Source organism: Plecotus auritus (genome assembly GCF_963455305.1).
Source record: "Plecotus auritus genome assembly, chromosome: 8".
Lineage (NCBI taxonomy): Eukaryota > Metazoa > Chordata > Mammalia > Chiroptera > Vespertilionidae > Plecotus > Plecotus auritus.
Genome location: NC_137782.1, coordinates 162,160,200 through 162,304,378, shown reverse-complemented (window position 1 = coordinate 162,304,378; position 144,179 = coordinate 162,160,200). Strand labels below are relative to the sequence as shown.

Below are 144,179 nucleotides of genomic sequence, written 5' to 3'. Positions count from 1 at the left end.
CTGGGGAGGGGGGAGGGCCGCCTTTCTGGTTTCTTCAAAATGTCCTTTTCTGAGAGTGAAGCATGGTTTTTGCTTTAACCGCAGCAGAAAGCATTTTCCACATCAGAGGAAGTAGAGAGCAGGCCTTGAACCCTGTGCTCTGCTTTCTCTCCAGGGACCCACGTTTGCCTCTGCCGGGCAAGGAGCTCTCTGCCCCTCTTCTCTTGTCTGCGCCTCCTTCCTTTGTTCATCCCTCCGTTCCTTTCTTGCCCAACAGAGAACAGCAGAACGTCTGCAACCTCCTACTCTTTGTGGAAGCTGCTTTCTTCTAATCTGCAAGTATTTAGCAAGGGCATGCCAAGTGACAGCACTATTCTAGGTGCTGGGAACACAGCAGGAAACTAAGCAGGCAGAGGGCCCTACTGTCATTGAGCTACATTTGAGGGTCCTCCGTCCGTCCGTCCGGGAAGGCATCTCAGAGGCAGTCTCTCTGAGCTGAGATCTGACTGTGAAAAGGAGGCCCAGGGGACAACACCCGGAAGAGGGCTCCAACCAGAGGGAAGAGCCCAGTGCAAAGGCTTTGAGAAGAGCGTCAGCTCCCTGCACTCCAGGAAAAGGAAGGGACTCGGTGAGTCACTCCTGTCCGGTCACCCACACATGAAGGCCACTCGTAGCTGCGAGGTCACTAGGCAGGAGCCACGCCAAGAGGGAAAGGAATGTCCTCTGCCAACGGTGAGAAGTTCAGAGAGTGAAGGGCCTCTGATTCTGGTCTGGGGTGTCTGTGGTTTAAGAAATTCCATGTGGCAGCCTCTGGCCATGGCACGGAGTAGAAAGAGACTGGAACCTGAGGAGCAGCGAGGGGAGGCCAGGGCAGCAGTCCAGGTTCTAAAGGTGGTGGCAGAGGGCAAGAGAAAGAGGAGGTCTCTCTAAGAAAGGGAGAACAGGGCTCGGTGCCTTCAGGAGAAAATCATCAGTTTGGGTGAAGAAGAATGGGAAACTGGAAATAGGAAAGGAGAGAAATCAGTGTAGGGCATTTTGCCCACAGAGTTCCAGAGTCTGAGTAGATGCAGGAGAGAGAATCCCCTTTAGAGGTCTGAAAACTGGAGACAGGTGAATCAGAGAAGGAGGATCAGGTTTATGGAGGGGATGGGGAAGATGGGTGGGCAGACAGGTACACTCTTACATAATCACACACACACACGCACACACACACACACACACACACACACACACACACACACACACAGCAATGCCAGGTGCCTCTTCACAATGTGCCAGGTTGAACTAAACGTATCTTTTTTTTATACTGGAAGCAAGATGGCCAAGCCTCTGTTTTTATAGGCTGCATTTTCAACACCTTTTTAACCTTTGTTCCCTTTCAGTAAACATAAAATTCACATGCCCTTTTTATAAGTCATTTGACATTTTAAAATAGATATAGGAACTAATAACAAAGCAAGGTGATATCAGAATGTTTTCATGTTTTCTGTATATTACTATATGTTTTCGTCGTTAATGCCCTCTGCCCAGGTTTTTGGTCTGTACCCTTCCGACCTACTGGAATTTCCATGCGAATCCCTCCCTCCCTGGTGAGCTGCCTGCTGCCTGAAAGTGTGACCAGATCTGCAAACCAGCCTCGGGCTACTGTTCATTAACTCCAAAGGGAAAGGAAAAAGGCAACAATTTAGTGGACGGCCAGGGCTTGTTTTTTAAAAAAGTAGATGGGCCCTAGCTGGTTTGGCTCAGTGGATAGAGCATCGGCCTGCAGACTGACGGGTCCCAGGTTCGATTCTGGTCAAGGGCACATGCCTGGGTTGCGGGCTCGATCCCCAGGAGGGGGCGTGCAGGAGGCAGCTGATCAATGATTCTCATCATTGATGTTTCTATCTCTCCCTCTCCCTTCATCTCTAAAATCAATAAAAATATTTAATAAATAAAAATAAAAAAGGTAGATGGATTTAGTCAAGCGAAGGAGGGGGCTGCTGGGTGAAGAGAGAGCTCGCCTTGTCAGAGAGCAAAGGTAGACCCAGCGACTAAGTGGATCTGAGCGTAGAAGAAACGTTAGATTAATCCCCGAGCACAGGAAATTGGAATTATAATTTCTTAATTATTTTGTTGTTTCCAAAGATATTTGCATGTATAATTAAATAAAAATTCATCTCTCTCAATTTAAAAGAAGTTATGCTATATATAGATTTTAATTTTAAGATTTATAGTTCTTTTATGAGCCAATCTGTAAAACTAGAACCTTTATCAAACTAAGAGCATGGGTTAATATAAATAAAATGTGTACATTTGAATTGCTATGAAATTTCTAGACTCTTATAATTTTTAAAAAGTTTTTTTAAAAAAGATCTCACTGGGGATGAATCCTTTCTGACAGTGGAAGGAGTGAACAGCCAGCCCTGCAGGTGAGCTATATTGTAAAGCAGGAGCCCGCCCTGGGTCTAGGGTCCCTTCCAACACAACATTTTTGTTCTATGAATTGGTTTGTATCTAAATATCATGAGCACGACATTGAGTGAGGGCATTCACAAGGATTTTGGTTCTCTCTCTCATCAGAAATAGCCAGTTAAAAAGAACCACGAACATCATTAGTCATTAGAGAACTACATAGCAAAAATCACAATAACATACCTCTTCTCACATACTAGGATAGCTGTAATAAAATAAAATAAAAGACACACAATAGCAAGTGTTGACAAGGATGTGGAGAAATTGATACCTGCATAGTAGAATTGTAAAACGGTGCAGTATCTTTGGAAAACAGTCTGGCAATTCCTCAAAAGTTAAACATAGAGTTAACATATGACCCAATAATTCCACTCCTGGCTTTATACCCAAGAGAAATGAAAACATACATCTACACAAACACTTGTACATGAATGTTCATGGCATCATTACTCATAATAGTCAATAAGTGGAAATAATTCAAATGTCTATCTGATGAGCGTTAAATAAAATGTGATATATCCATACAATGGAATATTATTCAGCAACAAAAAGGAATGAAGTCATGATACATGCTACAACATGGGTAAACTCTGTGAATATACCAAAAAATGTATGTGTACACTTAAAATGAATAAAGTGTACAGTATGTGACTTATATCTCAATAAGACTGTAGAAAGAAAGGAAAGGTAGAAAGAAAGAAAGAAAGAAAGAAAGAAAGAAAGAAAGAAAGAAAGAAAGAAAGGATGAATTCAGGTACCAAATTCAGAATGCAACTTGACTGATGGTTTCCAGAGCAGTTTAGATTTGTGCTGGCAACACATGTGGGGAGTGGGGGTGAGGGAGAACGAGGAAGAAAAAAAAAGGAAAAAAAGAACAACAGCAAAATAGGAATTAAAATTTTAGCATAGCTGTTATTTGTAATTTGCTAATTAAAGTGGGATTTCTACGGCATAAATATCTGCTTCTAAATTCTGACACCAGCGATTTTTTAAGGATAATTTCTCCTAAATTTCCAGACAGTAGCACCCTGAGACCCAGGCAGCCCAGATCCCTGACTTGTCCCCTGTGTTTACCACACACACTAAACTGATTGGAGAGCATATGGGTGCCTCTGGCCCAGTGCAACCCATGACCCTAAACATTTCTTCTTGAGATAACATCACCCAGGAGCCACAGAAACACTCCATACCTCTCTTGCCCCTTGTCTTCAAAACAAAACAAGGTTTTGTGGGTTGTGTTGCTGCTGATATTAGAAACAAAAACTGCTTTGCCCTAGCCAGTTTGGCTCAGTGGCTAGAGCATTGGTCTGAGTACTGAAGGGCCCCGGGTTCGATTCCAGTCAAGGGCACGTACCTCAGGGCACATGCAGGAGGCATCCAATCGAGGTGTTTCTCTCGTATCGATATTTCTCTGTTTTTCCCTCTCTCTTCCACTCTCTCTAAAAATCAGTGGAAAAATATCCTTGGGTGAGGGTTAAACAAACGAAAAAAAAACTTTGGAAAGATTTCAGTGGTGGAAACTCCTAGGTAAGAAAAGACAAACTAATTAAGTTGTCAAAGCCTTTCTCTCAAAGTGTATGAATGCAATAAATTCTTGTATAACACAGTATCATTATCCAGGAGTGCTGAGCGTCCCTTTTCTGGCTTCTCATTATTTTCCATCTCATAGTCCTGGAGGGACTTGAGAATTAGATAGTACTTGCACACCATGACTGAGAATATTTTGCAATAGTAAACAATTCATATTACTTTTTAAATGTGAATATATAGATGTAGCTGCAGCATGCATGAACCATAATACTGATTTTTTTATACTGACAACTAGATGGATATTAAACACTAGCATTGCAATAATTTCATTTTTATAAATATATTTAATAAAATTTAATCAAATATTCAGAGTTAAATTTAAAAGTTCAGCTATATTTAAATAATTTTATTTAAAATGTTCGTGTACTCATGTATTATTTTTATTTTGTCTTTTTTTAAAACAAAAACTTCTTGAAAATATACAAAGTAATTATAATTTAAAATTTATATGCACTCTAACTTACATTTTGATAAAATATTAAGCATTTTGAATGCAATTGCACTTTAATTTTAATCTTTTTTGTTATTACTGTCAGTTGAACACAAATTACATGAAAATATTTATTTTAACAACATAATTAGTGTTTTGCTGAAATAAGAAAATAAAATATTGTGGAGTAAAAGAATAAAGTCTGAATTATTTGTCTTTTGTTACTCAAAAAATGTCACTAGCTCATCAAACATGTGCAAAAATAATTAAATTCTGCCATCTTTGCTATTTTGTTAACATTCATCAGTGTTTTCAGATTTTGTTATTGATTTGTCAAGACAGAAGAGGAGAACGTATTTTATTTAACATTTTAAAACTGTTTTTGCAATTTTTAAATGTGTGCCCTTGTTTGGCCTGCTTCCAGAGGGGGGTCCAGGCAAATCTAAGGGATGAGCTGGGGAGTTTGGAGGAAGGCCCAAATCTTTGCCTTCTCCCAAAAAAATAAAAATAAAAATTCCAGGAATTCCTTTGGCTAGCTATACTTCTCTGAGCACACTTAAAATTCACCTAAGAGGCAACACGAATCAAGGCCGTCTCCTTTGGAATGAAGGAGTGGAGTGGAGGGAGGAGGACTAGGAGAGGCCATAACCAGCCCCAGTCTCCATGGCAGTTCTGCAGAGCAAAGCGGAAAGGGCCAGGCACTAAAGCTTCCCAGGGCGGGTGAAGGGGGTGGCTCAGAGCTGAGAGATGACCTATCCCGCAGGAATCAACCCAGAGAGATGCTGCTGTTTGTGATCCTCACCCTGGCTGAAGGCTACAGGCCCCAGGGACATGCAGGCCAGGAAGGTGGCGACAGGAGTGGGGTCAGAAGCTCTCTCCGGAACATCTAGAGCCTTGGGCCTGGGTCTTGCTAGCTCCTAAGACTCTTATGCCAGTAAGAAAACCACATCCCCTTTAGACAGAAGAAACATAAGTTTCCCTTTCCTCTTTGCAGAAGCAGCCCTGGGCCAGGGAGCTCGACTTGGCAAGGGGAGCCAGTCCGGGTTTCAGTCCCCGGTAGCCCCTTGGCTGGGCACCAAGCACAGCACACAACCGGCACCACCATCCTCCAGCCTGGGCAGCAGCGGCCACAGGAGACCAGGAAAGGTGGCCCGACTTCTGGTGGTGGCACATGGGAGCAGAGATTTCAAAACCCCATTCCATGCACCTTCACATTCCACTGAGGTGCCTCTGACCCCAGCTCCAAATGACACATCAACTCCAGCAGCTCCCCGTCGCCTGATGTGCAGCATAGTTTTGTTTTGTTTTGGTTTGGAAAAGGGGACTGTACAATTAAAAAAAAATTTTAAGTCTTGATCTAGACCAGCCACATCATGGCCTCTGGAGGCAATGGGAGAGAAGGAACAGCCGGGGGGGTGGGGGTGGGGGTGGGGGGGCGGGGGTGCTTTCAAGGATAGCAATAGCCACTGACTTTTGTCCCTCTAGCCATAGGTGTACCTCTCCTTGACCCCACCAGGTACTGTCCTTTACAGTTACTTAGAATTTTTCCAGGACCTTGGGTGGGGAGTCTCTGTAAATCTAAATTACTAGGTTTATGAAACTTTTCACAAGCCAAAGCAGACAAACAATGTATTTACATTTTAAACATCCACATTTGAAAATCTTCTAGGTATAATCCACTGTAATGTATAGCCAGCAAAGCAGCCTGACATTATCTCATTGTCCTGACTAAATTTAGAAGCAAACATTTTCAGAATATGAAATTAAACAACAAAGGTCATAGGGCAATGAATAATATGCTATTGTAGTTCTTTATTCCTGGTCCTAGCCTCTATATAAAAATTGTGTGTATAGTTATTTCACTTTGGAATGTCATAAGGTTCCTGGTTTCAAAAACATAAAGGAAATGAAAAATAATATTTTTTCAGAGAATGTAATGTTTAATTCTTTATTTACATCCCTTTGACCTGTGGCTTGCTTATAAATATGCAATGCACAATTCTTTGTGCCCTTGAAATTAAGGGTTCAGAGTATTTTTAGTCTTTTCAGAGGTTTTGGGGGGGGGGGACACCAAATAATTTAGATACAGAAAAGATATAATTGTTTCCCAACAGCTACTAAATCTGATGAACCATTATATCATAAGGTAGATAGAAGTACATTTCATCATTTTCCAGAAGAGATAACCTCTACTTTTAAGGTTAACTTCAAACAATATGCTGTTGTTATCTACCCTTCAGACTTCAGACTTCAAAATCAAGCATTTCTGTAATATTTGAATGAAAGTCACTTGTCTGCCTAATTTTTTAAAAATAAGCTCTAGAGATTCAATGCACAGTATAGGGCATACAGACAACAATAATGTATTATAATCATCAAATGTGCTAAGAAACCAGAACTAAATGATTCCAACCACTAAAAAGAAAAGGTAATTAGGGGATGTAATTGTGAGTGAGCTCATTCTAATACTCCAATAAAATAAAATAAGCCATGTTGTTAACAGCGGTGATGGAAGTGATAGGCTGGCAGATGTTTACTTGTGACTTGGGTGATCACCTAAAAAAAGATGCATGAGGTCAAGCTCACTTTTGCTTTTTGGGATAATGTTGCCTTCATGCCCTGGGAGGTCTGAGGATTTTTCCTCTAAATTTTTTTTCTTGCTGCCCTAGGATTTACACTCTTGCTTCTTGATTACTTTAACATCATTGAATGCTTACTAAGTGTCCAACAAACACTGTACTAGATGTTAGGAATGCAAAGATAAAGAATACAGTCTTTGCAGTCAAGGAGTTCAGTCTGGAGACTTCAGACAATGGGCATTCTGTGTGGTATGCACTAGTGGCCTGCATTAAGGTCCAGTCCAGCTCACAGATTTTGAGTCCAGAGCAGGGATTCAGTTTCTTCATCTAGATATTTTTTTCTAGGTAGGGCCCATTCAAACTCTAAAATGTATATGATTCCAGTTATAGACTCTAGGTTTCATATTATTTCAGATAAGGTGTTTTACAGAGACACTGATATAACTACGGCACTTCTATAATGCAGATGCCAGAAGTAGTCTTAGTATCCCAGACTCCTCTTAACGTTTTCCTGATGTTATTTAACCTACCTAAGGCCCCATTTATATTTTATCTGCTGGGGGGAAGGGGTGTTGGTGTGGGTATGTTTTGAGAGTGCAGTACCCCTTTAATTAAGCCTCACTTAGTAAACAATGGTTTTGTCATCTTTCTTAAGTTACTTGCCACAGACTCAAATTTTGAAAGAATTTACTTGTCTTTGACCCTTTTGAAATGAAGACAAAACAGAGACACACTCCTCTCTTATATTTTAGAAAGAAAGGCCTTCAAATGGTTCCATTTTGTGATTTATTGGGTGGCTTCTTGCCAGTCTCTTGGTTTGCATCATCCAAGCTTGTGGCGTTTGCTAATTCAGAAATCATTCTGCTGTTTATAGCTCTTCCGCGGGCCACCTCTAATAAGTAGAACCATTCTCCAGCTTCAGGGGTAATACTCGTTTTGTTTGTTTTGTTTAAGAAGGTTCAAGAAGACCCAGAGCAAAATTAGATGAATTGTAGACCAGTGAACGTCAACTGGTGGTAAAGAGGGATATGAGCTTTTTCAAACTGCACAGTGTGCCCCCGCCCATCCCTGTCCACCGCAGCATTTGAAATTCACTGCAGGCAGAGAAATAATAGATTAGAACCTGGAGTCCAAGCTCCTCTTACATTTCTGTCACCAACTCCCCAACAGCTCTGTGATCCTGGTTCACCTTCAGGTCAATTACACTAGTCAAAATTGTATATTTTGAGTTTAAATAAATAAAATTTTTAAATGATTTAAATTCCAAAGAAGGAAATATTTAATGAAAAAGCTATCATGGAAAAACATATATTTAGACTGTCTGCTATATACTTACCCCAAAAACCAACAGCAAAGTTTGTTAAATTGGGTTCTTTCAGTAAGACTTGTTCCTCCCTCGAGGAAACAGACATTCAATTGTAGCTGGAGGATCTAGTTTCAAAATGATGCCTATTCCTTCACTGGGGCATAATTTAGGTGTGTTGTCCTAGCTCCTGGGGAAGATCCCCTTTCCCAGATGAATGGTAGAGAGCTGATGGGGCCCATCAGAGCCAGGCAGTCACAGACCCACAGAGAAGTGAGTGTGAAGCTTAGAGACACTATGTCTCAGAGAGCCCTGGGATTTGGTACTTAGGCCAATTACCAGAGCTCATCTCATTCCTGGCCAAGGGCATTTTCTCCTGAGCTTTCTCTAGAAAGTCTCATCTTGCCTCCCTCCACCCTTGTTCTCCCAAGTGTTCTAGGAGGCCACAGCTCTCGTCCGGCCCTCTGGTCTCTGTTCCCTTCTTGGGCCTTCCTGTCTCCTTTGCTATCAAAGACAATGTATTTATTTTCTAGCAATTTACAAAAACATTTTCTCATCCCATGAACTAGAGTGTCTTCAGCTTCTTGGCTGGGACCTTGTGGATTCTTGAGGATGCGTCCAGCTAGAATACACTCCTGGACTCTTGTCTTTCCCTCACTCAATCCCCTCAGGAAGTCATGTGAGTTATAGGATTGGTGAACTTCAGAGAAGAAACTGAGCTTAGATCAGCCCTTATTTTCTCAGAGACAGCCTGTCACAGGCAGTCTAAATTCTAGCCTACTCTGTGATGGAGTATGGGGCCAACACAAGTCACTCTGCCCTGAAACTTTATCTTAGGGGTAGAAACACACTAACCCAAGCTCACAGAGACTGTGGTATAGCCAGAATTCAAATTTATGCCATTTTAATGATAAATGCAGCCAGCTAGGAAAATGGGCCCTCACATCAGTAGATCAGGGCATTTGCTCCCTATAGACAGGGACCAATGTGATTTAAATACTATATTTAAAGCATGAAATCTGAGTAAGGAGAGGTAGATAGTTGATTTATCAAAGGATACATTTGCCACAGGGACCTAAGAGCTCAAGTCCTAGGGCCAAGGCCCCTTCTCTTCTGAACAGTATTTGGAAGGTGCTACCAATTTCTGGCTTCTTCAGCTTAGGTCTCCCATGCTATGGGCTGACAGCACCTCTGCCCACCTCCTCTGTTCACCTAGGCTTTCTCCAAACAATTGATTCATCTGGTGCTTGCCATTCTGAGATTACCTGCAAGTCCCTTTGGTTGAGGTTATAGGTGTTTCCAAAGTCTTCTTTATCATATTTATCTATCAATTTATCAGTTGCCTATCAGTTTACTCCTCTGTCAAGTGTGTGTGTGTGTGTGTGTGTGTTTTACTGATTTAACTCTTAGAAGACAACCTCATATTCTATTTCCAGGTTTCTTTGGAAGATACTGTACTGTTACCCCATTTACTTCCAAGTATTTCTGAGCTCTTTGGGAAAAAACCTTTAGTATAACTGTTTTCATCATATTTTGCAACTTAACTGTCTGAATTCAAGCACTTAAGCAGTTTTTCCTGATTTTATATTGTAACTAGAGGCCCAGTGCATGAAATTCGTGCATGGGGCGGGGGGGGATCAGGCCTAAACGGGCAGTCGGACATCCCTCTCACAATCCAAGACTGCTGGCTCCCAACTGCTCACCTGCCTGCCTTCCTGATTGTCCCTAACCACTTCCGCCTGCCAGCCTGATCACCCCCTAACCACTCCCCTGCCAGCCTGATTGATGCCTAACTGCTCCCCTGCCAGCCTGTTTGCCCCTAACTGCCGTCCCCTGCAGGCCTGGTCACCCCTAACTGCCCTCCAACTGCAGGCCTAGTCACCCTTAACTGCCCTCCCCTGCAGGCCTGGTCCCCCCCAACTGCCCTCCCCTGCAGGCCCGGTCACCCCCAACTTCCCTCCTCTGCCAGCCTGGTCACCCCTAACTGCCCTCCCCAGCAGGCTTGATTGCCCCCAACTGCCCTCCCTTGCAGGCCTGGTCCCTCCCAACTGCCCTCCCCTGCTGGCCATCTTGTGGTGGCCATCTTGTGTCCACATGGGGGCAGCCATCTTTGACCATATGGGGGCAGCCATCTTGTGTGTTGGAGTGATGGTCAATTTGCATATTACTCTTTTATTAGATAGGATAGAGGCCTGGTGCATGGGTGGGGGCCAGCTGGCTTGCCCTGAAGAGTGTCCTGGATCAGGGTGGGGGTTCCCTTGGGGTATGGGGCAGCCTGGGTGAGGGGCCTGTGGTGGTTTGCAGGCCGGCCACGCCTCCTGGTGACCCAAGCGGAGGCCCTGGGATCTGGGATTTATTTATCTTCTATAATTGAAACTTTGTAGCCTTGAGTGGAGGCCTGGGCTGGCCAGGGTTTGTGGAAAGCTTGGCTTCCTCCATTGCCAGGGAAACCCATGCCTCCTGCTCTCTCCGTGGCCGCAGCCATCTTGGTTGAGTTAATTTGCATACTTGCTCCTGGTTGGCCAGTGGGCATGGCTTGTGGGTGTAGCAGAGTGATGGTTAATTTGCATATTACTCTTTTATTAGATAGGATAACTTATGAGACTGAGCTAATGAAGATAAACATCTAGTGAGGACTCTCAGTTTAAGTCATCTGTTTTTTTTTAACCGCTGTTAAATAGTCTTACGCAATAAACGCAACACATCTCTAAGATCTCTGATATGTTTCCAGTGGATAAAAATATTTTACTTTTAAGCAAAGAAATACCCAGTTGGATGCTTCCAACAATAGAATCAGCCAGAGATCAGAAATGCCTTTCCTGGCTGTCTGCCTTTATTTCCTCTCCCAACCTCTCTCCTGTATTAGGCACAGTTTTCTGCACTGTAGACATAACAATGAAAATATTATATAATAGAAGATTCTAGCCCTATGGAGCTTACATTCTAGTTGAAAGAGACAGACTAGAAAAAAACACAAGTAAACAAGAAAACTACCAGAGAATACAATTCAATAATGTAATATGACTATTTTAGATGGGGTCATCAGTGAAGGCATTCCTGAAGAGTGATGTTGAAGCTGAGACATGAATGATAAGAAGGAGCCAATCATGGTTTAAAAAGAAAAATGGAAGATAAAGGACCCTGCAAGGAGAGGAAGGCAGGGAAAAGGTCCCAAACAGAGGAGCTGGCTTGGTGAGTGCACAAAGAGAAAGGAGGCTCATGGAGTGGGGCTGGCAAGGGGGAGAGTGGCAATTAGAACAAGTCTTCCACCCAGAGCATAAGGATGCGGAATGTGGCAGGCAAATACCTTGATAATTTCCTCATTTAGAGGGACAATGGAAACTGAACTGCTTTACCCTAACTTATGTTTTTGCTCTATTTTTAAAATATCTCATAAGCAAAGAGGGGTATGTAATATGGTTTGGTTCAGTTTCTACACCATTGTCTCTGGCCAAGCTCATGTGTGTGTCTTTTTCAGATTTACCAGGTGATACCATGTTCCAAATCAGACAAATGACATTTGAGAAGAGCAAAAGGGCAAGGGTGTTAAGAATGCATCACCCACCCCTCAAGAGCTCAGAGGTCACATGTGTTTAAAAGCCAAACGTGAAAGGGTAGGACCCAGGTGAATGACTTTTTATGAACTGTTTTATTAAACTTGACAAACACTTTTTGAGGGATGGAGGTGCCAGGATTCTGGGTATCAAAGGAAAGAATAAATCAGGCTTCAAAATGTATGTTGGCCCTAAAGTTTGCAGGTGCATACTCATTTGTTCTCACTTTATTCAAGAGAGATCTGACTCTGGGGAACTAATTCACATTAATCAGAGTTATGGTAGACTGATTAATAAAATACAATGCCATTTTATTCATTACCTGTGACTAGTAAGAAAATTTAAGAAATCAAATTAAAGTCAGAAGGTTAAATGTTAAATATGGAAGCTGAACAAATCAAGTTGGATATTTTGAAAGACTATTTTCATTAAGCAATGGCAGTCTGCTACAGTCTTTCTTTCACTACAAGGACATACCATTCCATCTGGGAAAATAATCTACTTATTCAGCTGGATAGAGAGGGCCAGTCCTGAGAAACACTGGCAAACTTTTACTCCCGGTCATTCCTATTTCTAGGTCTGGGCCACTGTTTCCCAAAGGGTGGTCTAAAGTCCACCTGCAGTAAATTTGCCTTGGATATTTATTAGAAATTTATTTTTCTAGGCCCCACTCCACACTTCTGAATCAGAATCTCTGGTCTTTGGCTGGGAATATTAATTTTACCTCCTTTTCTGGAGAACTATAAACATATTAATGTTTTGAAAAACCACTGCTAGCTGCTAAGCTATATAACTTCAGGCAAGTTAGTTACCTAACTTGTCCAAGCCTCAATTTATTTGTCTGTAAAACAGGGATAATAATAGGATCAAGTGAGTCAAGATGTTTAAAGCCCGTAGAACAGAGTCTGGCACCTACTAAGCCCACAATACATGCTTGTATTATTACCATCATTAATGTCATTCATCATCTTCATTGTCACCATTCAGTCCCTCACACTCCTGTTTGCTCACAGATTTGATTTTTATTTGTTATGAAACAAAGCCAAGTTTATTGGTTACTATAGTAAAGGAGACAACACCCTTGACAGAGTCTTAATAGCATCTCCCAGACTGTTTTCAGGGTTTCTGCTCATTAAGGATAGAAAAGATAGTGTCTTGAACCACTTCCAAATCATGCAGCAGGACACATTTATTTTTAGGAGGGTTTCTAATGGCACCCTCAGTGTTTGACTCAAAGCTTACCTTTGATCTCAGCATTTGGCATATCATTGCCCCGTATTGAAAGTTGGGCTGCATCTTACTTTGGGGTCTCAAAATTCTCTATTTACTGACAACAGCAACAAATTCATCTCTCTAAATGTTGTCACTTGTCATGAATTACCCTCATATTTACACCTTCCTTTAAAAACGGAACAAAATGTAGAAAGAATCCTCTCCACTTAGTATTGGCTGAGTGACAGTGATTCTAATTAAACCTTGAAGGTATCATGCAAGTACATCTGGAAGTAGAGTACCACATACCATGCTTTGCAACTTGTCAGTGTCTGCAGGCACAGCAGAACTTAGGACAGCACATTCCTATCAACTCTCTTTTCATCTGAATTCTTTGGGTTACAAACATTAATTAAGCCTCCAAACATGCGTGGGGCACAGATAATTACACTAGTCATTCCTGCATTGTAGATGGGCACATTAAAGGAGGAAGAGGTTAACTGAAGTCAGGTTGGGCTGAATCAGCAGCAAAACCACTCAGGGAACTTTTCATCATTGTAGCAAAGTAAATAGTCCTGCAACTGGTTTCCTTAAGCTTGACATTGAGAACTAAGTTGTTGAAAATGAATACATTTTTGCAAAAACAAAAATTAAGTCTAATCCGGTGAAGAAAAATGGAACTTATGTCCTGGGTTTAGCCAGGGTTTAGCTACTCTGACTTCCTGTATATCCAATCTGCTTCCCCAGTGTTGGACCTCTCTATCTTCTAATAAATATGGATTCTTGATTCCTTCCTCTCATTTCCACTTACCAGTAAACTGTGAGTCTACACTCTGTTGTTGGCCTGCAGTGGGGGGAACTAGTTACTCATGATAAGGATGGCTTACACAGCCTGCTGAGAGAGAGCCATGCCTACCAGACCACCTGGCTCCACCCATTTCACTCACCTACTGGTTTCTGCTAATATAACCCAGCTCCCAGGTCATCATTTAGCTGGGCCCAGGACTCAGAGTACTAGATCTAGATTGGTAGCTGAGATTCAGCTCTAGCTTTTAAAAATAATAACTTCTGGCCCTAGCTAGTTTGGCTTAGTGGATAGAGCATTGGTCTGTGGACTGAAGGGTCTTGGGTTTGATTCCAGTCAAGGGCACGTACCTTGGTTGCAGGCTCCATCCCTGGCCCTGGTTGGGGCCCCATGTGGGAGGCAACCAATTGATGTGTCTCTCTCACATCGATGTTTCTCTTTCTCTGTCTCTCCTCCTACCTCCACTCTCTCTAAAAATCAATGGAAAAATATTCTCTGGTGAAGATTAACCAAATAATAATAATGACAATAATAACTTCTATTTTTCTCTTGTTACAATTAATCATGTCTTCATTTTAGACTTTTTGGAAAATATAACTGAGAAAAAGGTGAGAACATTTAAAACATAACAAAAAGAAGACAATTAAAATTTCCTGTAATACTCGTTATTGATGTATAGTATATATGTTTATATATTAAAGTGTACTAATCTTAAATATATATTTTAATAGATTATGTAAGTATAACTGTATACTTATTTAACCAAAACCTAGGTCAACATAAAGAAACATTCTAGCACTACAGAAAGTCCTCAGTTGCCCCTTCCCAGTCAATACCCCTATGCCCCAGAGGTAAAGTATATTTTGACTTTTATCACTTTTGATTAATTTTTTAATTTCATATAAATGGAATCATATAGCATATGCTTTTCACCTCTTCCTTTTTCCACTCATTATAATGTCTGTGAGATTCATCCCTGTGTTACTTGTAGCAGATTGCCTTTTGTTTGTTTTTGTTGTGTAAAATTCCACCATGTAAATACACTATAATTTATTTATCAGTTCCCCTGTTGAGGGATATTTAGCTAGTTTCCAAACTTTGGTTATTAAAAATAAAATTGTCCATGTCCTTCAGTGGTCATATGCATTCATTTTTGTTGGGTATATACCTAGGAGTGGAACTGCTAAGTCATAGGGTAGTCTTAGAGCTGGCTGTTAGACATGTGCCAGTTCCCCAAACTGATTGCATCATTTTACATTCCCATCAGCAGTGTGTGAAAGTGCCATTAACCAACACTTGATATTTTCAGTCTTTTACATTTTTGACATTCTGTAGAGTGTGAGTTGATATCTCATTGTGGTTTTTATTTGCATTTCCCTGGTGACTATTGATGTGGAGCACGTTTTCAAACATTTATTGAACATTGGACATCCTTTTGTATGAAATGCTTGTTCAAATCTGCCCATTTTTTTGATTGGGTTGTCTGCGTTTTTCTTATTGATTTATAGGATTCCAGTTCTTTGTTAGATATATACATATTCTTCTCTCAGTCTGTGACTTACCCTTTCACAGAACTTATTAATTTTATTAAAGTCCAATTTATCAATCTTTCCTTTATGGTTAACTTTTTATGTCTACTTGTCTCTCTTTTGCTTTCCATCTTACCACTCAAACATTCATCAAATTACACACACAAACACACACACACACACACCCCAATATGTAGTCAGCACAAAGTGTTAAACAAATATTTCTTCTCATGCTCTGTTTAAACATTACATTTACATGTCTCATGACTTCAGCAAATCCCATTCTATACAGGAATATCTGAGATATTTTTAAAAACTAGAAAACATTCTGCTCACCCCAGCTACAGGAGATAAAAATGTTTAGCTACTAAAAAATGACAATTTTGTGGCATTAAGTTAGATTCCTCATTTAGATCCTCAGATTCCTCATCTAAAAAATATAAAAGACTATGACACTAAAGTTCCTTCAGTCTCTAACATTCTGCTATTTTACTTAATGGATGCCATTTGTAAGGAGAAAATAGATTAATTCAAATAAATATCAGAACATAAATATATATTTAAATAAAAGCACAGAATGAAGAAAAATACATATGCAAATATAAACAGGATCTTCCCCGCTAAAATATAGTGATAGAAACTGATACAAATATATAATTCAAATATGTATGGTAACGTTCCATTATATGCCATAACTAATCAAGAAAAATGAACCGAAAGTTTGCACATCTGATTGTAAATGCAGTAAACCACCATCTGGAAAAAATGGAGAGGCTCATTACAAACACAAATTAAGGCCTGGCTGGCATGGCTCAGTGGTTGAGCATCAACCTATGAACCAGGAGGTCACGGTTCGATTCCCAGTCAGGCCACCTGGGTTGCAGGCTCAATCCCCAGTGTGGAGCGTGCAGGAGGCAGCTGATCAATGATTCTCTCTCATCACTGATGTTTCTATCTCTCTCTCCCTCTTCCTTTCTCTTTGAAATCAATAAAAATATACTTTAAAAAACACACAAATTAAAATGACATTAATGCAGCGATTTTCAACCTGCTGCAAGAATTTTTAAAACATGCAATACCTGACTAGTCAGGGGCACTGACCTCTTTTCTCTTAGATTGTAAAATTTTTAAAGATGACAACAGCCAACACAACACTAATCATCCGGTGTGAATGAATCAAAATTATACCTATTTTTTTTTTGTCAGATCAGCAAAAGATACAATATTTTTTGGTGTGCCGCAGAATTTTGAAATTAGTTTATGTGTACCATGAGATGAAAAAGGTTGAAAACTGCTGCATTAATGTATCACTACCCACCTTCCTCTGGCTGTAGCCAAGAATGACCCCTTCTTCCTTCTCATTCCTGAAAACTCTGCCCCACTGAGAAATCACCCATATTCTACCCACCCCTGTGAGTTAACTGCTGTGAGTTAACTATCCCTACCATGAAAGCAGATTATAGCCATTGACCAAACCCACCATCTACTCACTTCTCACTTCCTCTCACAACAGGGTCCCAGCGCTGGTCCACCTAACTAGCCCCAACCTCTAAGCCACACGGCCTGGTTGTTCCAGCCAGGACTGAAGCTGGAATCAGACTGCCCTGGTGACTAGAGGTAAACCAAAGCCTCTGAGCCTTCATTCCTGTATCTATAGAAGGGAAAATCTTCATGGCACAGGATTTTCAGGGGGATTAAACGTGATGTCAGTAAAATTCCAGCACATGGTACACTTAGGAAGCTCCAGCCAGAAGCCTTCTTTCTGACAAAGGAGCGATGCCCGACACCTGGCCATTGAAACACTGGCCCTCCCAGCCACTATTAGAAGTACCCCAATGTTTCTAGAGTTTGGTATTCGCTCTCATTCTCTGAGTGGTTTGTTCAAACGTGCACTAAAGTACTAGGGGCCAGAGCAACCTTTTTAGCAACGAGAAAGTTGTTCTTTAAGCTGGTGGCACTGTTAAAACACATTGGAGCCAAACAGGAAACTGTTGTGCTCATGGTTGACCAGGCTGTCCTGGAAGACCAGAGGCTGAAAAGTAGGACGAGGCTGGGCATGGGGATGCAGGGCTCTAAAGGATTCCTGCACAGGAAGGAGAACGGATGAAACAAGTAGACTCTTACACAGTGTGATCGCTTTCAAGTACAAGTCAGAAGGAGGGAGAGAGAGAGAGAGAGAGAGATATCCGGGCTTGGTACAGGTTCAAGTACTAGTTTTACTATTAAGTCAATGCAATTTAACCTTCCTAGATCTCAATTTCCTCAACTGAAGAGTGAGATTAAAAGTAAATGTCTCTCTCTCTCTCTCTCTCTCAAGTTCCCAGCACATATGCTCACTCCATTTTTTCCTTCTGCCCTTGCATTCCCTATCTTTTGGGTTGGAGCCAAATCCTCCTTACTGGCAACCAAACCCCCAGACATTATGAACTGTCCTCAGCCCACCCCCTCTCTCACTACTAGATCAGAAATATCAGAGCTTCTCTCATTCTCCCAGCTGCCAGCCCAGCCTTTGTTGAAATTTATGGCCCAGGTCTGCTATGAATTAGAATTGTATTCATGACTATTGCTCAGAGTGGTGGAAAACACTGATAGATGTTTTCTGCCATGCCAAATTAGAATCCTCACTGGCTTTTTCCCATAAAACTCTGCTATAATTGGTGGTTAGAGTCCATATTACCATGGATACCCTTCTACAGTTACATTAAGAATTAAGTTGATTTTGCAGGCAGATCTGGGAATTTAACCACTATTTGCACCACAGTCTCTGTGGGAAAATATATTCTGTGTTCCAAACAATTGACCTTTTGGAGTTGATCCAGTTCCTAAGTTGGGGACGGCCTGTACAATATTGCGTTACATTTTGGGTTTCATTTGTGTACTTCAGAATCAAAGACTTTTTATAGCTGGAAGAAACTTTGGAGATCATTTATTAATGGACTGATTTTGTAGTTAATGAGGACAAGGTTCAGAAAGACAGAGGGATCTGTCTACAGTTATTCAGCTACTTTGGTCTCCTACCTCCAAGCCAACGTTTTTCCCACTATCCAAATCATGGTGTGCTTATTTCCCCACATGGTCATTAAACCACTGAGAAGTTGGGACGATCATGACTTCCTCAGCACAGAATCAAAAATACTAAATGTTTCATAAATACTTAATTGGTTCATTATTCACTTTCCTTTCGCGGTCCATTCACTGTAAGATTTCCTTAAATAGCAAGTACCATTGGGTCACTTCAATTAATAACTTATTTATAATAGACTTGAGTAATAATTCATAAATACTCTATTTAACCAGTGTGTCCCACATTAAAGAACCTATCCGTGTTGGATGTCATTCCAATAAATATTTTTCACAGTTCACAGACATATGTGGTTTTAGTTTTAGAAGATACATGCCATTAATTTTAATGTGTTCTTAGGGGAGAGCTACTCATTTTATAACTACATTAGAAAACTTAATGCTTTGCTTGTTTTGTTTGCCAAAACTAATTAAAACAGAGACTTACAAAACTATTCAGAAGTAAAACTTCTCCAACTGAAAAGATGCCTCACATAATTTAAATATACAGCATGAGGTGAGAAAATATCATTAGCAATAAAATATTTAAATTACTGTACTTGAAACAAATTTTTCATATTTTGTATACTTTTCTTCATCAACGAACACATTTAGTTATTTCCTGGTATCCTGTTTGAATGAGTAGGATCAGAGAACACTGAAAGAGAAACAATCTCATACATGTAGAGGACATGGTTTTATTGTAACAAACTTGGAATGACCTAAATAGATAGCTGATCCTGTAATCTAGTTACAAGAAAAAGAAGGGCCACCAATCAACTCTTCAAAAATGAAATAGTCATCCTTTGTGGTGGCTGCCCATCCAATGTTAATTGCCTTAGAGTTAACAGGTCTATATAGCCAACTAGCTCTTTTAGTTACTAGGCATTTATTTTGCAATCATTTTATCTTGAAGAATAGAGAGCGTAAGAGACAATGCTCCACTGAGAGGCTGTGTGTGTCTGTGTTGGGACGTTGGAAGTGTGTGTGTATGTGTGTAGGTGGGGGAGGCGGGAGGGGGGGGGTACTGTTATTGGCCAAGAGCAGGGGAAGAGGCTTTTGGTGATACCTGGCTTTATAATTTTTTGGACTAAAAAGACTGAGAACATGACTTAGTTGCTAACTTTGGTGCTTGATTCTTCTCTCATATGTGTATTGAAACGAAGCCAAAACTAAATCCTAAGGCAAAATCTTGGGCCTGTCCAAGGGTACCATGTAACCTGGCTCTGGATTGAGGGGTGGCCTCCTACTGTGCACATGTTCTTGTATGGTGTCTCAATATCTTTGAATGGAGCTAACCACAAAAGATATACCGTCCTTGAGAAGTATATCTGGTAAAATTTAGAACTTGCTGCCACTTAAGACTTATTAAAGACTTGATTAAAAGGAATCATATTTATGGAAGGGCAGCCCATTAAATATCCATTCATAATTTATAAGCTCTCTGGGATTAGTCAGGGCTGCAAAGAGCTGTGTATCACCATCACAACCTCCACATTTCGCTATCTATACCTATTCACTTTCACACTATATTGGCCAGTATTGAAAGGTATATGAAAATATCCCTTGAAGGTCCGTGCCATGTTTACTAAAAGAAATGAGGCTGCCATTCACTATGTTCCAAAGTGCCTTCTTTGAGAACAATCCAGCACAGTGATGGTTGGATTCCTCTGAGCACTGGTCTAAAGGGCACTGATCTGTCCCAGGTATTTCCCGTTAGGCAGTACAAATGAGATCATGATTGTATTAAGACCTCAACTTTTGATTCCCCAAGCCCCTTGCAATCAGGAAGTCCAATTTTTCTCCACAGACATTTCTGGAATTACCCAAGAATATTGACATGCATGACCCAAGTCTCCCTAAGCCTAGTGGTGTGCTAGTAAATGTTTAATAAGCAGCTCTCTGATGGGGGGAAAAGAAACAAAAAACTACAAATTTATCGCATTAATTCTACATTAAGGAAATTAGCAAAACTTATTGTAAAAACTCCCACACTGTCAATATGATGTCACTGAACAGGGAATTGAAAGGAGATGCATAGCAGCATATCATTATAAAGTACTTCCATCATACATATACGACAAATGTACTAGTAAACAACCTCTAGACCAGCTGTTGGCAAACTATGGCCCGCGGGCCAGATCTGGCCCGTTCCGCTGTTCTATCTGGCCCGTGGAGCCAAAAGAGCAGAGGGTTCTCTTGCTCTCCCCTCCGCTCCTTTACTTTGAATTTATATTAGTTCACACAAACACTCCATCCATGCTTTTGTTCCGGCCCTCCGGTCCAGTTTAAGAACCCATTGTGGCCCTCGAGTCAAAAAGTTTGCCCACCCCTGCTCTAGACTATACATAATAGTAAAATGGAGCAACATACCAGTAAATAGGATGAGTTTTGAGTAATCATTACCTTTGTTTTTAGTACTGTATAATTTATTTGTAGGTCTATATAATTTAATTTTTAAATAATAGCTCTGTTTAACAACTGGCTTGCAAAATTCCTGAAAGTTAACCATTGGCTCTCATGAGAGTGTAAGCTGGCTCCAGCACACTACTATATAAAGTCCCACTGGTTTGGGAGTCCCAGCTAATATTTGCCCTTCGGTTTGTTAGAAAGGGATCCTAGAAAACAAGGAGCAGGATCCCTTTTCTAAGTTTTGCCACATGTCCAAAAAGAGTGGGGGGCAGTTTCCTACATGCAGTCAACAGCACTACCTCGTCTCCTCCTCCAGAGCCTGCTAGTCTCCAGGCTTGGGCACTCTAAAGGGCTGCTGGCCACTAAGGTCTGGCCGAATCAATGTCTCCTACGCCACTGGCAGCCTTCTCCTGTCTCTGCCTCTACGCGGCTAGTTAACTGATGACCTCCCCTCTGCCCACAGGCCACTGCTCACTAAGGCCAAGAGCCTCCTCAGGGCATTATCTGCCACACCAGGCTTCTCTCTTCTGGGTACCCACCTACTCTTGAACCTTATGGTGTCTCCAACTGCCTCTATTGCTGCTGCTTCAAACATGGGTAATGCATTCCGCATTTCCCCATTAACGGAAACATAAAGAATTGTTTGCAAAACAGGGAATGAAGCCAAGAAAAAAAAACGCGAGGCGGGAAGGGCACAATAACAATGTCTGCGCAGCGCCCGGGCCTGGGCGGCTGGGCAGCGGGAAGGTCAGGGCCGCCTCCGCGCCTCCAACCCCGGGAGCGCCCGGGGCGCCTGCGCCGCCGCGGCGATTCAGCGCAGTGGACGCGGCGGCGGAGAACCGAGTCCAGTGCGATTGCGCGAAGGCCGGCAGGCGCGGGTGGCCGCGGAGGAGAGCGCCGTGCGCCTGCGCTGGGCTGCGTGGCGCGGAGCGGGGCTGGGCCGTGCGGAGTCGGGGCCGTCGGAGGCGCTGGTGAGCTTTGCGGATCTGGGCGGTGCCGAGGAGGACGAGGCGGCGCTGGGTCTGACGCGGCCCGGTTTGTGGGGGCCCCGCTGGTTTATTTATTTATTTACCGTGTGTGCCTCCGAGTGCGCGCGCTCCACTGCTTGGTGGGGAGGGGGTGGGGGGAGGGCCGGGGGCAAGTGGGAGCTGGAACCGGGTCGAAACGCCGCGTGACTTGTAGGTGAGGGAACGCCGAGCGGTAGCCGCAGCCGCCGCCGCGGAGAAGCCCAGGTTCCGGCCGCCGGGAAGGAGCGTCTGGTGCCGACAAGATGGCGGACGGGGAGCTGAACGTGGACAGTCTCATCACCCGGCTGCTGGAGGGTGAGTGCGGGGCTGCGGGGAGGGGGCGCCTCGCTAAGGTCTCACGCCCCTCGGCTGCGGAAACCCAGGGGACCCCCCTTCCCCGCCCCGAGGCGGCCGCCGTGGAGGGGCGAAGAGGCTGGTTGGTCGGGGGCAGCGGCCTCGGGGAGCGCGGCCCGCGGGAGGCTGGGCAAGAGGCTATGTCGCCGCGGGTGGCCGGGCCGGGCTGGCGGGCAGTGTCCCCGCGGACCTTCGGGGACCCACACGGCGGCGCGCCGGCCTGGGGTGCGAGGAGCCCAGGGTGCTGGGTGACCCTTTCCAAGGAGGGTGCCAGGAGGCGTGCGCCCGTATTGTACGTCCGTGGAACGTGTATTTCTGTGCTCTTTTTGTGCTTTGCCCTTGGCTGCCTCGGATTCTAGTTCCCGAGTAAATTTTATAAAAACCTTCTGGAGACGATTATTTGAACCTGTTCTGCATTTTTATATGATGCTATAGGAAGAACTCTGTTTAAGGAGAGGATAACAACGGAAGTTAAATTCCTCCCATTTATTATTTTGCTTTTAAAAAAATAGTAAAAAGGTGTTTGAGCGAGTTTAAGATGCTCGCAAGAAAAATGGAATGTGTAGACACGTTTGCTGAAAGTATAGCTTTCGGGTTTGAGGATTTGATTTCTGTACCAACTTAGGAAGGGTCTATTGTACGGCCTCTCCTGTGTTAAAAGGTATTTACAAGTCTTCGCAGCTTTTGAAGTTTTTGGACCCTTCAGTTTTTATTGAATAGTTTCATGTTGGGGTGGGGATGGAAGGAAAGTGAAGAGATGGAGAGGCCAGGATATTATTCACAGCTAGTCGCGGTCTCCTCCCAGTGAATCCCTTTACCCTAAAATTTGCGTCATCACTAATTGCTTTATGAATATATATAGAGAGAAAATAAGCCTTAAAAAACGAGTTCTTTCTGCCAGAAACCATCAAAGGATTGTTATTTGCTTTCAGATTACCTGAAGGTAATTGTTTGATATAGTGAAGGTAATTGTTTGATACAGTGAAGCAATAATATTTGGAAAATCATCAGAGATTGTATGATGATTTTGGGGTGAGGGGGGCGCTAGTTCCTTTCTTTTCGTTTAAACCATTGTGGTACCTCATACTGGTTGTGTAACAAACTACAGTATATTTGCTCCAGATGTGAAAGCCTTCCAGCCATCTAAGACTGAATAAGAAGCAAAGTTTTCCCAGGAACGCTTTCTTATTTACCTTCTCCTTTACTACCAAGTTATTCCTGGGAGGCCCCCTGGTGCCTGCAGTTAGTGTTCACTACCTAAGGCTTTGTGGACTTGAACAGACGTGAACATCTTGCTGAGTGAGACATTTGCTTTGAAAGAAACTGTATATTGTTATTGTGCGTTGTTCTAAGAGAGTAATATAGCTCTTTAAAATGTTTAATATGTTAATTTGGGGGGAAGTTTCGTTTAGGCCCCCATCTGTTTTTATGCATTTTAAATTCAGCTTGTAAATTTAAATAATTTTAAAATCTGATGTTTGTATCTCAACTTCTTCACTTTCATTTTTCATATACTTACATATTTATATACTTTATAGGCATAAAACAAAGTAGACTTACATGTTTTTAAATGTTTGATCTGGAACCTTTTAAGGCAAATGCACCTTTTTATGATTATAGATAATTAAGAATCTTTACTAGTGGATTATTCAAGGTAATTGGAAAAAAGATATCGTGTGAAAAATAGAATGAGCGAATGATTCCATTTATTTTTGTGAGTTCAAATTACATAAATGTTTGGTTTTGGTTTTGGGTGATCATTTTTCTTTAATTGGTGAGAGTTCTAGTCCAAGACATTTTCCCCTTTTTAAATTACCAAACATTGACCTGCTTTGTGCCAGTCACCAGGAATCCAAAGAAAAACACAGTTTCTTCACTCAAGAAACTCCTAATATAAACAAGTGATTTGGGAGTTTTTTTAGCCTTCTCTCTGTTCATGTTCATCACACCCATCAGTAAAGAATTTCATTACTTGCTTCTTAATCCAGGAAAGTATATTTAGTTTGTTTGACAGTGCCTCCCTGAGATTCTTAAATTCTCCAGGTTCCTCCTGTCCTTTCCCCTTCCAAAATCTAGACCCATTAAAAAACATTCAAAACAGACTTGGATTTTCTTATAAGTAATTACTTTTATCTTCAAATAAAAATTTTTGTGTTTGCCTTGTTTTTCAGTGATGTCACATGATAGTTGAATTTAACTCAAATTTTTAAGTGATTTCAGAGAGGAAGGAAGAGGGAGAGCGAGAAACATCAGTGGTGAGGGAGAATCATTGATCTGCTGCCTCCTGCCGGTCCCACACTGGGGATGGAGCCTGTAACCCCGGCATGTGCCCTGACCAGGAATCGAACCATGACCTCCTCGTTCATAAGTCCGCTCAACCACTGACCACTGAGCATCACCAGCAGGGCAGCACAGCCAACTCTAGAATGTTTCCACCCTCAGGCACAACCCTGTTCCCATTAGCCAGCACTTTCTTTTTTTCTTCACCCCACTTCCCCCTCGACCCACACTAGGCAACCGCTAAATCTATTTTCTGTCAGGATTGTGCCTATTCTGGATGTTTGATATAAGTGAAAGTGTATAATATGTGGTCTTTTGTGATTGACTTCTTTTAATGTTTTAAAAGTTTACCTATGTTGTAGCACATGTCAGGATTTCATCCCTTTTATGGATAAATATTTCATTGTATAAAATAACTAATTGTATCTATTCATCACTTGAGTTGTTTTCCCTTTTTGGCTATCATATCTAATAAAAGAGTAATATGCAAATTAACCAACACTCTGATACACCCACAAGCCACGCCCATAAGCCAATCAGGAGTGAATATGCAAATAAACCCAACCAAGATGGGTATGGCCACAGAGAGCAGGAGGGAGGCTTGGGTTTCCCCGGCAATGGAGGAAGCCAAGCTTTCCGCCTGCCCTTGCCGGCCTAGGCCTCCACTCAAGGATACAAAGTTTCAATGGTGGACGATACATAAATCCAAACAGAAATGGTGGCAGCCACGGAGCTGTAAAGAGCAGGAGGCTAGGGTTGCCCCTGGCGATGGAGGAAGCCAAGCTTTCCCCACACCTTGGTTGGCCCAGGCCTCCACTTAAGGCTACAAAGTTTCAATTGTAGAAGATACATAAGTCCCAACAGAAATGGCTGCTGCCATGGAGCGAGCAGAAGGCTTAGCTCCGCTCCAGGCTACAAAGTTTCAATTGTAGAAGATAAATAAACCCCAGATACTAGGGCCTCCGCTTGGATCACCAGGGGGTGTGGCCGGCCTGCAAACCACCACAGGCCCCTTGCCCAGGCCATCCCACACCCCAAGGGAACCCCCACCCTGATCCAGGACACCCTTCAGGGCAAACCAACTGGCCCCCACCTGTGCACCAGGCCTCTATCCTATCTAATAAAAGAGTAATATGCAGATTGACCATCACTCCAACACACAAGATGGCTGCCCCCATGTGGTCAAAGATCCTGCCCCCATGTGGACACAAGATGGCCACCACAAGATGGCCAGCAAGAGAGGGCAGTTGGGAGGGACCAAGCCTGCATGGGTGGGCAGTTGTGGGCGATCAGGCCAGCAGGGGAGGGCAGTTGGGAGGGACCAGGCCTGCAAGGGAGTGCAGTTGGGGGCGATCAAGCCTGCTGGGGAGGGCAGTTAGGGGTGACCCGGCTGGCAGAGGAGAGAAGTTGGGGGCAACCAGGCCTGCAGGGAAAGACAGTTGGGAGGGACCCAGGCCTGCAGGGGAGAGCAGTTGGGGGGGACCAGGCCTGCAGGGGAGGGCAGTTAGGGGTGACCAGGCCTGCAGGGGAGGGCAGTTGAGAGGGACCCAGGCCTGCAGGGGATAGCAGTTTGGGGGACCAGGCCTGCAGGGGATGGCAGTTAGGGGAGACCAGGCCTGCAGGGGAGGGCAGTTAGGGGTGACCAGGCCTGCAGGGGAGGGCAGTTAGGGGCAAACAGGCTGGCAGGGGAGCAGTTAGGCATCAATCAGGCTGGCAGGGGAGTGGTTAGGGGCTGATCAGGCTGGCAGACAGAAGCGGTTAGGGACAATCAGGAAGGCAGGCAGGCGAGCAGTTGGGAGCCAGCAGTCCTGTATTGTGAGAGGGATGTCCGACTGCCCGTTTAGTCCCGATCCACTGGTATTGGGCCTAAACGGGCAGTCGGACATCCCTCGAGGGGTCCCAGATGGGAGAGTGTGCAGGCTGGGCTGAGGGACACCACCACCACCACCCCGTCCATGAATTTCATGCTCCGAGCCTCTAGTTGTGAATAATACTGCTATGAATATTAGTGTACAGGTTTATGTGGGGGCATGTTTTCAGTTCCCTTGAGTATGTACCTAGGAGTGGAATCGCTGGATCATATGGTAACTATATTTAACCTTTTTCGGAACTGCCAGACTGTTTAAAACCTTTTTTTCTGAGTAAATTGTTTAATTATGACCCAGTAGTCTAAAGGTTAGGCAGTTTGAAGGAAGTGTTAAGTTGCTTGTGGCAGCCTTAGTTTCTGCAGAGAAAGTGTGTATAGATCCAAAGCCAAGTCTGTTAGAAAAGAGCAGGTTGGGGAGCAGGGGAGATCATCTGAGGGATACTTTCTTTTCTTGCTTCTTGGATGAGAAGCTAGAGGAGGCATAAAGTGGTACAGGTTTTAACTGATTCAGAAATTTGGAGTGTTTGTTTTCCCATTAGTTACTTCCAGCAGGTGAGGGAAAATTTGACAGTTTGAATAGCCCAGAAGTGTTTCTGTTTTGTTATTTAAGGAGAGCTGGAGCTTTTCTGATAAATTTCTAAATCCAGATTAGGATTTATTGGGATTTAGACATCTATTTACATTTGAGTCTAAAGACAGGTTATATTAAGATTTAGGATTGGTAAATTGTATCTGATAGGCTTTTATTCTCTTGTATCTTATTCTCCACATTTATTGTTTAACAGGGTATCCATCCCAATGGCAGGCATTCTTAAACAACTCTAACAGAAGTAAAATAATGTAGGTGCAAAAGAATGTCAAGATATTTAGAAATAATAACAAAAATGTCATTGTTTCTGAAACAAACATTATCCTGGAATTCTTGGGATTGGGGTATAGGGATGCTAAGAGAAATGGTTTGTAAATGTCAGGAAGCTTAGCAGTGATGTGGTGGAATCTTCTGTTTTTGCATGGATACATATTTTTATAACCTCAGGCAGCAATCACTGCTCCTCTGCCTGCTGTAAATAGCTATTTCACAGCTTATTCTTCCGGGAAAAATGGAGGATCAGAGAAGATAGGGGAAAGAGATAAATGTTATAATTCTTCCTTCTGGTACACTCTCCATATTCCCCGAGACTGAATTGATTACCTTTGAAGTCTTGGTTATTAGTAGATGAAAAGTATTTTTTTTTTATACCTCAGTCTCTGAAATATGCCATAAAACAGAGACTTTCTATCTGTTGGATAAAATGAAAATGCTTAAATGGAAATAAAGTCTTTATTCCACAATTAAGGGTAGAAGACTAAAAGTGCACACACTAATTCTGAAGATAAAGAAGTATAAATAATTAGTAGCTAGTCCAGCCATGGGCAAACTACGGCCCGCGGGCCAGATCCGGCTGTTCTATCCGGTTCTCTTGCTCTCCCCTCCGCTCCTTTACTTTGAATTTATATTAGTTCACACAAACACTCCATCCATGCTTTTGTTCCGGCCCTCCGGTCCAGTTTAAGAACCCATTGTGGCCCTCAAGTCAAAAAGTTTGCCCACCCCCGATCCTTTCCTAGTTCGATGGACGAGTTCAGTTTCTGGTATCAGTGGGTACTTGTTATATAGTAGAAAAAGTAGTTAAAGGGCAGTGACAATTGTCCTTATCCTGTCTCTGCACTATTCACATGTGTAACAGTGGTTTCTGAAGGTATACATAACCTTCCTGAAAATCACTGGCCTCAGGGCTCTCCCTTCCCAAATTTACCCACATTTGTGCAAGGACAAGGAGAGGTATTTATACTATGTGCATAATCTAGTGGGAACATTGTCTTTGACTCTTCATTTGTGCTGACACTGTATAATTTGGAGGTTTTGGCACAGTTTTTTTTTTTTCACTATAAAGGAATTCTATCCCTAGAATGTTCATCAGAATATCCCGAGTTCCCATGCTGTCAATTACAGGTTGACCAAGACATTTTCTTGGCTTGTCTAACACTATTTTCACTTTTCCCCTAATCCTACCCCCTATGTTCAAGATTTAGAGAATGCAAAGTTAACTTTTCATAAGTTTAAGGACATCTGTTATATATTGTGGGCATTCTTTAACATATACCAAAAATATACAAGTGGTAATTTCTTAACAGTTTATTCATTGATCTATCTTGTACTTTAAATGGGTTTTACACATGACTTTGTAATATGCATTGGTCATTTGGAGAACACTGGTTAAACTGAATTATGTAGATGTTCAAATGTACTCACACCTTCTATGATATCAAAAAAGTCACATTTGTTAATATTATAACAAGATATTAGAAGAATCCTTAAGTATGGAGAAGCTGTCAGGTTCATGGTGCTGGATATAAGGTTTCCCAAATTTTAATTTTCATTTGAAAGCTTGAAATGTAACATTAGCAACAAATGCTGTCAATTGTTTTCCTTGAAACAACAAACACTTTGTTCATTTTTCAAGAGTATCTGTTAAGTATCTAAGTGTGAATAACCATAGTTTGTTAGTTGTGCTTTCTAGTAAAAAAGATGTTCTGTTGGGGGGTGAAGGAGAGTGGCCAGATCAGCTTCAAACTAAGACAGTCACATGAGTGCTTTTCTTGGAGACAGCTCTTGTACTTTGGTATGCAGCAGAAATGTTTTATGGGTACTTCCTATTTCATCATACTGAATATGAAAAAGATGTATACTCAGTGGTGGAGATGTAATAAAATTGTTTTTACTGCTTCATTAAGGGCATTCTAAAGTGAAGCTGGGCTTTTTTATGTTTACTAAAAGTTCATGGCAGTAAACACACTAGTGACTACAGTAGTACAATTAGCACTGATTTGGTTTGTGCTGTGTACCAGCAGTTTTACCAACCATTGCTTTTACATGGTGCAGATGTCAGCACAATTAAAAAGGAGTCACACTTTGAGAACCTTAGGGCTAGGGCACTCCTTCCTCTACTCCTGGATTGTCTAGCCCTCACCTATGTGTGTTACATCGATGTGAGAGAAAGAGAAACAGCGATTGGTTGCTTCCTGTACACATCCCCACCAGGGATTGAACCTGAAACCTGGGTATGTGCTGTGACTGGGAATCAAACGGGCAACCTTTCTGCGCATGTGCCGATGCTCAACCAACTGAGTCACACTGGCCAGGGCAGTTACTTTCCTTCTTTACCCTTTTATCATTATCTGCTTATCAGTGTACTTGGAATGATTTTTTAAGATGATTCACAGACCCCTTTGAGAATTCATGAAAGCCAGGGGTCTTCTCAGAAAAATATGTATGTTCATGTACATACACAATATTAGAGACATTTGGGTTTATTATACACGGCTCCTGAAGGCCACCTGTAGACTCTGAAACCACATTAATTTTTCCTATCAGACAGACTTCAGGTACATTGAAATCAATGGCAACTGCCTAATTCTTTCACTTAAAACTAAAATTCCACATTTTAACCAATTGTAAAAATTATACATTTTTTCTTTTTTAGCTAAAGGTAGACTTAACGTGCAAAATACAGGCTGGGGCAAAAGTAGGTTTATAGTTGTGAGTACACAAAATAGAGTTTATTCTTGTATTATTTTTTTATTCTGCTTATTTTGTTTTTTAGATATGTATTTATTGCCATTTTATTGTTCATACTTTATCTTTTTTTTTCCCCCTTAAAGAAGGCCCTATAACATTTCATATAATATTGGTTTGGTGGTGGTGAACTCCTTTTAGCTTTCTCTTGTCTGGGAAGCTCTATATGTGCTTTGATTCTGAATGATAACTTTGCTGGATAGAGTAACCTTGGTTATAGGTTATCTTGTATTATTACTTATTAATTATTGTATTATTTTCCATACAAGTAATTGTAAACTACTTTTGCTACACCATGTATATTGAAATTAATTGACATTTATCATACAGAAAAATTTAGGCAATACAGGAAACCTGGATTTAAATGCACTTTGCTATTGAGTCGTATGTATCCTTGATTGAATCTTTATTAGGTGTGGAAGTAGGGTAGAACCAATTAAAATTAAAATGTTAAAGATGGGGCAGACATGATAGATAGTAGAATTAGTTCTTTTTTTCTTGGCATCCTTTCTATTTTAGAGAAGGCAGGTATTAATAAGAACTTGCTGGAGAAAGTAGCAGGTGGTTATTGAAAGATAAAATTTAGCCTGGCTGGCATGGGTCAGTGGTTGAACGTAAACCTATGAACCAGGAGATCATGCATGGTTCGAGTCCCGATCAGGGCACATGCCTGTGTTGTGGGCTCAATCCCAGTGTGGGATGTGCAGGAGGCAACCGATCAATAATTCTCATTGTTGATTATTCTAGCTCTTTCTCCCTTTCCCTTCCTCTCTGAAATCAATAAAAATATTTTTTAAAAGTGTGGACTTAATTGTAAATGGAGAATAGTAGGGGTATATAAAGATATAGTCTATGTTTTCCTTTTTTAAATGTCTTCTCAGTTAAGATTAAATGGGAGCTAGCAGTATATTTAGAGGTTAAAGGGAAAGTGAGTGGAGAAGGTAATGAGAGGAAATTATTATAAGCTCAATTCATTAGGGCAAATAAGGAACTCATATGCACCATTTCTCCCCACTCCATCTCAGAAGTTACTGGAAACCATATTAGTTAATGAATTTTATTTTCTCATTCATGTGAAAAGTTTTTCTTCATCTAACTAGCTTATAGAATTTTTAATATAATGCCCTATTATAAACATAATAATGCATTAAAATTTATTAAATATCTGGCTGGCACCTTTGAAAATCTGTTTTGTTTTGATTGGAAAATAGAAGTGGTAGTTGATTGCCGGAAGCCAGTTCCAGCATGTCATGATTGCAGGAGTTTCATCGAAAGGTTGATGGAACTTGGGGACTCAACAAGGGCTGAGTCACATATGTTATCGTCTGCTACGAATGGCTAAAGGCATTTCCCCAAACCTGAAAAGGATGATTGTTTACTGCCAGACAGCTCAGGGCATCTTAATCTACATGTTATTGCCTCCTCCTGGCCAAACACCTGAACAGCAGGAGGTAACTCCACCAATCTGACAATGGATTTGTATACGAAACCCTGGCCTTTGATGTGTATATCTCCACCTTGCCTTAGGACAATTTATGTTATAATAAAAAGCAAGGGGTCCTGAGAAGAGGAGAACTTGGTTTCTTTAGCCAGGCTCCTCTGCCCCCCCCCCCCCAAATGCCTTTCAAAATTCTGTTTCGTCTCTGGACTCTTTATTAATTTACGCACAGCCCCTTCTCCAGATTACTGAACCCTTTTAAATGCCCCAGATCAAGACCACCAGCATTAAATGGTGCCTAACGTCCGACATTAGTTGATAAAATTCTTGGGATTGCTGATAATATTCCAAGAAGTGTGTGAAGCTAAATCACCTGACAGCTGCTTTTCCTAATCTTCCTTTCTTCATAGCCACAGCTTCTTAATGATGCTATTTTGGCATTTTATTATTAAACTAGAGGCCTGGTGCACGAAATTCGTGCACGGGGCGGGGAGGGGTGTCCCTCAACCTAGCCTGCACCCTCTCCAATCTGGGACACCTAGAGGGATGTCCGACTGCCCGTTTAGGCCCGATCCCAGTGGATCGGGACTAAACGGGCAGTCGGACATCCCTCTCACAATCCAGGACTGCTGGCTCCCAACTGCTCGCCTGCTTGCCTTCCTGATTGCCCTTAACCGCTTCTGCCTGCCAGCCTGATGACCCCCTAACCACTCCCCTGCCAGCCTGATTGATGCTTAACTGCTCCCCTGCCAGCCTGTTTGCCCCTAACTGCCTTCCCCTGCAGGCCTGGTCACCCCTAACTGCCCTCCCCAGCAGGCTTGATCACCCACAACTGCCCTCCCTTGCAGGCTTGGTCCCTCCCAACAGCCCTCCCCTACAGGCCATCTTGTGGTGGCCATCTTGTGTCCACATGGGGGCAGCCATCTTGTGTGTTGGAGTGATGGTCAATCTACATATTACTCTTTTATTAGATAGGATAGAGGCCTGGTGCATGGGTGGGGGCCAGCTGGTTTGCCCTGAAAGGTGTCCTGGATCAGGGTGGGGGTTCCCTTGGGGTGTGGGGTGTCCTGGGTGAGGGGCCTGTGGTGGTTTGCAGGCCGGCCACGCCCCCCGGCCTCCCAAGCGGAAGCCCTGGGATCTGGGATTTATTTATCTTCTATAGTTGAAACTTTGTAGCCTGGAGTGGAACCAAGCCTTTTGCTTGCTCCATGGCAGCAGCCATTTCTGTTGGGATTTATGTATCTTCTATAATTGAAACTCTGTAGCCTTAAACGGAGGCCAAAGCAGGCCAGGGCTGCAGAAGCTTGGCTTCCTCCATCGCCGGGGGCAACCCTAGCCTCCTGCTCTCTCCAGCTCTGTGGCTGCTGCCATTTCTGTTGGGCTTTATTTATCTTCTATAATTGAATCTTTGTAGCCTTGAGTGGAGGCCTGGGTGGGCAAGGGCAGGCGGAAAGCTTGGCTTCCTCCGGGAAACCCAAGCCTCCCTCCTGCTCTCTGTGGCTGCAGCCATCTTGGTTGGGTTTATTTGCATATTCCCTCCTGATTGGCTGGTGAGCGTGGTTTGTGGGTGTAGCAGAGGTACGGTCAATTTGCATATTACTCTTTCATTAGATAGGATTTATTAGATAGGATGCAAGACTTTGCTGAGAGAATAGGCCAGATACTCAACAGGTGCTGTCCCTGAATCATTTTAGGGCTGTGAGGCCTCAAGTTAGCCGCTGAAGAACAAAGAGGGCTGCATTTCCATGGTAGCAACTTGCCGGAGCATCAAGAACTAACAAGAATGGAGATAGAAGCAAAAGATCATAGAATAACCTTACTGTTAGTCATAGGACCTAACAGGTTTTCTGATAGTTTGCTGCCTGTTAAAATATTATTTTATGGATAAATTTTAGAAAACTGACCATTTATTCATTGTTTATCAGTACGAGGATGTCGTCCAGGAAAGATTGTGCAGATGACTGAAGCAGAAGTTCGGGGCTTATGTATCAAGTCTCGGGAGATCTTTCTCAGTCAGCCTATTCTTTTGGAATTGGAAGCACCGCTGAAAATTTGTGGTAAGTAAATGGGTAAAGCTGGAAACAATCTCTTTTGAATCTGTTTTTCTCCTATATTTACATTGAAGATCATCTAGGGAAAACATTTTAAAGTTTTTGTATAAAAGAGAAGACTAAAAGATTTTCTTTTATAAAATTCTATAAAAATTGAAACTTTTGCCCTGGCCAGTTTGGCTCACTGGATAGAGCGTTGGCCTGGGGACTAAAGGGTTCCGTCCGGGTTTGATTCTGGTCAGGGGCACATGCCCGGGTTGTGGGCTCGGTCCCCAGTGGTGGGTGTGCAGGAGGCAGCTGAACCATGATTATCTCTCATCACTGATGTTTCTCTCTCCCTCCTTCTCTGAAGTCAATAAAAATATATATATTTTTAAAATTGAATCTTTCATGAAATGACAAGTTACAAAATATTAGCTACATATACAACAGATAAAAAGATTGCTGTTCACACTATGTAAAAGAGTTTTTATAAATAAATAAGAAAAGGCTATACAGTCAAAAAAATAAAAAGAGTCAGATCTTAGAAGAAATTCAAATGGCCAATATATGTAAGATCCTCAATCTCACTAGTAGTCAGGGAAATGCAATTCAAAATCAAATCCTGAATGATAATCAGATTGAAAATACATCAAAAAATTGATTATCTAATGTTAAAGAAGTGGTGAAATAGGCATGTCGGTGCACAAGTTAAGAAAAAACAGGTACAGAATTAGTGTCAATATGGCAATGTTCATGGTATTCTAGCTTTGTTGTGATCATTTTGATTTATTTTGAAAATTATGTAACTTTACAGTTTGTTCTTTTAAGTCTTATAATGGCTTTTGGCCAAAAACAAAAACTTAAGACCTTAAGTGGAGTGATCACATTTTTACATAGTTCATCTAACAGCAGGAAGTGGTATAAATAATGTATTGTGCTGGCTTTTGGTTTAATAATGCAGTTTTTCTTGGTAGTGGCTATTAGTGATTAAGACATAGTGTTTATGGACTTAACCATCAGTTTTTGCTCAATTAAGGATTATTTGCTATATGCAGAATTTATCTGGCCCTGGCCAGTCTGGCTCAGTTAGTTGGAATGTTGTCCCATGCACTGAAGCATTGCGGGTTCTATCGCCATTTGGGGTGCATATGGGAGGCAACCAATCAATGTTTCTCTCTCTCTTCCTCCCTCGCCCTTCCTCTCTCTCTAGAATCAATGAAAAATGTATTCTTGGGTGAGGATTTTAAAAAATTTATTTTTCATATTTCTTAGTGATCTACTATATGAGTTCTTGCTATTTGTCTTGCTATTTGGTATAACAATAGGACCTAAGTTTAACTACCAGATAATAAGATTAACTGTATTAGTACTCTGTTGTTGTATAACAAATCACCCCAAAACCTTATTGCTTAAAACAACATTAATTTATCACCTCACAGTTTTTGTGAGTCAGGATTTTGGACCCAGACTACCTGGGCCCTCTGGTTCTAGGGCTCTCCAAAGAACTATAGTCAAGGTGTCATCTGGGGCTGTGGTCATTTCGAGGTTCAACTGGGAAGGGATTCAGTTCCTTATGTGCTAATGGATTGAGGGCCTCTGTTCCTACTGAGCAGGTGGCCAAAGGCCTCCTTCAGTTCTTTGCCATGTGTGCTTTTCCAGAAGGCAGCTGGCTTCATCATTAAGAGTGAGAGAAAGCAGGAGAGTACAAGCAAGATGGAAGTCACAATCTTTTGTGTGTTTGTTTGTTTTTAAATATATTTTATTGATTTTTTTACAGAGAGGAAGGGAGAGGGATAGAGAGTTAGAAACACTGATCAGCCACCTCCTGCACCCCCCCGCCCCGCCCCGCCCCGCTCCGCTGGGGATGTACCCGCAACCAAGGTACATGCCCTTGACCGGAATCGAACCTGGGACCCTTCAGTCCGAAGGCCGACACTCTATCCACTGAGCCAAACCATTCAGGGCAGTCACAATCTTGTAACAATCTCAGATGTTACAGCCCCTCTTACTTTTGCTATATCCTCTTTATTAGAAGCAAGTCACTACAGCCCACATTCAAGGGAGAGGATTACACAAGGGAGTAAACATGAGGAATCATTTCATAGAAAGTGATTGTACAACAGTAACCAAATATTCTAAAGCTGACTTTTTCTCTTTTTAGGAGATATTCATGGACAGTATACAGATTTACTGCGATTATTTGAATATGGAGGCTTTCCACCAGAAGCCAACTATCTTTTCTTAGGAGATTATGTGGACAGAGGAAAGCAGTCTTTGGAAACCATTTGTTTGCTATTGGCTTATAAAATCAAATATCCAGAGAACTTCTTTCTCTTGAGAGGAAACCATGAGTGTGCTAGCATCAATCGTATTTATGGATTCTATGATGAATGTAAGTAAAAATAAAAACCTATTTTTTATTAATGGAAAAAGTTCCTAATAATTTTTTACTTAAAAAGAGTTCTTTCAATTTAGAGTTTTTAAAAAAATTTGATATATTAAGCATAAGCCCAAGAAGAGAATCTTTCATGGAAGAGGAACCTGAAACTGGGAAATGTTACTAGTTAAATTGGTTCCCTGCGATCTCTTTCAGGTTGACTGCAGTTTGTTTGGCTGAAAGGACCTTTTGTAATTAGCTTACATAGTAAAATATCCAAGTGGAATAGAGGTTACTACAGACAGTAGCTTCTGGTTTTCTAGTGTCCATTAAGGTTTTAGCTCTCAGCATTCTTGTGATATAACAGGAAATCTTACTGGCTCTTTGTCAAAGAAATATTGAGACATCCTATGAAATTATTTTAAAAGTTCAAGTTTATTTTAGGATGTTAGTCTATACTTATAAATTAGAGAGATAAAGATACTGAATATTCTGGGGTATCCTTATTGTTGTACTTTTTTTAGCAGTAAGAAATCACTGATTTGCTGTTGTGCGGTACTGCTTCCAAGTGTCATTACTGAATTATCCCATTACATTTGAATTGGTCTTTTGTTTTTGTTTTTTAGCATTTGAAAGTAAACATATATTTGGTTAATTACAATTTAGAACCAATTACAATAATTTTCAAATTGAATTTATTGTTTTTCAGTGCTGAGTTCTCAATTAGAATCTATTTTTGCTTTTTTCTCTATCCTTAAATATGGTACAGTCCTATTTAAACTCCTGTCTCTTTAGTTCATATAATCATTATTTGACAAAGGTTTAAGGAAGTGTTACATGTCTGGCACTATTCTATACACTGGGAATGCAGCAGTGCACAAGATAGATGATCTCAGTTGTAAGATCAGACAGTACATAATGTAAAACTTTTAAACAATCACTGAAAAGATTCCTTAAGTAAAAAATAAACTAGGGAAAAAACCCATGGGTAATGTGTTGTAGACAAAAGGTTAGTATCCTTAAATACAAAAAGCTTTTACAAATTAATTTAAAAAATCAACAAAACATGAATAGGCATGTCACAAAAGAAGAAATACAAGTGGACAAAAATATAGAAAAAATCTTCAGCCTAACTATTAAATAAATTAAATTGATACTGTTTTTCACCTATCACCTTGACAAAGACTGTTAATTCCTGGTGTTGACCAAGATGCAGAAAAAGGTACTCTCAGCCACTACTGGTATGGATATAAAGTGATTCAACATTTACTTAATTATATGTTATGAACTTCAACCACGAATATGTATTTTTTTCTTTTACCAAAATATAATTTATTTTTAAAAGGCTCAGATGCTATCTTGTCTTCTACACATATAAAAGGCTAATATGCAAAGTGTCCCCTCAGGAGTTCTATCACTCCCTATGATGTGCACTGACCATCAGGGGGCAGCGCAGAACGAAGGAAGGCCCAGCCAGCAGCTGGAAGGCCCCGATGGGCCCTGATTGCCTGTCAGGCCTAGGGACCCTATCCGTGCACAAATTTCGTACACTGAGCCTCTAGTCTCTAATATAACTTTACTACCTTTTAAGCATCATCAGAGTAAATACTGATGTGAATTTTCTGGTTTGTCAAGTTTTATCAGGTAACTCCTTTAAGAATCTGGCAATTTGGAATTGCTACAATATTAGAATTCCAGTCAGTCAGCCTCTCACTGTGCTGCAGTTCTAAAGATAGCTTGGATCTGAACACGCTCCCCTTCCCTAATCCATAGTGTGGACATGCCCTAGAGGTATAGTTGCTATAATCAATACTTTGGGCCTATGAGGAATGATATAAAACTGAAAGGACTGTTCATAACTAATTCACCTAAATTCTAAATCCCAAGTATCTAACCAGTTGAAAACTGGCCTCAAATGTATAGAGTTTACCAGCCATTCATTTAATCATTTATACCCTTATTTGTCTTCGCAAAATTGGCAGGTATATCAAGCATGAACAGAGTATTAAATGTATGGTGTACTAACTCTCTTTCTTCACGAGCCACTGAATGATCTAAAGGACCATTCAGCTAACAAGTATATTATTAGGACACTAGAGACCCGGTGCATGAAATTCGTGCAGAGGGGGAGGGGGTCTCCTCAGCCCATTCTGCACCCTCTCCAATCAGGGACCCCTTGGGGGATGTCTGACTGCTGGTTTCAGGCTGATCCCAGGGATAAGGCCAAAACTGGCAGTCGGACATCCCTCTCACAATCTGGGACCGCTGGCTCCTAACTGCTCACCTGCCTGCCTGCCTGATCGCTCCTAACTGGCCCCCCTGCTGGCCTGGTCACCCCCAACTGCCCCCCTGCCAGCCTGGTTGCCCCTCACTGCCCCCCCTCCCCCGCCAGCCTGGTCACCCCCGCAGCCTGCTGGTCAGTCATTTGGTCATCCCTCGCTAACCCCCCTGCTGGCCTGGTCACCCCACGCAGCCTGCTGGTGAGTCGTTTGGTCGTCTCTCACTAACCCCCCTGCCAGCCTTATTGCCCCATGCAGCCTGCTGTTCGGTTGTTACTGTGAGGGCATCATGACCAATTTGCATATTACCCTTTTATTAGTATAGATAAGAAAGAAAAAATAAAACTTAAAAAATTACCCTTATTCTAATTCCCTCTTGATTATTAACTATTTTGTGATAAATATTTCAATCTTTCAACATCAAAATTGGATGGTTTTGGACTCCAGTAGAAGAAATGACAGATGTACATTAGGGAGAAAGGTTAGTCATTGAAAACAGTGTGTAAGAGCTTGATATATAATGAAAAAAGTATGGAACTTCTAAATAAAAACTGTTGATTAAACACATACACCTCCTTTAATTCTTTCTGTAACTCTCCTAAAAGAATAGGAAAGGGAATTTTAATGCATAAGCTTGCAAGTTTAAAAAAAAAAAAAGGGAGAGAAAGTAAAACTTGGAAAGAGTGATTACTTAGCAAATGAGAGAAGACTGAATCCTCAGTGGAGAAAGCCAAAAAGCAACTGATTTCACTGCCGAATCACTATGACCCTCAAAAATGTTTCAGGATTTAGCAGCAGCATCAAGTACCATTTCTTAAGATAAATTCCTGGTAGTGGAATTGCCAGGCCAAGTGTAGGCATATCTTTAACTTCACTAGATAATGTTACAATGCTTGCCAAAGTGGTTTTACTAATAATAGTTTTGTTGGGCAATATCTCCTTTTTTCTTTCTTTTAAGACTGGTTCTTTTGTACTGTTGTATTATCAAGGATGATATTGTAAGGTATTCTAATCACTATTTTCATGGAGCTTACATTCTAATCAGAATGATTCTTTGATTTTTATATTGTACTAGAGGCCCGATGCATGAAATTCATGCAAGAGTAGGCCTTCCTTCCCCTGGCTGCCAGCACCGGCTTCCCTCTGGCACCCAGGACCCAGGCTTCCTTCTGGCCGCCGGCAGGCACCCGGGACCCGGGCTTCCTGGCAGCCCCAGCTTTTTCCGGAAGGACGTCTGATCTAATTAGCATATTACACTTTTATTATTATAGATTTTTATTTCTGAGGGGTAGTATGTAGTTTCAATTATTTAATCAGACCAGCAGACAGAAAGTGGGTTGTAGTATATCAAACTATAACCACTTTTCTAAAGCTACATCAGAAATAAAGGTATATTTTTAAAAGATAAAATACAGGCTTGAATGTCCTCAGGATAGAAATTATATGAAATGAAATAATGTATGTGAGGACAGCTTACAAGCACTGCTTTGAATTAGACTTACCATTGAGAGACAGGTTAAGGCATAAAACTATAGGAAATTAGTGTTTGCGTCTTTCATCCCTTCCCTGGGTTAGTTGTTGCAACTTATTGCCAAATTCAGAGAAATTGAGTAACACTAAAAAGGTGAACATACACTTAAGATTGTCTTTGTTGTAGCTTTTTATGCTAGACTAAAGGAAAATTTTGGCTTTATACTTGCTATAGTGCCAAGCTGTAATTCATTCAAAAGTGAATACCAGTTAAGCACTTGGAAGTTTTCCTTTATTGGTAATAAGTTTATGCTGTATTACTCAGTATATTAGAGTTAAAATGGACAATGTCCAGAGGCACCCCTTTTGCTTCTGTTTATTTATTTGGCTAGATATGTAACTAGTATACATATTGAATGGAAAAAATAAACTAATAGTCTATTAGACTCTTTCAAAGTTGCTATGTTACAGTGATCTTAAAAGACAAGTGTTCAATGTATTTGTTTCATAGAACACCTAGCACAATCTTTGAAGTCTTTGTAACTTTACTGAAGGTGTAAATGTTTTTTAAATGTATTACCATTTTTAAAATATACAAGTAGCACTTGTTCATTATAGAGAAAAACAGTGCTAGATAAACATAAAATTGAAATCATTCATAATCCTGTGGCTGTGAGATAACTAATGAGAACAGTTTAAATGTATTTATTCTATTTGCTTGTTCTTTTTGTAGGCAAACGAAGGTTTAATATTAAGTTGTGGAAGACCTTCACTGATTGTTTCAACTGTCTGCCTATAGCCGCCATTGTGGATGAGAAGATCTTTTGTTGTCATGGAGGTAGACTACTAAATTTACCTCATGGGTTTTTCTTCTGTTATTTAGAAAATTCCTATAATATTTAAACAGTGCTTTTGTGAAAACTCAAGTGATTAAAACTGTTTTTAAACATGGCTAAAATCTCTTCTACTACCTAGAAATTTACGATATTTATACATAATGAAAATGAAAATTTAGTATTTATCTTTAAAGAATTTCACATAGGAGGATAACCATAGTTTTTTTTTTAAAAAAAAATCATCCTTTTGCCTCATTTGTAACAGGAAGATGCCCCTACTATCTGAAAAAAAATAAGAGGATCGTTGTTTTCCTGCCTTTATTAATGCCTTTTATCAGAATCCAAACATAATTTATTATTTCCTACATGCCAAGAGTTCTAGGCTTTATGTAATATGTCTGCTTTAATCCTAAAAATAATTTTTGGTAGAATGTTATCCTGTATGACTTGTTAAATAAGCTTGATTTTTGAAAGTTTATTTGAGAGACTAATACATTTCTAGCATCTGGCTACATGCCATAAAAATATATAGATATAGATATAGATATAGATATGGTACCAATATATGAGTTGGCTATCTTGAGGAATTTAAAAGTCTATTGATAAAATGTATACTTTCAAACAGATATTGAGTAATGAAAGGAATTTATGTCAAAGTACTTATAGAGACAGTAATTATGAGAAGTCAGGAAAAGGAGAGAATTGTTGGGTAAATGTTTATGGAGACACAGGTTTTGGAGGATAAGTAGGTTTTGGAGAGGTGGAAACATAAGACAATCTTTATGTTTAGTTCAAGAAATGAGTGAGGACTGGCCTGTCTAGAATGTCAAGTACATGTTGGGGAATGATGAATGGGATCAGATAATAGAGATTTGAATACTGAGCAAAGGAGTTTATTGAATGGTTTGATAGCCATATTGGTTTTTTATACAGGGAAGTAATTTAATGAAAATACTGTAAGAAAATTAGTTTTCTATCAGTATGTGGGAAAAATTAAGTAAGACAATGCTAAAAAGATAGATGCACTTTTCTAGGCCTGAGAAAATAAGTAGTTTATTCTCTAATGGTACATAATTCACTGTGTTAATTGAAACATTTTACAATAGATACTAAACATTTAAGAAATTGTAGCTCTTGCACATTAGCATAGCTAAGAATAGAAGTGTAGCAAGCAGTAAGGAGTATGAATACTTAGGTTCATTCTTTGTGATGATGCTTAGATTGTCTACCAAAGAGAAATACTTGCTATTACCTATGTACTGCTTGAAAGATTACAAAGTAGCCCTAGCTGGTTTGGCTCAGTGGATAGAGCATCGGCCTGCGGACTGAAGGGTCCCAGGTTCGATTCCGGTCAAGGGCATGTACCTTGGTTGCGTGCATATCCCCAGTGGGGAGTGTACAGGAGGCAGCTGATCGATGTTTCTCTCTCATCGATGTTTCTAACTCTCTATCCCTTTCCCTTCCTCTCTGTAAAAAATCAATAAAATATATTTTTTTAAAAAAGAGTAACGGAGGAAACCCTTAATAAACGTCACCTTTAAAAAAAAAAAAAAGAAAGAAAGATTACAAAGTATTTTCATGTTTATCATTCTGTTCAACAATTATGCTTTTGTGAAGATAATGAGCATGTTGGCATGGATTATAGGAAGGTCTAATGGGACAGAGTGGGGCACTTTAACTTAGAAGTATGTTTAAGAGTAGGTGATAAGTGGCAAAATGGTTGGAAAGATTGGAATTGAGTATGTTCCTATGAAGGACAGGGAATGGTTGGAAAGAAAGAAGAGTGGTGGATTTCTTTCCTTGGGAAATTTTTTGAAATGAAAGAGAATTTCATTCCCTGGTAGGGAAGAGTGGAGAAGCTAATTATAATGTTGTTATATCAAAATGGGATTCTATTTAATAACAAAATATTAAAAGGAACACTTTAACTGTCTTTAATTTCACATAGTGAATCTACTTAATTAAATATTTTTTTTTGTTTGGGTGAAATTATTTTAGATGTCAGTACTATTGACTCATGTTTTTATTTATAGGACTGTCACCAGACCTGCAATCTATGGAGCAGATTCGGAGAATTATGAGACCCACTGATGTCCCTGATACAGGTTATGTATATAGAGATGTTTGCTTAATTGTTTTATGTAAAATACTAGAGGCCTGGTGCACAAATTCGTGCACCAGTGGGGTCCCTTGGCCTGGCCTGCGGGGGTCGGACCAAAACCGGCTCTCCAACATCCCCTGAGGGGTCCTGCATTGTGAGGGGGCACAGGCCAGGCGGAAGGACCCCACTGGTGCACTATCAGGGCCAGGGAGGGATGCGGGAGGTTGGCCAGCCAGGGAGGGACCACAGGAGGGCTCCAGGTCCGGCTCGTCTCACTCAGTCCCGATTGGCTGGACCCTAGCAGCAAGCTAACCTACCAGTTGGAGCGTCTGCCCCCTAGTGGTCAGTGCACGTCATAGCAAGCAGTTGAGCGGCCTTAGCATATCAGTAGCACATTATGCTTTGGTTGAACAGACGACTGGACACTTAGCATATTAGGCTTTTATTATATAGGATTGGCATATTTGAATTTAATTATATTTAGTGGAAGTAGAATTGGTTTATGTAATAAATAATAGAACCCTACCAAATACAGATTTATTTAAAAGCTCTAGTGTGTTGTTGGCTCAGGGATAAGTAAAATTGATTAGTGGAGTAGACTACAGTACCCAGAAATAGACAGTGTAGGTAGCTCTGTAAGGAAAGGATGAACTATTCAGGAAATGCTGTGTGTTACTTCGTTATCAATATGGAGAAACCACATACAAAAGATGAACAGCCTTTTCCATATATTGTGTGTGTTCTTAGAGTGAGACATACACATATTTCCTCTATGTGGAAAAGGTTGAAAGTACTACCTTAAGAAACCAGGGATGATTATATTTGTATGGGGCTTTAATAAAGAATGGCTAAGTTTGATAAACTGGGATACCAGAGGCAAAAAAAATTGTTACTGTTTATTAAAGGGTTAGGGGATAGGAGAAGAAATGTGTGAATGTATACTTTACTTTATAAACTTTGTTTTGCTTTATTCATTGCTGTTTTTATTTTTTAAAGGTTTGCTCTGTGATTTGCTATGGTCTGACCCAGATAAGGATGTGCAAGGCTGGGGAGAAAATGATCGTGGTGTTTCCTTCACTTTTGGAGCTGATGTAGTCAGTAAATTTCTAAATCGTCATGATTTAGACTTAATTTGTCGAGCTCATCAGGTATGAAATATAAAACTTTTGTGTATTTTGATATTTATTAACTTCACACAAATCTACTTTTATTTTTTAGGAAACTGAGAGGTGAAGCCTATACCTTGTATTCACAGTTAACAGTCTAATGATTTGTAAACCCTTTCTCACACTTTAACAGGAAATGTTTCAAAATAATATATTTTTGCAGTTATACTGCAATTTAATAAATTTTTCAGTGTTTGTCTGAAGCTTTCTAGAAATATTTTATCCCATTATAATATGATATTTACATATTATAGATAATAACCCAATGAATTGTGGGGATTTTGATAAGAACCAACCACACTGTAAAAAGACATTTTTTAGAAAGTTGAGGAAATTTGATTATAAATGGGGTATTAGAAATCCAGTAATTGTTGTTAACTGCTTTAGCTGTGATGGTATGTCATTATTGTTATATAAGAAGGATGTCCATATCAGAAATGTTGCTTTAAAACACATCAGCAGAACCTGGCCAGCATGGCTCCATGGTTGAGCATCGACCTATGAACCAGGCAGTCACAGTTAAATTCCTGGCAGGGCACATTGCCCGGGTTGCGGGCTCAATCACCAGTGTAGGGCGTGCAGGATGTTTCTGTCTCTCTTTTCCACTTCCTTCCTCTCTGAAATCAATCAAAAAATAATATATATATTTTAAAAACAAAACACATCAGCCCTAACTGGTTTGGCTCAGTGGATAGAGCGTCGGCCTGTGGACTGAAGGGTCCCAGGTTCGATACCAGTCAAGGGCATGTACCTGGGTTGCAGGCACATCCCCAGTAGGGGGCGTGCAGGAGGCAGCTGATCGATGTCTCTCTCTCATCGATGTTTCTAACTCTCTATCCCTCTCTCTTCCTCTCTGTAAAAAATCAATAAAACATATTAAAAAAAAAAAACACATCAGAAAAAAAGTGGGGGCTAAATGAAAGAAATGTTGATAATTATTAAATCAGTGGTTAGTAAGTGGGAGTTTACTAACTTTTGTACATATTTGAATTTTCATTATAAAATGAATATATACAATTTAGGTTTATTCATTTATTTGTTTATTGTTTTTATGTCCTTTGCCACTAAATTGTACACTTTTTAAGGAGGGGATTATGACTTGTTAATCTTTCAATATTCACTGCCATATAAATTACATATTAAACCATGCTCTTAGTGTTTGTTGAATAAAGCAATTAATTAAAAGCCTATTTTAACAATTTAATATACCAAAGCTTCATGTTTTCTAAAACATAACTAATATGAAATACATTCAGAAGCATTTTTTAATTTTATTTTTTTAATATATTTTTATTGATTTCAGAGAGGAAGGAAGATGGGAAAGGGAGATAGAAACATCAATGATGAGAGAGAATCATTGATCGACTGCCTCCTGCACACCCCCTACTGGGGGTCGAGCCCGCAACCCGGGCACATGCCCTTGACTGGAATCAAACCCAGGACCCTTCAGCTGAGCCAAACCAGCTAGGCCCAGAAGCATTTTTTCTTTTTTAATATATTTTATTGATTTTAATAAGAAGAGAGAGAGAGAGATAGAAGCATCAATGATGAGAATCATTGATTGGCTGCCTCCTGCACGCCCCCTACGGGGATCAAGCCCGCAACCCAGGCATGTGCCCTTGGCCGGAATCAAACCTGGGACCCTTCAGTCTGCAGGCTGACGCTCTATTCCATTGAGCCAAACTAGCTAGGGTCCAGAAGCATTTTTAAAAACTTTTTTGGGCCAAAACCGGTTTGGCTCAGTGGATAGTGTCAGCCTGCAGACTGAAAGGTCCCAGGTTTGATTCCACTCAAGGGCATGTACCTTGGTTGTGGGCACATCCCCAGTGGGAGGTGTGCAGGAGGCAGCTGATCAATGTTTCTCTCTCATCGATGTTTCTAACTATCTCTCTCCCTTCCTCTCTGTAAAAAATCAATAAAATATATTTAAAAAAAAAAAAACTTCATTGGGCTACTTTTTTAAAAGTACTAAAAGTATTTGAAATTTGTAAATATAATGTTTTTTAAAGACTCCTTGTTATGCAAAATTTATTAAGTTTATGCTGTTCCACAATACCTCCCTTTTCTTTGGGGCTTTATACCCATGACACATGACTACTTCTACCTCTTTGTGATTCTACATGATAAACACAGGTGACTGGCTTCTCATTTAAGCCTTCCATTAGATAAGAGGTCAGAGTTGCTAAATTTCCTTACAAAATACCCACTATACTCTTTATTTTACCCCCCAGCTTTAGAGCTCCATTCACTGGTCTTTTTTTTTTTTTTTAAAGTGATGATTTTAAAAGTAGGTTACTGGAATACCATAGTTTGTGTGGTCATTTTTCTAGACGCCTCCAAAACCCTATTGTGCTTATTTAAAAAAACTAGAGGCCCGGTGCACAAAATTCGTGCACTGGACGGGGGTGTGTGTGTGTCCCTTAGCCCAGCCTGCACCCTCTCCAATCTGGGCCTAAATGGTCAGTCGGACATCCCTCTCACAATCCAGAACTGCTGGCTCCCAACCACTCACTTGCCTGATTGCCCCTAACTGCTTCTGCCTGCCAGCCTGATCACCCCTAACTACTCCCCTGCCAGCCTGATCAACGCCTAACTGCTCCCATGCTGGCCCGATTGCCCCTAACTGCCCTCCCCTACTGGCTTGGTCACCCCTAACTGTCCTCCCCTGCAGGCCTGGTCGCCCCCAACTTCCCTCCCCTACAGGCCCGATTGCCCCCAACTGCCCTCCCCTGCAGACCTGGTCCCTCCCAACTGCCTCCCTTGCTGGCCTGATCACCCACAACTGCCCTCCCCTACTGGCCATCTTGTGGTGGCCATCTTGTGTCCACATGGGGGCAGCCATCTTTGACCATATGGGGGCGGCCATCTTTTATGTTGGAGTGATGGTCAATTTGCATATTACTCTTTTATTAGATAGGATATTGTTTTGGGCAGCAAATTATGCTCAGAGACCAAGATTATCTTTGTCAGTGATTTAACACAGGTTCACTGCAGGAATTAGAATTTCACAAGCCAATACTACAGAGGATTATGTCTCTTAATAAGCCAATAAAGAAATAACATTCGCTATGTCCTTTGTGTCTCCGTTGGGCGTTGTCCTTCGCACTGAAAGGTTACCAGTTTGATTTCCAAGTCAGGCACGTACATGCCCAGTTTTCTGGCTTAATCCCCAGTAGGGAGACATGCAGGAAGGAGGCAGTAATGTTTTGCTTTCACATCAATGATCTCTCTCTCTAAAAATCAGTTTTGAAAAAATCTAAAAAAAAGAATATATTCCAAAGCAATAATAGATTACACACACTATTGTACCAGGCAAAGGGAAAGAAAGTAATAAATTTCTAATTGAACTGAAGTGTACCTTTATAGGACTTGGTTGGTACTCAGGCTTAGGAGAGATGATTTAGCCAAGGAGAAGTGACAAGTAAAAGTCCCTTGTTACTAGAGCATGTTGCTAGGCAATGATAGAGCTAGTGTTGACAAGGTAAGATGATCTCCTTTGTGGGGGCTGCTGCACAGCTTTCTCCCTACTGATAAGCTTTTACCAGGAGAGGAGCTAATGCCCTTAAGAGAGTTAATTAGGTCAGCAGAGTCTCCAGGAACCCTCACATGTTCTTCACAAACTCTGGGTATTTATAGTTTAAATGTTCCCTTGCCATAGTTGCTTCTTTACATGTTTTTAAAATTATTTTTTGTTGTTAATTTTCACCTGAGGATATGTTTTTCCATTGTTTTTTTTTTGGGGGGGGAGGGGGGCAGTGATAGGGAGGGGGAGAGTCAGAGAGAGAGAAACATGGATGTGAGAGAGAACATCAATTGGTTGCCTCCCGTGTGCGCCCTGATAGATTGCATGCTTGGGGCTAGAGCCTGCAGTCGAGATACATGCCCTTGACTGGAATCAAACCTGTGACCCCTTGAATCTGAAGGCCAGTGCTCTCGCCAAATTGGCTTAGGGCAAATGTTTTTTTGCTAAACCCCCAGCAGCATCCCATAGCAGCTGAGCTGCTGAGTGCTTATCAATGACAACAGATGAGATCATGACATCCTGACACAGCTTACCTCATTCTTATATCAAAACAACTTTACTGCCCTAGCTGGTTTGTCTCAGTGGATAGAGCATCAGCCTGTGGACTGAAGGGTCCCAAGTTCAATTCCTGCCAAGGGCACATGCCTGGGTTGCGGGTTCAATCCCCAGTAGGGGGCATGTAGCAGGCAGCCAATCAATGATTCTTTCTCATCATCGATGTTTCTTTCTCTCTCTCCCTATCCCTTCCTCTCTGAAGTCAATAGATATATTAACAAACAAACAAACAAAACAACTTTACTCTTACAAACTTCATTTTTGTCATAAGCAGGTGGATTTGAAATCATATCAAACCAATACACAACACATATTATCTCTAATATTAAGAGACTTGTGATGAGAAATAACACAAACTCCAAATATTTTCTGTAGGAACAAAGCTGTTCTTTCAGTAAATGTGTGATTGAATGAACAAGTGAACAAGGAAACTAAGAACTAAAAGGATGTACTGAGTGCCAAGCACCATGCTGAGCCTGGAGTAGATAAGGTGGCCAGGGTCTTAACAGAAAAAGTTAATATCTAAATTCTACCATGAGATAATTACATCATGAGCATATACCTGATACTAAGAAATTATTTTAAAACATAAATTATTTTGGAGGTGCTTTCTTATCTTAGCAAGTATTGTAGGATAATTGTTGCTTAATCAAGGGTACCTAAAAGACTTCAAACAGTATTCTTGCCCATTATAAATAAATATTAAGTGTTTAGGTATCATTACCTCTCAAACTGTAGAGATGAGAAACAATAAATTAATTCACTCAGAAATTAAAAATTATGTTAAATTATTAAAGAAAATTTAATTATTAAAATTTTAACCTATAACAAGCTAATTTTTTAGGAGTATGATCTGTGTAAATTAAGTTCAATTTAGTAGAGCATTATGTGTAGCTACATAGTACTAACATAAAATTTAAAAGTGGAGCAAGAAAAACCTTGCCATAATTGGTTTTTCCTTGTCTGGTTATTGTTCACTGAATTAAGGATTCTATAGTTGGATTATAATGCCATCATCTAAGAAGTGCTTAGGGTCTCGGCTCCCTGTAGACACTACATATTAGCATATGCAGAGCCCTGGAAATGGCATGATTTCTAAACTTCTTAATAGTCAAATTTATTATGATTTCATGTAAGCTAAATCTTGACCATCATAGAAAAAGCACACTAATTTAAATATTCTAAGGCAGTTTAAGAATAAAAATCAAGCCTTTAAAGCGGGGTTTGCTTTCTTTTAGGTCTTTGTTACATTAATCTCAGTGAGTTTAGAGAATTACATGTTTTTTTCTTTTGACATTTCCTTTGACAGGTGGTGGAAGATGGATATGAATTTTTTGCTAAACGACAATTGGTGACCCTATTTTCAGCCCCAAATTACTGTGGTGAATTTGATAATGCTGGTGGAATGATGAGTGTGGATGAAACTTTGATGTGTTCATTTCAGGTATAATATAAATTTATAACAACTGGAAATATAATTAATAAAAGTGTTGTCAGAAGAAATTTTCTTTTAGACTGGTGTACTTTCCTTGAGCCAGTGCAGAAAATTAGTTTTATTAAGAAGTGAACCTCAGCATAGGCTCAGTAGAGATTTCTGTTTTTATTCACAAAAGTTTCGGCCTTTTGGTATATATCAGATATTAGAGTTTTAGGGAACCTAAGTTATATCAGTCATTTTTTTCCCAAAAAAATTTTAAGAGAAAGTTTAATTAGAAAGTTACAGAGGTAGTAGAGGTAAGCCAGTTGGGCTAGATAGGCTCAGGAAACAATAGAAGCCAAAGGGCAAGTGGAGCTTAGGAGAAAGAAAGGCAAAGGTAATATGCCTGGAGGGAAGCTGAGAGGGAAGGGAAAGGCACAGGCGAGTGCAGGGTCCTTAGTATTGAGGGTTTTAAAGACCAAGTTTATAAACACAGATGAAAATAACAGAATATTTACCTAAGGAAAAGCTTTCCAGGTAATTTTAAAGTACCCATTTGTAAGTGTAGAAACATTTATATTTTAAAAGTGAAGAACTTTAACATGCTACTTAAAATCATTCTTGTTGATAGACCAAAACAACTTTGATACTTTGTTTTTGCAAAGGTTATTTTATATCCCCGAACATACATAACCTCTTTTTAAATGTAGACCATCCCTTTTTCTTTTTATATTATACTGTTTGTAACTACTAGTATAATAGAGTGTAAATTTTTGACTTCTCACTTACAATTTAAGGGTAGTAACCAGGCCATATCCTTCAACAGTCACCATAGTGGAGCTGAATTAATATATTATTTTTCAGTGAGGCACTGTGATGCTTTGAATAGTTCATTTCATAAGCCTTTTGTATGCATTTTTTGTATAAATATTGAAATTTTCTACCTATAATGAGCTTAAAGCTCTATTTACATCCACCAGAATGAATACAATTTTAATAAGACAGTAACAAGTATTGCTGCGGATGTAGAGAAATTGGAACTTTCATACATCTATAGTAAAAATGTACATTGATAGTGAAAATGTAAAATGGCGCAGTAAACAATGGAGTTTCTGTATGACCCAGCAATTCTAATCCTAGGTATACACCCAAAAGAATTAAAAATAGGTATTCAATTACATGCATATGCATAGGAACATTATTTATAGTAGCCAAAGGTTGAAAACAACCCAATTGTCAATCAGCTAAAGAATGAATAAACAAAATGGCATATTGTTTGATAATTAAATGTAATGAAGTACTGATATATGCTGTAACATACATAAATCTTAAAAACAAAGAAGCAGGTCACAAAATACCGCATATTGTCAGGTTCCATTTATATGAAAGAGCCAGAAAAGAGAAATCAATGGAGTAAGAAAGTTGGTTAGTGGTTGTTTAGAGTTAAAGGAGGGAAAGTGAGTAGGGGAGTGGAAAAGGGGATGGGAACAAGGTTTCTTTTGGGGTGACAAAATTAGATTATAGCCGTTGCTCTACAACTCTGTAAATACATATACTAAAAAGCATTGGCTTATACATTTTAAATGGGTGAACGTTATGATATGTAATATATAAAAATAAAGCTGGTTTGTTTTGGGGTGTTTTTTTGTTTTGGGGGGTTTTTTTGAATTTTTATGAGTTTATTTGAGGCAAACTGATGGCATATGCTGGGGAGCAACATCTCAAATGCTTCCTCAAAGCTGCTTTTTAAATGAAAAGATCTGTTTACACATAAAAAAATTAGGTGTGAAGAGTTTGTGACTAGTTACCCTCTAAATAGTGGCAGAATTATGGTGAGAACCTAGGTCTTTTTGACTCTTAAAGCCCGAGTATTCCTCACCACAGAGGTAACACTAATTGGAAATTTTTTTTTGCTTAAATCTAAGGAATGGTAGTTGATAGGTTTCGTATACTCATGCTTTTGTTAGTAAATTATTGATGGAATGATATAATTGCACTATTCAGATGTTTGCAAACTCTTTAAAATGTGAGAAATATTTGTGGAAATTTGCTGTTTTTTCTACATTTTTATTGCACTTTATAATTTCTGCCATTTATTGAATAAGAAAAAAAAACCACATCCACTGTTGTAACAGTAATTTTCTTAAACTTATTGCGCTTGAAAGAATAACGTTGTTAATAAATTGTTTACTTTAAGATATTGAAACCATCTGAAAAGAAAGCTAAGTACCAGTATGGTGGACTGAATTCAGGACGTCCGGTCACTCCACCTCGAACAGCTAATCCACCGAAGAAAAGGTGAAGAAAGGAACTGTGTAAAGAAACCATCAGATTTGTTAAGGACATACTTCATAATATATAAGTGTGCACTGTAAAACCATCCAGCCATTTGACACCCTTTATGATGTCACACCTTTAACTTAAGGAGACGGGTAAAGGATCTTAAATTTTTTTCTAATAGAAAGATGTGCTACACTGTATTGTAATAAGTATACTCTGTTATAATATTCAACAAAGTTAAATCCAAATTCAAAATTACCCATTAAAGTTACATCTTCACTTATCACAGTTTTTAAAGTTGAAAAGCATCCCAATTAAACTAGATGTGATCGTTAAATCAGATGAAAGCATGATGATCCATCTGTGTAATGTGGTTTTAGTGTTGCTTGGTTGTTTAATTATTTTGGGCTTGTTTTGTTTTGTTTGTTTGTTTTTGCTAGAATAATGGCAAATATTTTAAATTTTTTCCCCTAAACATTTTTAAAAGTGAAATGTGGAACGAGCTCTAAAGACATTCACCAACTATTATTTTCTCTTGCTTATTTACTTATGTACCTGTTTAATCTTACTAAGAAAGCTTATGCTTCATTGCTGTGAAAAGGAATTTTAGAGGTTGATATTTTAAAAGTATGCAAACTGTCCAATCCAGTGATTTAATCAACAGTTTGGGCAAACATTACAGCTGATAGTGAATATTTTGCTTCATACAGAAATTGCCACAGATATGGATTTGTGCACTCTAATTTTTAACTGATTGATGCTGTATTGTGCAGTAGCATTTCATTTAACTTTAAGATAAAGTTCATATAGTATTACCCACCTAGTTGGTAATGTGATTATGTGGTACCTTTGTTTTAGGTTTTAATTTGCACGAAACACCTTTTGGCATGCTTAACTTTCTGGAAACACTCTCACCTGCATCGATTTTGTTTTTTGGGTTTTTGTTGTCATTTTTTTGTGTTTAGATCCATAAAACATGGGAATCCCTTTTTGATAAGCCTTGGAAAGCTGACACTCTCTCTCCCTTTCTCTGTACGAAGAACGTATTTAAATGAATGCTGGTCAGTGGGACATTCTGTCAACTATGGGTATTGGGTGCTTAACAGTCTATTAATGCCATGTGAATGTTGTATACGATTGTAAGGCTTATGTCACTAAAGATTTTTATTCTGATTTTTCATGATCAAAGTCCATATGATATTGTATAGACATGCTTTGTAGTGAACTATAGTAGCAATAATTTCTGTACATGATCAGGCGTTTTTTGCAGCATTTCTTCTCTCTCTCTCTCTCTCTCTCTCTCTCTCTCTCTCTCTCTCTCTCTACCTTTAAGGGTTAGCATTAACAAATGGCAAGACTAGAAAAGTGAACATAAAGATTTTATAAGGAGAACTTAGAGGACACAGATTTGTGATTTTTGGGTGTGATACTTTTCGATGTGATTCTAAAAGCTTTTATTGAGCATTGTCAAATTTGTAAGTTCATAGGGACGGACATCATATTTATAATGCCCTTTTATGTGTGCTACCATAGATGTGAAATTCTTGACCTTAATATTGTCGTTAAAAATGTTAAATTGAGAATTTTGTTAACTTACGTTTTATGAATTGGTGTATTGTATTACTGCAAGAGAATTGATTTTCAGCTCAGTGCAACGTTCTTTCAAATGCATATGTCTTTTTTTCTAATTCCATTTTGTTTTAAAGCACATGTTAAATGTAGTTTTCTCATTTAGTAAAATTGTCTAACTGATATGAAGCCTGACTGGTTATTTTATTCCCTTTTTCCCTTTACAATGAGACATTTAGATATATTTTATTCAAATACGATTTCAGGGTCTTTTACATATATTGAATTGGTCCTTCTCTGAACGTGTTTATGTACTGCATATGATGTATTAGATTAGTTCACACAAGCTTTTATCTAATGTGATTCAAATATCTTCCTGCCGAAACCGGTTTGGCTCAGTGGATAGAGCATCGGCCTGCGGACTGAAGGGTCCCGGGTTCGATTCTGGTCAAGGGCATGTACCTTGGTTGCGGGCACATCCCCAGTGGGAGGTGTGCAGAAGGCAGCTGATCGATGTTTCTCTCTCATCGATGTTTCTAGCTCTCTGTCCCTCTCCCTTCCTCTCTGTAAAATATCAGTAAAATATAAAAAACAAACAAACAAAAAATATCTTCCTCACTGGAGTGAGGGTTGAGCAATTTCTAATAGAATTTTAGATGCACACTTAGTAGTCACAGTGAAGCGGGTCTAGAAAATAAGCCTTTGGCAAGAAACAGGGCAGTCTTTTATTAATGTCAGTATTAATCAAAATAACTAATTTAGATCCTCCTCACTGGAGCTTTGTAATAATTTATCCAGGTCAATTCTGATTATAGAAAAATAGTCACTAATTAAGCCAATTAAATTGGTCACTACATTTTAAAGGATGGGAACTTAGCATGTTTAAATGTTCAAGCAGCCTTAAAATCACTTTAACATATACATAATTTATTACAGATATTTACTAGGTAACACTGCTACTTGAAATAAAACTTCATTCCTTAGAAGAAAAATAACCTGTAATTCTGGTGTCACTAATTTATAGTGTCCTTCCTCTCTGATTTTTTTTAATGTTTTTAGAGAGGGAGACAGAGACATTTGATCAGCTGCACACCCCCTACTGGGGATCAAGCCCGAAATCCAGGTGTGTGCCCCCTGGGAATTGAACCAAGACTTCTTGGTGCATGGGAGGATGCTCAACCAACGGAGCCATTTAGGCCAGGGCTCAACATTTATTTATTGCACATGTTTATGCTGAAAACGTGTTTAGAGAAGGAAGGTGGTCAAGCTTACTCTGCTCTTGCTACCCTGACCTAATCCACTCCTCTTTTGTGGTCTCTCCCTGAAATCAGAGCTGCGCCGACTACACCAGTGGCATTCACTTGGAAGGACCATGTCCCTTTTGCTAGGAGATTTCCCTGAAGAGCTCAAACATGGTTAAAGGGATTTTGAAATGACAGCATACCTTTTAAAATTAATAATAAATAAGACAAACTAATCCATGTTAAGTCTACACCTAAAGTTTTATCACTGTGCTCTTTATAATGTTAATCAACAAATGCCATTTAGATACAGTGTAACAATTTCCATGTTAAATGTGTTGCACCCCCTCTGGAGTGTCATGCAGTGGGGAAAATAGCCACGAAAAGCCATGTCATGGTGAGTGGGGGTGAGGTGGCCGCAGTTACTCGTTAGGGAGAAGGGAAGAGGAAGGAATGTCACAGAAAACATCAAAAAGCTGTGATGAATCCTTTGTTGTATTCCTTCAACAAACATTAAGCACCCAACTACATCCTAGGCACCTGACCAAGGGCTAAGATGAAGCCAAAAAGAAAAGGCTCCTGTAGAAGAATTTACAACTTAGAACAGATTTAACAGAAAGGAAAGCATTAGCCCTTCTCTGAGCCAAGGTATTCATTCACACCTCTTACTAGTTTAGTTTAAGGGGTCTGTTCATGAAATTATTTTAATATAGCAGACAAATGGCTCTGTTAATACAAGCCTCACTTTGGTAAGTGCCCCAGAGAAAGGCTTGGGTTAAATTCGGGGGCCTGAGGACACCTGGGAGGTCGGGGCGTTTTGCTTTGTCCTGAGGGTAACGGCAGAAGCTCCGAGGGCAACAGTGATCAGGTGCGAGGGGCGCGGCGCGCGCACCCTCAGGCCGGCCCCGCCCCCGAAGGCGGTCTCTGTGCGCTGATTGGGCCGCGCCGGCCTCGCTTCGGATGGGCGGGAGTTCTCGAGGGTCCTGCGGCGGTGGAGCGCCCGGAGCAACCGTCTGAGGCCGGGGGCGTCTGGGAGAGTGACCCCGCTTGGCCTGTCACCAGCCCCAGATTTTCGCAGGTACCTTGGTCCCGGCGACTCCAGTTTCGTTGTGCCTGGTCCCTCCATCCCCTCACACCCAGCGCCGCCGCCCACCGAGCGTGAGGTGAGGCGTCGCCCCTGCCCTTTCCTCACACGCTTCCCGGGAGCCCCTGTGGTGGCCTCGCCGCGACGAGGGCACCCTTCCAGCGCCAGCAGCCTGGGCTGGGAGTCGGGCGCGGCGGGGCGTGGAGGTCCGCCCAGGCGGCTCGCGGTTCTGGGGCCGGGGAAGGCGGCGGGGCGCGAGTAGTGCTGGTAAGAAGCGGGGCCGGGCGCCCTCCGTGGTCGGGGTGGGAGTTTCGCGGCTCGCGGCTGAGCAGGTGGGACGGCCGCTGCTGGGAGGGGCGGCCCGGAGGGGAGACGCCTGCCACCGGCCGGGAGAAGGCCCGCCGCCGCCGCCCGCGTTCTGCGGAGGGCTGGGGTCGCTGGCGTCCCCCGCACACGGAGATGTGACCCCTGTATGTCGGTTACACGCCGGGAGCGTCGGACATTTTCAGGGCCGCTCGAGGCCAATTAACCAGCTTCAGCTGAACAAACGTGCGGAGGAGCTGGGCAGCGGAGCCCTCGTGAACCCAGGCTCTGCTAGAATCGACACCCCAATGACAAGCATAAGAACACTTGGAAACACTGTAATCTTGTTCCCAGGGAATATTTTTTACATTTAGATTGTATTTATTCGTTGAAGTGAAATGTGGCTACCTGTCATTTTCCGTTGAAAGACGCCCTTCTTGTAAAAAAGATACAAGAATAGTGCTGCTCTGTGTTGAGGTTTTGGTACCAGCACCGTGTTAGTACTGGTTCCTCATTAACCCTAACAAAATATGTATTACTAACCATGTTTCATAGGTAGCTTTTTAAAAAATATATATATTTTTAAATATATTTTTATTGATTTTTTACAGAGAGGAAGGGAGAGAGGGAGAAACATCAACGGTGAGAGAGAATCTGACCGGCTGCCTCCTGCACGCCCCGCGCTGAGGGTGAAGCCCGCACCCGGCCTGCGCCCTGCGGGGGCGGGGGGGGGGGGGGGACCGAACCCGCACCTCCTGGGTCCCGGGTCCCCGCCAACCACGGAGCCACCGGCGGGCTGGTAGTTTTTATTGAGTAGTTACTGTGTACCAGGTTCTGAAGCGCGCACACATCAGTGTCACCCTCTGGATACCCTCAGCGAGGAGCCGGTCCCCGAGGTCAGACGGCCTCAGGCCACGGAGCCTGTCAGACCGAACCAGGTCTTCACCCCGCTCTGCGCTCAGTGCGTTCCTCGTCCTCTCGGCTAGCGCTGCCCTTCTGCCTTCCCGTGGCCTACGAATCCTGTCTTTTTATTATTATTATTATTAATTTTTTACAGAGAGGAAGGGAGAGGGAGAGAGAGTTAGAAACATCGATCAGCTGCCTCCTGCACACCCCCTACCGGGCCGCAACCAAGGTACATGCCCGTGACCAGAATCGAACCTGGGACCTTCAGTCCGCAGGCTGACGCTCTATCCACTGAGCCAAACGGGTCAGGGCCTGTCGTTTAGGCCACCCTGCTAGCGGTTTTCAACAGGTTGAGAACTGCTGCTGTAGAGCCTAAGACCATCGGAAAATACAGATATTTACATTACGATTCATTAACAGCAAAATTACAGTTATGAAGTAGTAACGAAAATAATTTTATGGTTGGGGGTCACCACAACATAAGGAACTGTATTAAAGGGTCGAGGCATTAGGAAGGTTGAGAACCACTGATAAATTAAATTTGAAAAAAAAGTTTAAACATGAAAATTGTGGAGATTTTCTAAATTTGCTGTGTTTCTCAGTAATTAGATTCTGTGGTTATAATAGAGAAGAATGCTATAGTAATTTCAATAAGTATTATTTTTAACTTTTTATTTTTTTATTTTTAGAGAGAGTAGGAAAGGGAGGAGAGAAAGGAAGAGAGAAACATCGATGTATTTCACTTATTTATACATTCATTGGTTGCTTCTTGTATGTGTACTGACTGGAGATTGAACACGCAACCTTGGCGGATCAGGACGGCGCTCTAACCAACTGAGCTACCCAGCCAGAGCCAGTAAAGATTATTTTTTAAGAGTTATTTTATTTTAGAAAAAATATGATAAGCCCATCTTTCTTCCCTACAGCAATGGCTTATTTAACCACTAAGTCATAATTTACTGTGCACTTATACTGCAAATACTAGAATTAATTTTTTAAAAATATATTTTATTAATTTTTTACAGAGAGGAAGAGAGAGGAGAGGGATAGAGAGCTAGAAACATCGATGAGAGAGAAACATCGATCAGCTGCCTCCTGCACACCCCCTACTGGGGATGTGCCCGCAACCAAGTTACGTGCCCTTGACCGGAATCGAACCTGGGACCTTTCAGTCCGCAGGCCGACGCTCTATCCACTGAGCCAAACCGGTTTCGGCTAGAATTAATTTTTTATAAAGTGTAATCTTGTAGCCTGGTTTATGTTTTCCTGGCAAGGTGACAGTAAGTAATATTGGACTGCTTATTATATTTCAAATGTTTGCACATGATTTCATTTAATCTTTAAAACAATTCTGTAGTGGTAAAAGAATATGGAACTTTGGTGTCAGACAGTCTTGGATTCAACTCCTAGCTTTATCACTCACTAATTATATGACCATGGGCAAATTTCTTAACTTCCCTAAGCCTCAAACTTCTAATCTAGAAAATAAGGATAAAATAATACCCACCTTATAGAGATGTTTTGAGAGTTAAATGAGATAATGCATGCAAAACCCTTGGTGAAGTGTCTGGCACATATTAAGTGCTCAGTGTAAGGCTGCAGTTAAGGCTTACCTGCCTGTCCTGAATTGCCAATGGGTATTGTTTTCATATAGGCCCATGAATTTCCAAACTACTACTTATATTGTTTGATCACTCTGTATATTACCTGCAGAGAGAAGAAATTATTTAGATGCCTATAAATTAGCTGTTGTCCAAAAAATATCTCAGATATTCTATTCAAGTATGAATTCTGGTATGATTTTTTTCCTGTTGGTGGAGTCCATATAAAAACTCATTAAAGGATTTTGCCTTAGGAGCATAGTTTCTCCTAGTTCCTCCTTCCCTATCTCTTGTCCTTCTCAGGAGTGGCCCATATTTTTGTCTTTTATTCTTTTCCTCTTTCATGCTTATTAGAACCTCATTCTCTTAGTATATCTAAATGAAGAACAAAATTAGAACTACCTCAAGGTGGAATTTGACCAAGAATATAGCATTGATAGCTTCTGTCCTTAAGCACCTTCTTCATAACTTTACTGCCAATGTTTGCGAATTAATCTCAATATCTATTTGGGGAATTTCAGCCATTTCTTTGTCTATTTTCTCAAATTTTATATGAAGTATCCTAACACATACATCAGGACTTAGTGGCATAGTGTAAAGTTGTAAGCATGATATTTATCTTTTTGATTGAAAGAAAATTACATTTTATTGCATGATATATCCATTGTTGTTTTAATATAACAACACTAATATAACTTAACATTTAGTAAAACTTACCTCCTGGGAGATATACCACCATTATTCTGTATTCTGGTATATTCCACGCCTGAGCCTAGCCCCTATACTCCAGTTTGATATTTTATTGATTTTTTACAGAGAGGAAGGGAGAGGGACAGAGAGCTAGAAACATCAATGAGAGAAACATCGATCAGCTGCCTCCTGCACACCCCCCACCGGGGATGTGCTCACAACCAAGGTACATGCCCCTGACCAGAATCGAACCTGGGACCCCTGAGTCCGCAGGCCGACGCTCTCTACACTGAGCCAAACCGGTCAGGGCTATACTCCAGTTTGAGAAGCCTATTTAGTTTTTTTCATCTAAATTGTTAGGGGGGGGGGGTGCGGGGGGATACAGATGAGGCCCCAGCTGTCTGCCAGATGAGGTGGGTAGAAAAGAGAAGAAAGATCTTACACAAGTCTCATGGCTTAATTTATCACCCATTTCATCTTCAATTTGATTGGATCTTAGGATCTAGGAAGAAAGATGAGGGAAGAGAAGGGAAGAAAAGAGAGGAAAGAGAAACAATTATACAATCAATTGAATATCATTTTCTCTGCCTAGTTCTTCATAATCTAACCCTATACTGTCTAATATGGTAGCCACTATCCACATGTGGCTATTGAGCACTTGAAATGTGGTGAATGCAACTGAAGAATTGAATTTTTCCTTTTATTTCATTTTAAATTAAGTATTGAATGAGTGTGAAATATGTTTTTCCTTGCAGATTACTTGATTGTTTTGGTAGGACTATATTTCACTTTAACTGTTGGAAATTTAACATCCAAATGGAGATATACTCTAAGTGTAAATATACACTAGATTTTAGATTTAGTATAAAAAAAGTAAAATATTGATTACATGTTAAAAATGATATTTTTATATACTAGGTTACATAAAATACGTTATTAAATTAACTTGTTTATTTGCACTTCTAAAATGTGACATTAAAAATATAAAATTACACAATAAAAATAAAGTTAAATTTATATATATACACATACAGATACATATGTATGTATATATATATGTATAAGTTACATATGTGGCTCACGTTATATTGGACAGTATTGCTCTAGCCCCGTGGTTGGCAAACTGCGGCTCGCAAGCCACATGCGGCTCTTTGGCCCCTTGAGTGTGGCTCTTCCACAAAATACCACAGCCTGGGCGAGTCTATTTTGAAGAAGTGGCACTAGAAGAAGTTTAAGTTTAAAAAATTTGGCTCTCAAAAGAAATTTCAATCGTTGTACTGTTGATATTTGGCTCTGTTGACGAATGAGTTTGCTGACCACTGCTCTAGCCCACTAAATCCAATCTTGTTTTCCATTTCTTCCTTTAGCAGGAAAGTTTCTGAGGGTCAGGAAGGAGAAGCTGTACCTAACTCCTTGAACACCAAAGGAGGCATGGCTGCTTGGGTCACTTTGAGTATGGATTCAAAGGTTCTAATTAGGGTCTTAGAGTAGTTTCCTACTTGCCTATTTATACATCCATTTATACCCTACAAATGCTTTGACCACAAAAGTAATACTAACTGTAGTAATATTACCACCAAACATGGTAGCGATTATACATATTGTTAAATATGGACGGATTAACATTGTTTCAAATTATATTAGATTATAGCAGTGTATGTTCATTTACACTTGTAATCAGCTACTCAAATAGCATGCTCATATAGTACACTCAAGTATAAAGGAGTGGTCAATCAGTTTATGAGAATTCCTCAAAGTACATATACCATACATCTCTGCTGGAATTGTTTTAACTTTAATAAATACCAATAAATGCTCTTGAGTAAGTAAATTTTGTAACATATTAAGGAATTTACTAGTAAGAAATTTTTTTGTGTGTGTGAATTACTTTTTAATATAATACTTGATATTGATTATAATTAATTTCCAGAAATTGTTTGCGTTGTTCTATAAAAAAATTGAGGTGTTATATAATAATCATATGATAAAATTATGTCAATGCAAGCAAAATGTTAATCAGGAAAAAAGAATATCACAAATAGATTATAAAGTCAGTATAGTTTCTTTAATTAACTTTCAAAATTTGTTTTGAGTTCCCTTGTAGTCAAAGCAAAACAGTATACAGGATCTTATTTCTTGGGAAGAGGAGGTATATCAGTTAACCAAAGGAAGCATAGCATTTCTTAGCACTGAATTCTAAAAGCTCTTCCTCATATGAGTCACTGTCACAACATTTTAGTAGCAAGTTCAATAATGTCTCACATCACTGCATCTGGTTAATTGTTTTCATATAGAAATGAGTAAGAGTGTGATAAATAATGATATGTTTTATTTTTACAGGAATCTTGGGAAAGCAAAATGAGGCATAATCAGCTATGTTGTGAGACACCACCTACTGTCACTGTTCATGTAAAATCTGGGTCAAGTAGATCACATCAGCCTAAAAAACCTATTAACCTGAAGCGTCCTATTTTTAAAGATAGTTGGCCAGCATCTGAAAAAAATGCGCAGAATAGCAACAAGTCTAAACGCCCCAAAGGACCCTGTCTAGTTATACAGCGTCAGGAAATGACTGCTTTCTTTAAATTATTTGGTAGGTTTAAAATATTATAATAGTGTAATAGTGGTAATTAGAGAGTACTTAAAAATGAGAGAATGTGAAGATCTATTTTATCATTTTCATAATAATCAGAGGATGCTCTTATTTTCTGTCAGATTTCTCATTTCCAACCAAGTCTATTTTTATTTTAATTAGTCTTTTTTTAGATGTTGGATTTTGATTCTTTTGGATTAGAAATTCAAACTCATCTCATTTCTAGACTACTTAAATACAAGTGTCAAATGTAAATACTGGGCAATTCAAATTCATAGCATGAGTTTTCTTTGACCTAAAGTAAAATATTACATAAAATCTCAGCCAAGCCAGCAACCCAGCTTCAAGATTTTCTTGAGTGCTATAACTGAGTTATTGAATTTGTTCAGATCATGAGACAGTGAATGTTACTTTTTTTTAAAGATTTTTTTATTGATTTTTAGGAAGGGAGAGAAACATTGATATGAAAGCAAAACATTGATCACCTGCCTCCTGCATATCCCCTACTGGGGATTGAGCCAGAAACCTGGGCATGTGCCCTGACAGGGAATCAAACTGGGGACCTACTGATGCAAGGGAGGATACTCAACCAACTGAGCCACATTAGTGGGGCAAGTCATTATTTTTTAAAGACTGAGTTCTGTATCAGATTCCATTTCCACCTGTTAAAGATTGATTTTGGAAAGTAACAAAAAACTAATCAAGAGTTAACCCAATACCTATTTCTCAAAGAGCTGTTGGGATATTCAATAAATCAAAAAGTTTTACCATTCCCACTCCAGGCTGAGCTATATATTAAGGCAATTCAGAGCATCCTATATAATAAAGATGTAATATAGAAATGGTTTTAGGCCATGAAGTGTAACGACTGACTGCGTAACGACCAGATCACAGATCAGCAGGAGGGTGGGGCAGCGGAGAGCTATGGGAGTGGGCAGGGCAGCAAGCTATGAGGAGGGTGCAGGGGGAGCTACAGGAAGGCGGGGCAGTGGGCAGAGGGCAGCAGCAAGGTACTGGCGAGCTACTGGCACACGGATTCGTGTGCAGGGCTACTAGTCATTTATAATCTTACGTAGAAAATCTTCAAAAGGAAACATCTCTTTAAAAGACAAGTCATAGCTAGCTATCTTTTGTTGTAGATGATGATTTAATTCAAGATTTCTTGTGGATGGACTGCTGCTGTAAAATTGCAGACAAGGTAAACTTAGTAATAATATAATCATTAACCAATGTTGTTATATTACTAAATCATCAGAACTTTCATGAAACCTTATAAGAATTTTATTTTTATTGATTAAGTTTAGAAAAAGAACTAGCCTGCATTGCTCCTTCAAAGTGGAATCCTTGCATATTAACTTTAAAATTAGCATAAACCATAGATTCATTCTGTATTTTGGGGAATTGCATAGTATTAATGATTAGATTTAAAAGACCTTAGACTTATATCTGTTTGAAAACAAGAATCATTATATATTTAATATGTTTAGGTCAGAATTACTACCTTTTTTCAGGCTGTAGAGAAATAATATTCTGAGATTCATTCCACTAAGGCAGTCTATTATACATTTTAATATTTTGTAGGTAATTTAGATAAAACAAATCCCAAAATCTTACAGAGTAAAATTAGCTCATCATGTTCTTTTATCAGTATTTAGTTAAAAAAAAAATAGTGCTAACTTACATTCTCAGGACTGAACCATGCTGTTCTATACTCTTTCAATTTAGCTAAATCATTATGATTTCAGCTTCATGAATGCCATCTTATACTAGGTAATCATAGAAACTTCAGCATGACTTCACATCACTCTTAATGTGCCAACTAACAAAAAAAGGGAGTGAGTAAGTTACTATTGGTGTGAACTTTTTAAAATTTCAGGTTTAAGATAGCAGAGATAAAATTAGAGAAGGTTTGTTTTTTAATTTTGGAAAATTTCAACCATACACAATTTAGGGTAGATAGTAAAACAAAAGACCTTCCAGGAACCTACCCACCAACTGTGGGGGCCATTCTTGTTTCTTCTAATCCCTCTCCCCAAAAGCAGACATCCTAATATTTTATCCATAAATATTTTAAGATGTATCTATAAAAAGTGATATATTTTTAAACTGAATCACAATGTCACTAACACTTTTAAATGTTGATGGTACGGCCTTAATATCAAATATCCAGTTCATGTGGTGTAGTTTTACACTTGATTATATTAAATGCATTATAATAATTAAAGTTGTTGGACAGCAGGGGGCAGTGCTTTCAAAGTAACCAACCAGGAGCACTCTGTTTTAACACTATCACATTGAAAACTTGGAATCTCCTTTATGGCCAATCCTGTGAAAGTAGGATAAACAGGCATTTATGAGAAGGAAATCTAATACATCAATATTACAACTTGTTTTTAAGTTAAACAGCCAGAGCCTAGCATAGTGTCTTAATACCAGGCTAGTGTGTCTTTTTAATAATAAATATAAAACTTTTTTTCAATGAAAATAAATCCATGTTATTCTAATTTTTAATTCGGAGTTATTTTTAAAAGATTATGGATGTCTATAACTAAAAGAATTCAGGGGGGGAAATGTGTATATAACACACATCAAACCATTGTGGCAACATACTAACATGGTGAATCTAGGTGAAGAATATATGTTTATTCATTTTATGATTATTTTCACTTCTCTATAGATTTGATATTTAAGATAGAAAAAATGTGGTTTTGGTTCAAAAATATTGACAATAAAATTTAGGTGTTCATTCTAGTTATAATCTTAATCATGATAAATGGTCAAGAATTAACTTCTTACTGTTCACATGGATTACAGGAAGCCAAAAAATAAGGACCCGAATAGATAATTCTGTAATAAGGATAAATAATGCTTTATTGTTTTAGCTTGTTAGTCATCTTAAAGGTAACTGTTTTAAAGCAGTTTTACTTATGAAAACACAACATTCATATTAACTTTTAACTTTTTTTCCTATAGTATCTTTTGGCTATGACCTTTGTTTATTTCAAGAGGGCTAAATTTACTATAAATGAGCATACCAGGATAAATTTCTTTATTGCTCTGTAAGTATGCTTTCTACTGTGATTTTTGTGGTAGTTATTTATAATATAGATGATACTTTATTTAAAACAGAGGCTGTTTAAAACCTGATGTATATTTTTGAATAAACCTTCCTGTATAAAAGCTATACATTTTTTACTCTAATAGGATATGTTCTTTTCACTGATCTTATCCTGCTTTATGCCTAAGATTTATTATTCCACTTGAATTTGTACTTGTACATTTTTCAGTGTTCCATATAAATTGTCCCAAATTCTCCTCTTTTGTACTTAGGTTTTTTAAAGCCAGAATATATATATAAATTTCCAGTTAATATATACTAAAAATCATTATCATCATTGCTCTTTTACATTGAATAGCTTGCAGAAAATGCTCTAGACCAGGGGTGGGCAAACATTTTGACTAGAGGGCCACAATGGGTTCTTAAACTGGACCGGAGGGCTGGAACAAAAGCATGGATGGAGTGTTTGTGTGAACTAATATAAATTCAAAGTAAAGGAGTGGAGGGGAGAGCAAGAGAACCGGATAGAACAGCCGGATCCTGCCCGCGGGCCGTAGTTTGCCCACGGCTGCTCTAGACATACTCATTGTGGATTTCTGTCTATAACATAAGTGTTACTCATATGTGATACCTATAGTATCTACTCAGTACTTAACACACTGTACTTTGACAAAGGCATATTGTTTTCCAATTTCTTCCACTGACTTTGTAGTAGTCAGATTATACTACCTTTGTGATCTGGTAAATGGTTTTAATGACAAGGCTTTCTAATCCTTGGGTCAAAATTCTGCCAGAATCTATGTAAATTAAGGATATGTATCTCTATCTCAAAACCTTTTATACCTAGTACCTGGATATAGTGCTGCAGTTGGAAATGTATAAATATAAAGTACTTAACTAGGGAACTACATATTAAAATACTTAGTTTGAATACCAAAACAACTGTTAGCACAATAGGATAAGTTTTTACTCAAAGTCTGCTTAATTCAGAATCAAAGAAATTTATCTCTGCATGCATTCAGGAGACACATTTCCTCATACATGGGAAAAAATGAATTCAATATGAAATTTGGTGATGATTGCTAAATTGGGGGAATATAATAGTATTAGCTAATACTGAGTATTAAGTGCAAGGCACCACAAGATTTTTTTTATAAGTTCACTTAATCTTCTGATGATATATATTTTTTAATTATCCCCATTTTACAGATAGGGAAATTAAGGCTTAGATTAAGTACTTTTCAAGATCACAAGTTAGTAAGTGGCAGAGCTGGGGCACAAATTCAGCTGTGACTTGCCAATGGCCAAATTCAGCCATTGACCACTAGCTATAATGCTGTTTACATTGTATTTACAATGTTTAGTATCCTATCTAATAAAAGAGTAATTTGCAAATTGACCATCACTCCAACACACAAGATGGCCGGCAGGGGCGGGCAGTTGGGAGGGACCCGGCCTGCAAGGGAGGGCAGTTGGGGGCGATCAGGCCTGCAGGGGAGGGCAGTTAGGGGTGACCGGGCTGGCAGAGGAGGGCAATTAGGGGATATCAGGCCTGCAGGGGAGGGCAGTTGCAGGGGACCAGGCCTGCAGGGGAGGGCAGTTGCAGGGGACCAGGCCTGCAGGGGAGGACAGTTGGGGGGAACCAGGCCTGCAGGAGAGGACAGTTGGGGGGAACCAGGCCTGCAAGGGAGGGCAGTTGGGGGCAAACAGGCCGGCAGGGGAGGGCAGTTAGGGACGATCAGGCTGGCAAGGGAGGGCAGTTAGGGGTTACTGGGCCAGCAGGGGAGGGCAGCTGGGGGCGACCAGGCTGGCAAGGGAGGGCAGTTAGGGACAAACGGGCCAGCAGGGGAGCAGTTTTGCATCGATCAGGCTGGCAGGGGAGTGGTTAGGGGGTGATCAGGCTGGCAGACAGAAGCAGTTAGGGGCAATCAGGCATTCAGGCAGGTGAGCGGTTGGGAGCCAGCAGTCCTGGATTGTGAAAGGGATCCCAGATTGGAGAGGGTGCAGGCTGGGCTGAGGAATATCCCCCCAACTGTGCATGAATTTCGTGTACTGGGCCTTTAGTTGTATTATATTTGTACTAAAGGTCCACCGCGTGAAATCACGCAAGACCCAGACCCAGCGTGCCGCAGGACCTTGGGTCAAGTCCCCGCCCACCCACACATGCCTCGCTACACACACAGCCCTGCTCACCCGCACACGCCTCACCGCACACGCAGCCCCGCCCACCTTGAAGACAGTTGTGGACGGAGATAAGAATAGTTTCCTGCCCTAACCTTTCCTTCTCAGGAGCACTTAAGTTGACCTTTGTTGGAAGATGACAATTGAACAGAGCAACACTTACTTGTTCCCACGAAGAAATCATACGCAACACTTACTTGTTCTCATGAAGAAATCATATGCAGCACTTACTTGTTCCTATGAAGAAATCATATGACGTTCAGCAGGTGCCTTTTGGCGTTTGGTGCTTATGGCGTGATGGCGTCATGGCCACGGGGTTTTTATAATAGAGATGTTGATGCAATATCTGTTTTTTAGTTTTTTTCTCATCTGAAAATTAGCAACAAACCAAAAGAAGCTTTAGTTTAAATCATACTAAATGCCTAAAATTGGATTTGTTTGACTTTTTTGGTAAAGTTATTAACAGTAAAATACTGTGTTAACTTATACTATGTGGTAGTCTGTGAGGTTGCATTGCATGTTGTATATTAAAAATAACATGAATTATAATTTTTCTTTTACATATAATCATACTTTTGTACAGCCTGACTCAATAATTCTCCATAGTTTCTCACTTAGCCATAGTTCTAACTCGTTCTTTTCCTTTTTATATCTACACTAATAATAGACAAATATGTAAATTGACAGTACCTCCACAATGCCCCACAGCCAATCATGAGGGAATATGCAAATTAGCGGGACAAAGATGGAGCAGCCACAGAGCCAACCAGAGCGGGCAGGAGGCTTGGGTCGCCCCGGCGATGGAGGAAGCCAAGCTTCCCGCCTGCCTGGGCCGGCCACTGAAAGAGGGTCCTGTGGGTGGCGTCCATGGAGCAGGCCAGAGTGACCCAAGCTTCCCACCTGCCCTGGCTGGCCGCTGAAGGAAGGGCCTGTGGGTGGCAGCCACAGAGCGGGCCTGAGCACGTGGGAGGCTTCGGTCACCTGGGCTGGCCAACAAGGGAGGGTCCTGCAGACAGCCCTCAGCCTCTTACCCAGGCTGGCCACACCCCCATGGGGTGAGGGTCCCCGCTGGGGGGCGTGGCCAGCCTGCAAACAGCCATCAGCCCCTCACCCAGGCTGGCCAGGCACCCCAGCAGGGATCCCCACCCTGAAGGGGATGTGGCTGGCCTGCAAACTGCCCCAGCCCCTCACACAGGCTGGCACCATCCCCAGTGGGGACCCCCACCCCAATGGGGGTGTGGCCAGCCTGCAAACTACCACAGGCCCCTCGCCCAGGCTGCCCTGTCCCCCAAGGGAACCCCCACTCTGATCTGGGACAATCTTCAGGGCAAACCAGCCAGCCCCCACCCATGCACCAGGCCTCTATCTATACTAATAAAAGGGTAATATGCTCATTAGACTGGGAGACCTTCCAGGAGACCTTCCAGACATTCTTCTGGACAAAGCCATGGTGGCGGGGCCGAGGTAGAGGCGGTTAGGGGCCAAGAGGATTGGGCAGTTGTGGGTGATCAGGCCGGTGGGGGGGGCAGTTGGGGGTGAGCAGGCCAGCAGGGGGCAGTTGGGGGCGAGCAGGCTGGCAGGGAGGGCAGGTGGGGGCGAGCAGGCCAGCAGGAGGGGCAGTTGGGGGCAGGCAGGCCAGCGGGGTGGGGGGGCAGTTAGGGGTGATCAGGCTGGCGGGGTAGTTGGGAGCGAGCCGGCCAGCATGCAGAGTGGTGAGGGGCAATCAGGCAGGCAGGCAGGTGAGCGGTTAGAAGCCAGCAGTCCTGGATTGGGGTCCCAGATTGGAGAGGATGCAGGCTGGGCTGAAGGACAACCCCCGCCCCCCATGCACGAATTTCGTGCACCAGGCCACTAGTATTCTTATAACACTGAACTTCAATTATCATTCTTCCAATCTCTTTTACAGTTCTTTTTTCATACTCAGTTGCCTCTTCTACTTGACTGTAGGCATAAGGGCAAGGAGCATGTATTTAACCTTTTTTTTGCATCCTTTAGTGGCAAACATATAAAAGGTTCTTAATTCTTTACTTGAATAAACACAATTAATTATTATGCAAAAAATGGGCTCTGCTCCAAGAAAATATTAACTATATATTTCAAATTAGAAGGGGACTTATATGTATACAGTGCAGATATTTCATCACATTGAGACTGAAAAATTGTTAATCTAGAGTAGAATCATGATGTCCAATATCATGGTACATTATAGATTATTCATGTTTTGCTTAGCAAGCATGAAAAGAACTGATCTTCCACTCTATCTACCCTTTACTAAGAATTCTCAGGGATACTAAAAGTAAGAAATTACATAATTTTACAGAGAACAGGATTTGATTCATATAACTGAATGGTTTTAACAAGGTGCTTTATAATTCTATCTAATAAAAGGGTAATATGCAAATTAACTGTCACTCCGTCACAAAGATGGTGGCACCCATAGCCACAAGATGCCAGCACCCAGTCCTCTCAGCCCTGCTGGAGTCCCCCAGTCCTGGGGGGGCGCGGCCGCTGAGAGCGGGCAGCGTGAGCGGCCTGGCAGAATGCTTGCTTCGTCGCCACAGCGATGAGGCAAGCGTTCTGCAGCTGGCCGCAGATGGGCCTCTGGGCCACAGAGAGTCTCTGGGCAGCGGGCATGGAGTAGCCAGGCCCCACAGAGAGCTACTGGTGCACAGATTCGTGCGCAGGGCTACTAGTAAGGTAACACTAAAATATGTACAATTATTTTAAGGAAGGAAAAATAATATGTAGGTACTCATTTTATATTAATGTAACTAAATATGAATATGAATATGCACATGGTTTTAAAAAGCACAGAAGAGGTCCCGGCCAGTGTGGCTAAGTGGTTGAGCATCGACCTATGAACCAGGAGGTCACAGTTCAGTTCCCAGTTGGGCACATGCCTGGGTTGCTGGCTTGATTCCCAGTGCAGGGTGTGTGAGAGGCAGCTGATCAATGATTCTCTCTCACCATTGACTTTTCTATCTTTCCCTCTCCCTTTCTGAAATCAATAAAAGTATATATTTTTTAAAAGGTACATAAGAGGGTATACAATTAAAAGTAAGTCTTCTATCTCAAGACCTTGGTCTCCTTCTTCAAGGACAACTGTTTCATGTGTATCAGTCTAGAAATAATTTTCTATACATTAAGCAATGTGTGTATTACCTGAAGTATGCTCTACACTTCTGTACCTTTAAAAAATTTTTAATGTGAAATATGTACAAAAATAGCACATGGGCCTGACCAGTATGGCTCAGTGGATTGAGCATCTTTCCATGCAATGAGAGATCACTGGTTGGATTCCCAGTTTCCGGCTTGATTCCTAGTAGCGGGTGTGCAGGAGGCAGCTCATCAATGTTTTCCTCTCATCTAGAAACCCATTCTCTCTCTCCCTCTAAAATAAATATTTTAAAAGTGATCTTTTAAAAAATAGCACATGGTGTATAGTATGTAGCTTTAGAGTTTGTTCTCACTGCAGAATAATATTCTATTGTTGCTTATATATTTGGATTTTTTTCTACCATCTTGTGTACTTTCTATATGTTCCATTTATTCTGTTTCTTCTTTCCCCTCCATTTTTATCTTTTTTGGGTTGAGATTTTTTCATTATTTTTGACACCTTTTTTATTTCCACTTATTTAGAAACTATGCCTTTTATATCTATTCTTTTAGCAATTACCCAAGTTATTTTTAATCACACAACCTTGAGCATTTTAACTCCAATTATCCAACAATTATCCATTTAACTTTTTTTACAATTCTGTAGTTTTTGTCTGATGTCCAAAAACTATTATTGTTTTATACATTCAACATTTGTTTATATTTACCCTCATATTTATATCTTTGCTTCCTAGTCCTTCTTGCATCTCAAACCTCCCACCTAGGATCATTTGCCTTTTTTCTAACTGCTTTTGAGGTCTCTCTTATCTTCAGACTTCAAGGTCTGTTTCTGCTCATGGTACCTTAAGTGCTTTGTAATTTTCTTATTTTAAGTTGCCAACTTTTCTTCGAAAGTCGTCTATGGGGCTTGCATTGTTTCCAATGGGAAATCTGTTCCATTCTTATCTCTTTTCCTGTGTTATTCAACTTACCATTTTCCCCTGCTTTTAAGATATTCTCTTTATCATTGGTTTTGAGCGATTTGATTATGATGTGCCTTGATGCTTTGGTCTTCAAGAAGCTTCTTTGTGGGTTTATAATTTTCATCAAGTTTTTAAAATTTTTAGCCATTTATTTCTTCAAATATTTTTTTCTGTTCACCTGACGCCTTTTAGGGACTCCAATTTCACTTTTATTAGGCTGCTTGAAGTCTTGTGGCTCATTGATGTTCTGTTTATTATTTTTGTTTATTTTCTCTACATGTTTAATTTTGGGTAGTTTATTCAGTTATGTCTTCAATGCACAGGTTTTTTCCTGCTGCAATATTTAATCTGCTATTAATTCCACCCAGTGTATTTTTCATTGTACACAGTTTTCATTTCTAAAAGTGTGTCTTAACTTTTTTAACATCTGGAATAGTTATAACTGTTTTAATGTTCTTATCTGTTACTTTTACCATGTACTGGTATGTCAGTTTTGATTGATTGATTAGATTGTGTTCTGTTTCTGTGTATGTCTGATCCCTCTCAAGCATTTGACAGGATATTGATTTTCATTTGTGCATAAGAAACTACCTGATTGCCACAAAAGGCCATCAGAAGGGTGGGATGAGGGCATGCAACAGTGGGTAGGGGAGGCTGGGGGAAGGTCAATGGGGGAAAAAGAAAAGAGATATATGTACTACTATATGTAATACTTTAAACAATAAAAAATAAATTAAAAAAGCTCTCAAAGAGAAAAAAAAAAGGATTAGAGGGGAACAATGCCTAAAATTTATCCAGGGCTGGAAATAGTGTCTGTTCCCACTAGCCAGACTGAAAAAAACTCATAATTGACAGGATATTGAGTAGCGTATTCAGGAAGGTGTTGCATCACTAGTAGAGAATAATTAGCCCCAGACTGAACATTGCTCCAGACCTACCAAAAGCATGACCTGAAAGGATCAGAATGTTTCCAAGTAACTGCATCCCAGAACAAAGCTCAAGATTTATAGGAATACACAAATACGCACACAAAAAAGAGTTCACAAATGTTCAGAACTCGTTAAGGTAAAATTCACTGCATCTTTATTTATTTATTTATTTATTTATTTATTTATTTATTTATTTATTTATTTATAGTAAGATGCAACATCTTTTATGTGTTTATAGTGCTTTGCATTTTTTTTGTGAACTACCCATTCCTGTCATTTACCTGTTTCTTTCTTTGAGTCATTGGTCTTCTTTGTTAGGTATCTGGCTAATACAGTTGAAGAAGATGAAGAAGAATCCAAATATGAAATTTTTCCATGGGCTTTAGGGAAAAACTGGAGAAAATTGTTCCCTAATTTCTTAAAGTTAAGGGACCAACTCTGGGATAGAATTGACTATAGGGCTATTGTAAGCAGGCGATGCTGTGAAGAGGTAAGATTTTAAAATACTTTATATGTGTAATCTGTCTTTTGTTCATATAATTTTCCTTGCTTTTTAATGTGCTTCTAACATTTACATTTTATTTTTTTTGTATATATAAGGGTAGATCATTAGCCTTGATGGTTACCATGAATACAACTTGTGCATTGCAATGTTGTTTTAATTTTATACCACAAAAATTTTAAATTGTTATTTCTGTTTTTCAGAGCAGTCTGTTTCTGTAGAGTTTTTATTTTAGTGTGTTTCTCTTGTCTAAAAGATCACCAATATATTGAAAAAGGATAAGTGTGCATATTTTAAAATATCTTAAGGTAATATCACTGGAGTTGAATAATAATTTCATTAAATAAAATATATGAAATTTCAAGTCCAAAGATTTAAATGTGAATTGCATGATATAAAATTTATATAAATTTAAATGTTTAAAAACTATACCTTTTTTCACATAGAATACATGAAGTTTCTTTGATGCCAGATTTTATTAAGATAAAGCAGAAAGACACTAAAAGTTAAAAGTTTGGTTATTTTATTTAATGTTCTGGTTTTCAATAAAGAAGAAAATTAAGTTTTAAACTAAAGAAAAATTCTAAAGTAGAAAATTAAATTAAATCAGTGACCACTGTAAGCCAATATTAATAAAGAAAACTTTGATAAATGTGAGCTAGATAATGCTATCATTAAATGGAGTTATATCCAGATAAATGGACTGTAGGCCAAATGAGACAATGGATTAGTGTCAAACCTAAGGGAGAACTTTAGGGGCATATCATAAAACTCTGCCCAGAACTAACCATGTTAATTATATTTATTAATGAGATAAAGATTTAGCAAGTATGCATATTTGTAGATTAAAATAGGATTGTTGAATGTTGGAGAAAATGCAAGGATTCAGAGATAACTTAGAAATTCAAACCTTCATACACTTCTTTTGGGTATGTAAAATAGTATTGTTGCTTTGGTAAACAGTCTGGGTGTTCTTCATAAAGCTAAACATAGAATCCCATATGAAGTCAGCATATAGGTACACTTCCCTAGCTTGACTTCTTAAATACTAGTAGCTACCATTTTCCAGTTGCTTATAATGTGATGCAGATTTTACACATATCTAATGATCAGAATAACCCTGAGGCAGAATACTATCCCCATTTGAGATATAAACAAATTGAACCTCAGAAAGGTTAAGTAACTTGACCAGTATCATACAGCTAGCAAGTGGCAGAACCAGGATAAGAAACTAAAACTGACTCTAAAGGCAGTGTTTTATCTAACAAACCTTAGACAACAGTGACTGATAATGTAGTGAGGAATCTTAATTGCTTCATAAATAATTCATGTAATCCTCACAACAACCCTCTATAATAGATACATTCTCTTCGTGTTACTGATGAGAACTGAGGAACAGAAAGGTTAAGTAACTTACCTTTGTTCTTACCATATCCCTTGCCATAATTGCAAACGTTTTAAGATTAGCCTAACATAGTTGGAAATCTCAATTAAACATATTCTTCTCAGCCCAGTATATTCCAAAGTTAATAATAATTGTTTTGGGATAACTGTATTGTCTTTCACAAACTTAAAATATTCAGAATTTAAAAACCTGGAAGGTTGCTTCAGTCCTGTTTTCTTTTCTTTTTTTTTTTTTTTAATATATTTTATTGGTATTTTACAGAGAGGAAAGGAGAGGGATAGAAAGCTAGAAACATCGATGAGAGAGAAACATCAATCAGCTGCCTCCTGCACACCTCCCACTGGGGATGTGCCCGCAACCAAGGTACATGCCCTTGACCGGAATCGAACCCGGGACCCTTCAGTCCGCAGGCCGACGCTCTATCTACTGAGCCAAACCGGTTTCGGCCCTGTTTTCTATTTGAAATAATTTAAATAATTTAAATTATTGTCAAGGGTTCAAGCAATGAATCACTTTATAGGTAAATACTGTCGTATCTGGAGATGCTTTTTTTTGTTTCAAGATTGGTAACTTAGATTTTTAAATCTAGTTTTAAAAATAGCTGTTCTTTTTTTCTCTCCCTCCCTGCCTCCCTCCCTTCCTTCCTTTCCTTTTTTCCAGAGAGGAAGTGAGAGGGAGAGAGAGATGAAAACATCAAGATGAGAGAGAATCATTGATCGGCTGCCTCCTGTATACCCCACACTGGGAATCGAGCCCACAATCTGGGCATGTGCCCTGACTGGGAATTGAACCGTGACCTCCTGGTTCATAGGTTGATGCTCAACCACTGAACCACGCCAGCTGGGCTAGAGATAGCTGTTCTTAAGTTATATTTTTTGTGCTTAGTTTTACTAAATCTAAAAAATATATTAAAATTCTAAAAGAAAGCTTTCCACTATAGGTTATGGCTATTGCTCCAACCCATTATATATGGCAACGAGAACGCTCTGTGCATCACAGTGGAGCTGTTAGAAACTACAACAGAGATGAAGTTCAACTGCCCCGGGGACCTAGTGCCACACCGGTAGATTGTTCACTCTGTGGTAAAAAAGGAAGATATGTTAGACTGGGATTGTCTTCATCATCATCTTTATCCAGTGATACAGTAGAGGTGATGGAAAAACATTCTCAGGAATCACACAACTCAATGAGCAAGATAGTTGAGCCTTCTCAAGCTTATAGCTATCCTCAAGGTATGATTTAGTGATATGTCAGAATTAGATTTATGCAAATTATTAATCCAAGTTAGTTATTGACCTATAGGCAGGGATACATAACATATTCTACAACAATATGAGTTAAATTAGTATTGAAATTTGTCCCCTTTTCAGTTACTTTTTGTCTTGTGTTACTGTTTTTGTTGGTAGGTTACCTAAACTAAAAGATTTTTAATGTGATTTATGTTAAAGTAAAGCCTAATCACCCTGGGTCTCAAATATTTTAAGAGCATTTGAAATGTTTATCAAAAGAAATTTTAAAAGGAAAATAAATTTACTTGTAATCTCATCATCTAGTTTTATTAGTTATTAACTATTGGTTTTCTTCCATACTTTTTTATTTTAAAAGTTTAATACCAGTATGCTACAAGGTTGAAAAACACAGAAGTCCTTTGTTTTACCCCTTCCTTTTTTCTATACACTTTTTAAAATTGATATATAATTGATACATAACATTGTATTAGTTTTAGGTGTACAATATAAATTGATATGTATATATTGCAAAATGATTGCCACAATAAGTTAACATTCATCACCTACATAGTTACAGTTTTCCTTGTGATGAGAACTTTGAAGATCTCTTAGCAACTTCCAAATATACAGTACAGTGCTGTTAACTGTATTCATCATGCTGTATATTACATACCTAGGACTTAATTAGAAGTTTGTACCTTTTGTCCACATTCATTCATTTTGCCTGTTCCCCTAATTTCTGCCTCTTAAAACCACCAATAGGTACTATGTATCTATGTATACTATGTATCTATGAGTTTGATTTAGGTTATTTTTTATAGGTTCTACATATAAGTGAAATCACACATTATTTATCTTTCTCTAATTTATTTCACTTAGCATCATGCCCTCAAGGTCGATCTATGTTGTCGAAAATGGCAGGATTTCTTTTTTTTCCGACTGAATGATATTCCATTGTATACACATACCACATTTTTAAAATCCATTCATCTGTCAGTGGACACTGAGATTGTTTACATGTCTTGCCTATTATAAGTAATATGGCAATAAACATGGGGGTGCAGATGTCTTTTCGAGATAGTGTTTTTATTTCCTTCAGTGATGCTGGATCATATGGTAGTTCTATTTAAAAAAACACACAAAAAAACCTTTATTGTTGAGAGTATTACAGATGTCCCCCTCCACCTGGATCCTACCCCACCCCAGGCCTTCACCACCTATTTACTGTCTGTGTCTATGGGTAATGCATGTATGCATATAAGTTCTTTGGTTAATCTCTCCTCACCCACCCTCCCTTCCCTCTGAGATTCATCAGTCTGTTCCATGTTTCCATGCCTCTGATTCTATTTTATTTTAAATATATTTTTATTTATTTCCAAGAAGAAGGAAGAGGGAGAGATAGAAACATCAATGATGAGAGAGAATCATTGATTGGCTGCCTCCTGCACACCCCCCCTACTGGGGATTGAGCCGGCAACCTGGGCATGTGTCCTTGACTGGAATCAAACCCGGGACCCTTCAGTCCACAGGCTGATGCTCTATCCACTGAGCCAAAATTTCTTTTTAAAATGTTTTTATTGATTTGAGAGAGAGGAAGGGAGAGTAGAGAGATAGAAACATCTATAAAAGAAAAACACATGATTGGCTGCCTCCTACACAACCCCTATTGGGGATCAAGCATGCAACCCGGGCATGTGCCCTGACCTGGAATCGAACTGATAACCTTTTGATTCATGGGTCGATGCTCAACCACTGAGCCAAACCAGCTGGGCTGGTTATATTTTATTTATCAGTTTATTTTGTTCATTAGATTCCTTGTTCATTTATTTTGATTTTTAGATTCAATTTTTGATAGTTATGTATTTATTGCCATTTTATTGCCCATACTTTGATCTTTTTCTTTTTCTTCTTCTTAAAAAAGACCCTTTAACATTTCATGTAATATTGGTTTGGTAGCAATGAACTCCTTTAGCTTTTTCTTGTCTGTAAAGCTCTTTATCTGACTTGCAATTCAAAATGGTAGCTTTGCTGGGTAGAGTAATCTTGGTTGTAGGGCCTTGATTTTCATCACTAAGTATTTCTTGCCACTCATCTAATGACCTGCAAAGTTTCTGTTGAGAAGTCAGCTTACAGTCGTATGAGTGCTCCCTTGTAAGTAACTAACTGTTTTCTCTTGCTGCTTTTAAGATTCTCTCTTTGTCTTTAATCTTTGGCATTTTAATTATGATATTTTGGTGTGTACCTCTTTGGGTTCATCTTATTTGAGATTCTCTGTGCTTCCTGGACTTTTTGCTAGCAGATTTTTTTGTGCATGGTGTAAGTAGTGGTCCAGTTTAAGTCTTTTGTAGTGTTTCCAACGCCATTATCCATTCCCAATTACACATATATTCTTGGCTCTTTTGTTGAAAATTAATTGACCATAGTTGTGTGAGTTTATTTTTGGGTTTTCTATGCTGTTCCATTGATCTATGTGTCTGTTTTTATTCCAACACCATACCATTTTGATTACTGTAGCTTTGGAATACTATACATTGAAAACCTGATTTTAAATCATGACATGATACAAGTGCCATATTTATTAGCATATTTCATTTTTGTTGGGATTTAAGTAGCTTTGAATGGTGTTTTATATTGGAAAATAATCTTATAAACTAGAAATACTTTTAGTCAATCACACAATTTTTATTTAAATTTATAAAGGTATAGTATTTCTCTGATATTTCTCAATTTGAAATAATCAGAATAGTATTCTAGCAGAAATTCTTCTTACTTATTAGAGCCTTCCAAATTTTCACCCATCTGAAGACAGGACTAATAGATTTCTTATGGTTCTTTCTAACTCTGTGAGATCCACATTATTTCAGAATTTCACCTATTTATTTTTACCACATCTTTATGAGATTAACAGTGGCCACTGAAGTTTCACTTAAAGAGAAACTAGACTCTTAAGACTCTTGAAGGTAAGGGTCATGTCTCAGTCATTGTTCCACTTCCTGGTCTTAGTAATCACTTCACAAATTTGACTCATGAAATATGTAGTCTATTGCTTTACAGCACTTCAAAGCATAATTTTTTTTTTAAATATATTTTTATTGATATTTCACAGAGAGGAAGGGAGAGGGATAGAGAGCTAGAAACATCGATGAGAGAGAAACATCGATCAGCTGCCTCCTGCACACCCCCCACTGGGGATGTGCCCGCAACCAAGGTACATGCCCTTGACCGGAATCGAACCCGGGACCTTTCAGTCCGCAGGCCGACGCTCTATCCACTGAGCCAAACCGGTTTCGGCTCAAAGCATAATTTTTATTGGTTCACTCATATTTGAAGGTAAATAGGGTCTACTATAGGAAATAACAAAGTAAGAATTTCCTTCTAGCATCCCTCCCCTATTTCCCAACTCCTTTTACCTACACTCTTTGATCCTATAATAGGAAAGATTTACTAGTTTAAAATGTTCCAGGCACTGTGTTAAGCATTTTACACCATAATGTTATTTAATATTCACAGCCAAACCTAAGGTAATTACTATTATCTCCACTTTGCAGATAAAGAAACTGAGGTTTAGAGAGGTTAAACAATTTGCCCAAGATGGTGGAGCGACATTTGAACCCAGGAATGACTCTAGACTAGCGCCTGAGTTCCTAACTATTACGCTTTACTGCCTCTTTTGATGAAAACCTGCCTCTGTGGTAAAAATAAGGTGCCACACAAGTCTGTCAGCAGACTGCTATGGATTAAGGAAGTAGTGAAAGCATTAAGAACCAAGTCCCTAATGAAAGGTTATATGGAGTGAACTGGGAGAGAATGCCAACCACCATTTGAACAGATATTTACAGAAGCATTATATTTTATACAAATTAGCTCCTGTAGTTTCAGGAACAGTAGCACTATATTTTAGGCTTTGATATCTCATCAGGAAATCAGAATGCAACCAAGGAATAGGGCTCTGCCAGTCACCTTGCTCTGAAAAAACAAAACCAAAAAAGTAGGTCTTTGAGGGATTGTGGATGAAAAGTGTGGTTAGGCCCTAGCCAGTTTGGCTCAGTGGATAGTGTGTTGGCCTGCGGACTGAAGGGTCCTAGGTTCGATTCTGGTCAAGGGCACATGCCTAGATTGCAGGCTGATCCCCAGTTAGGGGGCGTGCAGGAGGCAGCCAATCAATGATTCTCTCTCTTCACTGATGTTTCTATCTTTCTCTCCCTCTCCCTTCCTCTCTGAAATCGATAAAAACATATATTTTTTAAAAAGTTAGGGGAGTTGTAAATGGAACAAGTGGAACTGTGCTTTCACCCTGTCCCCACCCCCCCCCCCTTTTTTTAATCCTCACCTGAGGATATTTTTCCATTGAGTTTTAGAGAGAGTGGAATGGAGGGGGAGAAACAGAGATAGAAACATGGACGTGAGAGAGACACATCAATTGGTTGTCTCCCACAAGTGCTGACTAGGGCTGGGGATTGAGCCTACAACCGAGGTACGTACCCTTGACTGGAATTGAACCCAGGATCCTTCAGACCGTGGACGCACTATCCACTAAGCCAAACCAGCTAGGGCTCACTCTCTCCCTTGATGAAAGCCATAAAGCCCTGGTTTAGGATAGACAGTTCCTATACAAGAAGGAACAAATATTTACTCACCAACTGTTTTATTCAGAGTATTGACTCAAGAATAAATGTAAGACCTTTTGTTTCAGGATGACAGAGAGTAGGCAGTACAAAGAAAAATTAAACATTTACATTCATTTTCCCTAAAAAGGCTTAATAAGGGAATATTTGGGAAAGGGAGGGTAGAGAGTAAAGGGTGGTTTAAGGGTAACAATGTTATCAGGAACAGGGATCAGTCTCTCGCTGCTGATTCCCTGTAGTGACCTCTGCTAGCAAAATTTTCTTCCTCCTATCAACAAGAAGGTGGCTGGAATCACCTAACAGTTTGTGGTTGCAGTAACTCAATTCAGCTTTCTCCAGAAGAGACACAAAGAACTGATGCTCTGCTCCAGGCTCTTATGCTAAAACTTAGCAATAGATACTTACCAATACTTCCATCTTTCAAACACAAGCGAGTAACTTCTCATTTTTTCAGGTAAAACGTTAAAATTCTTTCCTCAAAACAAAATGTTCAAAAAACAAATTTTATATAAGCATGTTTATGACATTTATTAAGAACATAATATTTTTCTTTTGACAAGGCTGGGGGGGAATAGATGAAGCATTCTTTACAAATTTAGATACATCACAATCACTCTTCATGTGCTAGGCATTTTATAAAGGTAGCCTCATTTAACATCTTACCTGTTCCCCCAAAATCTTTGAGTGGCACTATGATACTCATTTTACTGATGAAGACACAAATTCAGAAAAGTCACAATTGCACCCTGCTGGCATGGCTCAGTAAGTTGAGCATCCACCTATGAACCAGGAGGTCACAGTTTCATTCCTAGTCAGGGCACATGCCCAGGGTGTGGACTCGATCTCCAGTGTGGGGCATGCAGGAGGCAGCCGATCAATGATTCTCTCTCATCACTGATGTTTCTATCTCTCACTTCCTCTCTGAAATAAATAAAAATATATTTTAAAAAAGAAAAGTCACAGTTGCAAGGTAAAACAACAGCAACAAAAACAGCAAGATGGGAATCCAGTTCTATCTGAATATACTGCACTTTGTTATTTTTGTTATTAATCCTTGCCAGAGATATTTTCCCATTGATTTTTTAGGGAGAGTGGAAGAGAGAGGGAAAAACAGAAACATCGACGTGAGAGAAATACATCGATTGGTTGCTTCCTGCAAGGGCCCTAACAAGGGCCCGGGCCAGGGAGGAGCCTGCAACCAAGGAACATGGACTTGATCGGAATCTAACCTGGGACCCTTCAGTCCGCAGTCCAATGCTCTATCCACTGAGCCAAAACAGCTATTTTTATATTAAACAAACTAGTTGACCCTTAGCGCAGGAATGAACTGCATGGGTCTACTTACAAGTGCCTTTTTCTTTCAAGAAATATAGTAAATATATTATCCTTTCAATTTTCTTAATATTTTTCCCCTCTGGCTTACTTTAATAATATATAATAGATAATAATATATAAGATGTGTTAACTGACTATTGGTTATTGGTAAGGCTTCCAGTCAACAGTAGACAATTAGTACAGTCTGTCTTCTGCGCACACTGATTCCTAACCCTTGATTGAAAATACTGTTTTCAATCTGCAGTTGAATCATGGATACGAAACCTGCAGATACAAAGGGCCAATTGTGGTTACATTTTTGGGAAATCAAGTTATACACGGATTTTCTACCGCATGGGAGGTTGACACCCCTAACCCCCTACATTGTTCAAGAGTCAATTGTACATTGTTTCTCTTTGCCTTATGCTATCTTAAATAAGCCTTATGACACCTACGGTAGTCCATCTGAAACATGGATGTGTATTAGTACATATTACCTAAAGGCTCTTCAGATTTTAGAGTGAAGCCAAGGGGGAAAAAACAATATACCAAACCTTAGTCCTGGGTTTTGTAGGCAGGCGTGGGACGTTCGGTTATATAATCTAAAATCAAATAATTTTTCCTCAAAAATCCTTCTCTGAACTTATTTTTGTCACCACTATTCTAGTCATTCAGGCTTAAAACCCTTACACTTAATGAAAGCATAATCATTAGTTGTATAAATTAATTATATAATATAAATTAGTTATATAATAAGGGCTTATAAATTAGTTATATAATAAGGTCAATGCTAATTATATGACCAACATTTAGGAGCACAAAAGATTCCAGAATTAATTCTGTGTGTGAGGGACTTGGTGAAGGCTTTTCAGAGAAAGTATATGAACTGGCCATTGACTGAGTCCAGTTTTGCCCAGAGAAGGGAAAGGGATTCTGAATAGCGGATAAAAGTTTAAAACTATATTGCTTCTCTCCCACTGCATCCAGTTACCAGCTTGTCTGGTTCTTCCTTCACTATATATTTTTTACATATGCCCCTTTTCCTCACATTATTATTTATTACTACCTCATAGTTGTATACTATGTGTTACTATGAAATTTTGGATTTAACAGTTTTTCTTTCCTTTGAATACTCATAGATACCACTAACAGACTGACTTTAAAAATTATCTTCTTTTACATGACCATATGATCTTCAAAAGTTCCCTATTATCTCTGAAGTATAAAGTTTAAACTTAAAGTCTTCCACAATCCAAGAGTTATATACCTCAAGTTTTCCCTAGAACAAACAAGGCAACAGATGAGACAATACATGATCCAGTGTAGGCTTAAAACCATCAGCACTTTTATTGACGATATATACTAGGTGGAAAAGGCAGGGCCCCTGGAAAACACCGGATAGACAGTTATGAGTTATTCACAAATTTCTAGAATTCACACTGGTAAATGAGAGCCAGACATAAACAGAAATCTAACTTTAGAAGAAGGTATTTCTCATAAACCAAACTGTAAACACGCTTAGTGTTCGATGGAGAGTTGGAGAAAGGTTGTAAGCTGACCTTTGATTAATTATATAAATCTTTTTTGCTTATGTAGTTTGGTTTTCAACTCAACTTAAAATTAGAATGGACACTGTTAGAGAGATCTTGTTCAATTCAACATCTACTGAGCACAGTGTACTGAACAGAAACTATTTTACGTGAAATAGGAGTAGAAGGCACAACTTTTCTTTGCTCTTAGGCCAGTCCCCTTCTCTAAGCAGTACAATTAAGGCCTGCAATCAAAACAACAAATGAAGGGCAGAATTTTGCTGCTAATTAAACAAAAGGGAGTATTCCACGATGGAATTTAAATATGTACTTCAGAGTTTCTATATATCTGGAAATGTTATGACTGTTCAGATAGTACTTACCATACAGAAATGTGGCACCAGAACACACTATGATTCAATCAGTCCTCCAAATGCAGCCACAGTGTTTTTTTTTAAAACATAGATCTAAGCATGTTACCCCTTCATTAAATCCTTAAATGGCACCCCATTTTTCTTAGGATAGACAAACTCCTTCACAGGGCTACAAAATCCTGTATGGCCTGACCCTTACCTATCTTTCCAGTCCGTTTCACTCAACCCCAACATCACTGGCCTTTATATATATATATATATATATATATATATATATATATATATATATATATATATATATATAAATTGATTTTTTACAGAGAGGAAGGGAGAGGGATAGAGAGTTAGAAACATCGATCACCTGCCTCCTGCACACCCCCTACTGGGGATGTGCCCGCAACCAAGGTACATGCCCTTAACCGGAATCGAACCTGGGACCCTTCAGTCTGCAGGCCGATGCTCTATCCACTGAGCCAATCTGGTTAGGGCCATCACTGGCCTTTTTGTTTCCATCTTCCCTTCTGTAGTCAATTCCTACTTACCAGTCAGGACTCAGCTTAGTTGTCACTTCACAGGTAATTACTTAACCAGAGCAAAACCCTTATTACAGCACCCTGAACTTCTTTGGAGCATATAAAACAGTTTTAGTTTCATATTTATGTGATTAATGTCTAGCTCTTCCATGGACTGTAAAGTCTATAAAGGCAGAGATTTTAGGTTAAAATCTTCCACATAATGAAAACCATGTAAAACATTATTTAGAATTTATATATTATTTAAAATAGCTATAGCTTAAGGGATAAATCAAGGAATAGCATTTATCCTCCTAGGCATTACTACTTTAAACCTATAAAACATCTATGCTTAAACAACAACCTAACCACTCTACTAGTAAACCTTTGTTTGTAAAATATGGATAACCTTAAAGATGACCTATACATACTAAATGAAAAAATGATAAAGGTCTTAAAACAATGTAAGGCATGTGGTAAATGCTAAATAACTGGTGCCTGTGAATAATACTTTAGTTTTAATTAATTCATAGTTATAAAGTATATTTCTCCAAGCATTTGATTTATATAATAACAGAATAATTGTGATGTTCTTCTAAGCTAGTTAAAATGATTCTGGGAAAGATAAAAGTGATGCAAGAATTGTTACATCTTTTGTTACAATTTTTAAGGCAATTATATCATTCTTATCAGCTTCTCCATATTATTTACTACTAGAGGCCTGATGCACTGGTGGGGTCCCTTGGCCTGGCCTGCAGGGATCGGGCCGAAACCTGCTCTCCAACATTCCCTGAGGGGTCCCAGATTGCGAGAGGGCACAGGCCAGGCCGAAGGACCCCACTGGTGCACAATCGGGGCCGGGGCGGGACCACGGGAGGGCTCCAGGGTGTGTCTGGCCCATCTAGCCCAGTCCCAATTGGCCAGACCCCAGTAGCAAGCTAACCTACCAGTCAGAGCATCTGGCCCCTGGTGGTCAGTGTGCGTCATAGTGACTGATCAAACAATCGGACACTTAGCATATTAGGCTTTTATTATATAGGATAACCCAGATTTCTTTGTACCTTTTAAGATACATGCAAGCCATTAAAATATGTATTTAAAATACAGATACATAAAATTTATCTTAAAATGCATATTTTATTTCAGTAGCCAATGATCATCAATCAAACAAAGAAAAGAAAACTAATTTCATGAAGAAAGACAAATCTATGGAGTGGTTTACAGGAAGTGAAGAATGAGATGGCTCAACTAAAACAACTTGGAATCATTAACTACAATATGTCTAATTATAAGACAAATGTCAAACTGGACATTTAAGCAGTTTTAAAATGTTACACATCTTTCGTTAGCTTTTGTTATTTTTCAGAATTATAAGTAAAAGTTATACAAATCATAGTAATAGCTAAAAATACCAATCTACAAAAGTAATGATTTGCAACATAAAGTTCTATTTTGATACTTTTCTGTCTTCAAATCAGTTGCCGTCATCTGAGGTACTCAGTTGAGTTGTGGTTTGAACTTCCTCAACTTGACAAGAAAAGCTAATTTAAGGGGGGGAAAAAGTAAAGGTCATTATAATAATTAGAAGAAAATACCATTTAATATGGCCTGAAAAGATTACTCACCTGTATGACCAGTTTGCCAGTGCATAGGTCTAGCAATATAGGGAAATGATCCATATGGAAAATTAGAATGTGATTCTTCTGTTGTAGAACAAAATACATATTGTAAATTACATAAAATATTTCATAATTTATTCAAATATTTCAAAATTGTTAAAATACAAATTAATGTCCCTTTACTGTAAGTTTTTCTTTCAATTTTTTTTAGCATTTTGTTTTGGAGCTACTATGCCAGTTACCTCATAGAAACAATGTATCAAGGATTACATAATAAACATATATATGGTTTATATAACTAAACAGATAAACTCATATAATAAATCAAGGAATATATGAACATTTACTCATAGCCTAAATGTGTACATACAACAAAGTCCTAAATTTAGAGAATTCCAGCCTCATAAATAGCAAATATTAGTTTATTTGCATATCAGGTCCTATGAAATTATTTTCCTTCAGTAATAATCACTGATCTAAATTTTAAAAATTCTTTAGTACATATATAAAATATTTCAAAAGTCAACCTCCTTGTCACAGGTAAAATATGAATATTATAAAAAGCTAAGTACTTCAAAGGTATCAGAGCTTTATATAAAAGGCAAGCAAAGTCATTATTCTGTCCCTTACAGATTTTTTATATAAAAGGCAAGCAAAGTCATTATTCTGTTTCTTACAGATTTTAATTTAACAGCATAAATACCACATTTCAATTTAAATACAAAAAAAATCCTTCAGAAACACATGCATAAAATAAAACTGAAGCTCACCATGGCCATCCTCCTGAAGCATCTCACCTTCAGCTCTAATCTTTTGAGAATGTAATTGTAAATCCACGTTGATTTCAGGGTCTACTTTTTGAGCTAAAATTCCATTTTTCTGTTTTGCAAGGCAAACCAACCAATCTCTGACAATGACTTCGCTTATCTTTTCACATGAGAGAGGAAGTTCACAGATGCGAATTCCATCTAAAAGTTCAATAACCTGTGTGATGCTTTCAGAAAAGTAAAAAATGTACTTTAAATTTCTAGTACAACTTTAAATTTACTATACCTAAAAATAAGAATGCAAGTTAGGGCACATAATAAGCAATTTTAAAGAATAGTAAGTAAAAAATACAGAGAACATAATTTAACATTATTTGTTCACATTACACTTTTTAAACGTTTCTTTTAAATTTCCTGAAGAAAATGCATCTTATATTGCCATTTATGTAAAGGATGATTTAAGCAGCAATATAAATGATTTGGGACATATGTAGTTTCGTAAGTTTTACAAGATGACATATATATCTAACTCAGTTACAAAATGAACGTGTTTAAAATCACATTATAAGTAAATAGCCACATCACTCACTTTGCTAGATATACAGCACATGTACCACCCTGTTTAAGATTAGGGTATAAAACAGGCAAAGCAACTTGAGGATTCAGCATATCCAAAGCTACCTGTGGGGGGAAAAGAGAATCAGACTGAATTCTGTTTAATTACGGTATAGGTTATCATGGTAAAATGATACACTTTTGGAAAGCAATTACCCAGTTAAAGTATTGCATTTTCTTGAATACTGTACTAGTATCTGTTATTTTACTGCTCAAAAGATATATTTATTATCACACAATTTGTCATAGTACTTTACTACATAAAAATGGTGATGGCATTCCCTAGTGGTTTGGCTCAGAGGACAGAGTGTCAATATGGGGACTGAAGGGTCCCAGGTTCAATTCCAGTCAAGGGCACATGCCCGGGTTGCAGGCTCGATCCCCAGAAGGGGGCATGCAGGAGGCAAATGATCCATGATTCTCATCATTGATATTTCTATCCCTCTCTGAAATCAATTAAAAAAAAAAATGGTGGTGGCATGTCTTGCACTGGGCAATGCTGGTAATAAAGGAATCCTTCTTTAGTTATATTTTATATACATAATATATATATACAAAGTTTCAATGCTTTAGTTGAGCTTTTGGCAATAGAAATTCACATCTCAAATATTTTTAAAAAAGATTTTTTATTGATTTTTAGAAAGGGAGAGAAACATCAATGTGAGAAAGAACATGATTCTTACACTTTAGAATGCCTAAAATTAATATTCAGAACTTTTCTTCTGAATATAAAAAAAAAATATTTTAGCTTGGCTGGCATGGCTCAGCTGTTGAGCATCAACCTATGAACCAGGAAGTTATAGTTCGATTCCAGGTTAGGGCACATGCCCAGGTTACGGGCTCAACCCCCAGTAGGGGGCGTGCAGGAGGCAGCTGATCAATGATTCTCATCATTAATGTTTCTCTTCCTCTCCTTTCATCTCTGAAGTCAATAAAAATATATTTCAAAACAAAACAAAAACATATTTGAACCCTGGCTGATGTGGCTCAGATGGCTGGGCATCATCCGTGCACCAAAGGATTGCTGGTTTGATTCCTGGTCAGGGCACATGCCCAAGTTGTGGACTGGATCCCCAGTCAGGGGCATGCAAAATAAATATGGTCAAAATAGAAAATAAAGTGACTATTACTGAAAGACTAGAGGCCTGGTGCATGAAATTCGTGCACGGGGGGTGGAGGGGTGTCCCTCAGCCCAGCCTGCACCCTCTCCAATCTGGCTCCCAACCGCTCGCCTGCCTGCCTGCCTGCCTGCCTGATTGTCCTTAACCACTTCTGCCTGCCAGCCTGATCACCCCATAACCACTCCCCTGCCGCCCAGGTCGCCCCAACTGCCCTCCACTGCCAACCCAGTCACCCCCAACTGCCCTCCCCTGCCAGTCTGGTTGCCCCTAACTGCCCTCCCCTGCCAGCCTGATCACCCAAAACTGCCCTCTCCTGCTGGCCATCTTGTGGTGGACATCTTGTGACCACATGGGGGCGGCCATCTTGTGTGAGGGCGTGATGGTCAATTTGCATATTACCTCTTTATTATATAGGATAATTCCAGACAGCTAAGAGTAGTTGGCACATTAATATACTTACATAATGCATGGCACATAATTAGAAGTTATTCTATTGATGATGTTTTTAAATTTTTGTTTAAAAAATATGAGTCAAGGAGCATCATTATTAATTTATTCACCATTTGGGCATCTTTCATGTGCCAAGCATTTTGCTAAGTGGTAAAAATATAACAGGAGCTTACATACTATTTTTTCATAGGAACTTATATTCTAACTAGAGGCCCGGTGCACAAAATTCATACACAGGTAAGGTCCCTAGGCCTGGCTGGCAATCAGGGCCAATCGGGGCCTTCCAGCTGCCGGCCAGTGCCTTCTTCCCCAGCCAGGGCCTTCCTTCATTCCGCGCCACCCCCTGGTGGTCAGCACACATCATAGCAAGTGATTGAACTCCCAAGGAGACAATATGCATATTAGGCTTTTATATATATAGATAAAGGCACAGACATTAAACAAATATCCAATAAATATAAGTCAGAGGGTGATGAGTGACATGAAGACCTACATAATTATAAAGCAGAATATGATAGAGAATATGAGGGCAGGAAAAGAAAGTGCTATTTTATACATAGGCTGGTTAGTGATGAGACCTGAAGAAAATGATTAAGCTTACCCTGTGGAAACTTAAAGGGAAAGTGTGCTGCAGGCAGAAAGACCAGCAAATACAAATGCTCTGAGGCTGTATGATAGTTGGAAAGTCTGAAAAGGCCACTGTCACTGCAGTGGAGACAAACTGGGAAGGATGGTAAGAGATGAGTTCTGAATGGTAGAGATGTGGGAGCAGGAGAGGGACAGATTAGAATTTTACTTAGGAGGAGAAAAAGCCACTGGAGAGTTTTAAATAATGATATAATTTGACTTTTTATAAACCTTTTTTCCATGTTAAATATAACAAAACTTGCCATTTTAAGTGTATAATTTAGTGTCATTAAGTACATTATGACATAGTTTTAAAAACTATGGAAAAGGCCCTAGCTGGTTTGGCTCAGTGGATAGTGTTGCCCTGCGGACTGAAGATTCCCAGGTTCAATTCCAGTCAAGGGCACAAGCCCGGGTTGCGGGCTCGATCCCCAGTGTGGGGTGTGCAAGAGGCAGCTGATCAATGATTCTCTCTTATTGATGTTTCTATCTCTCCCTCTCCCCCCTTCCTCTCTGAAATCAATAAAAATATATTTAAAAAAAAAAAAGACTGGGGAGAGGGCAAGGAAGGATAATGATGGCTTATAACAGCAAATAGCATTGGATGTGATGAGAAGTGGTATAAATTTTGAAAAGGTAAGAGCCAAATAGGATTGGCTGTGAAATGGGAGAGAAGCACAGGAGTCAGAATGAATCCTCAACATTGTTAACGAATACTCCTCTACATCCCGACTTTAACTGTCTAAGAGACCTCCTGCCTGTTCCCTCTCAAATAGAAGCTATTTTTCCCCTAAAATCTCACAACATAAGGTCAGGTGCTGGGCTCAACATGCTCCCAACACTGCTTTATCTAGAAATGCTGAGGTTTATGAAGCTCAACTCCTCCTCCTTGTTCACTACCCCATATTTATTAATAACTTTGGCAACTAATTCAGTAAGTCTCTCTGCTCTAAATCCCACCATGATATTGAAAGAAAAATATTCCTTCCATGCCAGATACAGAAATGGGGTAAATAATGAAGGAAGACCCTCTCCCATACAAAAGAAGTGTGATATCATAGGAACCACTTTTGAAAACTTACCGCATCAAATGTTAAAGATTTTATGTCTTCACTTGCTCCTGAAATATCTTTATGAATAAAATCCACATTGTCTGGCCACTCTTCTACATGACTAATTTTCCATGAATCACGCCAGTGTTTGTAATTCTTCTTAGCCAGTTCATGATGGTCTTTTCGTATTTCAAAACTTATGACCCGTCCTTGTGATCCAACTTAATTTAAACAGATAATTTATGACAGTTCATAGTATTAATCATTTCATAAAATAATATAAAAATTACATTGTAAAAAGGTATTATATGGGTCCTGGGTTGATTCCCCGACATTTAAAAAAAAAGTTATTATATGGATGTGAAAAAAAATAATTCAAATAGTTCAAGTTTACAAAAGTCTCTATCCCATCCCAGATACCCAATCAATTTCTCTCTTCAGGGGTAACCATATTACTAGTTATTTACCCTTCCCAAGATAGTTGGTGCCTACACAAGTGTACAAGTACTTCTTTATTTTTAACACACATTGTGATATATTGTGTCCTCTAACTTCCTTTATACTTATTGTGCCATTTCAGTGATTAACTATCTACTGCATAATGTTTAACATATTTTATATTCCACTGTATGGCTATGGCATAATTTATTTAGCAATCACCAATAAAAATTTAGTTTGTTTCTAGTCTTTCACTATTATAAACAATATTGCAATGAAATTTATTATGCCCAAGTTTTTGTATGCATGAACTAATAAATCTACAGGATAAATTCCTAAAAATGGAATTGCTGGCTCAAGGGGTATGTGTTTTATTTTGAAAATTATTACAAAATTGTCCTCCAAAAAAGTGATACCAATTTATACTCTACCAACAATGTATTTAAGTGCCTATTTCTCTATACTCTCAAACTTTTTATCTACGTCAATCTAAAACTGAATATAGTTTCTCATTGTTGTTTTAATTTGTATTCCTTTTGTTGTGGATGAGGTTAGACCTTGCACATATTTTAAAAATATTTGTATTTTTGTGTGTGCCTAAGGACTTTTAAACTGTTTAGCACAGTAATACTGCTGTTTCACAAAAAACTACCACATTTTAACAAGGCAACTCGTTTTCCACCCACCTCTATCTGAGGTGCTTTGCTATCATTTGGAGGCTGTCCCAGATCAATCAGTCTGTAGTTTTACTAATGAAAAGTTTACATTCCAAGATGTCTTTTGAAATGTAAGTCAGCTGCAAGTCATCATGTTCTCAAGGGATAAAAATTAATGCTAATAGTAGCATACGATAAACAATTGGAAAATCTATAATAATAAAAGCGTAATATGCTAATTAGACCAGACAACCTTCTGGATGAAGCCAGAGCGGCGAGGGAAGCCCGGGTCCCGGGTGCCAGAGGGAAGCCAGTGCCAGCAGCCAGGGGAAGGAAGGCCTACTCTTGCACAAATTTCATGCATCGGGCCTCTAGTATAATTATAGAGGGGAAAATCCATTCCAAAGGTAAATAGCAATAATTTTTTGATCACTCATAATTTGCGATTATTCATGACATGACACTCCGCCAATACTATAGATATTAAAAATACGGGCATACCTCCTGTATCACAAATTTTTATAAATTCACTTTGTCAAATGCATTCAGGAATCTGTCACAGATTGTGAAATTACTGCCTTTAATTAGATTCAAACAAAAGATATGAGGAGCCAGAATGAATTTCCTGATCTAGTATAAGCTGGATTCTGTTTGTATGTAATGGCACTAGGTCAAAGAACAAAAGCTTTAAGATTAATGCAGCATATTTCTATGTAATCTTTATAAAATTGACCCATATAAACCTACAACTGTTCCGACAGTTTATTAGTTAAAAAAATGAATTAAAAAAAAATAGAATGCATCAATAAGGATCCACATAAATGATTTCGTAAAAATCTACCCAGAGAGTTCTGTCACCGTTCAGGAGTTTATACTTAGATGAGGAAGGGAAAGCAATCCTGACACTCAGAGGAATTAAGCAGTCATAGGATAATCAACTAGGATAAATGTAACCAGACATCAAGTGGTGGAAACATGAACAGATATTTATGTTTACTATTTACGTCTTGATTTTTGATCAGGTGCTCCCTTCAATTAGCACTTTTAGCAACTGACAATATATAGGCTTTCTTAAAGACAGAAAAATTCTCCATGATCTAGCTTTAACTTAGTTCTGTATTATGATTAATTTATTTATGAACACCAACAATCCTTTACCTGTAATAGTATGTCAGCCCTCCTCCTTCTATATTCTCTCATATTGAGAATTCATCTGGCACTATTATTAACAAGTACAAGAATGTTCAGAGTAGCACTATTCATAATATTCATCTCAAATGCCCACCAAGAGTAGAATGGATAAATTGTGATTTATTTATAAAATGGAGTAACTACATAGCAACTAGAATGAAAGCACTAATGCTATATGCAATGGCTGAATCTCACAAACAGAATGTTGAATGAAAGTAGCCAGACTCAAAAGAGTACATACTGTGTGATTCCTTTTATATGAGGTTTAAAACAGGTAACACTAACCAATTACGATAAAACTCAGAATAGTGGTTACCTTTGGGGAGGATAAGGGCTGAGGGAACATGGGAGGTTTCTGTGGTGCAGTAACATTCCCTGTCTTGGTCTGGGTAATAACTACGTGCCGGTGGCCACTATATAAAAATTCACTGAGCCTTAGCCGGTTTGGCTCAGTAGATAGAGCGTCGGCCTGTGGACCAAAGGGTCCCAGGTTTGTTTCCGGTCAAGGGCACGTAACTCAGTTGCAGGCTCCTCTCTGCCTGGGCCCTAATCAGGAATCATGCAGGAGGCAACCAATCCTGTCTTTCCCTCTCTCTTCCATTCTCTCTAAAAATCAATGGAAAAAATATCCTCGGGTGAGGATTAAAAAAAAAATTCACTGAGATATACACTTACGATCCATGCACTTTTCTGTAGCTATGTTATACTCCAATAAAAAGCTTAGTGGTTTTTTTTAAAAGTAGAAGCATTAAAAAACATGAGAGGAGCAAGAGAAAGCAAAGCAAAAGATAAGAAAGAGAGTGACTAGAAAAATGTACAAAATGGGGGGAAAAATTTAGTTGCTTACATTTGGTTAAAAGAGAATTCTTTACATCCCAAAGTCATGTGAATATTTTCTGAAACATCTTTATCTATTTAACTTTCTGTTATTATGAACAGATTAAATGTTTTCTTTGTTATCTACATTCAGCTCTTTTATCCCACTCTCTTACCTGCTCTGGATAAAAATAAGCTCATTCCACCAGAGCCAGAGCCAGCTTCCAAAACAGTATCTCCTGGGTGAATATCCATCATCAACAGCATCATACTTCCATCCTATGATTTAAACAAAGTAATCAATAAATATGTACTAAGTACCTACTCTTACCTCCTCTTATCAAATATTACGTTGGACTTGGAGAAGAAGTGACAAAAAAGGAATAAACTCTGGCCCTGCCTAGCAAGAGTTTGTATTTTACTTGATGAAATAAGAGATTCAAGAATCAATTAGCTAATAAAGCAGTATAATATTGAAATTATAGACAATACATACAATAGGAGCTCAGAAAAAGGAGAAATCAGCAGAATGTCCTACTTTAAAGACAGAGTGGGGAATTTAAGGAAACAATCACAAGTAGAAACAGCTTTGAACAAAACAGCGGTTAACACAAAAAAATATTGAATTCTGCAATACTTTTCCCTTTGCAAGAACACTTGGCTCCTACCTCTTTGCATGACTGGCTTTTCCTTAAATTGCATTTCTTGAGAAACAAAGATGGTGGCATAGGTAAACACCTAAACTGCTGCCACGCACAATTTCAAAACTACAACTAAAAGACAAAACGGACATCATCCAGAACCACAGGAAGGCTGGCTGAGTGGAAATTCTACCACTAGAAGGAAAGAGAAAAGCACACTAACACTCAGAGGAGCTGCAGGAGGCAGAGGTACTGAGACGCGCGCGTGAAGAGGACTGGCAACTGAGTACGCGGCTGGCTTTCTCAAGCGGGAGGGAGACAAAAGCTCCCGACTGCACTGAACTCCAGTTCTGGGCGAAACTCTGGGGACCCAGACTCATTCGGGGAGAAACTGGACTGTCTGGCAGAGGGTGGAACTCAAAGGCGCTTTCTCTCAGAGGTGCTTGCAGCAATTACCACGGGACACTGAGCCACAGGGGCTTATTAGGGCAGGGCTGAAGGGAAACCAAGGCTGTCTGCTCCGCCCTGAGACTCCGCCCCATCCAAGCTGAGCACAGAGGCTTTTGCAAGTCTTGTCTCATAAGGGTGTCTCCAGCACAGAAGTTCTCCCAGCGTAGACACAGCTGATCCTCACAGCCAATTGGCCTGGAGGTCAATTCCTCCCAGTGATACCAACAACAATCAAGGCTTAACTACAACAAGACTGTGTACACAGCCCACAAAGGGGTGCACCAAGAGTGTCCACCTCAGGTAACTGGGGAGGCTGAGCCACTGGGCCCTATAGGACACCTAGCACACAAAGCCACTCTATCAACTCAGGGAAGCAGCCAAAATGCGGCGACAAAGAAACAGATCACAAATGAAAGAAATGGAGGAAAGCAAACTACTGGATATAGAGTTCAAAACCACGGTTATAAGGTTTTTCAAGAATTTTCTAGAAAAGGCTGATAAATTTAGCGAGACCCTCGAGGATATGAAAAAGGACCAACTAGAAATTAAGCATATACTGACTGAAATAAAAAATATTATACAGAGATCTAACAGCAGACTAGAGGATCGCAAGAATCAAGTCAAAGATTTGAAATACAAAGAAGCAAAAAACACCCAACTAGAAAAGCAAAAAGAATCCAAAAATATGAAGATAGTGTAAGGAGCCTCTGGGACAACTTCAAGCATACCAACATCAGAATTATGGGGGTGCCAGAAGAAGAGAGAGAGCAAGATATTGAAAACCTATTTGAAGAAATAATGACCGAAAACTTCCCCCACCTGGTGAAAGAAATAGACTTACAAGTCCAGGAAGCTCACAGAACCCCAAACAAAAGGAATCCAAAGAGGACCACACCAAAATACATCATAATTAAAATGCCAAGAGCAAAAGACAAAGAGAGGATATTAAAAGCAGCAAGAGAAAAACAGTTACCTACAAGGGAGCACCCATACGATTGTCAGCTGATTTCTCAACAGAAACTATGCAGGCCAGACGGGAGTGGCAAGAAATATTCAAAGTGATGAATAGCACGAACCTACAACCGAGATTACTCTACTCAGCAAAGCTATCATTCAGAATTGAAGGGCAGATAAAGAGCTTCACAGATAAGAAAAAGCTAAAGGAGTTCATCACCCACCAAACCAGTATTATATGAAATGCTGAAAGGTATTCTTTAAGAAGAGGAAGAAGAAAAAGGTAAAGATAAAAGTTATGAACAACAAATACATATCTATCAACAAGTGAATCTAAAAATCAAGTGAATAAAAAAATCTGATGAACAGAATAAACTGGTGAATATAATAGAATCAGGGGCATAGAAAGGGAGTGGACTGACAATTCAGGGGGAAAGGGGTGTGGGGGGTGTGGGAAGAGACTGGACAAAAATCGTACACCTATGGATGAGGACAGTGGGGGGGGTAAGGGCAGAGGGTAGGGTGGGAACTGGGTGGAGGGGAACTATGGGGGAAAAAAGAGGAACAATTGTAATAATCTGAACAATAAAGATTTATTAAATTTAAAAAAAATAAACAAAAAAAATTGCATTTCTTATCAAATGTACCACGTTGGAGCCCTGGCCCATTTTGCTCAGTGGTGGTTATAGTGTCGGCCCGTGGACCAAAGGGTTGCAGTTAGATTCCTGGTCAAGGGCACGGACGTCAGGTTGCAGATTGGATACAGGTCTGGTCATGCCAGGACGGGTCGGGGCGCATGTGGGAGGCAACCAGTCAATGTGTATCTCTCACATGGATGTTTCTCTCTCTGTCTTAAAAAGATCAATAGAAAAACTATCCTCAGGTGAGGATTTTTTTAAAAATGTATCTCTTTGGAGACCTTCTCTAACCACCAGACATAAAAAAATCTCTTCCCCATGTCACCCAATACAATATCACTGTATCTTCATGACACTTAGTACTACCTGAAATTATCTTATTCTTTCATTTACTTGTTTTTTTCTTTGTCACCCCCTCTAGGATGTAAGGTCTGTGTTAAGAGCAAAGACTGTGGTTCATTCCTCTACCTCCCTAAAGTAGTGCCCTGAACATAGAAGGTAGGTGATTATTTGCTGAATAAATAATGAGTGTCTCCTCATCTGGGAATAGGATTTGTTACAAAGGAACAATCTGCTCAAGGACTGTGACTGTAATTAAGGATTGAAATAAACCACTAGCAATGGATGATTAGTATAAGATTCTAACAAGGAACTAGGTAGTTAATTTATTCATAAAGGATATTCCTTTTATGTTTAGTGTTTAATTTTAGCTGTGTTAATACAAAACTTTTTCTAAAGGGAAGGCATGATAATATATTTATTGTTGATAACACACCTCTAGTAACATGCCTTATCAAATGACATATGATTAAAATATCACCTAATGGGTACAAAAAATTGTCCCCAAAGGAGTTCAACACGTTGAGTGCTGAACTTGCAACAAATATAAGTACTTATTATGTGCCTAGTGAGTTCACTTAACTCTATATAGTAAATCGATATTATCTTCACTTTACAGATTAGAGAATCGAGACTCCCAAATTAAAATTAAAATCTGGCTGTTTCCTCCTAAAATTAGCATAAAAGTCACATCCATAGCCCTGGCCGGTTTGGCTCAATGGATAGAGTGTCAGCCTGCGGACTGAAGGGTCCCAGGTTTGATTCCAGTCAGTGGCACATGCCCGGGTTTCAGGCTGGATACCCAGTAGAGGGTGTACAGGAGGCAAATCAATGATTCTCTCATCATTGATGTTTCTTTCTCTCCCTTCCTCCTCTCTGATATCAATCAAAATTATCTTTAAAAAAGTCATATCGGCCCTAACCGGTTTGGCTCAGTGGATACAGCATCAGCGCACTCAAGGATCCCAGGTTCGATTCGGGTCAAGGGCATGTACCTTGGTTGCAGGCACATACCCAGTAGGGAGTGTGCAGGAGGCAGCTGATTGATGTTTCTCTCTCATCGATGTTTCTAACTCTATCCCTCTCCCTTCTACTCTGTAAAAAATCAATAATATATATATTTTTTAAAAAGTCATATCCATGATTTTTTTAATAGACTGCGAACAATAAAAACCCGAACCACCTGAGAAGTGCTTTAAGTACGTGAATCAGGTCTGTAGTGCTGCATCTCTTTTGCTCTTTCTGGAACCAATATGCACCTAACTCCCATCGCGTTACCTTTGGATATGTTATGGCAGGACCTCTTTTCATCAGTAATACATAGTCTTCCAATGCCGGCCTCCTCAGCATAAAGTGCTTACCCAAGGAACTCCTTAGTATCTGGCCAGGGAACTTCCCCACGATGTCGCTGAACGGGACTACCCCCCAGCTACTATTTAAAAGTCCGGCGTTGCTCAACCGAAATAATTTTTTAAATTGTGTTTCTCTCTTCCCAGTCTCAGCTAAAATCAGCTCCCCAGCCCGAAAGGGCTCCTCTCTGGAAGTTGACCTGGGAGAGGAGCCGTGAAGTTCTACCACCAGGGCGGGCAGTGAGGGATCCCCGGATGCCGGGTGTGCGGGATCGGACAGAGCCAGGTCTCCACTCGAGTCCTCGCGCTCTTGAAGGGATGGCTCCTCTCGAGGCGTCTGCAGGCTGAGGCTTTCCAGTGACGACAGACATCTGGTCCCAATGCCCCGGCTGCTCGGAGGGAGTGATGGAGGCGACTCTGCGCCGGGAACCTTCTTCGGTGCTGCCTCGTGCTCTCTCTGTCCATCTCGCGCATCTCTTTGCGAGGAGTCGCTACACCGTGACCGAGCTGTCTCGAAGGGCTCCCGTCCAAGGCCGCGCAGGAATGGACAGGGCGCGATCCCTAGCCGCCGCCTGAAGCGCCGCAGCCGGAGCAAGACTGCACCGCGGTGACCGGCCGACAGCATGCTGTCTCGCGCCGGCGCCGGCACCGGGAAGTGACGTAGGGCCTGGCGAGGCCCCGCCTCTCGCTGTCCAACGCGCGGGCGCGGTAGCGGAAGAGCTCGCGAGCGTCTCCGCGGGGAGAGCTCAGTGCCTGCGCCTGCGACCGGAGGGGCTGGAGGCGGAGCCGGGGCGCGGGGCCGCCAAGTCCTCGCTCCGTAACCGTCCAGGAGCGTGTCCCAAGCCCCCGGGGGCGCATTTTCTTCTTTCTTCTAAAGAGCTGACCGCTGGCAAGTCTCCAACAGCCTCGCCCGGGACAGGAGGGTTAGGAGAGACAACGCCTGTGAAAGCGCTGTCTAAATTCCATACCAGGGCCAGCGCTGTCGTGGTCAGGAACACGGACGTCTCCAGGTCACCCCCAGGGTGTACAAGCAAAACGCCCCGAGTGGCGTTTGACAGACGGCGGTTGGACGGGCCACCCGCCGACCCGCGCTCCTTCCCCGCCGACCGCAACGTCTCCCCGGCCCTGCCGAGTTCCTTACCGCCTGCGCGCTCGCCCCAGGTCCAGAGATTGTAGTGGCAGGATTCACTTTGTGCTTATAATCTATTTATTAAAACAGTTGCTTTAAAAAAGAAAGAAAGAAACATAGTTGTTTTTAATAATTAAAATACAACATTTAGTTAACTATGTATTTTACCCTCCCCCAAACTAGAAGCATCTCAAAAGGGTAACAGGCCACTGCTGAAACAGGTGTCAGGGTAGCGGGGAGTTTAAAGGCTTAATTCAGCCCTCCAGAATTCATGTGTTGCAATCGATGCCTCCCTACCTCAGAATATGACAGTATCTGGAGATAGGGTTTTTAAAGGGGTTCTTAAGTTAAAATGAGGTCTTCAGAATGGGCGTTAATCCAGTCTGACTGTTATCCTTTTAAGAAGACATTGGGACACAGGCATAAGACCGCCATCTACTGGCCAAGGAGAGAGGTCTCAAGAGGCCAAACCTGCTCTAGCTTCCAGAACGGTGAGAAATTTTAGTTGTCTAAGCCACGCCCCCCCCCCAAAGAGCATTAACTGTATTTTCTGGTTCTCTTTAATTGGATCTCTTAAAAAAATGTATTCCTAGGTTTTGGTACCCTCCAAGAATTTAAATAAAAATAAGTTTGCCGAAACCGGTTTGGCTCAGTGGATAGAGCGTCGGCTTGCGGACTGAAGGGTCCCGGGTTCGATTCCGGTCAAGGGCATGTACCTTGGTTGCGGGCACATCCCCATTGGGAGGTGTGCAGGAGGCAGCTGATTGATGTTTCTCTCTCATCGATGTTTCTAGCTCTCTATCCCTCTCCCTTCCTCTCTGAAAAAAATCAATAAAATATATATTTTTAAAAAAATAATAAGTTTACTCGTAAAAACAAAACAAAGCCAGGAAAAGATTTCTCTTTGGATTCCAAAGATTCATTTAACGTTAAATATCACTAACTTATTTGTTTAATATTAATTCAATTGGCACAAATTTACCGAGGGTCTGGCAATATTAGGCACATTAGATATTTATTTCATTTAAGTTTACAATAACCCTGTGCTAGAAATAACTTTTCCCATTTTATGCATAAGAAAACGGACCCAAGGAGATTCAGTGAATTGGAATACATCCCATAACTGACAAGTAGCATGACAGGGTTTCCTATGTATGTCAGTCTGGTTCAGCAGTCCATGCTCTTTGTACTCTAATACTCCTTCTTAAAGACCAGTCAACAGTGCAATTGAATTCAGAGTTAAAATAAAATATATTCAAAGGGCTGTGAAGTTAGTTTAAATTTTATAAAATAGATATTATTACTTTTGGAGACTTAATACTTTTCTCATTTGTGCTTTCTAAAACATCAGCCATGGTAAACTCTATCATCAGGATTTCTCTCTCTTGATCCTAAAAATGAAAAAACTGTCCCCCCCCCCCCAAATGCATGTTTCACTTTTGGTTTTGATTTGCATATATATATATATATATATATATATATATATATATATATATAATTTCAGAGAGGAAGGGAGAGGGAGAGATAGAAACATCAATGATGAGAATCATTGATCAGTTGCCTCCTGCATGCCCCCTTTTGGGGATCAAGCTGCAGCCCGAGCATATGCCCTGACCAGGAATCAAACAGTGACATCCTGGTTTATAGGTCGATGCTCAACTATTGAGCCATACCAGCCAGGCTGGCTGACATTTTTATTTTTTTATTTTTATTTTTTAGCAATGAAGTATTTTTAAATTAAACTGTGCATTTTTATTTTTTTATTTATTCATTTTTTAATGTATTTTATTGATTTTTTACAGAGAGGAAGGGAGAGGGATAGAGAGTTAGAAACATCGATGAGAGAGAAACATCAATCAGCTGCCTCCTGCACACTCCCTACTGGGGATGTGCCCGCAACCAGGGTACATACCCTTGACTGGAATCGAACCCAGGACCCTTCAGTCTGCCTGCCGACGCTCTATCCACTGAGCCAAACAGGTTAGGGCATGGCTGACATTTTTAAATCTCCAAACTAGTTCACTAGTTCTAGGTCTAATCTTGTCCTCTGAGAACTGTCACACTGCACCCTTCCTTTCTGCTTTCCAGCTCTTTCTCAAGTGCTACCAACTCACCCTGTGGAACTCAACCACGATTCCCCTGAATATTATTTGTGAAGCATTTAAGCTTTATGTTTAAGATCTCTGTCTTGGTTTATGAATGCACATAAATAAACTCCTCTAAACTTAAAACCCTTTAAAAACTTAAAACCTTGGGCACATCTATACATCTATTTATTAATTACTCATTAACTTATTTACTTTGCATAATTGAGTCCTAGTCGTGCATATCTTACCTCCAGAAGACTCCCCTGAACACCCAAGACAAATACTTTTCTACTTTCTTTTATGCATTGCTTGTTATTTAGTTTTTGTAAAATTGTAGTCACACTAATTTTTTTTCATATTGACTCTTTGTATTGTAGATTATAAATGAGCATAGAGTAAAAACTTAGCAAGACCATGTACAAGTGCTACTGTTGTGAACTTTTAATACTCTAAGAAATCCTCCTTAATTAAATGACTCTTGTGTGTGCTCTCAAAATTTTAAACAAGTTGGTAAGGTTTCATGTTAGTAAAGATACAATGTGTCTTGCTAAAACCGGTTTGGTTCAGTGGATAGAGTGTCAGCCTGTGGATTGAAAGGTCCCAGGTTTGATTCTGGTCAAGGGCACGTACCTTGGTTGTGGGCACATCCCCAGTAGGAGGTGTGCAGGAGGCAGTTGATCGACGTTTCTCTCTCATCGATGTTTCTAACTCTCTATCCCTCTCCCTTCCTCTCTGTGAAAATATCAATAAAATATATTTTTTTAAAAAAAGATACAATGTGTAATTAGTAAATTTAGGGCAAAGATGGCACTCTGAAGTGTCAGGTATTCCTGGGTGTACTCTCCATTCCAAAGATTATGTTAGCGTCAGTTTCAGTCAGTGAGAAGGAGGAAGAGGGAAGGTCATGCCCTCTTTCCTTAAAATACTTCCCTAAAAATGCACATATCATTTCTGCTTACATTTAATTGACTAGGACTTAATTACATGGACAGATCTAGCTGCAAGGCAAGCTGAGAAATTTAGTTTTTTTAAAAAAAATCTTTATTGTTAAAAGTATTACGTAGGTCCTCCCCCTCCCCCCCATTAATCTTTTGCAGCCTGCTCCCATCCTCCCCCAGAAATGTAGTTTTTATTAGAGATGACCATAGGCCTAACTAAAAATCTGAAATTCTATTAATATTGAAGAAGGAGAAAATGTGGATTTGGAGGCAATTAGCATTTTCTCTCACAGGTGCATGCTTGCTAATTTAGGCAATCCCCACTTAATAAATGAGTGTATCTCTAAAACTTGTAAATAGGACATTTTCAATCTAATGTAAATAGTGGTTGTATTCCAAGATCTACTCAATAGTCTGTTGATTGCGTGGCCTGAGTAGCTGGGTGACTGAGTGTCGATCTATGAACCAGGAGCTCATAGTTGGATTCTCAGTCAGGGCACATGCCTGGGTTGTAGGCTTGATCCCAGTGTGGGGCATGCAGGAGGCAGCCTATCAGTGATTTTCTCTCATCGTTGATGTTTTTATCTCTTTCTCCTCTCCCTTCCTCTCTGAAATCAATTTAAAAATATTTTTAAAAAATAGGGCAGGTGGGGGGAAAAAAGTCTATTGAGGGGTAAAGTAGCTGAAGCAGTGTTCACTATCGAAGAGACAATGGAAAACTATAAACAGGCCCTTGTATCTTTAAAAAAATAAAATTCATAATTTAAACTGTTAGACACCATCTCTGGTTGATCTATTAGTGCTTCAAACTCAGCATGATCCAAACTGAACTAACTCATTATTTCCTCCTTTCTCCTTTTTGTTCTTTCAGTTCCCTGGAACCCTGGTCCTCTTCTATTCCCTGTATCAGTTAAAATCACATGATTTTCTATTATTTCTAGGCTAAAAAGTTCCAAGTCATCTGTGACTTTTCTCTCCGTGAAGCTCTCTCTGGCACAGACAGATGAACACTTATAACCTCTGATCAGTGGTCAAGTCCTGTGAATTTCCTTTCCATTTCTACTAGACACCACTCAATATAATTTGACCAGCCCCACAGTTTCAAATAGCATCTGTCTTCTAATGCATCCAAAATCTGTATCTCTAGCCGTCATCATCTCGCATATCCAATTTCCTCCTGAACAACTCTATTTGGATGTCTAGTAGGCATGTTGTACTTTACTGTCCAAAATAGAACTCTTGATTTCCACTCCACCCAAACTTTTTTTCCCAATTCAACTAATGGCACTATTCACTTACTTTTACACTGTTATGATTGAATACATTATTATTATGTGTATACATGATTATAGATTGGAAGTGGATAGACAAAAATGGAAATAATTGTTACAATCGTGCAGTTATAAGTATTTCTTTTAAACATTTGTTTAATCATGCTATTAAAAAAACACAACAGCTTTGTCCTGTGTGGATGGCTCAACTGATTGAAGCATCATCCCTGTACACCAAAAATAGTTTTGGGTTCCATTCCAAGTCAGGGCACATACCTACGGTAGGTTGCGGGTTCTTTCCCCGTTTGGGGCATGTAAAGGAGGCAACCGATTATTTCTCTCTCACATCCATGTTTCTCTCTTTCTCTCTCTAATCAATAAACATATCCTGGGGTGAGGATTAAAAAACAAAAAATAGAAAACAGCTTTCTACACTACCCATATGGCATTGTTCTTGGTTCCCACATAACTAAAATGGAAACTTTCACAATGTCCAGAGACCTTGATGTCCCGCAAACAAAGGAGGAGGATGCCCTGTCCTTAAATTCCTTGCAGCAGGAACCCACTTAGGCGGCACCAACCTTGACTTCAAAATGGAACAGTGCATCTACAAAAGGAAAAGTGATGGCATCTACATCATCAATCTGAAGAGAACCTGGGAGAGGCTTCTGCTGGCAGTTCAAGCCACTGTTGCCATTGAAAACCCTGCTGATGTCAGTGTCATACGGTCCAGGAATACTGGCCAGCAAGCTGAAGTTTGCCACTGGAGCCACTCTTACTGCCAGCTGCTTTACTCCTGGAATCTTCACTAACCAGATCCAGGTAGTCTTACGGGAGCCGAGACTTCTGGTGATTAATGATCCTAGCGCTGACCACCAGCTTCTCATAGACACGTCTTACTAGTATATTATAACCTGCCTACCACTGCTCTGTGTAACGCAGACTCTCCTCTGGGCTATGTGGACTTTGCCAGCCCTTGCAACAACAAGGAGCTCACTCAGTGGGTCTAATGTGGTGGATGCTGGCTCGGGAAGTTCTGTGCAAGCGTGGCACCATCTCCCGTGAACATCCATGGGAGGTTATGCCTGATCTCTACTACAGAGAGCCTGAAGAGACTGAAAAGGAAGAGAGATAATTTAGGGTGAAAGGACTGCTCCAGCTCCGGAGTTCCCAGCAGCTGAGCCTGAGGCCAAGGATGGGTCTGATGACGAGCAGGTGCCCTCTGTGCCTATTCAGCAGTTTCCTATTGAAGACTCAGCACTCAGCCTGCCACAGAAGACTGGTCTGCAGCCCCCACAGCTCAGGCCACTGAATGGGTAGGGACACCCACTGCGTGGTCTTAAGTTGTTCTTTCACAAACTCTTAAACAGAATGAAAATAAAGTGGATGAAAAGAAAGTTTCAAAAACAAATAAATAAACAACCCAAACCTCTCTTTTGTTTTAAAGGAACGGGCCCTGCCCTGCAACGCACCGTCCAGTTACTCCACGCGTCCACTCTACCTAGTACAAGTTAGCACTGGGCCCGGCGGGCCACAGTCCGCAGGTCTGGCCCGCCCCACTTTCTCTGGCGTCGCGAAGAGCCACTCCCCGGGCTCCCTCCGTCCCCACTTCCTCCGCCCCACTTCCTCCCTCGGGCTCCGCCCCGCTCCGGTGCGCATGCGCGCCAGCGAACACGTGGCTGCCGCGGAGCCGAGCAGCAATGGCGGCGGGTGGCGGCCAAGTAGCCGACTCCCTGTCTTCCGCGGGGGTCCCCTGCGCCTTCTCCCCGCATAGTCAGGCCTTCTTCGCTTTGGCGTCTGCCGATGGTCACCTGCGAGTGTGGGAGACAGCCAACAACCGGCTACATCAAGAGTACGTGCCTTCCGCGCACCTCAGCGGTACCTGCACCTGCCTGGCATGGGCGCCAACGCGGTTGCAGGCCAAGGTAAAGCGAGCGGGACGGCGGGGGTTGGGCGTCCGCCCGGGCTCGGCTCGGCTCCCCCCAGCCCCACGGCCCGTAGCCCCGCGTCTCGCGGGGCCCTCGGGGGCCCGGGGCGTGGAGGCAGTGAGTGTGGCGGCGGCGCGGAGTGGGCCCTGCGTCGCCAGTCCCCGGCGGGCTGTCCAGAGGGCAGCGACTGAGTGCTCGGCCTGATCCGACGGGCAGTGGACCAGAGTCCTACCAGCGGGCTCCATGCGGTCTTCGCCCTCTCCCCGCTGTCTCCAGGGCCGCCATGTTCGCCGAGGCCCTGGCCCCTCCGGCTGCCTGGCCTCGCTTAACAGAATGCGATCTTCCGAGCCCTGACTTTTGACAGAGCCCCACTTCGGGGCTTCACCGCTCATCGACTCACTCATTACCCTCTCATCGGATTTGCCCTGGGCGGTTGGAATCAACAAGTCTGTTTCCTTGCTTCCGTGCACCCCACCCTTGGGTGCCGGCTCAGCACGTGTTTGTCTTCCACGTCCAAGACGTGGGACTCTCCCTCTTGATTCTCCCAGACTCCTTTCCATCCTCAGCCGTTTGAAGCTTCTTGCTTTTTACTTTTAACAGTGGCACGACTTCCCTTTGAGTGGATCCTTTCCCCCCAAGTCTGAAGTCTGTATTAGGATATGGAGGTAAAGTGAAGTAGTTTAACTTAAATATGAGTCCAGGTAAAGTTTGTCTTTGATGGGACACTGCCGACTTTAGGAAGTCTTTTCTCTGTTAGGGATCCATCTCAGGTAAGATGCCATTCCCTGTTGAGTCACGACTGCTTCTGCTCTAACTCACACGCACGTGGGAACTGCGATTAAGAGAGACTGCCTGTCTTTGAATCCAGGCTTAGCTTCGTAGTAGTAATTTTTGCCTGTAGTTCCCTATTTGTAAAATGGAGATAATAGTACCCACCTCATAGAGTGTTTGTGAAGGTTAACACATTTAATGTGTAAAGCATTTAGAATAGTTCTTGGTGTGTAAGTGCTACAAGTTTTGTTATTAGTATTATATTTGTATGGTTAGTTCTGCAAGGTAAAGACTAACTTTTTGACTTGTTTGGGAAGAAACGAGCTCTGGAAAATTAAGCAACTTGCAGAAAGCAAAAAATTGAGCTCAGTTCTCCATTATCTGCAACAAATAGTAAATATTAGGCTGGTAAAAAAAATTTTGCCCATTCTGGTTTTCTGTAGACTTACAAGCACATTGAATGCTTCAGAAATAAAACATTTATCTAGTCTTAGATTTCCTGTTATAAGTCATAGTTTTGAATTAAATATAGCACTCTAATACAATAGAAAAGTATTTGGATTTGGTTTCATAACCGGGACTCAACTCAAACCTGATTTTGTCACATTAGGCAAGTCACTTTAATTTTGGGGGCCTCATTGAAAAGTGTGAAGGGTTACATTAAAAAGTTTTTTTATAGGTTTTATATCCTTTTGCCTGTATTCTTTCATTTTAGCCACACAACTCTATGAAATACCCTGAAGTTACTACATTTTTTAAAACTAAGAATCAACTAAAGAAGTTTAAATGACTTCACCAAATCCTTAATAACCAATAAAGTACTTGTGGCCACTGGAGTTGAGATACTATGACTGGTGTAGCATGGTCTGGCATGTAGTGAGTGCTCAATGTTATTATTGAAAGAGTCAGCGGGTGATCCATATGGACTCATTTATCATTTGCTGCTCCACTCCTCAATGAAAATCAGCTTGTAAGAATACCCTCTATGTTTCAGTGACTGGCAATTCACCACCCAAGGACAAAGTTTGGTGATGTTATCAATGGAGAGAAAATGGGGTGATGCTGTTTTTTCTTAGATAACAGGAGTTAAAGCAGTTCATAAATGTGTAGGAAATTTAGACTGCTGCTTCTTGTTCTCAGTCACAGAATCATTATAATACTTTGCATTTATGCCACAGTAGTTTTTAAAGGGTTTTTGTACATATTATATAGCTGAGCATTTCCATTTGTTTGATGGAGCCTGGGCGAAGAGGACCTTGAATGATGACAAGAAAAGTACAGGGAGACAAGGATGGACTATGGTTGGATGCTATTGTTTGAGCTCCTTGGGCTTAGGTGTGTAAACTAAGACTGAGATGTTATATTATATGCCAAAGTCACACAGTAAGTGGTTAAGCCATCTAGGAACTTTCTCTTTCATTCCCCCCTTAAATCTTTCAAACTTTCCTCCTTTTCCTGCTTTAACTGCTATAGAGCCTGGAGAAGTAGACCTTGTTTACTATTGGCTACCACAGTAAATGTATTTATGCTGTTTTGCGGTCACTGCTTTGGGCTTGCTGAATGAAGCACATGGCATTTCAGACATTGGACAGGGCAAACATAGTAGTATAAAGGATGCTTCTGGGAAAAATCTGAGCTGAGCATCCCCACTTTTTTCCCTTATAGATGTAGCACAATCCAGTTGTGTTCTTGTACAATGCTCTGTCTTAAGGTCTCTCCAGTATTTAAATGTCAAAAGAAGGTAAACTTTGCAGATAAGATCCCACTGGCAGAAATAGACTTTCCTTTGTATTAGAATGTACTAGTAATTGTTTTTTATATAAATACTATATGTAATTATATATAAAATGCACACATTTTGCTCATTGCTATCCATGAAACATTTGCCAGAGTAAGTGACTAAGGCCAAGAAATGGCATAGAAGGCTAATTGCAGAACGAAACTTGAAACTTTGGCATAAATTTCAGTGTCTAGAGGTCAGTATTTTTCAAAAATAGGTTTTGATGCATTAGTGGATTGTGAAATAGATTTAGGGGGTTGTCACGGCATAAGACAATAGTAGAGTATATTTTGCACGGTAAAGGATACATTTTTTGGTGAAACTTCTTTCATTTATATATACACATATTCTTATGAGTATGCACTGGCTCTCCATGTAAACGCTTTTCTTCTGGGATTTAGTTTAAAATGTCATTGCTTAATTGATCAAATTCAGACTTCTCATTACCTGGATATGCTTTTTTCTCTGTTTTCACCACATCTGTACTGTTTCTTGCTTTTATAAATTATGTACATGTGCCATTCAGTCTCTCACTCAGTCTTATTGCCTTCTGGATCAAATTCTGATCATCTGTCTTCAGACTAGTGTTGGTATTGATTGCTTAGCTCACGTGCACCTTCATATTGAGAAAGTTTCTAGCCTAAAAAAAAATCATATCCTTTTGGTCTTCACTCGGTACCTTCAGGAACTCAGAATTTCCAATCACATACACATATAGAAACCAAATTTTTAGCCTACCATTTCCATTACTTTATACATTTATTTGTACAATTTATGTGCACGTGACATTGTGCTAGGCAGGTTAGAGGGAACAAAACAGTATGACTAGAATAAAGAATTCAGATACACTGCATCTGAAGTGCAAAGCAGAGTATCACTTGTGCCTTAAGAAAAAGACGTTTTTGTGGAGAAATGATATTTGAGGTAGACCTTGAAGAATGGATAGATTTTTTTTTTAAACCAAATGATCATTGAGATGAGTAGGAAAAGGCCCCTCCAAGTGCAGGTAAAAGCAAAGGCAAAATGGGAAAGTTTATTTGTGATTAGGGAGTTAATGTAAGGATGGAATTGAAAATAAGCTGGAAAAGGTGAGTTGGAGGCAAATTGGGGGTGCTTTTGAATGCCAGCTAGATGTTGATTTACTCTTTGGGGAGCTGTTGACGTTTTTGATCACAGGAATAACAGGTTCAGATAGAAAATGCCAACAAAGGCCTGTCATAACCTGTTATCAGGTGCACTAAACTTGATTTCAGAAATATTTAGTAATGAGGTAGTACTTTAAATATTAGAGTTCACTAAAATGGACATTGGTTATTGAAACTTAACTGGTTGATGTGTTACATGTTTGGACATGTTCATCCTGCTGAATGGGAAGTTATTTTTAAAAGGATCTTCCAACACTGAGACATACATGAGTCAGTAATTCTTTGAGATTAATTAATTAGATTATATTTAGGTTTAGATCATTAATCCTCAAAATTGGATACTACTACCACTTGTTCACTCTGCTTGCTTCTCCCAAAAACACATTTTGCTGATAGGAAAACTAGGGCTTTGAATATGTTAATGTTTAATTTCTAAAATTTCTGTGCTTTTAAATGCAAATCCACAGAAAAACATACTGTATATATTTGGGCCAGCCTGTGATTTACAGGTTAGAAACCTCAGTGTAGATAATTCTAATTTGATTTGGAGAAAACCAAAAGCAGAAGAAATAATTTCTAGACTCTTATAGAGTTTCCTGATGAGATAGTAATAGATGGGTATACTTTATCCGATTATTCTCACCTGAAATGGGTTTGTGTTCATAACCATATGCAGAAACCACATTTGCTTTCTGGGGTCATTAAGATGTGGCTTTAGAAATTCATTTAACTGAAGCTGGGATCTAGGACAAACCTTGTGCTAAAGTTTCAAAGCTTCAAGCAAATTAAATGTTACTCTTGAGATTATCAGATTGATTTATATTTTGGCTTTTAATTGTAACATCTCTTTTGGGTCTATGAACGTGGATACATTTTTCAGAACTTGCAAAATGCGTTATTTTTTCTGTGTGTAGAACGTTAACCTATTTTTAGTTAAATCTTTTTTATTGTTGATCAGTATGTCCAGTGGATCAAATTCTTCAAATGTACCATCTCTATAAAATAACATAAAGAAAAACATAGAAAATGCTTTATAAATCTATTCTTGATATTCTTTATGCACTGGTAACATAGTTTTCATTGGTGGATATTGGGTTGAGCAGATTTTTATGTATCCTGGACTGCTTTTTTGTGCTGTAGAGCAAAGATCGTGCACTACTGGGAAAAGGTCCCTTTGGGTATTGGTCCATTTTACACTAAAAGTACGGATTTCTCAGCTTTTTTATGCTAAAATATAGGCTGGGAAGCTTTAATTTTAAAAAATTACAAATATGGAAGATAAGTTTGGAAATTATAATTTTTCAGCATTATAAACTGATATAGTACTCTGAAGTTGGGATCATTGATTGTCTTTTGATGGACAGACAGCTGTTACTATCATTTTTGAAATAAATCCAAGTCTTGTCGCCTTTGACACTAGATTTAAACTTGTGCCTCTTCTGTCATTGGAATCAAGACAACATGGAACTTTTAGACTAGCTCTGTGCTGCTCTTTAGTTACAGCAATTTTTCACTCAAATTGAAGTAAATGCATTTTATAAATATTAAAACATTTGTGCCCGTTTTCCTAAAAACAAAGCTAGAATGTGAAAGAAAAGATGAGGTGGAAGCAGGGGGATGGTTGGCTGCTTACTAGTAGGTATGGGTCTGTCATCTCTTTGCTTGGGATTGGAGCATTGGACCTGTTAAGAGAATATCAAGAGCATACCAGGTTGTTCTATTTGACACCTTCCTTCCAGGGAAGTAGGAGATAGGGGGAAAAGAATTATGAGCTCTTCCTTCTGTTGGATTGATTCTTTTTTTCTAAGTAGTGAGAAAGTGGGAATCCTACCTCACTTTTTTTTTTTTTTTAAGTAATGTCACTTAGTAGCAATTACATTTCCTTTGTGGGCTATTGGGCATTTGCATTTATGCATTAATGATGTTTCAGTGTTCTAGATACAAACTAAACATTTTTTTTCTTTTATTTTTAGGAAAGTCCCCAGAGGAAAAAAAGGAAATCAGAACCTATAGAAACAAGTAACCAGACTGACTTGTTGGCTCTTGGTACAGCAGTTGGTAGTATTTTATTATACAGTACAGTAAAAGGAGAATTACACAGTAAATTAGTAGTAAGTATGTGTGTATGTGCTATAAAAGATATGGCAGGGAAACTGGCATATTAGAGATTTGTTAAATAAAAACTGTTTAGGATATGCAGTAGGAGCTATAGGTGCACTATGGGTGCATTTTTCTGCCCCTTACACATTTAAAATTCTGAACATAATATTTGATCATAGCTATGATAGGCAACATTGTTCTTATAGATCAGGATATGAAAAAATGTTGACTAGATTGAAAATAAGAAAGGGCGAAAAGAATTCTAAGTATCACAGATAACAACTGCAGGAAGAAGTCCACCATCTCTCGGTCAGAGAACGAAGGAGATGGTTGGAATTATTGCTGAAACTCAGACCGTTGAGCAAGTGTGGCTCTTCATGTGGTGCTGTCTCTTGAGCAGGAGTTGTCCCCATGGGCCCGGGCTCCAGAACTCTGAGGGGGGGGCTCAAAACTCTGAGGGGGGGCACCAGCTGACTGCTGGTGTCTGAAGGGAGGTGATGAAACTGGTTCTCCAAGTGCTGGAAAAATTGCATTCAGCCACTGCTAAAAAGATTGCCACTGCTGGGTTGAAGAAGCAGTGGGATGATGCAAACTGGGAGATAGGAAGGAATAAGTCCCTTGTCCCTCCAGACTTGTCTCCCTTAGCACCCCTTATTGGTGGAGCCTCCTGGCCATCCAGCTGGCAAAGCAGAAATATGGTTTGTAGAAGCCAGCCCTGGCATTGAAGAGCAGAGAAATGAGGGTTTACCTCTGCAAGATAGTAACTTCTGACATACTGTGTTTCAGACAAGATTTATTACAACATGTTTTGGTGTTCACTATATAGGAATGCTTTCTGTAGATATGAATAAATGTTTTCTTTTTTAAGTAACATCTTACCTATGGATACTTTTGAACTACATAATGTTGAAAAGTGAAAAATTTTATACCTAAATCTGTTTTTAGTTTAAGATCCTGTTTGATAGATTATATATTTCTTGGCCTTATGCATATGTTTAAAAAGTACATTTGGGTTGTCTGTTCATCTATTTTGTATCCTGATATTTTCCATTCCATTACAACATAAACAATTTTCATATTTGTCAAGAATTATTTATAAACATTTTTAATGACTGCCTAAAATACCATTAAATTGGATAGTCCCTTGGTGATTTAACTATTACCATTTAGGTGGTTTCTGATATTTATTTGGTACTGTTCTAATTTTTTTTTTCTTACATGAATTCCCAGAATTACTAACCTGCAATTAATGAGTCAAAGGTTTTGAGTATTAAGGCGTTTTATACATAGTATAAAAATACTTGCTGGAAGAGTTTTCCTGATTTGTACTTACATCAGCAATGGGAGGATGGTACCAATAGCATTATTGCCTCCATTGAATATTCACATTAAAACAGCAATAACACTAACCAGAAAACAGCTAATTTGATAAGTGATGAATTTTTTTTTTTTAATCTTGTGCCTCTGAGTAAGCGAGCATCTTGGCATGTTTAGAATGTTTAAAGTATCATTAATATGATATCTAAGACCCAGGGGAACATTTAGTGTTTGCCTGAAAAGAACAGTAATTTCTTTATTGAGAGAGAGTTTTGGAACCTTTTAAAAAGGATTTTCAGTGATAGTTTTGACTGGCCATGATTTTTACCTAAAATGTTGACTTTAAACTTTTAGGGTTGGACTTTACTAGTTCACTCAAGTGTCACAATTTTTTTGCCACTGTATATGAAGTATGTACCATGCTTTATGTTGGCATACCTGTTAAAAGCAGTGGCAGTTAGGATTAGGATCCTTTAACTTGGCATGTAGAAGTATGTTTTTCCAGCAGAGAAGGGAAGGTTAACATTTGAAGTTATGGGTGATTTATCTCATTTTTGATGTTGGAAACGGATAGATGTAGGCGTTTTTAGTTTAACCTAAGCCTAATGTTTCAGTTAACTGTTTAGTGATGATTCCAGGGTGCATATGAGATTTTTTTCCTTTAATCTCTCTTTTTTTAAAAAAATTTACAGAGCGGTGGACATGACAACAAAGTCAATTGCATACAGTGGCATCAAGACAATGGCTGTTTGTATAGTTGTTCAGATGATAAACATATTGTGGAATGGAATACACAGACGTGCAAAGTAAAGTGGTGAGTAACATTGATGGTTCTGTAGTATTGGAGGAGTGACTTGGAGATACATTAGAATTTGACAAATCAAGACTGGTTTTTTAAATTTTCCCCCAAGATTGTATTCTTGCTGTAAGTAAAATTTGATATTGGGCATAGTGAGGAATATTGACACTAATAAGGCTATAGACTCTTCTCAAGGAACTTTAAAAAATATTTTTATTGATTTTAGAGAGGTAGGGAGAGAGAGAAAAACATCCATGAGAGAATCATTGATCACTGCCTCCTGCACACCCCCTACTGGGGAACAAGCCCGCAACCTGGACATGTGCCCGTGCCCTGACCAGGAATTGAACCCTGGACCTCTTGGTCCATAGGACAACACGCATTCCACTGAGCCACATCAGCTAGGCAAGGAACTTTTAATGAAATCTTGCATACATAAATGTTAAATAATGGTATAAAAGATAACTGTGCAAGAGATGTCATCAGATAGCAAGCATGTGAAGACTGGTCACATGAGTAGGGTAGTGTTGGAAAGGCCTGGTGGAAGAGTGGAGATTTCTGTTGGGCTTTCTAGACTAGATAAGATTTGGATAGAAAAAGCTGGGAGAATCCTTCCAAGGATGGGGAAATGGCAAAGGCTAGGAGAAAAGGAAGTGAGAGATTTTCTTAGAACTGAGTTAGAGTACTTAGATGAGGGGCATATTAGAGTTCTGTTGGTAGAGGATATGGACCAAAGTATCTTAAGAGTCTGTCCTTACGTGTCAGGTAAAAATCACAAACAACTATTTGGTAAGCAGGAGAGAGTCAGTGAAGGGCAGTGTCTTTGAAATAAAGTAACCAAAATAATGCCCTGGAAAAAAGTAATCTGTCACCGGTGTCTAGAATATATTGGAAGAAGCTGGTTTGAGGGACTTTGTGCATTTGCTTAGGTTTGTATATACCTGTCATTTCATTCTCACTTCTGTAGTAGTGTAATTCTCAGTTATTTTTAGACACCTCAGTTTTATTATTTATTGGAGGCTTTCCTCCAATTACGTTTATTTTTTGGAAGACTTCTGCCTTGGAGGGTCTGCTGAACGGTTGTCCTGGGATTTCCTTTTTCCATCATCTTGAAAATTTGCTTGTCAGATGTAGCCTCTATTTCCTAAATTCCATGTTTCATTGTTGGTTTGCTCCTTTTTTTTCCTTTTTCATAAAACCAAGTTTATTCAATTTTTTTCTTTTCCTTTTTAAATTTATTGTCTAAAGTTTTACATATGTCTCCTTTTTCCCCGATTGACCCCCTCAGCCATTCCCACCCCGGGCAAGCCCCCACCGCCCCAGTGTCTGTGTCCATTGGTTATGCTAATAGGCATGCATACAAGTCCTTGGGTTGCTCTCTAACTCCCCCCCCTCCCCCCCCCCTCCCCACACACACCCCTCCCCTGCCATTTGTCTCTGGATCTATTTTTGTTCATCAAATTATGTTGATCATTATATCCCACATATGAGTGAGATCATGAGATATTTGTCTTCTCCGACTGGTTTATTTCGCTTAGCATGGTGCTCTCCAGTTCCATCCATGCTGTTGCAAATGGTAAAAGTTCCTTCTTTTTTATAGCGGCATAGTATTCCATTGTGTAGATGTACCACAGTCTTTTAATCCACTCGTCTGCTGATGGGCACTTAGGTTGTTTCCAAATCTTTGCTATTATAAATTGTGCTGCTATGATCATAGGGGTGTATATATCCTTTCTGATTGGTGTTTCTGGTTTCTTGGGATATAGTCCTAGAAGTGGGATTACTAGGTCAAATGGGAGTTCCATTTTTAACTTTTTGAGGAAACTCCATACTGTCTTCCACAGTGGCTGCACCAGTCTGCATTCCCACCAGCAGTGCACGAGGGTTCCTTTTTCTCCACATCCTCACCAGCACTTGTAGTTTGTTGATTTGTTGATTTGTTGATGATAGCCATTCTGACAGGTGTGAGATGGTATCTCGTTGTTGTTTTGATTTGCATCTCTCGGATGATTAGTGACTTTGAGCATGTTTTTATATGCCTCTGGGCCTTCTGTATGTCCTCTTTTGAAAAGTGTATTTATTTAGATCCTTTGCCCATTTTTTGATTGGATCGTTTATTTTCCTTTTGTTAAGTTGTATGAGTTCTCTTTAAATTTTGGAGATTAAACTCTTATTGGAAATATCATTGGCGAATATGTTCTCCCATGCAGTGGGCTTTCTTGTTGTTTTGTTGATGGTTTCTTTTGCTGTGCAGAAGCTTTTTATTTTGATGTAGTCCCATTTGTTTATTTTCTCCTTAGTCTCCATTGCCCTAGGAGCTGTGTCGGTAAAGATACTGCTACAACACACGTCTGCTATTTTGCTGCCTATGGAGTCTTGTAGGATTTTTATGGTTTCCCGTCTTACATTTAAGTCCTTTAGCCATTTTGAGTTTGTTTTTGTGTATGGTGAAGTTGGTAATCTAGTTTCATTTTTTTGCATGTATCTGACCAAATTTCCCAATACCATTTATTGAAGAGACCGTCTTGACTCCATTGTATGCTCTTGCCTCCTTTGTCAAATATTAATTGAGCATAGTGGTTTGGGTCAATTTCTGGGTTCTCTGTTCTGTTCCATTGGTTTATATGTCTGTTCTTGTGCCAGTACCAGGCAGTTTTGAGAACAGTGGCTTTGTAGTATAGCTTGATATCTGGCATTGTATTCCCTCCAACTTTGTTCTTCTTTCTCAGGATTGCTGTGGCTGTTCGGGGTCTTTTTGCTCCTTTTGGTGAAGCTTACTAAGAAAGGGTGCATGGATGGTAAATTTATGGAAATTTTGCTTGCTCACGAGAGTCGTCATTCTAGCCTCACAGTTGATTCATAGTTTGAGGATAAGTAATTTTAAGTTGGAAATAATTTTCCCTCAGGATTTTGAGCATTGGTTCATTGGTTTTATAGCTTTCAGTGTTAATTATCCTTAGTACTCTAAAATATCCTGAGATTATTTTTCCTTAATCATTGAATTATATTGGAATTTGAGGGACCATTTAGCCTGGAAATCTGTATTCTTCAATTTTCTTATACTATATTCGTCCCCTCTGTGGTTTTGTTGTTGTTGTTATTTTTTTTTTTTTCAATCATTCTCTTGAACTCACTGTTTAGATTTTATATCTCGTGGACTACTGCTTTAAGATTTGTGTTTTTTTCTCTCTTATTTTTTCTCTTTTTTCTTTCTCTTCTGTTAGCTGGTGAATTTTTTCAATTTTATCTTCCAAATCTTTTATTGAATTTTTAAATTTACCATATTTTTTAACTTACAGGAACTATTTTTTGTTCTCTGAATATTTTTTGTTGCATCATGCTCCTTTTATGCACTTACTATATTCTAACTCTAAAGATATTAGTTATAGGACTTAAAGTTTATTTCTTTTGTCCCTTGTGTCTTGTTTGATTTCGATTTCTGTCTTTAATGTTAAAGGCATTTTCAAATGAGTGCAGGTCTTCTGCTGGCTGTTGCTTTTGAAAATGAAACATTAAAAACCTTACTGGAAGGATTGTGTGTGTTGTGTGGCTCAATTGTTGGGCTTCATTGTAGAATGATTGGGAGGCCTTCAGATTTCAGTGTGTGGGTCATTCCTCTGGAACCAATCACATTTCCCAGAGTGGAGTCTTCTGATCTAGTGCTTTTCAAGCTCTGCTGTGCATATACAGTACTTGTGCATACAGATCTGATTTCGTAGGTCTAGTTTGGGGCTTGGAAATATGTAATTCTAACAGATTCTTAGGTAATGCTGATATAGGAGGGTTACACTTTGGTTTGCAAAGCTCTTAATGGGGAGCGGGTGGGGGAAGTGGTGGTGATATTAGTTCTGTGCTGGCATTTTCTTTTTAAAAAAATACATTTCTATTTTCAGAGAGGAAGGGAGAGGGAGAGAGAGAGAGAAACATAAATGGTGAGAGAGAATCATTGATCTGCAGCCTCCTGCATGCCCCACACTGGGGATTGAGCCCGCAACCCGGGCATATGCCCTGACTGGGAATTGAACCGTAACTTCCTTGTTCATAGGTTGATACTCAACCACTGAGCCACACCGGTGGGGCTAATATATATATTTGGTATTTTCTCCTAGCCTTTTGCTTTTATTTTATCCCTTATTTTGTGGTACAGATATAAATCAGGTCATTTTTTTTTCCTCTATGATTTCTGGTTTATAATTGCTTTGGAAAACCTGTCCTAACCCCAGGATTATAAAGTTGGTTCTATGTATTTTTCAATACTTACTTTTAGTAAGTCTTATGTGCATGTAGTATAAGGTAGGAGTCTTAAGTTTTTTTCAAATGAGTAATTTGACATTCCAATGTGACAATTTTCCACTTTAGAGTTAACCTCTTTTGGTCATAAGTTTGCTACTGTTATTTCTTGATTTATAAGTGAATAGCTAAGCTCCCTGCTGCCTATGACAGAATTAATGTGTGCAGCAAACTGCAAAGACTAATGTTACTAATTGTATTTGAGGTATTAAAAAGGAATCATCTACAACTAATTTATTTTACCCTATCAGATGGGGCTCATCTATGTGGATTTGGGATGAAATAACCTTTTTGGTTGAGGAATCATTTGTATTATTAGCTAAAATAAAAGCGTGCTCTTCAGCCCAGCTGGTGTGGCTCTGTGGTTGAGTGTTAACCTATGAACCAGGAGGTCATGGTTCACTTCCTTGTCAGGGCACATGCCCAAGGTTGCGGGCTCAATCCCCAATAGGAGGCATGCGACGGGGAGAGTGGAACAGCCGATCAATGATTCTCATCATTGGTGTTTCTGTCTCTCCCTCCCTCTCTGAAATCAATAAAAATATATATTTTTAAAAAGTCAGCTCTCCAGAGCATGTAGGAACCATTGGGGGCGGGGGAGGGGGGAGAGATAGGATGGACTTGCAGAGGTCCAGCCAGCATGGTAATTTCCTGGCATTAACAAAATCCACCTCATGGATCTCAGGGTATTCAACTACCCATTTTACATTCTTACATCTCTTTTTTTTTTAAAAAAAATATATTTTATTGATTTTTTACAGAGAGGAAGGGAGAGGGATAGAGAGTTAGAAACATCGATGAGAGAGAAACATCGATCAGCTGCCTCCTGCACACCCCCTACTGGGGATGTGCCCACAACCAAGGTACATGCCCTTGACCTGGAACCGAACCTGGGACCCTTCAGTCCGCAGGCCGACGCTCTATCCACTGAGCCAAACCGATCAGGGCATTCTTACATCTCTTAACCATTTCCTGATACCTTTTAAAAACCAGTCTTAATCAGGGAGGCTTTACCTTAGTGATATGTTCAAGGTTAGTTTCCTGACACAAGCTTTTAGGGAATGCAATTGGCATTGAACCTTAGTTGGTATTTTTAATGTCTGATTGATTTGTCTTTTGTTATGTTTTTGCTCTGAATAAAGTTTCCTCTGTATTGAGATATTTTTGTTTCTCTTCACAATACAGCAAATGGAAAGGTGACAATAGCAGCGTTAGTTCCCTGTGTATCAGCCCAGATGGAAAGATGTTGCTTTCAGCTGGTCGAACAATCAAACTATGGGTTTTGGAGACCAAAGAACTCTACAGAGTGAGTGAATCAAATTAGTTATAAGCATAATAGTCATCTAAAGTAAGTATGGAGAAAGCAGAGGTTATGAGCCATAGTATATTATTTTAAGAATACAGATTCTTGCCTGGCTGGTTTGGCTCAGTGGATTGAGCATTGTCCCATGGACCAAGAGATCCCGAGTTTGATCCCCGGTCAGGGCACATACTGGGTTGCTGGCTCAATCCCCAGTAGTGGGTAGGGGATGTGCAGGAGGCACCCGATCAGTGATTTTCTCTCATCGATGGGTCTATCTCTCCCTCTCCCTTTCTCTCTACATAAAAACATTAAAAAAAAACACACCATTATTTTTAAACATATCAAATAGTAGAATTAATAGACAAAAGTTAGCCTCCAAATCTGGTTTGTTGGTGTTAAATATTAAATAGATTATACATGTCCACTCCACATGCATTGGAAAAATGAATAGACCAAATGAGTGGAATTATAATTAAAAATCTTTTACTCTACTATGCAGTGATTTAGTGATTTTGATTTCTAGCTTGCATCCAGCATTTGGTCCACATAAAGTAATTTAACTGAAGATTAGTATTAGATTTGAGTGTTCTCAGGGGTTACTGAACTTGTGGTGCTGTGATGATGCCTTAAAATTGTGGTTTCGACTCACTGAGAGTAAAATGAAGACCTACAATTCCTTGGCTGTGTCTGAGCACCTTATCAGCCCTTTAAAAATTGATAGAATTAAGTGGATCTTTAACTCAAAAATGGCAGAACTACAGGTAGTGGAGTACTGTCATGGGAGTTAAAAGGAACATCTTAATTTTTATTTCCGTTGGACTTTTTTTAAGAAATGATAATATAGCACAAGTAACCTTAGTTCTTAGAATTAAATTTGTTAACTTTAGTCTGGAGCTCTGATTTCAGATATGTCTTATGATACATATGGATTCTTTTTTTATTGTTTTTTATCCTCTCATAAACATGCTGTAACTTTTTTTTTTTAGCACTTCACGGGACATGCAACGCCGGTTTCATCACTTATGTTCACTACTATCAGACCTCCTAATGAGAGCCAGCCATTTGATGGAATTTCAGGTCTTTATTTTTTATCTGGAGCAGTACATGACCGGTTACTTAATGTCTGGTACGTAATCTTTTGGATTTGGGAGGTAACTCTGCCTTGAAAGAATCCATCACAGCTTAGGTGGTTAATATAAATGATGAATATGAGACTTGGCTTTATTGTAGTTAATGTTAGATTTTATTGACTTATAATGAAGAATTGAGCCTGCCTTAAACTGACCTATATCAAAAAAATTTAAGAGCACTGTATAATAAAACTTCCTCCATTCTTTTTTTTAAAAAATATATTTTATTGATTTTTTACAGAGAGGAAGGGAGAGGGATAGAGAGTTAGAAATATCGATGAGAGAGAAACATCAATCAGCTGCCTCCTGCGCACTCCCTACTGGGTATGTGCCCACAACTAAGGTACGTGCCCTTGACCAGAATTGAACCTGGGACCCTTGAGTCCACAGGCCGACGCTTTATACACTGAGCCAAACTGATTAGGGCAAAACTTTCTCCATTCTTTAGAGGTGTAGTGGGCTCAATATCTTTATGAGTGGGAAATTTAAAAATAACCTTTAAAAATTTTCAGGAAAATCTTAGTTTGTTGAAATAGATGACTACTGGGTTAGTACAGTAATGTTTGTTTTATGGATGATTTACTGAGGACATTAAACTACTTGGCTATGTTTTTGAAACTACTTTTAAAAGTAAAAATTAATTTTGTATTAAAGTGCCATCAAAAAGTTTTCAAATTTAAGAAATATGTGAAATTTATTGGATTTTATGGCATCATCTGATGATGAAGTTAACTTTTTTTCAACTGGATGTTCATGGACAAAATAAATAGATTTAAAATATAGAAGTAGTTGTTCATTCTAATAATCAGTTACTTGACTTCTCTTGGGCATATAAAGTTACTATTTATATCAAATAATATTCAGATATAAGTGGTGCTCATTAAATTATGTATTCCTTAAAGTTGTGTGAGGAAAGGTTCATGAGGCCACTCTGTTTACCTTCAAACCATCAGCTAAGCTGTGGTTTCTAATTAGGTTTCAGTCAGATTACATTGGTTTTCTTTTTTAAAAAATAGGTTTTTATTGATTTTTTAGACAGAAAGGATGTGAGAGGGATAGATAAAAACATTGATGAGAGAGAAACACCAACTGGGACATGTGCCCTGACCAGGAATTGAACTGTGACCTCTTGTTTCCTGGCTCAGTGCTCAACCACTGAGCAACACCGGCTGGGCAGATTGGTTTTCTATTCTGTGTCTGATGTTTGAGGAGTACCTATTGACGTGATTTCTTTCGTACTTGAGGGTTTAATACTCATAAAAGAAATTAGTAATGCCAAAAAGCTAAAATCCGCCACCAAAGACTTCTGACATTACTCAGGTGCTTCAGACTTAAATGTTTTACTCCTAGACCTAGGGGTCTCTGGCTACAAAATTTCTTCTGTAAAAGAAAAGGTGATTTCTGTTGTGTTAAGATCTGTGAGCTTCCTAGTAACAGGAATAAATGTAAAAAACCTATATTGAAAGGCTGCCTAATAAGACCATCTATGAAAACTTTGTTTTTTGATAGATGAGTGAGCCTAAAATTCCCTGATAATTACCATTGAAAGACTCATTTATATAAGGAAATAACATTTGAAGGCTTTTTGCTGCTGAATGAAGATTTAAAAAACTTTTATATTATATGAGGAGATAGTACTATCTCCTATCGTTGGGCTAAGATATCAGTTTCTTCTGTAAGTAGTGGTCTGATGGCAGTAATTTTGAACATGTCTAGTAAGAATGTCTAGGTTAGAATGAATCTTGTTTGAAAAACTTAGAATTTGTCAAATCAACTCTCTTAATTTTCTTGTATCAATTAAATTGTATCAATTTAATGAGCAAGCACTGATTTAGTGATACTGAACTGAAATAAGAAGGCAGAGAATAGCCTTGGGTGAGTGGTGGGCAACTCATTTTTTCACTGCCAGTACGCATAACTGTTAAAGACCATGAAAGCTCCACAAATACTGAGTTTGAGGTTTACAAATAAATTTTAGCAAGTAGGTGAATTCTCAAATAAGAAATGAACAAATAATGAGGATCATTTGTACACGCGCACACACTATTGGACTCTCTCAGTATTGCTATGATGTTATTCTTAGATTAACCTATAGATTCAGTGCAAACCTAGTCAAAATCCCAGCAGACTCAAGTAGAAATTGACAATGTGATTTTAACATTCAAATGGAAATGCAAAGGACATAGATAGCCAAAACATTTGAAAAAGAAGAAAAATGTTGGAGGACTCATCTGATTTCAAGACTTGTCATGCTACAGTAATGAAGACAACGTGGTATTGGCATCAATCAAGATAGACAAATAAGGTTAATGGAAAAGAATAGAGAATGTTATCCATTGTTTAAATTTGCCAGAAATGCATTAATGCTTTCTCTTTTCCCAGGTAATCATGTTATACAGTAGTGATACAAGTGCTTCTCTTATTTTGATCTTTAGTCACCTTATTAGTTTTTAAAAGATGAAAAACTATTGGGGATCTAATGCTGTGACTCCTTTTTGGTGTTTGCCTTTTAAAAAAAAAATTGTTTTAATACCTAATCATCAGTTTTGTTATCTAGGCAGGTCCGGTCAGAAAACAAACAGAAGAATGCAGTGATGTCTTTCACAGTTACAGATGAACCTATCTATATTGACTTGACTTTGTCAGAAAACAAAGAAGAGGTAAATGGCTCAATTTTTGAGGATATTTTTCTGATTTCACAAATATTTTTAAAATTGGGGTTTTGATGATTTAATGAAATAAGGAAAGAGGGGGAGGAAGAATGAAATATGACAAAAATCTTCTTAGATGGTTTGAAGTAACCATTAGGCCACTGGTCAGCTCTCCAGGTACAGTGGCACTTTCCGCAATCCGGACTATTACACGTGTAGCTACAGTTTCCTGTTGTCCGCTTTTGCACTCATCTAACCTCTAAGCTGCATTCTCCTTGACTGTGTTATCTTCTTGGCCTAAAAACTTTCATTTATAAGCTTGACAACAACTTGAATTGTTATTTTGAAGACAGTAATTATTTTTAAATGCAACAACTGTGCATCCTTGCTGTTCTAACTTTTTCTCTGGAGTTTTGTAAGTGTAGTATGAACGTAATTGTCGATTAAGGTAGACTGAAGTTTACTTATGACTCATTTTTTCTTTTAGCCCGTTAAGTTAGCTGTTGTTTGCAGAGATGGTCAAGTTCATCTTTTTGAACACATATTAAATGGGTAAGTAAGAATTTTCTTAAGTCAGAAATTTATTTTCCTTCCCTGGCTTGTTACTTCTCTACACTCGCACCTTAAGATTCTTTGCGTTATATTTTCAGTTAGATTGTTTTGAAAGCATCCTTAATTCTTTATCCATATGACTACATACATTCCCAGTGAGAACTCAAAATTTTGCATTGTGAATCATTTCTTCATGTTTGTGGTTAGAATGGCTTTCTGTGATGCACACTTAGTACCAATAAATGTTGGTAGTTCTAAAGATAAACTTTAAAAGAAAGTGGTTTAGTTGGAGAGTTTTGCTTATGAACTTTTGGTGAAGCCTTAATTTTTAACTCTGATAGTACTTCCCCTCACTACACATGTGGATCAGTGAAGCATGGCGATGCTAGTGTTTGGTGGACAGAGGGGAGTGTTGCTGGTAGGATGTATAGTAGTCAGATTAAGGGTCAGTAAATTATGGGCTGGAGGCCAAATCCAATAGAGACCACATGTGGCCTCCCAGAACTAAAATACTAGTATTTATTGCCTGGCTCTTTACAGAATGTTTGTCAACCTTTGCCATACACTGTAAACATGGTTGGAACTCAATCATGTGCATAATTATGTTAAACTTTAAAATAGTTTCAACTTTTTATTGTCAGTTAATATTTCTTTTTATAATCCTAGTATAGTAATTTGTTTAAATATAAACTATTTGTGAACCAGTATACGCTTATTTTAAAACATTCAGAATGCAGGAACAATTATAACCCAAGTCTCCCTCTATTGAATTCTACTCTCTAGAGGTAATTGTTAATAACTTGATGCCTTAATTTACATAGTCATGTATACATGGAGTGTATCATTGAGGGCCCAGAAGTAGTGTGCAATGGTGAGGACTTGGGCATTTCTCCTTGGGCTATAGTAAGTAAGCCATTGAAGGATTTTAAGCAGTATGGGTGGGGTTTTACAGTTCCAAAACATGTAAGTTTTGAGTCATTCTGTCTGATGTGTTGAAAATTGACCATAGAGGTGTAAAGGGCAAAGCAGAGGCCAAAAATCCTAAATAGAAATTGCTTTGGAATCTGGGTACAAGGAAGGGTGAATTAGAAAGATGGATAGTGGAGTGCTTACAATTGAGATTATGGGGGCGGGGGGCTGTGTTAAGATGATTGGTGATAAGATGTCTGTGATGTGAGAGTGAGTGGCTGAGATGCAGTGAAGGGCAGAGTTGTTGGAGGTAGGAAGGTTAGGGAACTGAGAGGACGGTGTCAGAAGGAGCATTGACCTGCATGCTAAATATAGAAACCACTAAGACGAATTCCTCAGGAGTGGTGTTGGACAGAGTGACAGGGAGCCACTAAAATCTTTTAAGAAATGTGCGAGAGTGACCCAGAGGGCATTGAGTGTTAAAGAACAAGGAGCATGTTAAATCATGGCCTAGGCCTCTGGCACAAAGAGTGTTGGAGAGCAAACAGCTACAACTTTGTGAAGGGCTGCTGTGGTGAGCTAGCATAGAGCAAGAAGGTGAAGAGATCTCTTAGAGAAGACACTGAGGATATAATTTTGTTGATTATATTTTGCTGATTATTTTGTTCCTGGTGCTATGTTGCTGAAATCCTGGTGAGGCTTTTAATCCTGGTGTGGCTTTTGGGAGTAATTAGAGTTGGGGCTGATTAGGGCTTGTCCAGAGCCATTTGGGACTGAAGCTCAGGGTGATGATAGAGCCTGTGTGAGCTTGGGCCTCTTGTGGGGGTTGACAAGTGGGATAGAAGGGCAGATGGGGCTGAAGGAAGTATTCGGTGGTGAGGTCTTGAGTGTTGGGTAGGGCTGGGGATAGATGAAGTCCTGACAGGTGCTCTGGGGACCCTGGTGTGTGAAGGCCAGAGGAGGGTCACATTTCATGCCAACTTCAAAGAATTAGTATGAGATGTTATTGCACATATTCTAATTTATTGTTTTTACTTCTAGATACTGCAAAAAGCCCTTTACTTCAAACTGCACAATTCAGATAGTGACACCTGGGAAAGGCAAGAAATCAACACCAAAACCCATCCCTATTCTAGCGGCAGGTTTTTGCTCAGACAAAAATTCCTTGTTGCTTGTATATGGCAATTGGTTTCAGCCCACCATTGAGCGAGTGGTACGTAGATGCTACTCTGGAGTAAAGCAGTAACAACATGTCTATGGAAAACAGTGATTTTTAAATGATACATTGGTCTGCTTATTGGAATACTTAAAAGAACCTTTCACTGGTGGTTTATTTTCATTTGTGTAAACTCTAATTTTAGTCAGTCATTATAAAACACTAGAGGCCTGGTGCACGAAATTCGTGCATGGGGGTAGGGGGTGTCCCTCAGCTCAGCCTGCACCCTCTCCAATCTGGGACCCCTCGAGGGATGTCCGACTGCCCGTTTAGGCCCGATCCCGGTAGGATCGGGCCTAAACGGGCAGTCGGACATCCCTCTCACAATCCAGGACTGCTGGCTGCCAACTGCTTGCCTGCCTTCCTGATTGCCCCTAACCGCTTCTGCCTGCCAGCCTGATCACCCCCCCTAATTACTCCCCTGCCAGCCTGTTTTCCCCCAACTGCTCTCCCCTGCAGGCCTGAGTTCCCCCCCAACTGCCCTCCCTTGCAGGCCAGGTCACCCCTAACTGCCCTCCCCTGCAGGCCTGGTCCCCCCCAACTGCTCTCCCCTGCAGGCCTGTGTCCCTCCCAACTGCCTTTCCCTGCAGGCCTGGTCGCCCCCAGCTTCCCTCCTCTGCCACCCACGTCACCCCTAACTGCCCTCCCCTGCAGGCTTGATCACCCCCAACTGCCCTCCCTTGCAGGCCTGGTCCCTCCCAACTGCCCTTCCCTGCTGGCCTGATCGCCCAAAACTGCCCTCCCTTGCAGGCCTGGTCCCTCCCAACTGCCCTCCCCTGCTGGCCATCTTGTGGTGGCCATCTTGTGTCCACATGGGGGTAGGATCTTTGACCACATGGGGGCAGCCATCTTGTGTGTTGGAGTGATGGTCAATCTGCATATTACTCTTTTATTAGATAGGATAGAGGCCTGGTGCACGGGTGGGGGCCAGCTGGTTTGCCCTGAAGGGTGTCCCGGATCAGGGTGGGGGTTCCCTTGGGGCGTGGGGCGGCCTGGGTGAGGGGCCTGTGGTGGTTTGCAGGCCGGCCATGCCCCCTGGTGACCCAAGCAGAGGCCCTGGTATCTGGGGTTTATCTTCTACAATTGAAACTTTGTAGCCTGGAGCGGAGGCCTGGGTTGGCCAGGGTGTGCGGAAAGCTTGGCTTCCTCCGTTGCCGGGGGCAACCCAAGCCTCCCTCCTGCTCTCTGTGACCGTAGCCATATTCTTTGGGTTTATTTGCATATTCGCTCCTGATTGGCTTGTGGGCGTGGCCTGTGGGTGTAGCGGAGTGATGGTTAATTTGCATATTACTCTTTTATTAGATAGGATTGGAGATGTTTGATGCCTGCTCCTCTGTTTGGTGTGCTATTGCTTTGAAATCTGGTGTCTCTTTTATACTTACAAGCATATCAGTTTGGTCTATGCACGTTTAAAGTGCTTGGTAGCCACACATTTGTAGTGGCTTTTAAAATATATATATTTTTATTGATTTCAGAGAGGAAGGGAGAGAGAGAAACAGCAATGATGGGAGAGGATCACCAATCGGCTGCCTACTACATGCCCCTTGCTGGGGATCGAGCTCACAACCCAGGCATGTGCCCTTGACTAGAATCAGACCCGAGACCCTTCAGTCCCCAGGCCAATGCTCTATCCACTGAGCAAAAAAACCCAGCTAGGGCATGGCTGCTGTTCACAGATATGGGTGAATTTTGCCCAACTACCCAAAAGTTAATTTTGTTTTGTTTAATCTTCACCCAAGGATATTTTTCCATTGTTTTTTTTTTTTTTTTTAGAGAGAGTGGAAGGGAGTGGGGGAGAGAGAGAAAAATCGATGTGAGAGACATGAGAGACACATCGATTGGTTGCCTCTGGCACTCAGTCCTAGTGGGGCCAGGGATAGAGCTTGCAACCGAGGTACATGCCCTTGCCTGGATTTGAACCAAGGACCCTTCGGTCCACGGGCCCACACTCTATCCACTGAGCCAAACCGGCTAGGGACCCAAAAGATAAATCTTAATAAAAGGGCCCTTAGTGATAGCACCCATTGAATTTTCTAAGTGGAAATGTAATGGGTGGTGCAATCATTTGACTTTTTATTACAAAAATTTCTTCGGATACTTTTGATGAGTTATTAAGAGCATGTCAATAGGTGAGTTCTTAAGCTTCCTGTGGAATAAAGAGGGGATATGCAAATTGACTGTCACACCATCACAAAGATGGTGGCGCCCAGTACCCTCAGCCCTGCCAGAGTCCCACAGTCCTTTCAGCCCAGCCAGGGGGGCGGCAGGCGCATAGTCCAGCTGGGCCCGCCCTCAGCCCCCCAGCTGCCCAGGTCGGGCCCGAGGCGTAGACAGGCCTCGGATTCAGATGGCGGGTGCCCAGCTGCCCAGGGCCGCCTGAGGCTCAGGTAACCAGGGCCGGCCGAGGCTTGTGCTGTTGGCTGTGGCAGCAGCAGAGATGTGATGGGGGCATCGCCTTCCCCTGATCACCAGGTTGCCTCCCGCCCCTGAGGGCCCCTAGACCGTGAGAGGGGGCAGGCTGGGCTGAGGGGACCCCCCCACCTCCAGTGCATAAATTTTCATGCACCGGGCCTCTAGTACATTTATAAAACACTGATTCAGTAAGACCCTGAGAGAGACTATGAATGGGATATTATATGCCAAAGCAAGTTCTTGTTAAGTTTATCTAAAAATACTTTTAAAACATTGACATGGATTTGGTATAATAAAAAAGAAAAATTTTAAGTTGTAAATATAAGTCTTATTGCCATATGTCGACCCGGCCCCCTCCAGATGCTGCCATTGTTTCTTGTTGTTTTATCCTTCCAGATAGATTGATTATATGGGCATAGAGAATTACATGTAACCTTAAAGCTTTATGGGTACATGTGGACTTTGCTGCTTTTGAGTTCCCCTGTTAATTGCCGTATCTCAGAGCACTTCGTTAATCAGCGCTGCTGTCTTTGCCTCACTTACGTAAAGGCCAACAGTAGGAAATCTGGGGTAGGGTCATTCTTAGCCCAGATTAATTATTTACAAGGGTGATGAACTTACGTTTTTTTTAAAGTCTGTCACGTAAAATTTCTGTTGATATATGTGAAAACTTCAAGCAGTTCCTAACTGAGAAAAGTAAACATAATGCCTCGTATCTTCAGTTTACCCATTTTCCTCAGTGCTATTAATTTGACAGTGATCAGTCTGAATTGCTCACAGTTTTGTGTGGAAGTCTTTCATACTTTTCTGTATTTTCATGAAAATGTACAAGTAGGCATTTGTTTTTCTTATTCCCAATTACTTTGTTTGACACACTCTCCCCTCCCTTAAAATTATATTTACAGGCTTTAAATTCCAAAGAACCTCATATGTGTTTAGTAAGAGATATTTCAAACTGCTGGGCTCCAAAAGTAGAAACAGCTATAACAAAGGTAAGTGCTTTACATACTAGAAGGTGAGAAAAAAAATAGATTTGGGCGAATTGAATTGTTATGTAATGTTATGTTTGGATTCCTTAATATCCTCTTTATAATTTTAAAAAATTTTGTGGGATTAGGTTTTAGATATCAAGATTATAAAACTTCATTTCTATGCTCTTGATTTGTTGAATGAATAAGTAAATAGATGGCTAGAAGTTGAAGACCTTGTATTTAGCTCTTTCTTGCCCCCATGCATGATCATTAAATATCAAAATCAAATTACCAATCAATTGTTTTTTAAAAAAATATATTTTATTGATTTTTTACAGAGAGGAAGGGAGAGTGATAGTTAGAAACATCAATGAGAGAGAAACATCGACCAGCTGCCTCTTGCACACTCCCTACTGGGTATGTGCCCGCAACCAAGGTACATGCCCTTGACCAGAATCGAACCTGGGACCCTTGAGTCCGCAGGCCGATGCTCCATCCACTGAGCCAAACCGGTCAGGGCATCAATTATATTTTTTAACCCAGTACTTACAGGAGCATAACTTTGTTGAAAGGAATGTTATATTTCAGGTTGGAATAAGACCTAAAACCATGATGGGGCTGGAACTTAAGACCATGAATGAGAGCTAAGCTCATTATGATGCTTTATTTTGAATATAATGTGACATCTACATGTAGGTATTGTTTGGCCAGTTTAATGAGAAAAGGAAAGCCAAGACATGCTATGATGACATCCATGTGGTTTCGCTTCTGGCTGAATTTCAGAGATGACACCTTTCTCTTGGCTGTCTGAGCATTTCTGGCAAAGATCAATTACTGGCGGTGGTCGTAAGATGTACAGCTTTACTCTTTAACATTCTTAAGTCAGTGTGTCCTTGTGTAATCTGTAGATTTTGTTTTTCCTGGCTTTTAATCTTATGTAGTTTTGAATGCTTTAAAACTATGGCTTCAAATTATAATTTAAATACTTATTTGCCAACATTCATTTAAACTTTATCTTTAATAGCTATGTTAAGTTAGTCAATAAGTTTTCCAGTAGAAAAACCTTTAAAAGCTGTTCATTTTCTCATTGGGGATAAATATAGCAAGGACCAAGGCATAATCCGTACCCCTGCTGTTCCTCGTTAACAGGTGAGAACACCAGTGATGAATTCTGAAGCAAAAGTGCTGGTGCCCGGGCTACCTGGTCATCATGCAGCCATCAAGCCCGCTCCTCCACAAACTGAGGAAGTAGAGAACAAGAGAAAATTAGGGGAAAAGGAGGTAATATAATCACTTTTACCATTTTTGAGTTTGAAACTTTAGAAACTTCCTTTTAGATTGTGGCTGTTAACACTCGTTATTTATCCCCAGCTGTGTAGATTCTGAAATTCCAGATTATGACTTTTGTAAGACCTACATAGAGTTAACAGGTGGTTTATTTACAAAGCTACTGTCAATAAAGAAGACAGCACTTCTATTAACTAAAGAGAGGGCTGTTTTAGCCATTTGTTAGGTTAGCTGGATAACATAATTGAATAGGTTAAGCCAGGACTTGCCATGATGATTTTCATTGGGTTTCGAATTATGCTGAATTCCAGTGATGCCTCTTCTCTTGGCTGTCTGAGCATGCCTGGCTGGTTTAGTGCTAGTTGGTCTTTAAAAGTGATAGTTATTATAGCTTCTTAAAGTGCTTATAAATTTTATTTTTTCTCAACTCTTCAAACCCTCCTGTGGTTACTATACTTACATATGTAGAATCCTCTTTTCATCTTCCAGTCATGTGTCATTGTTGTCTAAGTAATCTAGCATTTTAACTATTAACCATTAATTAGAGAAAGATTGTTAATGTTTTTTTTACCTGATTTTAAATGTCTTACTTTGTTGAGTGGGGGTTTGGAAATAACATTGCTGTTCATAAAAACTGTTTCTCAGTAACATTAAATGTATCTTACCTAATAATAGACAAACATGTAAATTGACCATACCTCCGCTACGCCCACAGCCAATTAGGAGTGAGTATGGAAATTAACCCGACAAAGATGGTGGGTTAATTTGCATATGCAGACGCAGAGCGGCTGGGCGGGATGCCTGCTATGAGGGGCGGAGGGAGCTACAGGAGCAGGGAGCGGGGACTTGCAGGCTCCTGGGCGGCCGGGAGCGAAGCCAGGGGAAGGAAGGCCTATTGCACAAATATAGTGCAGCGGTCCACTAGTATTAAAAATAATGTGCCAACTTTCTTGAGCTTGGCTTAGATCTAACCCTTTCATTTCCTCCTGCCTTTTTAATATTTTTCATAAGTTACAATATCCCAAACTGGAGGCTTTACCAAAGCATCTCTTTTTGCTTTGCTAATCAGAGAACATTATATTTTTATGTCGTTAGATTGGTTTTATAAGGGATCAGTTCTGTACAATTAAGTTTTTGTATAGCAGATTTCATCATGCTTATTTACACTTAAATTTTAGATATTTATCCGGGGAACTTGGTTGTGGTATTGCATCTTATAGAAAACTAGGGTCCCTCAACCTGGCCTGCGCTTTCTTGCAATCCAGGACTCCCTCGGGAGATTTCCGGACTGTCAGTTTTGGCCTGATCCCCACAGGCCCGATCCCCGCAGGCCCAATCCAGACAGGAGAGAGCCATGTCACCCCACAGGCCTGATCCAGACAGGAGGGATCCCGATCCTGTGCTTTGAGCATCTTTCCCCTGGTGGTCAGTGCACATCATAGCGACTGGTTGACCGGTTATTCTGTCTTTCAGTCGCTTAGGCTTTTATATATATAGAAAAATCAACACCTGGAACTGACTGATAAAGGGGAAAATTTTAAAATTGTTTTGGAAACAAGTCTCCATGCTCTTTTAATAGTATTTGTTTCCTTTTGCAGATCTCAGGTTGATGGCAACGAACAGTTATGGAAGGGGAAACTTCTGTGAAAATAGGTCTTTTCTTGGGTTTTAGTAATCAGATGCAAGACCTTTGCCTTTTTTGAATCTTTATATATAGAGGGATTTTTATCAATTACTCTAGAGGCCTGGTGCACGAAATTCATGCACTGGGAGAGGGGCGTCCCTCAGCCCAGCCTGCACCGTTTTGCAGTCCGGGACCCCTCAGGGGATGTTCCTCTCGCAGTCCGGGAGTCCTTGGGGGATGTCTGGGACCCCTCAGTTTTTACCGCCTACCTGCTCGCTGCTCCTTACTGCTCGGCCTGCTCCTTAATACTGCCTCAGAGGCGGAAGAGGCTCCCACCACTGCTGCTGCGCTCGCCAGCCATGAACCTGGCTTCTGGCTGAGCAGCTCTCCACCTATGGGAACACTGACCACGAGGGGGCAGCTCCTGTGTTGAGCACCTGCCCCCTGCTGGTCAGTGTGTGTCATAGTGACTGGTCGTTCCGCCATTTGGTCGATTTGCATATTAGCTTTTTATTATATAGGATATTTAAATCATGGCTTCTTGGGCAGTTGTGTTTTCACTAGACCCTGGAAACTTGAATTCTAGATACTACACTTGTCTTCAACATTGGCTTTATGGCAATGAGGTTCTACTGGAATGAGAAAGCAGGCTTGTGTTTTTCAGGGTTGAAGTGCGGATCAGTCAGTGTCTTGTCTTCTCAGATATAAGCAGAAGTAATTTGACCAAACTACTGTATGCCTTATCTGGTTTATCATTAATGGATCATCTCTCTTTTGTAGGTTAGCATTGAAGAACGCCTGGGAGCATTGAATATAGAATCAAAAAAAGAAAAGGAGGACCTACAGACAAACAGTTTTCCAGTTCTTCTGGCACAGGGTTTAGAAAGTAATGATTTTGAAATGCTAAATGTAAGTATTTATAGCAGTTTTTAATTGAATTAAGATGGTTAATTTTTCTTAGAAATGATTGACATATACAGAGTGAATTGTCATGTTATATAGCCATTTTAAATTTAATGTTTTGTGAGTTTGATCAAATATATATAATTTGGTGGCATTATACAGACAGTCACTAACCTACAAAGGGATTGTATTAAATTATTTTGAACCTGGAATGCATTTTCTCATAGAAATATTGTTCAGAATTGTTATTAGGATCTTAGGCTTTAGTTCACAAAAGCCTTTGTAGACATAGTATACCCGAATTACAATACTCAGCATTCTAGATCACAATTTATATTTTTTTCTGTAGGAAAATGCGTTCCTGAGTTTTTACTCTGGATTCCAGAAACTTATTTCCCCCTGGCCGTGAGAGGGGGCGGTGAGGTGGAACCTTGGCAATGGGTAGGAGGTTTGGGGAAAAATTCAGGAGGGTTGGGGGTTATGTTATGAAGTATTTAGAGGTAAAAAGTACTAAAAATTTTGTATAAAGGAAGGCATTTATGATTTCTGTGTTTGTAAGTTGGTGACTGCTTGTATGAAGTTACTTAATTAGTTCTTTTTAAATTCCAGAATTTGATACTGGTCTGTAGAGAAAACTTAAGTGTAAAAAATTGGATTTAAGCACTGCTTGATTAGCTTAGAGCAATTTATATTTGCTGAATGGATATAATTTTGGTGACTCAGCAATATTACAGTGCCACTTAGTATAGATGTGACTTTAATATGTAATTTAGGAAGTTTATATTCATATATATTTTTAAAATATATTTTTATCAATTTCAGAGAAAGGGAGCGATAGAAACATCAATGATGAAAGAGAATCATCAATTGGCTGCCTCCTGCAGACCCCCTACTGGGGATCGAGCCCAAAAACCTGGGCATGTGCCCTGACCGGGAATCAAACTGTGACCTCCTGGTTCATGGGTCTATGCTCAAGCACTGAGCCACACCGGCCGGGTTTTGATTTATATTTTTATTTAAATGGGAATATGTTATGTTTGTGTCTAAGGTGATTTTGCAAAATGAGAGGGGAAATCTGCATCTCTAAAAAGTTAAAATGACTTTTAAAATAGTTTGGGAGTATATATATTTTGGAAGGTAGATTATAGTTTAGCATGGCATGCACAGCTGGTTTTCAGCAAAGGTACTAAGTTGAGTCAGTGGAGAGAATAAGTCTTTGAAACTAGTGCTGAACCAACTGAATATCCACATGGAAAGAAGAGCATCTTGGCTTTTACCTCATACTTTACACAAAAGTCATCAAAAAATAGATCACAGGCATAAATGTAAAACCAAAAAAAAAGAAAACAAAAAAAAATATGACAATTTGAGTGGAGAAAGGCTAGTTAGATGCATTATAAAAAACATGAAATGCTAAAGAATGCTAAAGAAAAATTGGTCATTTGGACTTCATGAAAATTAAATACTTGCTCATGAAATGACCGTTAAGAGAATGAAAAGGCAAGCCACAGGCTGGGAAAAAACGCAACTCCTATTTGACTGAGAATTTATATCCAGAATATATAAAGAACTCTTAACTTTGTGAGATTTAACTCAAATAAAAAACAATTGGTAAAGGTGTGATACTTCACAAAAGAATTCATAAGGCTAATTAGTGCTTGTAAAGCTCTTATGTGTCACTAACCATCACAAATGCAAATTAAAATTACAGTGAGATAATTCTACTAACCAATAGATTGATTAAAATTTAAAAGACAGACTATGCCATCCTATGAGGATGTGGAGCAACTAGAACTTGCATCTTGCTGGTGGAAATGTAATATGATACAAATAATTTGGAAAACAGTTTGGCAGTTTCTTAAAAGTTAAGGATACATCTGTCATGCAACCCAGCCATTCTAGGTATTTACCAAGAGAATAAAAAACTATGTTCATACAAAGACTTGTATGTGAACGGTCATAACAACTTTATTTGTAATAGTCAGAAACGGGAAAGAACCCCAATGTCCCTCAACATATGAATGGATAAACAAATTCTTATTTAGCAATATAAGAAATATGTTATTGATACATCAACATGGGTGAATCTCAAATTTAGTCTGTAAGAAAGAACCCAGAACAAAAAATAAAGGTACATATTATTATATGATTTCATTTATATAATAATTCTGGAAAGTACCTACCAATATATAGGGGTGCAGGTACAAGGAGGGGGATAGAACATAAAGGGGTCCAAGGAGACTTGAGGGTAATAGAATGTTTACCTTAGTGTTTGTTTCATATGTAAATGTTTATATCAAAGTGATCAAATAGTACACTTTAAGTGCACACAGTTTATTATGCATCAGGTATATTGCAGTAAGATTGTAAAAGAAGAAACAAATTATCAAAATTATCTTACATTTGCAGCTGTGTTTTTTAGGGTTGTCCTTTAAATATATTATTGGCAGAAATGAATGTCCATTTAATAATTTTGCTTCATTTGGGATGATTTATTTTTGAAGGTTTTTAAAAAATATTTATTGATTTCAGAAAGGCAAGGAAGGGAGAGAGAGATAGAAACATCAGTGATGAGAGGGAATCTTTGATTGGCTGCCTCCTGCATGCCTGGGAATTGAGCCTGCAACCTGGGCATGTGCCCCAATTGGGAATCGAACCTTGACCTCTTGGTTCATTAGTTTAAAGACCAACCACTGAACCACACTGGCTGAGCAAGAAGAAATCTGTTTATTGATGTAAATGTCCCATAACTGAAGACTGCTTTTCTGAGAGCCATAAGATGATAACATTCTCATTCAGTCCCTCCAACCTTTATTTGCTAAAATTCAGTTAGTAGTTTAATGCTTGGTTTTAAAAATTACTTTACTGACAGTTTTTTCTGTAGTGTTCTTAGCTTCTGAGTATGCTTATATATCTTTTCTTTTGTCACAGAAAGTACTTCAAACTAGGAATTTAAACCTAATAAAGAGGACTGTGTTAAGGATGCCCCTGCATGCTGTTATCCCATTGTTGCAAGAGGTAACGTTGAGTACTCCGTTCATTTTAAGGTTCTTATGCTAGGAGTTTAAGACTAAATCCAGTATTTAGAGAAATGGATTTTCAGTATGTAAGCAAGCAGAGCAATCACAGTGGATGAAACATAATAGATCTATTTAAACAATATTTACCTAATGATTTTGCCTGCATTTTTTATTGAGATATAATTCATATCCCATATTCTTCACCCTATACAAATATATAGTTCAGTGTTTTTACTGTATTCACAGGTTGTACAATTACCAGACCAAAAAGAAATCTTGTACCCATCAGTCACTCCCATCCTCCCTTATCCCATTTCTGGTAGCCTCCAACCTATTTTCTATCTCTACAGATTTGACTATTCTGGACATTCATGCATATACATCTTAGCCTAGATTTTTATGAGGTCATTATTCTTATTGTGGGAGCATATATTCAGATTCTGTTACATTGGTTGGACATTTAGGAATTAGGATACTTAGGAATAATCATTTTCTAACATGGTCATTATGTTCATTTGTTTTTGTGGATGTGTGTATCCTGGAAATTGATGGAGATTGACTGTCTCTGAAGTGCTGTTGCTTATACTGTTTTTCTCCCCCTCAGCTTACAAAGAGATTGCAAGGACATCCTAATAGGTAAGATGTTTAAGTGACTTAAATTGCTTTGTTTTTATAAATATTTTATAGCTTTTTAAATTTCTTTTAGAAAACGCCTGTGTAGGTTTTTTAATTTTATTATCAGGTCATTTAATGAATTAATCTCATTTAATGATTTGGTGTAAAATTGCCATTTGTAGAACTTAACCTCTGGTAGCTGCTAAGATAAGGCAATCTATATATATAAAAAGCCAGCGAGCAGAACTACCGTTAGCTATGACTGCTATGACACCCACTGCGGTGAACCGGCCCACCTCCCGCAGCCCCTCCCAGTTGGCCCCGCCTCCAATTGGCCCACCCCACCCTGATTGGCCTGCACCCCCTCCCCCCAGCTAGCCCTGCCCCCTATCACACCCTCTACCCCAATAGGGGGCAGGGTTGGTCAGCCAACCTCCTGCAGCCCCGCCCTCCACCCGGCCCCACCCCAGATCAGGGGCAGGGTCGGCCAGCCAACCTCTCGCCTTCTCCTCCCGACAGGCCCTGATTGGGGCCGGGCCAGCCGGACCCCACCCATGCACTGAGCCTCTAGTATGCTATAAAAGACTAAATTTGTGGGTCTTTTTGTTATTAATTTGATAGTTAAATATTTAAACAGGAAGTTGATATTTCAGAGATCCTAAGCTTTACTGTAGTATCATTACTGTCTACAATATGCAGTTTTTCTTATCTAAGTTATTGCTAAAGAATTTATTAATTAGGCCTGGCTTACACATTTTTGGTCTGTATTTGTTTTTAATGTTGGTGTGGGAATCTTTTGCTAATTGTACCTGATGATGAGTAGATGATGGGCTCAAATATTATGAACATAAAATACAAAGTTGAGCTCAGATTATGTGCCCTGATAGCAGTTAATTATAAAATAATAGCTCGAGTTTTATTCTTCAAATATTTTAGAGGAAGGGAATGTTGTCCTGTGTTTCAGTCCATCTATCTTCCCCCTCACTCCCAAGAGATTAGTATATTACACAGATCTGAAATACTCGGTGAAAGAATGTAAGGACTGTTAAATTCTCAGAGGTTTATTCATATAGTTATTTTTTCAGTTGTTTATTCATATAGTTATTTTCTCAGAGCATAGTTTGTAGATCTTCACTTTGCCTGAGTTTTTCTAATTTTATTACTCAGTTGTATTTAATTTCAAATTAGTTTACTTGGATTCTTCCCCTTTTTTTCAGTGCTGTTTTAATGGTTCAGTGGCTAAAATGTGTGTTAACAGTCCATGCATCATACCTATCCACAGTAAGTCTTTTCAGCTACAATTGAATAGTTTGACTTTGATAAGGATTATAAACTGATGGCTTAACAAAACCACTCTCCATCTTCAGCCATAAGCTACTGCTTTTAAGAGAAATGTTAACATATATTGACTTGTTAGCCTTCAGGTGTTTTCCTATATCTATAAACTGTTCAGCAAAACTATCTTTACATCATATGTGTCTTCCCTCCCCCCTTCCCTCTTAAAAACTTAGCAGATTTCAAAAGTTTTGTGTATGTGCTAACATGTCTGCCCTACCTTGTCCCAGGAGGATAAAAGGTAGCTTGTGATGAAAATGACATAAATTAAGCATTCAACACGTGGCATTTTGCTGGGGCTGTTCTCAGCTCTTGGTTTTCTGTGCACATGGAAGGGAGGGAGCATAATGTCTTACAGCAGCACCAGAAGAAACATTATCGGTCACAGTGTGAGATGATGTTGCTAGGCTAGGTCGTAAGCAGCCACACCGCTGGAAATGTAAACAGATGGCTCGTGGTGTGTCGGCTAAATACTCAGGCACATCTAAGCATGACTTGTATGTTATCTATATTATGTCACAGTAATATAAAACCATTTTTTTTTCTTTAGTTGCCTGACCTGGTACCCCAGCTGGGTACACTATACCAGTTAATGGAAAGCAGAGTAAAAACTTTTCAGAAACTTTCCCACCTTCATGGAAAGCTTATCCTTCTTATCACACAAGTGAGTAAATTTAAGTGTTTTGTGGTAAAACTTTGGATGTGATAGGAACGGAGTGAGGAATAAGGTTCGTTTACCTGAACATTGAAAACTCTCGATTTCAGAAAGAAATGGCAAATCAGGATCCAGTCTTGAACTTGGAAATGTTACGTATTTTAACATACTTTCTCAGTAAACTCAGTTGTGGCTATTTTAACTTGCACTGAAAGGTTCTCATTTCAGTGTTAAAACAGTTAGGATGATTGTGGCACTTTGAACAAAACTTACAGAGTATTTAGCCCTAGGCAGTTTGGCTCAGTGGGTAGAGCGTTAGCCTGCGGACTGTAGGGTTCCGGGTTCGATTCTGGCCAAGGGCACATGCCTGGGTTGTGGGCTCGATCCCCAGTAGGGAGAGTGCAGGAGACAGCCGATCGTGATTCTCATCATTGATGTTTCCATTTCTCCCCTCACTTCTCTGAAATCAATAAAAATATATTTTAAAAAATTACAGGGTATTTAAATAGTTAAAAGATGTTGACACAGGAACAAATTCTGATCATCTTATAAAAAGATTTTTCAACTTTTACAGAGTAATTCTTTCCTTATTTTATTTGATAAATTTGTTTTTTGCCCTGTATTTTTGATCTACGTCATATTGAGGTAATCCATTATGGTCGATGGAAGGTGAGTTTACTGTTGGAGAAGGTTCTGTTGTGCTACTTGAGATAAACTTATACTCTACTTGTATTAACAGCATTTTATTATCTTTCAGGTTACAGCTTCAGAAAAAACAAAGGGAATGACTTCTCCTGAACAGAAGGCAAAATTGGTGTATGAAGAAGGTAAAGCTTGGGAGTATGGGTTAGAGTCTACAGTTGGAACATTTAGTTATTGACTTAGTTCTGTTATCTTATTTTGTAAAAATATTAATGTGAGGTCATGCTCAGCACACCTTCTCTAAGAAAATGGGCATGCCTGTGGCAAAAATATGATTAGTAAGAAAAGGCACAAATATAATAACTAACAAAAAAGGCATTAGGTATGGGACGATATTTAAATTTAAAGAGAAGAATACTATTTCCCCTCACAAGCTACCAGGTACATGAATAAGTTTTTGCCCTATAAAATTGAGGCATCTTTATGAGTCCAGACCAGACAAGGATAGTGAAGAAAATAACATTTTAGACCATGCTCAAGTATTTTAGGTAGCAAATTGATTGTGGAAGTGCTTAAGTAATAAGTTAGTCATTACTGAGTAGAATTTATTTAAATATTATAAGGTCATTTAGCATCAAGAAATCTGTTAATGTAGTCACCATATAAATAGATTAACAGGGAACACTATGTATTTTAATAGAATGAATTCAGTTAAATTGAATGTGTCTCATTACTTGATAAAGTGAACAACCTAGGAATTTAAGGGAATTTCCTTCATCTACAACAAACAAAGTTCAGAAGCATTTTCAGAAAGACAGGAACAAGATACTAATGTACCTTTTACTGCTGCATGTCCTGCCTAATACTGGGTTGAGAAAATGAATTCTAGAATGTTGAACTTTGCAGTTGTTATCCTTCTCCAATAGAAAATGCAGCAGGATCTGTAATAACACTGTTACTAATGAGATATGTAAATAATCAAGTTTACTGGATACCAAGGACAGGAAAAAGGAAATCTGGTAGTATTATATCTCAATAATATACTGTATGTCCACTAATGTGTGTCCCAGTAAGAAATTGTATTAGAAAAATAAGATCTCATTCATAGCAATAAAAAAACTATGAAGTACCTAAAAGTACATCTAAAAGTGAAGCAAAACCTTTGTAAGTTATAAAACATAATGGAAGGACATAAAAGCATATCATGCTGTACATACACAGGACTTACTTATAATTCAAAGTTTACCTTTTGACCTTCACCCCTCACCTCTGGCAACCACCACTCTGTTCTATCTGACTTATTTCACTTAGGTTAGTGCCTTCAAGGCCCATCCATGTTGTCACAAATAGCAGGATTTCTTTAAAAAGCTTTTTATGGGTATTCCATTATATATATGTGCCATATTTTCTTATTTATTTGTTATGGACACTTAACAAATAATGCTGCAGTGAATATGGGGTGTAGATAGCTCTTGTTTTAGTTTCCTTCAGCATATACTCAAGTGGGATTGGTGAATCATATGGTAGTTCTTTTTTTAATTTCTTTAGGAATCGCCATACTGTTAGTGGCTGCAACAGTTTACATTTCCATCCATAGTATACAAGGCTCCATTTTTTAAAAATATGTTTTTATTGATTTTTTACAGAGAGGAAGGGAGAGGGATAGAGAGTTAGAAACATCGATGAGAGAGAAACATCGATCAGCTGTCTCCTGCACACCCCCTACTGGGGATGTGCCCGCAACCAAGGTACATGCCCTTGACTGGAATCGAACCTGGGACCCTTCAGTCCACAGGCCGATGCTCTATCCACTGAGCCAAACCAGCTAGGGCTACAAGGCTCCATTTTTTTTTAAAATTTAAATTCTTTGTTTTTTTAAATATATTTCTTTATTGATTTCAGAGAGGGAGGGAGAAGGAGAGAGAGAGAGATAGAAACATCAATGATGAGAGAGAATAATTGATTGGCTGCCTCCTGCATGCCTCCTACTGGGGATTGAGCCCACAACCCAGGCATGTGCCCTTGGCCGTAATCGAACCTGGGCCCCTTCAGTCCGCAGGCTGACACTCTATCCACTGAGCCAAGCCAGCTAGGGCATAAATTCTTTATTGTTTAAAGTATTATATATGTTTTCTTTTTCCCCCATTGACCTTTTCCCAGCTGTTCCTACCCCTTAGCACATGCCCTTACCCCCCCTTGCTGTCTATGTCCATTGGTTATGCTTATATGCATGCATACAAGTCAAGGCTCCATTTTCCCCCCACATCCTCAGCTTTGTTTTTTAAGATGGTATTTTGTTAGCATTTTGGTACTTCATTCTCTCAATGAAATCTTGATGGAATAATATAATGTGCAATATGCTTTTATGCAGATGAGAATATTAATGTTACTACTTAGATGGATCGTAGTTGAATATAATTCTGAAAGTAAATTCAGGTATCTGATTCTGTTTAGTTTTCAGGGCTCTGCCTTCTGCTTTGATCACAAAATTAAGGCAGCATTTTTTTTCCCCTCTTACAGAATCTTCTGAGGAGGAATCTGATGATGAAATAGATAAAGATTCTGATGTGAGTAATTTTTTCGCTGGTACATAAATCTGCTCTTATAACCTTGTACCCTGTAAAGAACAAGGCCTTCATGAGCGCTTTCCTTGCTTAATATATTTTGCCAGGATAATTGGGATGAAGATGAGGAAGAGAAAGAAAGTGAAAAAGATGAGGAGGTTGATGAAGAGGAGGAAGATGATGAGGATTCGGAAGAAAAAGATGAAGAAAATGGTGAGGACAGAGATGTGACAAGTGAAAAAGAATTAAATGGAGATTCTGATTTAGATCCTGACAATGAAAGTGAAGAGGAATGAAGACAGAAAACAAGTCAGTGAAACTGCATAGACTCTGGCTCACCTTCCCCAGTGCTGCGAGTTCCCTGGGGAGGGAGGCTGACAGGATGCCAAGGACCGCTGCACATTTCCCAATTGCTGATGGTGGCTCCCAGGCCCCTAGTCCTGAGCAAGACTTAACTGTGTAAATAAGAGTGTTTCATTCAAATGTTAATAAACTTTACACAGTAAATAGACACATTTTCTGCAATGTACTGACATCAGTGTCGAATATATGGTATATTTTTATAATATAATATCCTAGTATGACTTGGTTATACCAAGAATTGGCATCAGTGAATATAAAGACATTTCCCAGATAGGGTTCAAGAACTGGACTGTGTGAAGGAGTCAGCTCTTATCTCAGGTTGGTATCTTCCATCAAATCCAGATATGAAGCAGCACGAGTGAAACAAGTTTTAATTTGATAATTATAAAATATGAAGGGATAACAGAATGAGTAAAAATGTGATTAAAAAATGAAATCTTCAGTGTCCCTAGATTGTTAACAGTGATATAATCTGACTTGAGTCAGATTGGATATTTGGAGGGCTTCTCTAAAACAACCACTTATTTTTTAAGCTGTCATGTGAAATATTTTTTAAAAACAAAATTATGATAATTAAAAAAATTCAAGCGTTAGCCATATTAAGGATTTTTCTTGACTGCAATTGCCTGTAAAGAATCATTAGTGTATAGATTTAGAAGTGCTCATTACCTGCAACTTTTAAAAAATTCAGTTATAGCTGCTTTTGAAGAGGTTTTCATTTTTATTTAAATTACTAATGGATCAAAGAAGAATTGTTTATTTTTTCTCTTTGGTTTTAGATAATTGATGATAACCTTGTTGGGAGTTTTTTTCCAAAGAAAATATTTTTATAATTCAGTAACTTAATGTTTTCCTTTCTTTTCATTACCCACTCTTGGCAGTGTTAGGGTATCTGTTTACCTTTAAAATAATAAATCTGACTCAAGATTTTTTATGTATGTATAAATACGTATTTTGGTGTGCCACAAACGCCTTTTCAAATTAGTGATTTTTTTTTTTTTAAACATGCCAGTATTTGTTTAGTGCTCTCTAGGGAACATTCAGATGGAAGCTCACCTCTTAAGGAAGGGCTGAGGAGATGGGTTTATTTTTCCCATCTGTGAATATGTAAAACAAAGCCATTATCTTTGAGGGACTTCTTAACCATCCATGGTGAAACAGATTTCTATGCTCAACTAATAGCGCTGAAGCGGGAGAAGTATCTTGGGAAAGTAAGTTTGAGCCAGCTACTGTTATAATGTACAGTTATATTTGTCTATAAATGGAGCTGTTTATGGGAATTTAATACCATTCTCTTTGTAAAGTGAATAAATATTCATCTTTACCCATTGCTTGTCTTGTGATGTATTTAGAGAAATGGCCACACGTTTGGCCTTGTGGTATAAAAGTTTTTTAACAAGCAGTCTTACTCCACTAGCATTAATAGGTAAATGCTTTCAGTGCTTGTTGGATAACATTTGTAATGAAGCGAAAGAACCAAGAACTCTCTTGTAATCTAGTGATTGTTTCTTGATGTAGCCCCACTCAGCTGGGTCACCTGGCACAGCTCGCGGCTGTCTGACCTTCCAGGATCCTGTGCTTTTACAGTTTCCGTTTTGTGCTCTGAGTCAGATTTCCCTGCACCTGACTATCTAAAGAGGTGTCTAATAATTGCTTACTAATTACTTTTTTAATTGATTTCAGAGAGAGGAAGGAAGGGAAAGAGAGAGAGAGAAACATCAATGATGAGAATCATGGATCGGCTGCCTCCTACATGCCCCCAACTGGGGATCTAGCCTGCAACCTGGGCATGTGCCCTGACGGGGAATTGAACTGTAACCTCCTGGTTCATAGGTAAACGCTCAACCACTGAGCCACACCACCCGGGCACTAATTATTTTTGGTTTAGATGAATCCAGAGTTAAATTACGATTGTTACAGGGTATTTTTCACTGTGGTCTCCTAATCTAGCCAAAAAAGTTATATGTGTGGTGTCATCTTTTGTGATTTGATTCCAACTTTTGATTTTGAAAAATTAACCATTCATGATCAAAGCAAGGGTCACACACTGTATTTGGTTGTCATTGCTCTGACAGGACAGTTACTGTGGTTGGGTCTCCTCAGCACCACTTAGGACGGCTGGTTAAGGGTACATTCTAATTTAGGGGGCAGCTTGCTCCTGACCATGGGTACCACCACAATATGGCTATATCTGTGAAACAAACTTGCTATTTTTAGCCAAACTTAGATCTTGTTAATCTCAACCTAGCCAAGTCTGCCCCTTCTTTTTTTGTTGTGGTAAACTATATGTGAACTGTACCCTTTCAGCCACTTTTAAGTGTACAGTTCTGTGGCATTAAGTACATTTACATGGCTGTGAAACTGGCAAAGTCTCTTAAGTGGTGATTTTTGTGATAGGATCAGGTCCAGGAGGTGAAAGGGTGAACATGAATACAGTCAGTCTGCTGCAAAGAGACCAAATTTGAGGCCAGAAGCTCCAATCCTGGGCCTATACTGCAGCATGGCAATGAAAAACCTACTTGATTTCTTTTTTTCTTTGGTCCGTAACAGGAGAATAATGGTAATGCTGTCTGTCACAAGGATGCTGGGAGAATCAAATGGGACAATGTCTGGGACACTGAACCCCAAAGTGCAGCACCCGACAAAGGGGTTCTTTATACAACCATGAATTGTTGGACATTTTTCCAATATGGGAGGGGAAGAAGGGGCCCAAGTTTCTAAGGGAAACTCCCTATGGTCTCTGGCACTTTTAAGAAATTGAAACAGAGCTTATGGGTAAACAGTCCTTTTCCACAGGTGAAAAATGACTGAAATAAATATTTTTTCCCTTTTCTTTAATGTATTTTTTAATCTATCGTTTTAAAAGTACCAATAAAGATGTTGCTGGTGGGAATGCAGATTGGTGTAGCATTAAGTTCCAAAATTAAAAATGGAACTTCCGTTTGACCCAGCAATCCCACTTCTGGAAATACTAGGTGTACCGGTTAACAATGTGGATTTTTTTCAATAGCTGGAGTTACACATATGTTGATATATATGCGATTTGATATGTATGCTGTTCGTTGTATTGACAACAAGCTTCAACACTTCATATGTCAAGTTTTTTGAAGGTGTTAACATCATAGATATTTTTACACTTAAAAATGTTGAATTTTGTGCCAAAAAAAGCATTTGTGGGAAGTTTTAATTCATTATTTTGAAGAAAAGTACTGCTGAAAGTTATATACTTTGGGAAGCTTATGGTGAATATGCTCCATCTCAAGATACTTGTGAACGGTTTAAACGCTTTAAAAGTGATGATTTCCACGTGAAAGACAAGAATGTCCAGGTCAATTTGAACCATGCTTTGATCGTAAAACAACCAGAATGGACCAGAAGACACAGCAAAGTAATTTTGCTTCATGATAATGCACCATCACACACTTCAAAACCAGTTAAAGACACATTAAAAGGTCTTGTCTGGGAAGTATTAACCCACCCGCTATCAGGCGTCCTCAAACTACGGCCCGCGGGCCACAT

General features: G+C 39.6%; 4 protein-coding genes and 1 pseudogene across 8 annotated transcripts; 4 read left to right on the top strand and 1 right to left on the bottom strand.

Annotated features, from left to right (window-relative positions):
• The first annotated feature begins 21,702 nt into the window (after positions 1-21,702).
• Positions 21,703-53,258, top strand: PPP1CB (protein phosphatase 1 catalytic subunit beta). Of its 3 annotated transcripts, none has more exons than XM_080683656.1 (9): positions 21,703-21,878; positions 22,090-22,229; positions 33,395-33,526; positions 35,664-35,894; positions 40,362-40,466; positions 42,498-42,569; positions 43,562-43,713; positions 49,119-49,253; positions 51,424-53,258. In XM_080683656.1, the coding sequence occupies exons 2-9, from the start codon at positions 22,178-22,180 to the stop codon at positions 51,526-51,528; spliced, it is 984 nt and encodes a 327-aa protein (XP_080539782.1). In that variant the 5' UTR covers positions 21,703-21,878; positions 22,090-22,177; the 3' UTR covers positions 51,529-53,258. The 3 variants fall into 3 exon arrangements, with proteins under 3 accessions (XP_080539782.1, XP_080539784.1, XP_080539783.1); XM_080683658.1 differs by having other exon boundaries at positions 21,860-21,942; XM_080683657.1 differs by lacking the exon at positions 21,703-21,878 and having other exon boundaries at positions 21,951-22,229.
• An 8,000-nt stretch (positions 53,259-61,258) lies between these two features.
• Positions 61,259-84,468, top strand: SPDYA (speedy/RINGO cell cycle regulator family member A; the record flags this gene model as incomplete). Of its 2 annotated transcripts, none has more annotated exons than XM_080684098.1 (6): positions 61,259-61,493; positions 62,633-62,691; positions 64,467-64,552; positions 72,059-72,230; positions 74,588-74,879; positions 84,380-84,468. In XM_080684098.1, 6 exons carry the CDS (start codon positions 61,259-61,261, stop codon positions 84,466-84,468), a joined length of 933 nt encoding a protein of 310 aa, XP_080540224.1. The 2 variants fall into 2 exon arrangements, with proteins under 2 accessions (XP_080540224.1, XP_080540223.1); XM_080684097.1 differs by having other exon boundaries at positions 84,377-84,468.
• TRMT61B (tRNA methyltransferase 61B) lies at positions 84,238-97,591 on the bottom strand. The gene is made up of 7 exons (XM_080684096.1): positions 96,883-97,591; positions 92,759-92,861; positions 89,512-89,702; positions 86,206-86,297; positions 85,620-85,843; positions 84,856-84,933; positions 84,238-84,771 (listed from the first exon to the last, which is right to left on the bottom strand). The coding sequence occupies exons 1-7, from the start codon at positions 97,576-97,578 to the stop codon at positions 84,728-84,730; spliced, it is 1,428 nt and encodes a 475-aa protein (XP_080540222.1). The 5' UTR covers positions 97,579-97,591; the 3' UTR covers positions 84,238-84,727.
• Positions 97,592-102,867: 5,276 nt separating this feature from the next.
• LOC308257419 (small ribosomal subunit protein uS2-like) lies at positions 102,868-103,721 on the top strand (annotated as a pseudogene). Its single transcript has one exon. The product of its transcript is annotated as a small ribosomal subunit protein uS2-like (transcript).
• Positions 103,722-104,050: 329 nt separating this feature from the next.
• On the top strand, positions 104,051-141,991 carry WDR43 (WD repeat domain 43). The gene is made up of 18 exons (XM_080685098.1): positions 104,051-104,303; positions 109,976-110,113; positions 112,112-112,233; positions 117,694-117,814; positions 118,798-118,937; positions 121,499-121,601; positions 122,080-122,144; positions 124,095-124,266; positions 127,587-127,673; positions 128,802-128,933; positions 131,344-131,472; positions 134,398-134,484; positions 135,091-135,122; positions 136,319-136,382; positions 136,987-137,100; positions 137,849-137,918; positions 140,254-140,300; positions 140,405-141,991. Exons 1-18 carry the CDS (start codon positions 104,079-104,081, stop codon positions 140,591-140,593), a joined length of 2,037 nt encoding a protein of 678 aa, XP_080541224.1. The 5' UTR covers positions 104,051-104,078; the 3' UTR covers positions 140,594-141,991.
• Positions 141,992-144,179: the final 2,188 nt, after the last annotated feature.

Excerpts from the sequence above, each read along its gene's own strand:
- PPP1CB (XM_080683656.1), top strand. The coding sequence starts at position 22,178 with ATGGCGGACGGGGAGCTGAACGTGGACAGTCTCATCACCCGGCTGCTG. Across the intron at positions 40,467-42,497 it reads GATCTTTTGTTGTCATGGAG|GACTGTCACCAGACCTGCAA; the intron begins GTAGACTACTAA and ends TTTTATTTATAG. Across the intron at positions 43,714-49,118 it reads TAATTTGTCGAGCTCATCAG|GTGGTGGAAGATGGATATGA; the intron begins GTATGAAATATA and ends TTCCTTTGACAG.
- TRMT61B (XM_080684096.1), bottom strand. The coding sequence starts at position 97,578 with ATGCTGTCGGCCGGTCACCGCGGTGCAGTCTTGCTCCGGCTGCGGCGC. Across the intron at positions 86,298-89,511 it reads AATCTTTAACATTTGATGCG|GTAGCTTTGGATATGCTGAA; the intron begins GTAAGTTTTCAA and ends TTCCCCCCACAG. Across the intron at positions 85,844-86,205 it reads TGTGCTGTATATCTAGCAAA|CATCACACAGGTTATTGAAC; the intron begins GTGAGTGATGTG and ends CTTTTCTGAAAG.
- WDR43 (XM_080685098.1), top strand. The coding sequence starts at position 104,079 with ATGGCGGCGGGTGGCGGCCAAGTAGCCGACTCCCTGTCTTCCGCGGGG. Across the intron at positions 112,234-117,693 it reads CAGACGTGCAAAGTAAAGTG|CAAATGGAAAGGTGACAATA; the intron begins GTGAGTAACATT and ends TTCACAATACAG. Across the intron at positions 136,383-136,986 it reads ATGCATCATACCTATCCACA|TTGCCTGACCTGGTACCCCA; the intron begins GTAAGTCTTTTC and ends TTTTTTCTTTAG.